This window comes from Hemicordylus capensis, chromosome 2 (genome assembly GCF_027244095.1).
Source record: "Hemicordylus capensis ecotype Gifberg chromosome 2, rHemCap1.1.pri, whole genome shotgun sequence".
NCBI classification, from domain to species: domain Eukaryota; kingdom Metazoa; phylum Chordata; class Lepidosauria; order Squamata; family Cordylidae; genus Hemicordylus; species Hemicordylus capensis.
Window position 1 is genome coordinate 338128207 of NC_069658.1, and position 144179 is coordinate 338272385.

The following is a 144179-nucleotide window of genomic DNA, read 5'->3' on the forward strand; positions in this document are numbered from 1 at the left end:
GTTCCTCCCCCTTTGTTTTTGTTATGTCTCTTCTTTTAGAATAGCCTTCAATTGCTGCATTCCAACCCCCGGAGTCCTCCCACTGAGTCTGTTATACGTTTCACATTATCTTTCGCTTCCTGCACTAGGAGTTCAAGCTCAACTTTTCCCCCCCCCCATTCTGTACGCATTAGTGTACAGACATCACAAGCCATGGATATTATGCTTCAGTCTTATTTTGGGGTTTGCTAGGCAATCCACAAATCCCCTCCCTCAGTTTCTCCTGTAGCACTGAAGTCTCTGAGGCTATTCACACGACTGTAGAAAATCAGGCTAGCCTCCGCTAGCCTGATTTTCTACAATCGTGAGAACCTCTGGGCTCGGCTGCGAGCCCAGTGGTTCTTGAGCAGGTAACCCGCTCAAGTAGCCCACCCCTAAAACTGGGTTTGCGGAGCGAGTGCTCTGCAAACCTGTGTTTGTTTGTTTTTATCGTGAGTAGCCATGGCACAGCTCTGTGCCGTGGTTACTTATGAGTAGACCCCTGGCAGGAGGCTGAAAAACAGCCTCCCAGCTCGGGGGTCTCCCCAGTATGCCCTGCGTGCTCGCACAAGGCATACTGGAGCTGCCGGGGGCCATGCGGTCCCTGAACTCCCCAGCCCCTGCCGGCTCCGTCATGGAGCCAGCAATCATGTGGGCGGCCAATCCGGCTGCCCAGGGCTCCCGCCCTGATCGTCTCCCTGCAAACCCAGACAATTGTTCAAATCTAGGACTAATGTGGGCTACTGACAGTGTGATTGTGTGAACCCACATCAAGGCAGGAATCTCAGATTCATCTTGGGCCATAAACTACCTTGGCATGCGTTCACACAATCACACTAATGTTGGTAATGCACATTAAACCCAGATTCAAGCTATTGTTGCACTAGGTCTATGTGATGATCAAATAATGCTTGACGTAAGTTTTGGGCGGTATAAAAATATGTTAAATAAATAAATAAACAATGTTTACTATCTTGTATACACTTAGCAAGGAGTTGTGGCTCTCTGGTACTTCTTTTTGTACTATAGCCATAGTGATCCATGAGCATTTTGTTGTGTACATATTCACCTTTTAAGTGTACATGTTATACAAACAATGTGAGAAGCTGCTCTGAGAATATCTATCTATCTATCTATCTACACACAGACACTGGGATCTGGGGCTGGCTAGTAACATATGACCTCAACAGATGATGTAGTTTGGTGAAATTAAAAGTGAGAAATGGATTTGCAGTTCCAACTTAGTGATTAGGCAACTTATTTCAGCCTCACAATAATGACTTCCCTAAAAATGGGCATTACAAAGACTTATGAGGCAGCAACTGTGAAATGGTAAAGTAAATGCTGCCTGTTTCAGCTGAGGATTGTTATTGGCCATCACATGGTCATTGATATGTGGCTATAGATCCATGGCTCATTGTCCCTTTCCCCAGGCTCCAAGTAATTGCTTATATGATGTTGCCAACTGTGAAAGAAACAATAAGGTTGTTCCCATGACCTCAGCTGCTAGGGCTGGAGAGGGCTGGGGGGAAGGCAGGAGCTTACTTGCTTTCCCCCTTCATGGTCTTTGCCATGCTGCACGACCTCACAACCTGCACATGAGCACTCCCAGAGCAGCGACGGGGATGGGAGAAACTTGACTGCATCCTCCAGGATCCCACAATGCACCATCTGAGGAGCACAGTGCATTGGGGGATTCCCACTGCTGGGCCACATCTTCCATTTGGCTCTAGGGAAGCTCAGGCTGCCGGTAGGTTGCAGCCCAAGCTTTCACATGACCAGGCAATGAAGTAGGAGGGTGCATGCATTCCCTTCTACCTCACTGTTAGTTCCCTGGAACAAAACCCAGGCTGATCTCAGCGTTTCTCTTGACCAGCCCTCCCTAGGTTAGTGTTGCCCTACCTGGGTAGGGCTGACCATGAGAACGACCTCAAAATATGTTTAACATGATGTGAGGGCAGACTTAAAAGAAGCTGTCCGAGATAGGATGGCATGGAGTGCAGTGATCCATAGAGTGACCGAGAGTCGGACACGACTGAACGGATAGAGAAAGAGATGTGAGGGTTGGCAGCAGCTCCCATCCCGTCAATCATCTTTTAAAGCCCAAGGAATCTCCCTCCAGATGAGATTCCTAAGGCTTTAGAATGGAGCAGAGAGTGGCAGTTATGTTAGATAGGGACAGACAGGGCAAGAGAGAGGATCTCTAGAGACAGAGTCTGTTCTGGGACTGGTGTGGTTCCAGGGAGGGACTGGGTAGGACAGGATCTGTGACTATAGGCAGTCCAACTGTGGCTACCTCAGTCATATTGTTTATCCATCTGTCCATATACACTGTGTAGATCATCTGCCCATGGGTGAAATCTGTGTATCACAAATCTTACATCATAAAATACGAGTGTGGAGCCCTGCCTTACACTGCTTGTACATGAACTTGTTTTTGTTTTATTTAAAAGCTATCCTGTGTCTGGTGAGTTATACTTTCACTTCATGCAGCCCTCAGCTACACTACTAGGGGTTGTCAGGATAAAGAGCCAAGCAGAAAGAGCTTGACGGTGGCAGCAAAGACTAGATAAAAAGAAGCTGAAATAAATATATATATATATCTATAACCGTATAAGGTTGTTAACCTCTGTAGTTTTTGGTCCCCCCCCCCACTGCTCACTAGCAGTGTCCCAGGCTGAGTAGGGCATCACTCGTCACACATGGTCATCCTACTTTTCAGGGGAGTGGAAAAATAATGGATAGAAGAGAAGATCCAAAGGCAAATGATACAGCAAGCAGAGGCATGAGTCCCAAGGGACCAAGAGAGGGAAGAAACACAACCTGGATGGCAACTAATAATAAGGGTTATATGTTTATGCCATATATCTTGGTAAAATTGACAATGAAGGAGCACATAAGCCGTTGTTTCAATATCTCCCAATTTGCAGAGACAAGTATGTTCTTTGTAGGGGATTTTCTGATATCTCCTTTCCAGGACTGCTGATTGCAAGGCATTGCATTGTGCCTGTGTCAGAGCTCTGTGGTATTTTGGCATGATTATCTGGTTTAGGTATCTGGCAGGGTTGAAACTCAGAACTTGGTTGCCCAAATGGACACCAACAGGAATTGAGCCCTGATCAGTTTGATGCTCCATATCGTATATTCTTTGTCTGAGTTTGACCTTGGCATTCTCTCATGGCTCAGACTTCTGACTCAGAAGAGTCAGAGCAGGAGGATTTGCCTGCTAGTGAGGGTTCAGAAGCACAGCAACAGGATTTGGCAGGGAGACCAGACTCTGGAGCTGAGGATTCGCAACAGCTGCCGGACATGATTTCTGATGGGGAGGAGCCTGGGATTTCACCTGTCTTGAGAAGGCATCTCAAGAGGCAAGCTCAGTGGCAATCATGCAGGTGTAGGAGATCACAAGAGAGGAAGCCAAAGTGCTGACTCAGGGAAGCCTGATTGGCTGCTGGTTCTCTTGAGCCATATATTTTTAGCAGTCTCCTCTTACTCAGATGCTGTTTGCAACTTCTGCTGGCCTGCAGACAGTGTGCTATTGAATTCCAAAACTTTGTCCGAGTTCCAGTTTGCCTTGTTTATGTTTTCCTGCTTTGTTCTGTTAATTCCTTGCTTCTGTTGTCCTTCGCTATTTTCATTCCTTGCTCTGTGTTTTCCTTTCACTTATTACTCAGTTATTGTTAGAGTGGGGTACCTAGTTCAGTTTGGGGGACTTAATTCATTTACTGTTTTTCTTTGTGAGCCTTTTATTTTTCACTTGTGCAGTTCCGCGGCTGCTTTCTGTTAACTCACTGGGAAGTGCTGAAGGGGATTGTAAATCCTGTTGGGTTAGCTGAGCTAACAGATTTACGACACATTCTCATACCTCAGAGTTATTAATGCAAAAGTGGAGCTGACCTGCAGGGTGGAAAACCAGCTTCAGCCAGAATTCGAAGATATTAATCCATGCTCTGGCCTCTACTTTAAGCAGTCCTGTTTCCAGAGACAAAAGGACAGCACTGGGCACACACTGAGTTACCTGAAAAATGGTCCTCAGGAACTTAGATTGAACAGCTTCTACCTTAGAGAACTTAGAGTACATGCCAAGTTGAGCTCCATATAGGAGCTGTGTTCGTATTTTGGCCAAAAAGAGCTTTATTGAGGAGGGGCACCCCTGGAGTGATGGGAAGATTGAATTGCTTGTGTACTCTTGTGTGCATTATGCCTTACATATTTTCTGTGTGCACCCCTTCTGCCTGAGGACTGGAATATTATACCAAGGTATTTGAAATACTTAACTTGTTCTAACCTGTGCCCATTTAGTGACCTGTTCTTAATCTTTGGTCTCTTTGCAAACACCAGAATCTTAGTTTTCTTATAATTATTTTCTAAAAGTTGTTCTTTGCAATAGGTAGCAAGAGAGCGCAAAGCCCTTCTTAGACCTACAGGAGTTTGCGAGAGAATGACAGCATCATCTGCATATAGAAGTATAGCAAGATGTCTGTCTGCTAATTTTGATGGATGATGGTCTAGATTATCTAAATGGAGCGCAATTGGAGGAAGACTCGACTTGAATCCGACAGATTAGAACACAGAGCACATTTGAAGATCTATGCTCTGGCAATACGGACAACAAAGTGATTCTTTTCAGCCCGTATTGTGTCCACAAGTTCACATCCAGCTGAGTTGTTCAGGGTTGTGAGAGGGCTAGTAAGTGCCCCTCCTCCCTTGAATCAGAATTTGAAACTATCTATTACCCTCTGTGATGTATTTAAAGTTTTTTGGTGGATAAAATCTCTTGTATTTGGGCTGACTTGGATTTAGACCCCACAATTACTACAGTGTCTGGACCAGAGGTGTCCAGTGACGACTCTTATGTGGTCAGGCTGGATCAGTTTAGGTTTGTGACTTGTGAGGATGTGGACAAGCCGCTTGGAGTGATGCGGCCTACCACCTGTTCTCTTGACTCTTGCCTGACATGGCTAATATTATCTTGCAGTGAGGTTGTTGTAGAAGGCCTAGTTGAGATCATAAATGCTTCTTGGAGAGAGGGCAGGATGCCCCCTTGCCTTAAGGAGGCAATTATTAGACCACTTCTAAAGAAGTCTGTCTTGGATTCCTCAGAGTTGAGCAGCTATAGGCCTGTCTCCAACCTTCCGTGGTTGGGCAAGGTAATTGAGAGGGTGGTGGCCTCCCAACTCCAGGCAATCTTGGATTAAATTGATTATCTAGACCAGAGATTCTCAAACTTGGGTCCTCAGGTGTTATTGGACTTCAACTCCCATAATCCCCAGCCTCAGTGGCCTTTGGTTGGGGATTATGGGAGTTGAAGTCCAAAAACATCTGGGGACCCAACTTTGAGAATCACTGATCTAGACCCATTTCAGACTGGCTTTCGGGTGGGCTATGGGTGGAGACTGTCTTGGTTGGCCTGATGGATGATCTCCAATCGGGAATTGACAGAGGAAGTGTGACTCTGGTGGTCCTTTTGGCCCTTTTGGTGGCTTTTGATACTATTGACCATAGTATCCTTCTGGAGTGTCTTATGGGATTGGGGGTGGGAGGCACTGCTTTGCAGTGGTTCCACTCTTACCTCTCAGGCAGATTCCATATGGTGTCCCTTGGAGACGGTTGTTCTTCAAAATCTGAACTTTTGTATAGTGTCCCTCATGGCTCCATATTGTCTCTGATGTTGTTTAACATCTACATGAAACCACTGGGAGAGATCATGAGAAGATTTGGTGCGGGGTGTTATCAGTATGCTAATGACACCCAAATGTTTTTCTCCATGTCAACATCATCAGGAGAAAGCATAGTCTCCCTAAATGCCTGCCTGGAGGCAGTGATGGGCTGGATGAGGGATAATGTAAACTGCCCTGAGCCTTTTGGAAGGGCGGTATAAAAGTTTCAAAAATAAATAAATAAATAAATAAATAACTGAATCTCCTGATTTCCCCCCTCAGCTTTCTTTTCACCATACTCCTCATTTTGGAGAAGTTTCCTCTTCTGAAATTCAAAATGTCTGTGTTAGACATCCTTGGTGATTCTCTCCCCGCATGTATGCTGAATTGGATGGCACTGTGGTCACTGTTCCCTAAAGGGTCGATGACATTGACGTCACGCACCAGGTGGTACTTATTCTGTGGGGTCGGAATTTGGGAGATCATTTTGATCTGCCAGTTCTGGATGATGTCACACTTTCCCAGAAGGAACAGATATGCAGTCTGGGGGTGCTTCTGGACACAAACCTCTCCCTGGTGTCTCAGGTTGAGGCAGTGGCCAGAGGTGCCTTTTATCAGCTTTGGCTGATACGCCAGCTGTGGCCATTTCTTGAGATAAACGACCTCAGAACAGTAGTACATTTGCTGGTCACCTCCAGACTTGATTACTGTAATGTGCTCTATATGGGGCTGCCTTTGTACATAGTCCGGAAACTGCAGTTGGTCCAGAATGTGGCAGCCAGGTTGGTCTCTGGGTCATCTCGGAGAGACCGTTTCACTCCTATCTTAAAAGATCTACAATGGTTGCTGATAAGTTTCCAGGCAAAATACAAGGTTTTGGTTATAACCTATAAAGCCCTAAACAGCTTGGGACCTGGGTATTTAAGAGAACACCTTCTCTATGAACGCCTTCTTCTCTATGGTTTAGATTTGTTAGGCACTGGGACACATTTTGGGGCAAGCAAGGCCTGTACAAAAGGGACGGGCTGCACTTGAACCAAGATGGAACCAGATTGCTGGCGCTTAAAATAAAAAAGGTTGCAGAGCAGCTTTTAAAATGACACCTGGGGAACAGCCTATGGGAGTTGGGCAGCATCCCGTTTGGCAAAAGCCATGCTTTAAAGTGTGAGGCTGCAAAGAATTCAGATAAAACAGAAGGGGACAGAGCAGAACCACATAAGAGCAGACGGGAGCCTGTGCCAGCAGGTCAAAGAGTCAAAAGAATAGCATACATCAGGGGAGAGATTCAGCGTATAGGTGCTTATATGCCAATGCCAGAAGCCTCCGAGTCAAGATGGGTGAGCTGGAGTGCTTGGTTGCTAATGCAGAAATAGATATAGTGGGCATAACAGAAACATGGTGGAACAGTGAGAACCAGTGGGACACTGTTATCCCTGGGTATAAACTCTATAGAAAGGACAGAGAGGGGCGCCTTGGAGGAGGGGTAGCACTGTATGTTAAAGAAGGGATAGAATCTAAAAAGCTAGAAAACCTAGGTGGACTGGAGTCCTCCAAAGAAATCCTGTGGGTGACTATACAAGGCCTGAAAGGGAACGTGCTACTGGGGACGTGCTATCGCCCTCTGGATCATAATGCCGACAGTGACTGGGAGTTGCAGGAGGAAATCAGGGAGGCATCAAGGAGAGGCAGGGCTGTAATTATGGGTGATTTCAACTACCCACACATAGACTGGGCAAATTCACATTCAAGTCAGGACAAAGAGGTCAAATTTCTAGATATGCTAAATGACTGTGTCCTAGAACAGTTGGTCATGGAATCAACCAGAGAGATGGCGACCTTGGATCTAATTCTGAGTGACACCCAGGACCTGGTGCGTGACGTCAATGTCATCGACCCTTTAGGGAACAGTGACCACAGTGCCATCCAATTCAGCATACATGCGGGGAGAGAATCACCAAGGATGTCTAACACAGACATTTTGAATTTCAGAAGAGGAAACTTCTCCAAAATGAGGAGTATGGTGAAAAGAAAGCTGAGGGGGGAAATCAGGAGAGTCACTTTGCTCCAGAGGGCATGGAGTTTACTCAAAACCACAATACTAGAAGCCCAGTTAGACTGTATACCTAAAAGGAGGAAAGGTGCTACTAAGTCCAGGAGGATGCCAGCATGGCTAACAGGTACCATCAAGGAAGCCATAAAAGGGAAGAAGACTTCCTGCCAAAATTGGAAGGCCTGTCCAAATGAAGAGAACAGAAAGGAACACAAACTCTGGCAAAAGAAATGCAAGGTGACAATAAGGGAGGCAAAAGAGAGTTTGAGGAACATTTAGCCAAAAGTATCAAGGGGAATAACAAAAACTTCTTTAAGTACATCAGAAGCAGGAAACCTGCCAGGGAGGCAGTTGGACCATTAGACAATGAGGGAGTGAAAGGGCTTATTAAGGAGGATATGGAGGTTGCAGAGAATCTGAATGAGTTCTTTGCATCTGTCTTCACGGCAGAGGATACTGAGAACATACCTGTTCCTGAACCAGGCTTTTTAGGGATGGAGGCTAGAGAGCTGAGTCAGATAGAAGTGACAAGGGATGATGTACTAAACTGTCTGGAAAAACTGAAAGCTAACAAATCACCAGGGCCGGATGGCATCCATCCAAGAGTCCTCAAAGAAATCAAATGTAAAATTGCCGACCTCCTTGCTAAAATATTTAACTTATCCCTGAAATTGGGCTCTGTACCAGACGACTGGAGAGTAGCAAATGTAACACCGATTTTCAAGAAGGGATCCGGGGCGATCCGGGAAATTACAGGCTGGTTAGCTTAACGTCCATTCCAGGCAAATTGATGGAAAGCATCCTCAAGGATAAAATTGTAAAGCACCTAGAAGAACCGGCCCTGCTGGGAGTGAGCCAGCATGGCTTCCGCAAAGGTAAATCTTGCCTCACCAACCTTTTGTACTTCTTTGAGAGTGTCAACGAGTGTGTGGATCAAGGTGATCCAGTTGACATAGTCTACCTGGACTTCCAAAAAGCTTTTGACAAAGTTCCTCACTAAAGACTCCTAAGAAACTTAGCAGTCATGGGATAAGGGGACAAGTACATGTGTGGATTGCTAACTGGTTGAAGGACAGGAACCAGAGGGTAGGTATAAATGGAGAGTTTCACAATGGAGGGAAGTAAGAAGTGGGGTCCCCCAGGAATCTGTACAGGGACCGGTGCTTTTTAATTTATTCATAAATGATCTAGAAGCAGGGGTAAGCAGCAATGTGGCCAAATTTGCAGATGATACCAAACTCTTCTGGGTAGTGAAATCCAAAACGGATTGTGAGCAGCTTCAAAAGGATCTCTCCAAACTGGGGGAGTGGGCGACAAAATGGCAAATGCGGTTCAATGTTAGCAAGTGTAAAGTGATGCACATTGGGATGAAAAACCCCAACTTCAAGTATATGCTGATGGGATCCGAGCTGTCGGTGACTGAGAGGGATCTTGGGGTTGTGGTGGACAGCTCGTTGAAAGTGTTGACTCAATGTGTGGCAGCTCCGAAAAAGGCCAATTCCATGCTAGGGATCATTAGAAAAGGGATTGAAAATAAAATGGCTAATATTATAATGCCCTTATACAAAACTATGGTGCGACCACACTTGTAGTACTGCGTACAATTCTGGTCACCAAATCTTAAAAAGGACATTGTTGAACTGGAGAAGGTACAGAAGAGGGCAACCAAGATGATCAGGGGCCTAGTTCACCTTTCTTATGAGGCAAGACTACAACACCTGGGGCTTTTTAGTTTAGAAAAAAGACGACTGCGGGGAGACATGATGGAGGTCTATAAAATCACGCATGGTGTGGAGAAAGTGGAGAGAGAGAAATTCTTTTCCCTTTCACACAACACTAGAACCAGGGGTCACTCCATGAAATTGATTGCCAGGAGGTCTAGGACCAACAAACGGAAGTACTTTTTCACACAACGTGTGATCCACTTGTGGAACTCTCTGCCACATGACGTGGTGACAGCCAACAACCTGGATGGCTTTAAGAGGGGTTTGGATGACTTCATGGAAGAAAGGTCTATCAATGGCTCCTAGTCGGAGGGCTGTGGTCCACCTCCAGCCTCAAAGGCAGGATGCCTCTGAGTACCAGTTGCAGGGGAGTAATGGCAGGTGAGAGGGCACGCCCTCAACTCCTGTCTGTGGCTTCCAGCAGCATCTGGTGGGCCACTGTGCAAAACAGGATGCTGGACTAGATGGGCCTTGGGCCTGATCCAGCAGGGCTGTTCTTATGTTTCTTATGTAACCATACCACCCACTGAGATCATTTGGAGAGGTTTGTCTGCAGTTGTCACCGGCTTGTCTGGTGGCTACTCAGGGACGGGCCTTCTCCATTGCTGGCCTGAGGCTTTGGAACACACTTCCTGCTTCCCCATCTCTTACAACTTTTAAATAGGCAATCAAGATGCATTTGTTCACCCAAGCTGTTATTTAGATATTGTTTTAATTGTGTTTTTAATAGTTTTAACATTTTAAATTTTAATTGTTGTGATATTTTAATCTTTTTATCTGTTTTTGTTGTTTTGTTGTGAACAGCCCGGAGACTTGCATTTCAGGCAATATATAAATGTGTTAAACAAACAAACAAATAAATAAATGGGAGACAAGAGAGTTAATATAAAAGTTAAATAGCAGCTGAGCCAAAATACATCCCTTTCTGACTCCCTTGAATGTTGGTATTTCCTTGGTGACGTGTCCCTGAGTGATTCAATGCATCCTTACATGAGAGTTTTTGTATAATTTGAAAATCAAAAGAAGTAAACGGTGGTCTATTGATTATCTCAATAGCTTACACCAAAGTTTCTCTCTGGGGATCAGGTCAAAAGCAGATCTAAAGTTAACAAATCCTGCATATAGGGCAGAGTTGGATTTGGAAGTATTTGTTTCTACTAGGTGTTGTGGTATTAAAGCAGGGTCCATAACAGAGGGGCCTGCGCGGAAGCCAGTTTGCTCCTCAGCCGGAATATTTTCAGAATCCATCCAGTCCAGTAAATGCCTTGCTCACTACACTAAGAAGACTAATTGGTTGGTAATTTTCAGGTAGCTTTCTTCTACCCTTTTAATAGATTGGAATTATTATTGCCACTCCCCAGTCCTTGGGTCACGTTCAGTCCTACTGTATCTATAAAAGAAAAGAGAGAGGCCAGGACCAGGGCCCACCATGCCAGATTTTTTCTGATTATGTCCGCAGATATGTAATCATTGCCAGGGGCTTTGCCAGGTTTAAGCTGCCTCTCCAAGGATTCTATTTCAGTACAAGACACTGGTGGCCACTCTGGCAACTGACCTGCATCCATCCAGATCTAGGCTTGTGGCAGCTACTTCATCTCTCTTGTACAGCATTTGGTAATAATACTCCTCTCATACAGGTGCAGGTATTGGGCAATTGAGGTGGGATAACCCACGTGACAGATGGGAGGCAACCATATGCCAAAACAGGGATGGACTTTTGGATCTCGATGCTGCTATGAATTGTTTCCATCACTCATGGTGTCTCTCTTTTTAATTTTCAGCAGCTGTTTGTATCACTTTTTCCATTTTATAATGCTCTGGGAGGGAAATTTGGCTCAGTTATTGAAGTCTTGCATGGGTAATTATTTTCCTCATTTTAGTTATTTTGCAAGAGTCTGTTGGATACATATAGTTTACTCCACAAAGTGTGGCTCGGTCCATAACTGACTCAAAGCATAACTCCATGGGCATTAGTTGCTCCAGCCTCACAAATGCATCTTACCTTTTACAGGCTTTATCCAAGTGATTTATGTGCTCACCTAGGCGGGGAAACATTACAACAGGGCTTGTGCTTTTCTTTGTAGGCTGCTAACTTATGTGGATTTCTGTTTTGATCTCATCAAATATGTGTTGAATGTAAAAACCTGATGCTTTCTTTTTCTGCTAAATGCAACTGGAAACTGGTTGGACCTGGGTAATAAGCACAGCTCAGCCTTGAAGGTCATTTTTTGATAATAATAGATTTCTGGTTTGAGTTGGTTTGTCAGGCATGTAAGACATAACAGAGAGAATTCATTCTAGACAGAATTGCCATCTGTTCAGCTCTCCAGTTACAAACGAACCCCATCCAATCATCATTTAAAATTTCTTTTGACACAAATGCAAAGGTAAGTGGGTTAAGCGAAGCATTGATACTCTGCTTACATGTGTCCTGTTGGACAAACCATGCTTTCATTGAGTAAACAGGCTGACAGAATGAAAGCATGGAGATGAAACCTGATAACTCTGCCTCCGGTGGTGAAAGGGAACAGAGAGAAAGAGGTGACTCATGGAGCACAAACAATGCATCCTGTTCTTTTCTCTCTCTCTTTAATGTAGTAACTGCACCACTGGATCATAAATGTTTAACACTGTTGGGAAAGTAGGGATACATATTCCCCTGCTAAATGAGCAAAGAGGCACCTTTTTAAAGTGGCAATTATTTTCATTTAGTATGGGGAGAGCAACTGGCCTATCCACTCCCAGAACAGCACCCTTATGTTACCTTTTTAGATTGTGAACCCTTTGGGGTAAAAGGTAAAATGTGTTGTCAAGTCAATTTCAACTCCTGGCACCCACACTGGGAGCCATTTTATTTACTATATAATTATTCGCTGTATTCATACATTTCAGCTTGCATTTTTGAACTCCAAGTAGAGTATTTGTATAACTCACATTGCCTTTCTGAACAAGGACACTCAAGGCAATTTAGAGCAAATTAATATATACAATAAATGTAATTGCAATGTAGATGACACTGTAATGACATCCCTACTTGATTAAATGGAAAAGAATGTAAGGCTTCACTTTAGAGGAGAAATTAATAATGTGGTCTCTGAAAATGATTCAAAATTTCTCAAGTGTTTCTCATCCTTTTTATCTACATTTATTTTCATACATGTGAAAATAAATTCCCTTACTACCCAACAATTTCATTTGAAAAGAAACTGTCCCTTGGATAGACAGTTTAACATTAACAAATGTCTCCATTCAGCCACGATACTAGCTGGGTGACTCTGAGCCAGTCACTTATCTCTCAGCCTAACCTACTTCACAGGGTTGTTGTGAGGAGAAACTCAAGTACACTGCTCTGGGCTTCTTGGAGGAAGAGCGGGATATAAATGTAAAAATAAATAAATAATTTTTAGGGAGAAGAGCTGGTCTTGTGGTAGCAAGCATGACTTGTCCCCAGAGCTAAGCAGGGTCTGCCCTGGTTGCATATGAATGGGAGATTTGATGTGTGAGCACTGCAAGATCTTCCCCTCAGGGGATGAAGCCGCTCTGGGAAGGTTTCAAGTTCCCTCCCTGGCTTCTCCAAGATAGGGCTGAGAGAGATTCCTGCCTGCAACCTTGGAGAAGCCGCTGCCAGTCTGTGAAGACAATACTGAGCTAGATAGACCAATGGTCTGACTCAGTATATGGCAGTTTCCTACGTTCCTATGTTCTTCATACCTTATGCCTTAATTGATATCCTGACTTTGTTTTAACTAGGGATGTGTCGAAATGCACTTTGGAAGCTGAAGAGCGGCACAATCCCTATAAAACTGAGGGCTCACTCAGCCCCTTTAATGGGTGCAACCCTGTTCCTCCTCTCCTTGCTGCCATTGCTGTATTGGTGGCACTCCCCTCAGCTATCTGCCCACGCCAGCGGCATTCTCCCCAGCTGCCCCCACGCAGCACCGATACACACGTACCAGCTACCAGCTGCATGTGTGGTGGCCATTTACATGGTCAGCATGGTTGCTGCCATGCAAATGGCCGCCATGCATATGCAATGGCAGTGGCAGCAAGCGGATGAGGAGCAGGGATGTACCTCTTCTCCACCGCATTAAAGGGGCTTGCTAAGCCCTCGATTTTAAAGGGACCGTGCTGCAATTTGGCTTCCGGATTGCGTTTTGGCACATCCCTAGTTTTAACCCTAACCTTACAGAGGTAAGTCAACAGGCAGACATTATTTATTGAGGGATTGTAGCAGGGCAGCATCAGTTAATATTGCTTATGGTTTGAAGTTTATTTATTTCTCAAGGATCTTTAGGAAAATCATTCTCACATACTGACATATCATGTAGCTTCAGCCAGGATGCTGCATCTTGTGAATTTGGTTACAGTGGTACAAGGAATATTGTTGATCTCCCAGTGTATTCTGACATGTTAAAACTAGGAATTAAGGAAATTGCTGTAAATTCTGGGCATTCCGATCAATAGTTTGTTTTTAATCAAGGAGATAACTTTTAAAAATCAGTTTAGAAATATGCAATGGTGATTATGTGATCTGTGCCAATGTCGTCTATTGTATGTGGGTAAAAAACACACACTATAGTATTAAGATATAGGATCTCTAAGCTGTTACAACATGTAGGGAAGACACATGTATGCTGCAGGAACTTTACGGTGAGGACTAACCGAGCCACTGATGTGGGAACAATACAAAGGGGAGACCAAAAGCTTTGGATGCAAAATACAAAACATTTATTGAATGCCACTTAAAATATACATTCTCATTTGGGAACTCAATAGAACAGGTATCTAATTGCAGTGTTAGCAAACCAAATCCCCCAGGGATTGATAAAAATATTAAATTAAGCTGTTTTCTTTGACTCATATCAAAGTTTTAGTAGAATTAATTGCTTTCGGAATTGGGAACTATGCCATAGATAGCTGATGGATCAACTTACAGCTATTCTAATTTTTTAAAAATATAATTTCCTACTGTATTTCATTTATTTGCATGTGTTGTCCTAATAATTTATGTAATTGTAAGAATGGACCCACATTCTTATATCCCTAGTGCACAAATGTTACCTGAGCCTGGGGCTGAGCATGGTGAAAAAACAAAAGCTAGCAACAAAGACGGGAGTGCCTGCTCTAACTTAGGTCTTATCTCATAATGCAACTTCTGTGTTGTTGTTTTTTTAAAAAATTTCTGGGTGTTTTGGGGTGTGGTGATAGTGGGACTGGTGCAGAATCTTGGCTCTTTTTCAAAGCCCTTCCCCTTCAGAAATACAAAGCTATGAAATAACTGGTGAGAAAAGAAAACAGTGTCACTTGTTGTCAGCCATTCCCTTCTTTGCGTACTGTATGTTTAGTGTCAAACTTGGGTTTGCTTCTGTGTAATGTGTGAAATGGCCCTTGAAGCCATGGGCTACATTCCTGTGTGTCATATGCACATAACTATAGCCTTAGTTATATTAATAGACAACTGCATGCCCTGTAAAAAATGTATATCTACTCACAAAATAATAGTACCCTAGGTATCCCCTATACCTACCTACAGTACCCTATCTATGATGCCCTAGGTAGCCAAATTGGCTCATATACCATTTAGGTAGCCACATTGGCTCATATACCATAGGAAGCCATTTTGCTCATTAGACAAAAATCCAACAGCCAAATCTGAATAATACTTTTCTTAGATACTAAATACTTGTGGTATTCTAAAATACCACTTGTAGTCAGCAAACTTTAAAGTTCTCTAGAACTCTTCTTCAGGGGGTTCATGAACTATCTATCTATCTATCTATCTATCTATCTATCTATCTAAATATATAAAATTTATATATAAATTGTACCTTTACTCCCTTCGGGGGAGTTAATTGAGGTGTGTGTGGGTCCATGAAGGTGCCCCCTCCCCCCGCTGGCCTCAATGCAGCCCAAACTGGCCTGTTTGGCCTGCTCTTTGGCCCATTTGGGCCTTCCCCCTCAGCGCGGTGGCCATTTTGGAGGGAGCTACACCTGCGCAATTGGCCTCTGAGAGGCCTGGCATGGCCTAGGCCTCTCAGAGGCCAATTGCACACTCACAGCGGCATCCAAAATGGCCACCGTGCCAAGGGAGATGGCCCGAACTGGCCAAATAGCCGGCCAAATGGGCTGAGTCAGGCTGTATTGATGCTGGCGGGCGGAGGGGGAACCTCCACAGACTCCCCCCCCACCTCAAGGAACTCCTCCGAAAGGAGTAAAGGTACAATTTTTTAAAAAATATATAAAATTTTTTTTTTTTTTTAAAAATGTTCGCAAATCCCCGAACAGTGGGGGCGTGTTCAGTCTGGGGTCAGACCGAACAGGGAGTGGTTCGGTTCGACTTCGGACCATTGAACCAAACCCGCCCAACATCGAACCTGCTCGACATTGAGCCGGTTTGCACATCCCTAAGAGTAACATCTATTATGAAGAAGAGTTCTGAAGTATAGTAGAAATGCCTAAGGTGCCTGAAATAGAGTAGAATAAACTTAAGTAGGGTAAATGACCACAAACCTGTTTTGTAACAATATTTTTGTAACTATTATTCATGACTCAGCTTTGCCTTTTGCTCACAGCCCTGTTGTTTGCTTTCTGAAAAGTCTCAAAGAAGTAACCTAGAGGAAAGGTTTGTTTTCTTTGGATCTAGCTTTACTTAAGCCATTCTATCCATAGCTGTATGTATGTATATATATTCAGTGTGAGGCTGGGAAAAATCCATATGTAAGAAACAGAGCCTAAGTGATTTAACAGCAGAGCTCAGGACAGATGAAGCTGACAGAGCAAAAGGTCAAACATCTCACCAGCATGCTGCCTGTGATGAATATGAACTTCTGTATATTTACTATTTGTAACTGGGATGGCTTGCTGCCATTTGCTTGCTTGCTTGCTGGCAGGGCTCTTGTGCTTTTCACAGTTGCATAACAGGCTGACATTCACTTTTTCCAATATAGAAATGGAGTGATGGAAATGCCCCTTGAATTTTTGCAGCTATTAAAGGTCTAGGAGCTCTGTCAGGGGGGGAAAGTAGCATCTATACAGTAGGACGATACATTTAAACCAGGCCGGCACAACTTAAGGCCCGGGGGCCAAATCCAGCTGCAGGGACTTTTTCACTACCTATATTTTAGGTAGGATTATCTTGCAGCATCATAGGAACTGGAAACTGCATTACAGTGCCATCCTGTGCATGATTACTCAGAAATACCATATACCTTGGCGAGACCACATTACTCCTGTATTGAAAGAACTACACTGGCTTCCAATAAGTTTCTGGGCAAAATATAAGGCGCTGGTTATAACCTATAAAGCCCTAAACGGCCTAGACCCAGGGTATTTAAGAGAATGTCTTCTTCCCCATTGCCTATTAAGTGCGAGATGTTTATCTACAGTTGCCACCGGAGATTTGGTGGATACTCAGGGTCAGACCTTCTCCTTTGCTGTCCTGAGGCTTTGGAATGCACTCCCTGTTGAAATAAGAGCCTCCCCGTCTCTGACAACTTTTAAAAGGTTAGTCAAGACACATCGGTTCACCCAGGCTTCTAATCAGATTTACAATTTTAATAATTGTAACACTTGAAATAAATTAAACACTTTTTAACTGTTTAACAAATTTTTAACATTTAACAGTTTTAGCATGTTTTAAATTTTATATTGTTTTAATGTTTTAATTTTTGTTTTAATGTTATTTTTATTATAATCCCCCCCAGAGACATGAGTTTGAGCATTATAGAAATTTGTTAAATTACATACATACATACATACATGTATGTGAAGTCTAACATAGGAAGTCTAACACATACACTTTGAATTTCAGAAGAGGAAACTTCTCCAAAATGAGGAGTATGGTGAAAAGGAAGCTGAAAGGGAAAATCAGGCAAGTCACTTCGCTCCAGAATACTCAAAACCACAATACTAGAAACCCAGTTAGATTGTATACCCAAAAGGAGGAAAGGTACCACTAAGTGCATGAGGATGCCAGCATGGCTCTTATTTATTTATTTATTTATTTATTTACATTTATATCCTGCTCTTCCTCCAAAGAGCCCAGAGCAGTGTACTACATACTTAAGTTTCTCCTCACAACAACCCTGTGAAGTAGGTTAGGCTGAGAGAGAAGTGACTGGCCAGAGTCACCCAGCAAGTATCATGGCTGAATGGGGATTTGAACTTGGGTCTCCCTGATGCTAGTCCAGCACTCGAACCACTACACTATGCTGGCTAACAGGTAAAGTCAAGGAAGCCATAAAAGGGAAGAAGACTCTCTTCTGAAATTGGAAGGCCTTGTCCAAATGAAGAGAACAGAAAGGAACACAAACTCTAGCAAAAGAAATGCAAGGTGACAATAAGGGAGGCAAAAAGAGAGTTTGAGGAACATTTAGCTAAAAGTATCAAGGAGAATAACAAAATAATCAGATGCAGGAAACCTGCCAGGGAGGCAGTTGGACCATTAGACAATGAGGGAGTGAAAGGGATTATTAAGGAGGATATGGAGATTGCAGAGAAGCAAAATGAGTTCTTTGTGTCCATCTTCACGGCAGAGGATACTGAGCATATACCTGTTCCTGAACCAGATATTATGGGGATAGAGGCTAAAGAACTGAGTCAGATAGAAGTGACAATAGATGATGTTCTAAACTGCCTGGAAAAACTGAAAACTAACAAATCACCAGGGCCGGATGGCATCCATCCAAGAGTCCTCAAAGAAATCAAATGTAAAATTGCTGACCTCCTTGCTAAAATATATAACTTATCCCTGCAATCGAGCTCTGTACCAGAGGATTGGAAAGTAGCAAATGTAACACCGAATTTAAAAAAGGGATTCAAGGGTGATCTGGGAAATTACAGGCTGGTTAACTTAATGTCCATTCCAGGCAAATTGATGGAAAGCATCCTCAAGGATAAAATTGTAAAGAACGTAGAAGAATAGGCCCTGCTGGAAGAGAACCAGCATGACATCTGCAAAGATAAATCTTGCCTCACGAACCTTTTGGAGTTCTTTGAGAGTGTCAACAAGTGTGTGGATCAAGGTGATCCAGTTGACATAGTTTACCTGGACTTCCAAAAAGCTTTTGACAAAGTTCCTCATTAAAGACTCTTGAGGAAACTAGTCATGGGATAAGGGGACAAGTACATGTGTGGATTGCTAACTGGTTGAAGGACAGGAACCAGAGGGTAGGTATAAATGGAGAGTTTCACAATGGAGGGAAGTAAGAAGTGGGGTCCCCCAGGAATCTGTACAGGGACCGGTGCTTTTTAATTTATTCATAAATGATCTAGAAGCAGGGGTAAGCAGTGAAGTGGCCAAATTTGCAGATGATACCAAACTCTTGGGTAGTGAAATCTAAAAGCTTGTGAGGAGCTCCAAAAGGGTCTCTCCAAACTGGGGGAGTGGGCAACAAAGTGGCAAATGTTCAATGTTGGCAAGTATAAAGTGATGCACAATGGGACAAAAAATCCCAACTTCAAGTTTACGTTGATGGGATCCAAGCTGTCGGTGACTGACCAGGAGAGGGATCTTGAAGTCGTGGTGGACAGCTTGTTGAAAGTGTCAGCTCAATGTGTGGCAGCTGTGAAAAAGGCCAATTCCATGCTAGGGATCATTAGGAAAGGGATTGAAAATAAAACTGCTAATATTATAATGCCCTTATAAAACAAATGATGGTACAGCCACACCCGGAGTACTGCGTACAATACTGGTCACCAAATCTAAAAAAGGACATTGTAGAACTGGAAAAGGTGCAGAAGAGGGCAACCAAGGTGATCAGGGGCCTAGAGCACCTTCCTGATGAGGCAAGGCTACAACACCTGGGGCTTTTTAGTTTAGAAAAAAGACAACTGCAGGGAGACATGATAGAGGTCTATAAAATCATGCATATTATGGAGAAAATGGCTAGAGAGAAATTCTTTTCCCTCTCCCATAACACTAATACCAGGGGTTACCCCATGAAATTGATTGGCTGGAAATTTAGGACCAACAAACAGAGGAACTTTTTCACACAATGCATAATCAACTTGTGGAATTCTCTGCCACAAGATGTGATGACAGCTAACAACCTGAATGGCGTAGATAACTTCATGGAGGAGAGGTCTATCAATGGCTACTAGCCCAAGGGCTATAGGCCACCTCCAGCCTCAAAGGCAGGATGCCCTTGAATAGCAGTTGCAGGAGAGTAACAGCAGGAGAGAGGGCATGCCCTCAACTCCTGTCTGTGGCTTCCAGTGGCATCTGGTGGGCCACTGTGTGAAACATAATGCTAGACCAGATGAGCCTTGGGCCTGATCCAGCAGGGCTGTACTTATGTTCTTATACATACATAAATGAGACAGTATGCTCAGTGAGGCTTATTTCCCAGTAGGCATGCCTAGGATTAAAGCTTGAAAGCGACAGTGATTTAGGGAGAGGAGAGGTGAGAGCATGGGCAGGCATGCACCCCAAGTTCTCTGTTGACTTGGCAGGGACAAAGCCTATTAATGGCCAACATCCTTGGTTAAAAATTGTGGGTCCCTTAAAGGGGGGGATCCACAAATCACAAAAATGATTTCCTTTAATATTTTAAATAATAATTTTAATGTAATAATTAATGTGCTGAAAATTTAGCTCAGCCCCACACACCAAGTCATGGCTGGTTCTGGCCCATCAGGGCATTTGAGTTGTGCATCCCTGATCCCTCCCCCCAAGTCCTGCTATGCTGTCTCATTGTGGCAGGAGAGGGGTGTTCCTGGGAGGGATGAGCAAAGTACACCGGGAGGTATACTCCCAGTAGGGTCACCCAAAGTGCGAAGGTCATCCCAGCTGCCCAGCTAAAGCAAGCAGGCACCTATATTGGGCAGCAGCGATATAGGAAGGTGCTGAAGGCAGGTGATCACTTCAGTGACAACAGCAAAGGCATCACTTCATACTGCTCAAGAGAAGGCAATGGTAAACCACTCCTGTATTTTACCAAGAAAACCACATGGATAGACAAAATGGAATGATTGTAGGTGTAGTGCCAGGTGATGGACCCCTCAGGTCGGATGGTACTCAACATGCTAATGAGGAAGAGCTGAGGATCTCCCAGAGTACTGATGGCATTTATGACACAGTTAGGACAACTAGCAGCTGATTTTGCCATGTGGGAAAAGAAAATCTGAAGCTGCAAAGATAGAATTACAATGGCAATGTGGAACATAAGAAACACGAATATGGGAAAGCACAACACAGTGAAAGATGAAATGAATCAACTACAGATTGACATCTTGGGCATCAGTGAATTAAAAAGGACTGGAATTGGACACTTTCAGTCAGAAAATCATACCATTTACTACTCAGGACATGAAAACCAAAGAAGGAGCAGTAGTGTTGCTTTCATGGTCAGGAAGGATATAGCAATGACAGTACTTGGGTACAATCCGGTCAGTGACTATTAGTCGGTCAGTGACCGACTAATATCAATTAGATTTCGAGGACAACCTTTTAACATGACAGTTCTTCAAGTCTATGCCCCAACAACTGATGTAGTAGAAGAGGAAGTTGATGAGTTTTTTTATGCTCAATTCCATTCTGAAATTGACAGAACATGCAAGCAAGATGTGATGCTGGTGGTTGGAGACTGGAATGCCAAAGTTGGAAAAGGTAAGTAGGAAAACACAGTCAGACTGTATGGCCCAGGAAACAGAAATGAAGCAGAACAACAACTTATTAGTTTCTGCCAAGCCAATGATCTCTTCACTGCTAACACATTCTTCAAACACCAAAGCGGTGCCTATACGCATGGACATCACCAGATGGAGTACACAGAAATCAAATTGATTACATTATTGGTGCAATGAGGTGGAAGAGCTCAGTTATAACAGCAAAGACATGGCTGGGGGCTGAATGTGGAACAGATCACCAACTGCTCATGTGCAAGTTCCAAGTCAAGCTAAAGAGGAAAAACAAAGCTATCCAGCTTCCATGATATGATTTTGAGAATGTACCCACCATTTTCAAGGAGAACATCAGGAACTGCTTTGAGGTTCTGAACCTCATTGATAGGGAACCAGACGAACTGTATATCAAAGAATTTGTTCAGGACGTATGTGAAAAGAGACTGCCAAAGACCAAGAAACAGAAGAAAGCAAAATGGATATCAGAACCAACGGTGGAAATTGCCAAGAGGAGGAGAGAAGCCAAAGTCAAGAAAGATAAAGACCTCAGGAAAGAACTTAACAGGGAATTTCAGAAAGCTGTTAGATGAAACAGGGAACAGTACTACAATGACGTCTGTAAAGACCTTGAGGATGGAAACAGACACAGAAAAACAAGGCAAGTTTTCCAAAAGATCTCTGAACTCAGAGGGAGGTTCCAACCTCGAATTGGTATGTTAAGGGATGCCAAAGGATAGCTAGTAACTGATTCAGAGAAGATCAAACAGAGATGGAAGGAGTATACTGAAAATCTCTACAGCAGGGATGGCAGCATCCAAGATACTCTAGAAGATATTCCCTAATGCAAGAACCTCTAGTACAGGAAGATGAAGTTAGATCAGCACCCTGGTCATTACCAAGTTGGAAGCCTACATGAATTGATGGAATAGCTACAGAAATATGGCAGGCAACAGAAGAAGAATCAGTCAAGGCTCTAACCAAACTATGCCAGCAAATTTGGAGAATGACACAGTGGCCAACAGATTGAAAGAGGTCAGTCTACATACTCCTATCAAAGAAAGGAGACTTAACAGACTGCACAAACCATCGCACAATATCCTTAATTTCAGATGCTAGCAAAATAATGCTCAGGATCATCCAACGCAGATTAGAGCCCTATGTGGAAATGGAAATGCTGGATGTTCAAGCTGGTTTCAGAAAAGGCCGAGGAACAAGAGACAGACACATTATGCAAAGACCCAGCTCCCTTGAGAAATCCATAATGCTGGGAAAAGTTGAAGGAAAGAGAAGAGGATGACCAGCAGCAAGGTGGATGGACTCGATTACAACAGCAATGAATGCACCACTGAGAGACCTTAAAGGTCCAGTTGAAGACAGATAATCCTAGAGAGAATTTATCTATGTGGTCACTAGGAGTTGACACTGACTTAATGGCACTTAATCAATCAATCAATCAATCAAATCCCTGATTTAAACCCACTGCTCAGCTACCAAAGCTAATTTTCCTCAGAATGTTAATGCCACAGACAAAACATAAAATGTGAAGCAAAACATTTAAAGTTTGCTGAGGTTTCCTGATGCAAAGTATGTGCTCATTCTTAAGAAATTATTCACAGCGCTCTTCAGATAGACCTATTTGTGGGGTTGAAAAGTCACTAAAAGACTTCAGTTGGATAATAAAACAGTCTTTTTGAATGCACTCTGTTCACGTTAAATTGTGGTGACATCTCCGCTCCACCGGAAACAATTTTTTTGTGAATCATGCCTGGGATCATATCAGATTTTCTAAAAGGCTTTCCTATTCAAATACTGAATCAAGGGATTAGACTTTTGTTACTGGGCACTAAGTGACAGAATGGTGTTACTGTAGTCCATATGGATGAATGAAATTCTGAAGTGCTTTGAAGAAATTGTTATGCTCTGTGAATTCCAGATGACATCCCAGCCAGTCGCACATGCTGAATAATGTGCTACACATGCAATGGAGGAGGGGCAATTTTGCTACCCCCTTCCCCTGCAGCCCACTGTGCCTACTGAAAATATGTCCCTGAGGGTCCCACAACTTTCAGGGACATGTTTTCAGGAAGCACAGTGGGTTTTAGAGGGAAAGGGAGATTGGCAAAAATTGGATGTATGGATGCATGTATGGATGTTGGATGTATGACATTTTTCAGCAAGCAAATGTTATTCTGGATGTCATTCACCATTTACAAAGCTGTTCAAGTAATTTCAAATTAGTGCACTGGATGTGATAGCTCTTAAGGCAGGCTACTATAGATAGAAACACACAGCTCAAGAATGTAGCCTTGCTTAGTTTGGATCGGTTGCAGGAGACTGCTTTTAGATTCTGAGCCTTTTGGGAACAGGGAACCATCTTATTTATTTAATCTTTATTTTTTCTATGTAAACCACTTTGGAAACTTTGTTGAAAAGCAGAATATAAATAGTAATAGTAGTACTACAGTCATGTGTATGTAGTTAAACTTATTTTTAAAATCCCATTGAACAAAAAGGCTGTTCTAGCATGTGTAGAAAGGCCATGCTGATGAATAGTACTACCATCCCACACGATAAAGGGACATGCTTGGAGGGTGTTAAGGGATCTGTGGAGGACATCATGGTGAGTGTGCTCTTGCCATATCCTCTTCCAAACTGTGTGAGCTGGTAAAGCATTGTTCAGAAAAGGCCATGAGTGTGGAAGGGTGGGGGAAATGTAATTACAAAGTGAAGCCAAGAGGCCTAGGAATGCAAGAGATAAGTGTGCCCTACTGTGCAGTCTCAAATGTACGTGTAATGTACATTTATGGTAAAAGAGTAAAAGATACATTCTGACATACTGCACAATGTTATGTGCATAGTTGTGCAGGAGTGCAGTTGCGCTAAATGTAAGAATTGCACAACTATATTTGCTCATCTCTTATGTTTAGTGCAACAGTGCTCTTGCATAACTGCATGAATATTACTTTGCAAGGGACATGTAACTTTGCACATTACATCAGTCACAGTCAGAGTGGAGGTAATGGGTAATGAACTGGCAAAGCAAGATGAATAATATACAAGAAGACCTAATGAGGGACAATTATTTTCTGTGGATCTAGCCACTCTCTGTTCATCTCAAGTGTCAAATCCCCATAAAAATGCTAGCTCTTGTTGGAGACTCATTCTGGGTTTCTTTTTGCTCTCTTCAAATCTGAATGCTGGATGTAACTTATTTTTGTTAAGCTGGTGGCTTGCTACAGTCATGGATGTCTAATTGATACTTCCAGAACAGAACCTTCCCGAATAGCTTCCTGAATAGAAGCTTCCTTAACTGGCAGTCAACCTACAGGGTGGGATATATGGCAGTCTTTGTATATGGCAGAAAAACAGAGCAACTGCAGTTTGAATTTGGAGAGAGGCAGTGATACAGAGAGGTGATGACTCAGCTGGAGTTGACTAACTGGTTGGATGCATGCAACTCTTGCGCTGCGGGAATTCAGTGCAGGATTAGCAGGAGAGCTGCCTGTGGAAGGAGTCTGATTGCTCTGATTGCTCAAGGAGTCTGATATGCTCTGCATACTTAGCCATCATCTCATGTCAGCCATTGAATCCTAGGAAGACAGTGAGGGTATTCCCACAATCACTGGAAAGCGGGCTCCTTCCAGGGACTGTGGGAACCACTGGGCTCGCAGGTGAGCCCGGTGCCCCGAAGGCGGCTAGCCTGCCTAATCCCCCCTCCCCTTAAATGAGGTTAACGGAGTGAGTGCTCCATTAACCTCATTGGGTTGCTTGTGTGTCGCCGTGGCATGTGGCAACACACGAGTAGATGCTCAACCAGGAGGCTGCAAGCAGCCTCCCGGGCTCGGGGGTCTCTCCAGGATGTCCCTTGCACTTGCGCGGGGCATCCTGGAACTTCCTGCTGCCCCTGCCGGCTCCGTGACGGAGCCAGCAGTCATGTATGCAGCTGATCCGGCCACCCAGGGCTGCCTTTTGATCGTCTGCAGGGAAAGTGGGCTAAGCCTGCTCTCCCGCCAGACCCAGAAGAAGTTCTTCTCACCATTTGTGAGAAGATCTTCAGTGGAAACCCTGAAGCACTTGGTGGCAATGTTGGTGTGGATGAAGGGAAACAAGCTGAAGCTAAACCCAGACAAGGCAAAGGTGCTGTGGGCAGAAAGGACCCAGGTGTGGCCCAAAGTATTTTCACTCTTGAAGCAGGTGTCAAATGCCACCCTACCCCACCCCTCAGGCTTGCCCTGCAGGATATAAAGTGGGTGCTGGTCAAGGAGAGGAGGTTGCTTGTTGGCAGTCTTCCTATCACCCTACCCCCACAGACTCTCCCCGCAGAGCCTGCTGCAGGGATTCTCAATCCAGTTGATGCAGCAGGCTTCCCAAAGAGGTGTGCAGTGACCAGAGAAGCAAGTCGCTTCCTCTGCTCATTGTGTCTGTTTCTCCTTCTCTCCCCTCAACTTTTTATTATAGGCTGCATTTTATCTGGTTTTTATGCAAATTGTTGTATTGTAAATTTTACGTTTATGGTTTATTTGTATTGCCATTTCTAGTTTTAATGAAGTGAGCGTTATCAATCCAACAAACAAATTTCTAAATACACAGATAAATAAACACCATTAGTTGTCAGTGCTTTCTTGTCATAAGAAAAGAAACTGATATAATACACATCCCTGTATGTTCCTACAGCTCAGGGAAGTGACATAAGCCACCCTCCTTTTGTAACACTGGCTGACATCCAAACTAAGTTACCCAGTAGTACTACTCAGGAGTTACTAGGGTTGCCAACATTCCACTGCCCAAATAAGGGACATGAGGCAGGGAGAATAATGCAGGAGTAATTGGGAAATGGAGTGCTGTATGTGTTTCTACCACTTTCAACTTGAACTATGGTATAAGTCACAACTGAGATTGCTTCTCCTCTGCTTATTGATATAACCATGGTTAGCCAAACTGGGCATGATGTAATTTTGTTTCCTAGAAAGTGAAGCATTGAAGCTATTCCCACGACCAGCCAAAACCGGGCCAAGGGAGCCCAGCTCTGTTTCGGCTGGTCATGTGCTGCCACAGGAGCCATGTGGCTCCCACAACCAGCTCTTTAAAATGCGCCCTCAATGAGGTTAGCACAGCGAATGCTCCGCTAACCCTGTTTTTGTGATCGTGAGTCGCTACTGTGCGGCTTCACGTTGCAGCAACTTACAAGGAGACCCCCGACTGGGAGGCTACAACAAGCCTCCCGGCATCAGGGGGCTCCCCAGAATGCCCCACACACTCATGTGGGACATTCTGGAACTTCCGGGGGCCAGGCAGCCCCCAATCCTGGCTGCCCCAACCAGCTCCATGATGGAGCTGGTAATTGTGTGGGCAGCCAATCTGGTTTGATCTGAGCCATAGGTTCTTCCCATTGGCTGAAAAAAGGGACAAATGGCATAAGAGCCGGTGTGATGTAGTGGTTAGAGCAGGCCTGCTCAACTTAGCCCCCCAGTTGTTTTGGGACTACAATTCCCATAATCCCCATCTACAGTGGCCAACAGCCAGGGATTATGGGAGTTGTAGGCCAACATCCTCAGGAGGGCTGAAGTTGGGCAGCCCTGAGTTAGAGTGTTGGACTAGGACTAGGGAGACCGGAGTTCAAATCTGCATTCAGCCATGAAACTCACTGGGCGACTCTGGGCCAGTCATGTTTCTCTCACCTAACCTAGGTTGCAGGATTATTGAGATGATAAACATAGCCATGTACACCACTCTGGGCTCCTTTCAGGAAGAGCAGGATATAAATGTAATAAATTTAAAAAAAAATCCCACAAGGTACAGGCAATTTTGGGCTGAAATAAGGGACGTCCATGCTAATAAGGGACTGTTGGTAACATTAGGAGTTACCTTAAATGATTATGTAATTCAGTCAGAATGTCAACCATTGTATTTTAGGATTGTTGAATATCGTTTAAAATACTTAAGAGAAGTTAAGATTGCTCCTGTATTCTTTCTGGGCACCCATGTTATTAGGAAACACATGATGCAAACAAAATTATTTATTTATGCTGCACCATTAATATATATGGCATTTACAGGATGATGAAGAACAGTAAACGGACAAAACAATAGGACCCCTCCAAGTTGAATTTTGCAGTCTATGGGATGATCTACCTATCCTTGTTTTGTATCTGACCACTGGATAAGTGCTTCACATTACTGGCCCCCATTGTGGTATTTCACGTTTTTAAATGGCTTTATTCCATAAAGATATAATGTGTGTGTTGTCATGGCAACTGGCTTTTCTCATTTTATTATTTGAAATTACATCTGATAACAACTCTGTGCTTGAAAAAACTGATGTGTACCTTTAAATGCCAAAGGAGAAGATCTACTGTGTTATAATAAACATTTGCATGAAAATTCATTGTTGAGCTGTGGGAAGGAAATTTCATGTTCCATAAAGATGGTACTTGATGTATAAATGGAAAACGATTGTTTTTAAAGCCTTGCTTTGGAATACCCTCATAATCTGAGAAAGTATTTCCTGTGGTGTCTGCCATATGGCTGTACTAACATGTAAACCAGCCCTAAGAGATGGATGTCTGTGATTTCTCCCCCGCTCCACGAGAGTCCCTGATGTCAGTGCCAGTACTCCCCATACCAATCTGTCCCTTCTCTCTTTCATCACGGACTATAATATATGGAAAAGTCAACGTGAACTGGGTTTGAACAAAGATTATTATGAGTGTCTCCATGACACAAAGTTGTCTCCCCTATCTGGTATGTATTGTATCCATGAAACCTTTAGTGCTTCAGCAACCCGGGTGTATTGTACATTTTTGCTAACTGTGTTGATGGAATTTCTCAACACATTAATTTCTTTGTGCCTCTTTCCTGTCCTATTTCTGAGTAAAAGTAGGATCACGCTCCACAGCTGCAATTCTAAACACACTTTAGTCCCAGTGAGATAGGTGTAATTTATTTTGGGGATAAGTGTGTGGGATCTGTATGTACCCACATCCAGCTTGGTTTACACCCCTGCAGGAGCGTTTGGCATGGCTGGTGTGTCTGTGAGGAAAAAGTCCAGGAATAAGCAGAGTTTTAGCTGCTTGAGTTTGGAATAAACTAGAAAGCCCTGAAGAGGGGGAAGCAGGGCAAATGTGTTTTACTCCCATGAGAGTCCAATACAGACTCTCTGATCCAGACTGACCGCAGGGTTCATTCCCAACAGCCTGAAACCTCCCTCAGATGTAGTCTCCATTGCTCATATCCTTCCAAAGCAAGTCTGCAACATTTCTGACATTCCTGCATTCAAGTATCTAAATGGCCCAGTTTCCTCTTGGATCCATTCTATTGCCCCAGGGAGTCTATCAATCTCTACCTCTTGTATGGGTTTTCTAGCATCTTCTGGAAGTTCTTTTTGTCCATACCTGGCCCCCATTGTTTCCCTACTGGATCTCCCATTAACAGGAATGGCTTAGCCCATCACCTCTTTTGTCTTCCCCAAGACTTGTGTTTTGGGCAGTATACCAATGTGTTAAATAAAAATAAAATAAATAAAAAATAAATCACTCACATTTGGTCATTTTTGTCATCAGGACAAGCTTATCCTTTGGTTTGGCTTTTGTCAGACACAAGGTATACATTGAGCTGTTCAGTAACTCCCATGAGCACTGAGCAGAGGCGTATCTAGGGAAAATAGCACCTAGGGCAAGCACAGAAATTGCGCCTCCTGTCCAAACATCTGACACCTATCTTTCAGATAACTTTACCATAATATCAGCTCAAAAATACAAGTCAAGCTCGTTAATCTTTTAATATTCCAAAAACTATTTAGCAGTGGATGTAGCCAGACCAAAAAATGCTGGGAAACGACAAATTTCAGTATGCTGGGGCTCATGAGATACCCAAATACTATGTGGAGGTGTACTTGGAAAACTAAACAGAAGTCCCTGTCTAATTCTCTACTATGCATTCTTGCATCACTATTACATAAGTCTTAAAAATAAACGGAGAATTTGACTTTTCCCAGATACTCTGAAAATAATTAAAGGATATACAGAGTAAACTGTGTCACTGCTTGGAATATATTCTAGTCTTTCAGAAAGACAGTTAAAATGAGAGAAAGAGAGCAAGAAACTCCCAGTGGGGCTTAATACTAAGGATTTCACACTGATTCAAAGACAAATTCACCATTAATAGCCATATTATTAAGACATCACATTTAACTCACTTATCACAAGAAGCAAAGAGCAAATGAATACAATCCTAGCTCATAAACTTCAACTCAGTATTCACAAGCCCTGATTCTATGTACATAGTGCCAATCTGAATATGTGTACAGTGACTTATATTATTATTATTAATTTATTAATATTATTTTTAATTATTATTAAACAATTAATTTTTTTACCTGTAGCCCCTTTGGGGGGCTTCCTAAAGGCCGTGGGGGGTCTGCAAAGGTTCCCCCTCCTCCGCTGGCCTCTAGGGCCTCACAGGGACCATTTGAGCATGTGCAGTGGCCATTGTTTTAAATAATTTTTTTTTAATGGCTGCTGAAAACAAAATGGCCACCGTGCATGCTCAAATGGCCTCTGCGAGACCTGGCATGGCCTAGGGCATCACAGAGGCCATTTAAGCATGCATGGTGGCCATTTTGTTTTCAGCAGCCATTTTTTAAAAAAATTAATTTTAAATAATGCCGCCCCCTTCAAGTGGCGCCCAGGGCACGTGCCCTGCCCTAGATATGCCCTTGGCACTGAGCGCATGTCTTTGACCCTGTAAAAAAGAGGGGACTCCCAAGCCCCACCTCCACTCTCTGATCCTGGCAGCGTACCCCATTTTTCGCTCCACTGAACACCTTGCTTCAGTACATTTCACCTGGATAGGTAACTATGACTTTCCTTAATTCTCCTTCCCATCCCAAGCATGCTTGAAGATGTATGAATGCATGCATGCGTGAGTGAGAGCATATAAGCACTAGCCAGCCTAGCAGCTTTTAGATTTATGTTTTACTAGAATAATGGAAAGGGCCCTTGTCCCCTGGAGAAGACAGCCAACTCTTCCCCAGGTTGAGAAAAGAGTCTCCATAGGAACTCTCAGTTCAAAGGGCTGCCTGAGGAGGCAGTGTAGAGGCTTTTGGGCTTTCACTGCCCAGCCATAGGTAGACTCCAGCCAGATCTCCCTGGGGAGGATCCTGATCCTACATCTTTCCCAGTTTTAAGCAACTCCAGTCATCAGAACCCCTCCAAAATTAACCTCAGTCAGGGGCATAGGAAGACACCCGGCAGCCCAGGAACAAAGTAGAGCATGGGCTTCCCCACTGAGTAGAAAGAGTGGCACATGCCATGATGTCATGCATGAGAGAAACCCGTGCACCGGCCAGGGAATGGGGAGGCCCGCGTGCTGGCTAGGGAGGCAAGAGAAGCCCCCCCGCCAGCCCGCCCACCCCCACAAAACAACAATGGGGAAATGGTGGCAAGTGGGTGCATGGGGGTGGGATGGTGGGGCCCTTGTGGGCCCCTTGATCTTCCAGGCCCAGGGACATTTGCACCCCCTCATCCAATAGACACTATGCCCCTGATCCCAGTAGTTTAAAGCCTCATAACTTTGCTCCATCATTCCATTCCTTGCTGATGATCCCTTGGTATCCCAGGGACAGCCACCTCAGCTGATTTCCTAGAATGCAATGCTTCCCCTTAACACACTGCTTTCCCTTGGTCCTTGGTCACTTTCTTTCTCTATCTATCTATCTATTTAAAATATTTATACCCCCGCCCCTCCAATGCACTACTGCTCGGAGTGGCTCACAACAATAAAATAGGTACAAGACACAATAAAAGTAATAAAATTAACCAAATTGAACAAACAAATTAAAAGTCAGCTTAAAACCACACTCATTATTAGGTTCAAATTAAAAGTTATTTTTAAAGCTAAAAACTAAAAATTATAAAAAGCTAAAGAACCTACCAGATATAACCAAAAATGGAGCATTAAAAAGCCTCCTTAAAAAGTTGTGTTTTAAAAACACTGAGGTTGTTTTTAACTTTGTCTCTGATTGCTTCTTTCCCCCTTATCTCTTCTCTGACACAAATTGCTCTTCAGCCTTGATTGCTTCTCCCAACTTTCCCCCTTTTTGCTTTCTTCCTCCATCTCTAATAGGAATTAACCTTGATTATGAATTAGCTTTGATTAGTAGTACTCTAACTCTGCTTCCTCAAGTGTCCCTCTACCTGCCCCTTAGCTAACTAGAGATTCTCCCCACCCCCATTAAAGCCTTTTCCTCCCTGTCCCTTTTTCACCTGCTAGATTTCCTTCGCCTCGGACACTGCTTTTCACTTAATCCTTGTTCATTTTTCTCTGACAGTTTTGCACTGAGTCCTTGTCAATGTTTCTTTGCTTCAACCATTAATAATCATTCAAGCGTTTAGTTAAATTCATTTATAGTTATGATGGTCACTTGTTTTCTATGTTGGAGTGTTGGCTCACCTCACCACTTCTTCCCTGATTCTTTCTTTGACACTGATTATTCTTGTGCCTTGCTGCTGCTCTTAATTTCATTCCTTTGCTTCTTTCTTCCTCTATTCTCACCACGACTTAGTCTTGGTTAGTCATTTAGCTACATTTACCTAGTGTGTTAGCTGATTGCTTAGGTAACTGTTTAGTTATTCATTACCTAGCCAATTACATGCATAGTAGAGAAGACACTATAGTTACAGCATATTCAAGAACTCACCCTAGCTACAATATTACAACATAGTCAAGAATCTACTCTAGTTATATAGTAAAGGTTAGGTTTTAGTGCCTAGACACCATTACTATCCAGCGTGTTCTATGTAATATGTGAGAATACTCATGTGTATTCTTAAATGCCTTGCCTCTTCATTGTAATCAATAACATACACCTTTATTTGGACCATTAAATCTGTGGCTGTCTTTTCTCCTGGGGACTGCTTAACCAAGCTTTGTGATCCAAATTTAGGGGTGCCAGAGCACCCTGCGTTGACTTCCATGTCTTCTTATGGCAAAGGGCATCCACCCAGATTTTCGCTTTGTAAACCTCAACTACCTATTGAAGAAGGCACATTTAATTTTCCAAATGTTCAGGCTTATCATTGGGCATTTATTCTATATTCAGTCTCAGTTTTTGGTTACGCTTTCAGCACAGCTTGAAAGTTATTGCTTGACCCCTCTGAAATCTTGGCAGGTGCTCAGTTCATTATTTGTTCATGGATTTGGGTCATAAGAATGTAAGAACATAAGAAGAGCCCTGCTGGATCAGGCCCAAGGCCCATCTAGTCCAGCATCCTGTTTCGCACAGTGGCCCACCAGATGCCGCTGGAAGCCACAGGCAGGAGTTGAGGGCATGCCCTCTCTCCTACTCCCCTGCAACTGGTACTCAGAGGCATCCTGCCTTTGAGGCTGGAGGTGGCCCACAGCCCTCTGACTAGTACGTAGATGTTGATAGATCTCTCCTCCATGAAGTTATCCAAACCCCTCTTAAAGCCATCCAGGTTGTTGGCTGTCACCACATCTTGTGGCAGAGAATTCCACAAGTGGATTATGTGTTGTGTGAAAAAGTACTTCCATTTGTTGGTTCTAGATTTCCTGGCAATCAATTTCATGGGACGACCCCCAGTTCTAGTGTTATGTGAGAGGGAGAAGAATTTCTCTCTATCCACTTTCTCCACACCATGAATGATTTTATAGACTTCTATCATGTCTCCCCGCAGTCATCTTTTTTCTAAACTAAATAGCCCCAGGTATTGTAGTCTTGCCTCATAAGAAAGCTGCTTTAGGCCCCTGATCATCTTGGTTGCCTTCTTCTGCACCTTTTCCAGTTCTACAATGTCCTTTTTTAGATTTGGTGACCAGAATTGTACGCTGTACTCCAAGTGTGGTCGCACCATAGTTTTGTATAAGGGCATTCTAATATTAGCCGTTTTATTTTCATTACCAGTATTTAAAGCTGCAAAGCATATAGAGAGAGCTTTGGATTCTATATATGGTCTTGATCCTTTCCAACATAAAAAGCATACATTGTTGTAAGCTTTTATATGGTATGATACTGCTCCTGAGAGAACTGACAAACACCCCCTTACTACTTTTGAGCTTGTGTGGAGAATTAACAAGTTTAGAGGAAGCAGCTCATTTTCAGAATAAATTTGTGCAAAGCTTTGGTCACAGAAATGATTGACAGAGTTTGAAGTTCAAAGATAGAATCAAGTTTATTCAAGGGTTTGGGGGTACATGAAAGAATTAGCAAGCAACACAATATCAACTAACAAGACTAACAAGGCTAATAAATCAATAGTACTAAATTGAAGCTTACAAAGAGGAATTTTGGCTTGAGATCTGAATTAAATCCACTCAAGGTTAACCAGAGAAATGGTCTTGGAGAACAGCTTTGAGCAGAAGAAGAGAGGAGCCAGAGGCTTTAGAGCAGAGATTAGTATACCTAAGTCCGTCTGGTGGGGTGTGTGGACCCTTGTAGCTCAACCTATGTTGAGGGACCTCTTTTCTCCGGGACAGGCAGGAAGGGAGGAGTGGGGACCCAAGTGCCACACGAGGGTCCAAGAATCAGGGAAAATCAAAACAAGGTCTGATCTCAGGAGACCAGTATCTGGAGGCAGCCAAACATGCAGCACAGATCGGGCTTGGAAACAGGGCCAGTCTGGAGGCAACCAGTGGAATGGGCATGAGAGCTAAGCCCACTTTTCCCGCAAACCCTTTTAAGGCGGGTCTCACTGATCGTGAGACTTGCCTCTGTGTCTTATTCAAACTTTGCTGGGTGTGCTTCTACCAGCACAATGAGTTGAACAGGCTAAGAAACCTGTGTAGGGTGGAATGAAATGGGCATATCAGAGCTTATCTTGTAGTCAGGAAGGACCTTGGGAGCATCTAGGAATGTTTTAACAAGCTTGCTTCCCACACTTCGAGCCAGCCATTTACACTTGTGTTATAGGAGATCTGCTTGTTACCTCTTATCGTATTCCTTCCTGCGAAGGTGATAAGTTTGAACCGATCTGATGTGCCAACATAGGGGGGAAGTATTTGGCTAGTTCTTTAGAAGAATAGTGCTTAATTAATTTGTGTCTACTCTGGCTTCCTCACCTCGATTGGAATCAGGGAGGCAAGCAGAGGGATAGTCCTCCTGCAGTCGTGGGTCAAACTTGAACTAGAGCCACCTTTCCCAAGCTATGTGCCAAGTGACATAGCCCATGAGTTAGCTCTTGTGAACTGAATGGTGAACTTACAATCCCATGGGTTCAGAGAAGCAAAATAGAAATTACAAGCCTGTACCTCCAAATCAGGTGTATGGGTGCTCCTGGGAGCCCCTAAACAGGCTATCTGGGTAATATGGGAGAATGATTGAAGATTGCTCATAAATCTTTTTATTGGGCTAATGGGCCTCCCACAATGTCATTACAATAGATAATCGTTCTCTTCTGAAATGGTTTTTAAATCTTTTGACACTTTGAGAGCCAAGTTTGATATACCTTTAAATGCTAGCTGGTAGTTTATTCAGCTAAAGCATTTATTATCATGGCTCTTTGGTCCTGATGCAATGGCAGTTTCTGAAACTCAATTTCTATTATTAGACCTGGTTCTGGAACACCTATTGGATATGCACCTAAACCTGTATCCATGCTCTCTCAGAAGCTTAAAGATATTGATTATATCCATGATCTTTGAAACAATTATCTTGAATACCCCATCTTATTAAATCAATGGCGGGTTGCTTTGAAGACAGTGAAACATGCCTCTTGAGATCTCAAAATGTGGCTAATACAGAAGAAACTTTTATTCCACATTTATTGGACACCTCAGAGAACACTGAACAAGGGATGGCTGCAGACATCAAGATGTTGGAGGTGTAATCTGTATAAAGGTACATTTAAGCACATGGTTTGGTCCTGTCTGGTTATTGCACCATTTTGATTTGAAATTCATAAGGTCATTAACATGACATTGCAGCTATCATTGCCTGCCAAGGATGTTCATGTTTTGTTGGGGTACATCCCCAGCATATGGAATCTAGCATTACATCCAGAATTGTGGATTCCTTGCATTGTTGCAGGTGTGTGTGTGTTGCCAAAAGGAAGGACTACTTTACTCTGGAAGAATTAATTTACTAAACAATGGAAGGACTAATATACTCCTGAACTGCAAGTTTGGATAACTGGCATGTGTTCTCTGTCAGCATTAGAACGGGTTCCCCCCACCCCCTGAGAGCAAGGTAAAGAAGAGGAATTTTCAACTATTTGGTTGAATTTTAACAAACTGTTTATGCTATGAAACATATCCTTAGAAGAAGCCCCCCCCCCCGGCTGCTTTTTCTCCTGTGTTGGTTGAATCTTATTATGTTAAGTTATGTTTAAGGGATTCTTCTTTTTCAGTTATACCCACATATATTATTACTATCCTTGATCATGCTTATACACTGTTGTAATTTCATTTCAATAGAGAAAGTGGGGGGGAACAAAACAAAAGTAGCTGACAGTAGGAATGTGCAAAAAATTTGACTAAATTCTTTTGAATTCAAATTGAATTTGAATTTATTCAACTCAAAACTGCTTGCACAGAATGGGATTCTTTTGAATAGATTCAAATTCATCTTCCAACTCAAATCAAATTTGCTCAAATTTGATGTGAATTCGATTTGAACTCTCCCAAATTTGAATCAATTCAAACAAATCCCATTCTGTGCAAGCAGTTTTGAATTGATTCAAATTCAATTTGAATTTGAAATGATTCGGTCGAATTTTTTGCACATCCCTAGCTGACAGCCAGAACAGTCTAACCAGCAGCACTAGTCCCAGTGGTGCTCCATGTTCTCCCTGAAACATGGGCAGTTACTCATGAACACAAATACTTTTCAGAGCCTGCCCAGAAGTGCTCTGTTAGAGCAGAAACATGTCACTGGTCACGGGCGAGCGCCAGAGTCTGGGTGTTCTGCCCGCCCTTCATTGAGATCATGGAGCACGACTGGGACCAATGCTGTGTGGGTGTTCCTGTTAGGCGTACCCATATTAGACTGTTTTGGATACCAGCTATATCCCTAAAATAAGTCCCACAGAATTCATTGGGACTTAGCTGGTGTGTTTAGGATTGCAGCTGTACAGCCTGGTCCTATTCACATTTACTTAGAAAAAGAACGAGAAAGAGGCACGCGCACACACACACACACACACACACACACACACACACCAATGTGCTGAGAATTCCCTATTCAGCACAGAGTCATCCCGCATCAGGTTTGCTAATGCAACTCTTGCATTATTCTACTTTACTTAACAGATGTGTGCATACAGGATTTTTTTTGGTAGTCTAATAAAAATACTAGTCTTACAACATAATCTTATGCATGCTTACTCAGAAGTAAGTTCCCTCATGTTCATCAAGGCATACTTTCAGATGACTGTGTAGTTTTGTAGCCTTAATTGCTGCACAACATATTTCCAGGCCGATCCTGTGCATGTTTGCTTGGCAGCAAGCCTCGGAGGATGAATACAACTGAAGGAAGCCTGGGTGGGTGCGTGGCTGGGGGAGTCAGTCATGTGACTTGCCTCTGAGGGCCCCCCAAAGCAGTGGGCCCCCAGACAACTGTCTCCCTTTGCCCTATTATAGTTATGCCCCTGCCTCACTGGCTTGGATCCAAATAGTGTCTTAGGCTCCTGCAAAGGACTTCTGCTAGCCCAGTGGAATTTTGGACTTTCTTTCCTTCCGACACCATGTGTGACTTGCATGACTGCAAACTGCATCTGAAACACCCTCTTTCAAAACTAATTTGCCTAGCATAGTGGGCTACTGGACAAGGAAGTACGAAGTCCTCTTGGGCTTATGAAACAATGTTGCAGTCCTTTGTCCATTACATTCGATGGGATTTGTTTCCGTGTAAGTGTGCACAAAATTACAGCTATATACCACATGCATGTTTAAGCAATCCTTCCTCAAAAGTAAGTTCCACTGAATCCAAATGGAGTTTGCTCCTTGACACCAAGCATTAAGAGCCCTTAGGCCTCAATGATATCACCATTTACTTGGGAGCAGCAATCATACTTAAGATCGTGCTGTTAGTCTGTGCGCGCGTTTATTTAACGCTTGGTACAGCCTGTACTCGGCATATCAATAAAAGTGTGTTTCAGAACTCGTCATTTCACCATTTATCTTATGCAATAAAGCATAAGAAAGTGACGCCAGGCAGAGGGCCATGTGTTGAGTAAGGGCTGCCTCTGAGAAACAGAGATGCAATACATTACAAAACCGACACAGCGGAACGCTTGCAAAACTACATGCCCGAAGAGCAGCAGCAGCAGCCACCATTTCGCTCTGCTTGGCAACCGAGCCTCCAGCGCTCTGAACCGAGAGAGGGCTGCTCGTGAAAAAGTCCCAACACTGCGTGGGATCGCTTTCTTCTCTCCCCTGCGCACTTCTCCCGATCTCCTCACTCACCCCCTAAACAAACTCCAGCTCCTCATCTCAAAGGTTATGAAACGCAGCCCGCAACGTCTGTTTCACAACAGAGGCGGGCCTTAGCCGGCAGCCAATGGGGCAGCTCTCCGTCCCCATCACATGGGGTTGCTCCAGATTTTTATGTAATATACGGGCTTTTTGTTTTGAAATTATGTGTGTACGGAAGGTAAAAAAATGCTCTCCGCGAGCTGACGAGGGAGGGGGCAAAAGTGTGAGTGAGTGGGGCTGAACGCCAACAAGAATGGGCACGATGCTGCGCCTCCCTTAAACAGTGACCATCTTTTACCTACCCTTCCCACGCCGCTAGACTTCTCCCTTATTACCCCAGCGCTTCGGCTAACCAAGAAAAGGGCCCAGCCCTCTTCCACGCCCCCCGCCCCCCCCCCGCCCCAGTGCAAAGTGTTAGCGAGGAGAGGAAAGGGCAACCGGTGGATGACCCTAGGGGCGCGGGAAGGAAACCTGCTGATCTGTTCTGTTCGTTGCGTCTTCCCAGCGTCTGGAACGAACCGATCAGCTGATGTTCACCGTGAGTTTGTCACAGGGATAAACGCTCAAGAGTTGAAAGGGAGTGAAAAGGACTTGAACAAATCAAGCAGCAACCCAGTCAAGTCCCGGATTGGCATCTTCAAAAGGAACCTGTTAGCTTTGTGTCCACGCCGACTCCAGCAGTAGGAGGAAAGGAGAAGCAAGCAAGGGAGGTCCCAAAGAGCTGCTGGCTGGGCTAAAGGGCGATTTCTCCCTTCCTGCTTTGGTTTCTGTCGGGATGGATTTTTGCAGCAGGATAGTTGTGTCGTCGTGGGCGAGGGGTTGAGCAGGTGGCTTTCCTGAATGGCGCGGGGGCGGGGCGGGCGGGGAAGAAGGTGAAACAAAATAGTGGCATAGCTAGCCAAAGGCATAAAGAAAGTGAAACCAGAAGCTACTTTCATTGATCCAGCTTCTCGATGCCCTTGAAAAAACGAAAAGTTCTTCCCGTCTGTATCGGAAACTGCGAGGGAAGAGCCTGCGCCTTTAAGAGCTTGCTCCTGTTCATGCCGAAGGGACAAAAAGAAGGAAGGTTAACCTCACCCGGTCTCTCCCCGCTCCCGCCCCCGTGAATATCCCCCCACTACCACCACTGCCCCACAGGAGATAACATCAGGCAACACGAAAATAATAAGAGTCGCTGTTTCCGCGCCGAGTTGCTCGCAGGACTTCTGGTTTTAAAGGGATCTCCCCCGCCTTCCTCATTTCCTCCTCCTCCTGCCGGTATTTGTACCTCTTCGATGTCGCTCCTTTTTGGAGGCGATTGTTCTTTGCAGGTTGCTCTGGGAGGATCTCTTTAGCTCCCTCCTGCTTACTCTTGCCGGAGTAAGAGCTATGGAGGTTTTTCTCTGTCCTTCTTGCCACTTGGTTCTGTGGGACCCGGTGACCGTTTCGTGCGGGCACTCCTTCTGCAGAAGGTGCTTGGGCGAGGATCTGCCCTCCAAGTGCCAGCTCTGTGGGGCAAAACTCACCCTCTTGGGCTTGCGGACAGTGACCTGCAACGTCCTGCTCTGTAGCTTGCTGGAGAAATGCTTGGATAAAGACACCAAAGTGGCCAGGTTGAAAACCGACTTGCAGGAGCTGCTGGAGAACAGAGACTACAGGGGAGCACTGAGGACCGTTCAGAAAGGAATCGGGCTGGGTAAGTATTGTGTGCTGCTTCTTTACGGATGCTCACTGAGTAGTGTGGGGCACTGAAAGATCCCTGCGACTCAAGGGTTTTCTCGGCGCCTACATTTTAAGAAACACACCCAACAGTTGCTGGTTATGCAACTTGTCACCATATCGCTGGCTGCATTGTATAAGCAGCAAGGGACAATGCTTGAGAGCAGTGTATAGCCGAGTTACTTGCTTTCTGGGAGACTTGACAGCAGTGGGATGGAATTTGGCATATCCAAATTCCATGGAATTTTATCCACTTACTGGCAAAAGGGCTATCTTGTTTTCCTCCCTGACACCACCAATCAACTTCTGACAGTCTTGCTTTTTATAACTTATGCCACAGAGATGGCAGCAGAAAACTGCTTATACAACTAGATTTTTTAAAAAAGTATCTGCCTATAGGGCAGTCACTTTCCTTTTGAGGTAGTACTTCATTGGGACCTTCTAAATGTTGGATTGTGCTCAGTAGAGCAGGATCTGCTGTCAAACTTGCTGATCAGTATATAAGTTATGGAGCATGTGGTTACCTTTGCTTCTTACCAATGACAAAAATGAACCAGGGCAGATTTTCATAGTAGTCCAGGACTACCATTTATCATGGCTGTAGTTTAGCTCTCTAAACAAATCTGTTAGACGAGTTAGCCTGATTCAGAGTGGCTTGTCCAAGTCTATTGAGTGGGAATCTGAAGAACCCCATTTTTTTTTGTTCTGCACAGAAAGAGGAACACAAAGTGCTGAATCTCAATGCTATTTTCTTCCTTGAGGAAGCTTTCTTTTGCCTCTTAACCCAAGGAATTCTGTGATTGTTGAGGCATAATTTTATCTTGATAGAGGATTTGTGCCTTTAACAACTGTGGCAGACATCAGCTTTCCCAAACATTGGTAAACAGTGAAGGGGAAAGTGTCACCTATGCTGCTCTTGAAGGCAAAGTGTCTTTATAAATGGGGAAAAATTTGGTAATCCTAAATAACTGTTGATCTTCAGCATGTTTAAAAGGTAAGAAATGAAGCTGGAAAGAGTTTTCCAGTATATTAGTGTCACCTGTCTGAAACACCTGTACCCTTTCCTCAAGTCATTACAAAGTGACAGGCTGTGTTTTATAAGGAGGCTCTTAACAAATGAAGAATAATGCAAGAGCATCCATATTTCTGCAATGGGAGGAATCTGAATCAGTGAGGTATGTATGCGGAGGTCACCCTTAAATACTACATGGTCTAGACCAGGGGTTCCCAATCAGTGATGCTTCAGATGTTGCTGAATTACAACACCCATCATCCCGAGCCACAGTAAATTGTAGCTGGGTTGATGGGAGTTGTAGTTCAGCCACATCTAGAGTACAGGTTGGGAACCCCTGGTCTAGATGAGTAGATTATTCACATCCAGACTAAATTACTCATGAATAGGCACACTGAAATTAGTGGGACAAATGAGTCATTACTAACCTGTTCCAATAAATTTCAGGGGAACTACTGATTCATTTCCTAGAGAGCAGGATGCTGTTGGTTCAAATCCCCACTGGTGTGTTTCCCAGAATATGGGAAACACCTATATCGGGCAGCAGTGATATAGGAAGGTGCTGAAAGGCATCATCTCATGGGAGAAGTCAATGGCAAACTACTCCTGTATTCTACCAAGAAAAGCACATGGCTCTGTGGTTGCCAGGAGTCAACACTGACTCAATGGCACAATCTTTCCTTTCTTTACTGATTAGTTACTTAATTTGGCTTACAGCCACTGACTTTATCTACCTGCAAAGTCAGACCTAGATTATGACTTTAGGTATATTAAAGAGAAGAGCAGGTTGGGGAGTTCAGATTATTGCCTAAATGTATGAAGATGAACTCCTTTAATTTACCACTTTAAGTTCAACTGTGGTTTCAAAAAGCATGGCATGAAGATTTTGATCACTATAATGATAATTGGTGGGCAGCATAAAAAACATTGCTATAACTCACTTATTTTGGGTCATGAATTTCTTGTCAATACTTCTCTGTAGATAGTGTATTCTGTTCAACATATCAATGCAAGATGTGAATAACTAACAGTTGTTAGGATTTCTCGAGGAATTGAACATCTTTTAAAAGTTTCATTAAGGGGAAGTATTGTTTTTGCTGCACTTGTGCAACTGTATTCTTATTTTCCAAGTAGAAAAGGCTCTGCAGTTCAAAATCTTTAACTGTGTCATGAGCCATTGCACAGAGAATCCTCTTCCTGTTTCTGTTGTGGACTAAACTGGCTCTCAAAACCACTAGATAAATACATTCAATCATGGTAAAAGATCTTAGCAGCCCACAACTGATTATTATTGTTGTTGTTATTGTCATACATTGCCAATAAATACTATATTGACAATTTATGTGTGCAGACAGACAGTTTGTGAGAGCGTTCTTCTCATATGCTGGCAATCTAGACCAGGTGATATTTCTCCATGGTGAGAATCCTCGCTCTGTCTTCCTTAGTATTGTATAGTTTGCTGAAATCTTGTCAGTTTGGGTTGTATGCTTTTTCTGACACAGGCTCTGTGCCTTTTTGCAGCCGTATGACAGGTAGATATTCAACAGGGGCAGAGTTCCCACTTGCTGCATGAGGAGTTGCTCCATCCTATGAGGAATTCCACATTCTGCATTTTTGCCTGTCCCACTGCTGCTAAAGGCACATAAGCTTTGTTAAGAAAAAGGAGGCAACCCCGTGTCCAGTTCAGTGCAGCCTGCTTGAAAAAGAGTGGTCTTATACACTTAAATCTTTAAGCAATGACATAACATAAAGGGCAGTATATACAGTGAGTGAGTGAGTAAGTAAGTAAGTGTTACACAAAATACATTAGCATGCTTATGAAAATTCCCCAGGCTAGTCATCAGTGATTTCATCACCTCATTGAAAGAGACTTGGTTCTATTCTTCTTCGCTTCATAATTTGCATTTATTATTGTTTCAGTCTCATGTAGCATCTGGGGACTCTTGCCGTTCCAGAGCTAAGCATCATTTATAAAGATAGTAAGACATTCAACTCACTTCTGTAAAATTGCACTTGCTTTTTTCAACGTTTCCTCAAATTTCTTATTATTGGGGTGGGGGGAATATCCCAGAACTTTCCCTGAAGGTTCAACAACAACAAAACTGTTTGGGTCATTTTAAAATGTTGCTGATTTTAGGTAAAATGAACCTTTCCTATCTTTTTTTGCTTTAATTATTTTTTGAAGGATTTTTCAGGGTCGGTGGGGTGAAAATGAAAACCTACAGCTCTCACGGCTGTTTACATAAGTATTACACACACACCTTGCAGCCTTGTTTCCAAAGTCTGAAATCAGTTGCTCTTCAGGAACTGTGAACAATTTTGCAGACAAAAGAGGCAATATGTCCTTTCTGCCCTGTTGCAATCCAATTGATTTTGGGCAGGTTAGACTGCATTTCTAATACTCTCTCCCCCCGCCCCTGATTGCTTGTAATGGCTTATAATGACAGTGCAGGTTATCTTTTTTGCTACATTTTACAACAAAGTAAAAATGACTTGGAGCAGCTAAGCTGTCAAGGTTGTATTTGTATAAGAGTTTCAACCAGCATCTGGTTTATTTTTGTTAAATTGTTTTAAGTTTTTGTATATGTTTTTAACTTGTTTTATGCTATTGTTAACCGCCCAGAGATGAAAGTTTGGAGTGGTGTACAAATTTGATAAATAAATAAAATAAAATAAATATTTCTTTTTTAAAAAACCACACACATTGTAATCCATTTAGGTCATACATAAGTATATTTGCTAACTGAAAATTGTGTGCTAATGGACAACAATGTATGGCCTCCTTTTAAATCTCTGGCCAAGAGATTCCATCTACTGCTTCCATCAAGCTAATTATTCCATAGTTGCAAACTCCTTGGGCTGTGTTGTGTAAGTCTTTGATAATGGTTTGATGGATTATTTAGAGGAAGTACAGACACAAGTGTGTATTACATGAAAAGTATGTATGTAAAAGGTATTTTAGAAGAATCTATGGTTAGATGCATTTTTTAATAGTCCAATTAATGGACTATTTTAGCAAAAGGCTATTATTCCTAGAATTGTGAGACTTCAGACACCACAATAAATGCAAAAATGTTGTTTGGTCTCCAAAATACTCTCTATTCCTCCTAATGCAAAAGAAAAAAAGGAAGTCTTTTGGTCCCCCAAATAGTTGCATGCCCTCTATAAAAGTCCCTAGTTGGCAACCCTAAGCCAGGGAGTAAATCCTCAACCCCTGTTCACACACAGGTCCTAGATACAAAATGTTTGCATCTTGACAGCAGGCATTACAGGCACAGAAAGAAATTTTGTTGGTGGTGACATGTGGCAAGATCTGCAGCTTCGGTTCTCTCTCCTTTATTCCCCCCAACAAGCTGAAGTTTGTGATGTAGAGCAGGGTTTCTTAACCTTGGGCCCCCAGCCCAGAAGTTGTTGGACTACAATGCCCAGAATCCTCAGCTGCAATGGCTTTTGCTTGGGGGTTATGGAAGTGGTAGTCCAACAACATCTGGGGCACCAAGGTTAAGAAACCCTGATGTAGGGTTTTGCAAGACACAACAGGTGAGCAAGCAAACAAAAGGGTGAAGGTCTGTCTCCTTATAACTACTGGAGGGTTTGTTGCTTGTAGTAGTTTTAGGAGACTGTTAACCCCTAGGAACATAGGAAGCTGCCATATACTGAGGCGCTTCACACAATTGATGTGAAGCGCCATTCGGGGTAGTGCAGGGAAAGTGGGCTTAGCACGCTCACCCCGGACACGGGCAGGAAGCCATTTCAGAGCCAGCAGGGGTGATGGGGATCGGGGGCCAGTTGTTCCGAGACCCCCAGGGCCAGGAGGCTTGTTTCAGCTTCCTGGTGGGGGTCTCCTTGTATGTTGCCATGGCGCGGAGCTGTGGCGCGGCAGCACACGATCAACAAAATGGGGTTAGTGAGCACTCGCTCTGCTAACCTCGTTTAAGGGGAGGGGTACTTTTTGAGGTTTGCTGCTGGGAGCCACGCGGCTCCTGTGGCAGCAGACGACCAGGGGAAATTGGGCCTTAGCCTTAGGGCCTTAGCCCGATTTCCCCTGGTTGTGAGAACAGCTTCACTGAGTATATGGACCATTGGTCCATCTAGCTCAGTATTGTCTACACAGACTGGCAATGACTTCTCCAAGGTTGCAGGCAGGAATCTCTCTCAGCCCTATCTTGGAGATACCAGGGAGGGAACTTGAAACCTTTCTGCTCTTCCCAGAGCAGCTTCATCCCCTGAGGGGAAGATCTCATAGTGCTCACACATCAAATCATATGCAACCTCACACATCAACAAGGTTGCAGGCAGGAATCTCTCTCTTTCATCTTGGAGAAGCCAGGGAGGGAACATGGAACCTTCTGCTCTTCCCAGAGCGGCTCCATCCCCTGAGGGGAATATTTTGCAGTGCTCACACATCAAGTCTCCCATTCATATGCAACCAGGGTGGACCCTGCTTAGCTAAGGGGACAAGTCATTCTTGCTACCACAAGACCAGCTCTCCTCCCACTAGACTCAGGTTCCTTGATATTCTGCCTTTGTGTCAAGGCCTTAGTTTGAAGGAGGAGAAAAAGCTGTCAGTTAGGTGCATGATGCTCTAGCAAAGCAATGTGTGGGGAATCACAGAGCATAGCCAATGAAAATACACTGTGCTTCCCAGACTACTTTAGGCTTCCACCACACAGCTAATCAGAGTATACATTGACAGCATTTAGTGTAGTTGAAGACATGAGACTGTAGTTGAAGACATGAGACTGTGAGCCTGTTCTCACAACCACAGATTCCTGGATGGGACAGAGTCAACCTAGGAATCTGTGGTCTTTTAGGGAGCCGAGCTGGGCTGGGAGGCCTCCTGACCCAGCAGCTCCAAACCTGGGTAACCCAGATCCACTACTCAGGTTAAAAGTTAGGTAGGAGGAAAATGGAGTTCCTTCTTCATTTGTCTGTGTTGGTGCATGTCTTTAATTTGCTCCCGGGCAGCAGTTGGCTGTCAACCATAGAATCCTGTGGCTTGCAGGGCCAGGTTGAATAGAGCTGCTGCAGAACTGAGGGCTGCCTCTCTACTGCATTGTAGTATATGTGGAGGCCCCAGCTCTTGATTTCAGCAGTGGAGAACACTGCTGCAGATTTGTGTGGGCACGCGAGTTGCAGAGCCCAAGGAGGCTCTGGTCGTCTGGGAGGCATGAGGTAGAAGTGTACTTTCCCTCCAGCCCACCTCCATATGGTTGTGAGAATGAGCACAATTGCTAGGCTGCTACTGCATCTTCCCTCACACAGATTTGCTAGACTCATTTGAAAAGCACATACTAACCATTGTGATATATGCTGTTAACTTGAAGGGACTTTGTTCTTGGGTTATGCAAGATTCTTTGTATTTTGTCACTGGCCTGTAGCATCCCCTGTGTATCTCAGACACCCCAAAGTTGGCCAGCTGGCAGCCCTCAGTCTTTACAAGTCTTGCTTCATGCATCTTTTTGATGAGGCATGTTGTGGATTGAACTGTGGGGTAATGTGTCTGATGTCAACTACATATGCATAGCCTTCATAGACTTCGCCACACATTAATTTTGCTAGTAACCATTTTGAAAAGTGGCACAAGGTCATATTGTGTGGGTAACTTCCAGACGTGCATGTCAACACAGGATCCTCATCCAAGAGAGCACCTTTCAAGATTAGTTTGCATAAGCAAGAGAGTTGGCCTCTGCAGAGCAAAGGACTTCTTGCAGAAGTATGGTTTGGAGTTTGAGAAGCAATCTTCTGATCAGGTCTACAAAACAAGAATGATGCTCAAGGCACTTTACATTTCCTCAAGTTACCAACAGGCTGGTGAGAGTTGGTCAAATATGGAGGGGAAGCCATGTTCACTGCTACTTTCTTTCCTCCTTTGGTTCATGTAGCCAACTGAGAGAGTAAACCTAGATCTACCACTGATGGGGAGAGCAGCCACATTTTTATAGATGCATATGGGCAGCTACTGGGAGAAACTTCCACCAGCTAAGTACAGCCAATCTGACACTGTACTGGAGTGGAGCCTGGAATGACTGAGAAGCTTGAACTTCTTATGTAAGTTTGGCAAGGGCATGTGCTCAGTGCCTTAAAGATGTTCCTTGCCCTCAGCCCAAATCTCTTTGCCCTAGCCCATCTTGGCCTTTGAGTCCTCATGGAGTTTTTCACACAGGGCTTTTAAAGCCCTTTAGCTTGCATCTCCTCTGGAATGGAGGCTGTGCATTCACATATTGGGCAGATTTACCCCAAAGTCCCTGAGAGCTATCGGGAAGCACTTCACACACAATTTGGGTTGGAGTGCAGCCCAATTTATATCTGGAGTAAAAAAAATCCACTTTTTGCAACAGCTTTTTGGGACAACTTCGAGTACACAGTAATGCCTTGCAGAAAACTCATGGTAAAGCTTGCTGTGTGAAGAACTCCCATGAGGCTTACTGCCCAAAGACCCCAGGGTCAACTTAGTCATAGTGGCCTATCTTGCATTAACATACTCCACACAAAACCTGGATTTGGCATCTCAAGAGGGACATTTCCAACCATAAACTGCTTTGAGAACTTTTTTGTCGATAAGTGGTATATAATAATAATAATTAGTAGTAGAAGTTGTGAAAGTAAAACATGTCTTGCTTGTTACGTATGCTTAGCTTTCATTTTAGTCATTCTTTATAAAGACTAAATAAATAGTTAATGGGTAATGCAGACATAAGTGGTATGCATTTAGAGATTAAGGAATCTCTAAAGCAGTACCATTAAAAGACTTTTTGTGATCATCTTGGCTTTCAATGTATGAATGATTAAATGCTGGTGCTGAGAGATGTTTGGCACACTAATAAAATAGTGTTGAGACAGCTTATTACAGTCCTTTTAATAGTCTCCTCCATCCCTCACCTGTTCACTTTCTTCTGTTTTGAAGGCTTCCCAGCCCCCCACTGTCACAGTATTTGTTGTCATATGTTCAGTTAATGTGTGAGGGCGGGGGAGATCAGGATTGTGCCCACTGTCCCTGCTCTTATTCTCCATGCATGCACATCAAGGTTTGAATAGATCCTATGTACATATAGCTGTATGCATGGGTTCCGTCAGTGACCTTACCTGTTGCAGAGTTCTCAACTACATAGTAGGAGCCTACATGAATACAACGTATACATGTGTGTAGGGTCTATTCAGTCTTCCAGATGAAGGAGGCTTGGGATCAGGGACAGTGGCTGACATCCAGATGAAGTTACTCAATAGTACCACTCAAGAATAGCTCTAAAGGACTGCTTAAGTTTAATAGAGTAAGTCTGGATGTCAGTCAGTGGATATGATCCTGATTTCCACTTCCTCCATAACATTCAACATTGTGTTCAATGTGCATGTAATTGGTGTACAGTTCACACATGATTGTTGATCTGTAACATGTGTGTATTCATTTATCCATATTTTACATTCAGTGCATATACAGCAGTTGTGCTTTATATAAGTAATCCATTTGCAGTTGGACTAGAAGACCAAAGGTCTTTTCCTGCTCTCTAAAATTCTGTGATTCTTTCCATGCTATCCATCCAACCCATTTTTGTGACGAAGTGGGGTTGTTTGTATGTATCAAGGTCTAAGTCTATACACAAACATTCTACATGCTGTGCGGAACTCAAGACACACTCCTGTGTTCCACCTTGCATAAAGTCCGCATTCAAGAGAGTTGATGAGTCTGTGGAGACTCTGTGTGTGTGTGTGTGTGTGTGTGTGCGCGCGTTGCTATAAGTTCTCAGTAGGGAGAGCTGATTACTTATTTATTATCTCTGTCATTTTGGAATCAGTGGTGGATTTTGCCAGAGAGGTTTGATCACAAAGGGGATTCTAAATGTCCATGTCTAAGAGCATTTCAGAGAACTTCCTGGCAACAGATTAGATGGTTTAGTTCAGAGTTTCCAAATTTAAAGTTAGAAGCAAGGGTCAGATTTTTAGCTGATTGATGCTAGCGGAGAATGTGACCCATGCCATGCTAAATATGGATTCTCTGTGCTCAGTGTTCCTCATTCTTTCAACATCTCTGCAATGGAAACTGTTGTTGTATAACCACTTTCTGCAGTACTGATAGGTGAATCACTGCTGCAGTACTGATAGGTGAATCACTACAGCAAATGCAGCTGTGAGCATTTTTTATTGCGGACATTTACAGGATAGGGCTGAGGGGCTCCATTTACAGCCCAAGCGCCACACAGACTAGCAGGTCCCGTCCCACCCCTCACCCCCACCCCATGGTAAAATGCTTCAGCTGTATCTCTTTAACTCAAAAACCGATAGGTCTTGTCCTTAAAAGCACAGAGCTGATAGGCAGTGTCAGATTCTGCTGAACTGTATAACTGCATGCTTGCATAAGACACTGGGTTTAGAAAAAGGAATGTGATGAATCTGAACAAAGAGGAAATTAGCTGAGAGATGGTTACTGTATTTTATTCTAAATAACAGTAAACAAGAGGGCCAAATAAGATCCAGAGTGACATGGGCTTTCCACAAGTTACTTGGAATAATGTGTTCAATCCCTAGTTATATTTAACGACAACACTTAAATGTCTCTGTACGTTGTGCCATCACAATGTCTTTCAAAACCTCTTGAAACTCCGTTAATGTACATGTCTTCTATAGCAGAAGTTCCCAACTTTGGTTCCCCAAATGTTATTGGACTACAACTCCCATCATCTCCAGCCACAGTGGTGTTTGGCCATTCTGGCAGGGGATGATGGGAGTTTAGCAACATCTGGGAATGGAAGTCTGGGAATCCTTGCTCTGTAGTAATCCTGAGTTATTATATTCCCACCTGCTCAAGTGAATGCCATGACATGGCACTTACCTGACTCTGGAGCACTGTTGAAAAGTTCATAGATGATCAGAAAAATAAGACTAGGGTCTGAACGGGTACCCACATTCAATAAATAGTCCTCAGCCCACAGTGTGCAGCATCCGTGATTCTTAACTGCAAAAAGAAAGGTATGTTTTTCATGCTCTTGATGATGCTTTATGGAATGAGGTGGGCTGTATAGTATTGTTGCCTTTGGGAATGAAATACATGTTGGCAATGGTAGTGGAGGAAGCACAAGTGGACCAGAAAAGATGCACAAGTCCCATGAAGACCACTGTGAGAAAATGGTACTTCTTCCCTTCAAGCCTATAGCACAAACTGTCATCTGTGTGCACATACTGAATGTCTTGCTCTGTTCCAGATATGTTTCTAGGTGGCCATTTCTTGAAACAAGCCCTGTAACACACAGCAAGGAATTTGGAAAGTTTCTTGAAAAGAGACAGAAAGCCATACAAATTGTGACTCCCTTTTACAGGTCCCTGTTAGCTGTATTGACTGGCAGACCATCATAGGTTGCAGGACCCATCTCATATGTACTATGGGAGCAGTGCTTCTGATCTCTCAAGCTGTCTGGATGAACCATAATTCACTTGGTGCTACACAGTTTTGTCACTTACACCGATTCCTTTATGTGTAGCACATTGCCCGGGTGATTTTGGTCAATGGCAGCATCCAGACTAATGCTAATTTTACATTCAATGTTTCATGCATACAATGACTTTTACCAAGCCTCCCTTTCTTCTGCTGCCCCCAGTGCCTCTGAAAATATTCCCCTGAGGAATATTCCCCTGAGGAATACCTGGGGAACCTCAGGTATATTGAGGGCAGCAGAGGAAAAGGGGTGCTCAGCAAAAACCATTGTGTGCATGAAGCATTCTTATTCAGGACCAGTGTTAGTCTGGATGCTGTTCTAGACTAAAGCTGATTCTGTCTTAGAGGTTTCCACCATCTTACGCTAATCTGCGAGTGTTACTTCACTACTGCCATTCTGCTTCTGCCTGTAGCTCCAGATGATCTTGTGCTGAGGCTGTACCGATCAGAGGCATATATGGCTTTGCAGCGATACCCAGAGGCTCTGGAAGATCTGGAGATGCTGTGTACCCAAGAACCAGAGGATTGTGAGGTGAGTTGTTTGGGCAGCTCTGTGTTGTAGACCACAGCGAATATGTATACCTTGGATGTAGACAAGCAGTGATGCAGAACAGGTAAGTATCTCAGCTTGAGATGAGATACTGTACTGCAGTCTTGTTATCAAGTGGAAGAGGCCATTTCCTTCATGGAAATTTGTTTATTCCTTTATTTACTGTGGTGGTGTTGGTTTTTTTGAGTAATTGATTGCTCATCTCTGAACAGGTAACTTTGAAACCATAAATTCAATTTGAATGATTAAAATTGCCCTTTCATTCCCTGGCCCATAAGCCAAGAGAAGAAAAAGGTTTTACACTACTTCTGTAAGATTCTCTGGCTTTGAGAAGGCTCCAGAGGAAAAGTATTCCACAGTTTGTTTATTTTTATTTATTTAACACAATTTTATACCACCCTATATGCAAATCTCTGGGTGGTTCACAATGTAAAAACACAACAACAGTTAAAAAATTAACACAATAAAGCCACTAAAAATATAGATCACAATATACAAGCACAACAACAATTAAAACATTAATACAATAAAACCGCTAAAAATACAGATAAAACTCTAAAACTTAAATGTTAAAACTATAAACTAAAAGCCTGGCTAAACAGGGCCTTTCCCAGACAGCAGGCTTTACCATAGGATTAAGAGGGGTGAAATACTGAGAGTTATGGGGCATATAAGATATTTCAAATTTGACCCAAAACCCAATGCAAACAGTGGAATTTTTTACCCCAGACAAATCAGGCTACACTCCAATGTGCAATGAAAACCCTGAATGTTATACAGAGTGTTCCCCAATAGCTCGTAGGGAGTTCAACATAAATCTGGATGATATGCGAACACACACCTGCCCTTCCAAAGTAAAATCACCATCTGGCAGGGTTCGAGGTATGTTTTCAGGTCCTTCTTTTAAAAATCCAGAGAAGGGGAGGCTCTAATTTCATTAGGAAGTGCTGTCAAAAGTTCCAGAGCAGCCCAGAAAAGGCTCAGGTTCAAGTTTCCACCAACTGAGCTGGTAGCAGCCACAAACCAGACCACACCAGATGATCTGAATAGGCAGCAGGGTTCATGAAGAAGAAGGCTTTCTCTTAAATACCTTAGACCCAAGCTGTTCAGGCTTTATAGGTAATAACTAGCACTTTGTATTCCGCCCAGAAACCTATTGGCAGCCAGTATAGTTATTTTAAAATGGCTGTAATATGACCTCTTTGGGTAACACCAGAGACCAGCTGTACCAGCTGCAGTTGCTGGACTATGTACATAGGCAGCCCAACATAGAACACATTGCAGTAGTCAGGTCTGGATGTTACCAGCATATGTATCACCGTTTTAAGTTTGTTTATCTCCATAAATGGATGTAGCTGGCCAAAGATGATAGAAAGCCCTCCTGGCCACTGCCTCAATCTGAGAAACCAGGGAGAGGTTTGGGTCCAGAAGTACTCCCAGACTGCATGCCTGCTCTTTCCAGAGGAGTGTAACCGCATCCAGAACAGGCAGATCTAAGCCACTTCCTAAGTTGCGACCTTCCACGATTAGTACCTTTGTCTTGCTTGGATACAATCTCAGTTTGTTCTCCCTCATCCATCGCAATACTGCCTCCAGGCAAGTATTTAGGAAGTTAGGCCATTTCCTGATGAAGTTGACATGGAGAAATAGATTTGGGTGTCATCAGTATATTAATAACACCCTGCACAAATTCCCTGATGATCTCTCACAGCGGTTTCATGTAGATGAAGCACTGGAGATAAAATGAAGCCCTATACAATAGCTTTCATTTTGAAGAGCAACAATCTCTAAGTGACACCATCTGGAACCTTCCTGAGAAGTAGGTGTGGAACCACTGCAAAGCAGTGCCTCCCACTCCCAACCCCTCCAGATGCTCCAGAAGGATACCATGGTCGATGGTATCGAAAACTGCCAAGAGATCCAAAGGGATCAACAGAATCACACTCCCCCTGTCAATTCCTAATTAGAGATCATCTCAACCCCATAGCCTACTCAAAAGCTAGTTTGAAATGGGTCCAGATAATCTGCTTCTTCCAAGACTGTCTGGAGCTGAGATGCCACCACCCTCTCAGTCACCTTGCCCAACCATGGGAGGTTGGAGACAGGCCTATAATTGCACAATTCTGAGGGATCCAATGCAGGTCTCTTCAACAGTGGTCTAATAATTGTTTCCTTGAGACAATTGAGGCATCCTTCCCTCCCTTAGAGAAGCATTAATGATTTTAACAAGACCCTCTCCAATAACCTCCCTGCTAAATTGTATAAGCTATGCTAAGCTCCCTAACCCTAAACCGTATAAGCCATGTTGGGCAAGGATCAAGAGGACAGGTAGTAAGGCAAAGTGTCCCAAGCAGCTTGTCCACATCATCGGGAGTCAGAGGTGCATCTAGGTAATTTTGGAGCCTGGACCTAAAGGCCTTTGGAGGCCCCCCCCCACTACAAGTTAAGTATCATTTTTTAACATGTAGGTTCTTGAGGGCATAAACCACACCACTCATGACAGACTAAAGAGTATTTAGGGGCCATCAGGGGATGTGGAGGCCCTTGACTTTGGCCCTGAAGTCCAGGGGTAAGAGCGCCTCTGTCGGGAGACACAAACTGAAATTGATCCAATTTAACCATACAAGGGGAGCTGCTGGACAGCTCCACAGTAGATTCTGCAGAAACTGTAGAGTCTAGTTCAGCTCATATATGAGAGATTTTATATGCAAAAAAACTCACTTAAAATATCACAACAGGTAACTGGTAGATCCAAATTCTCATTCAAGGGAGGAGGGCATGTCCTAGCCCTCTAACAACCCTTGACAATTCCGCTGGACATGAGCTTATAGTCTTCCATATAAAGGAAAGGAAAAGTTGTGCCATCGAGTCAGTTGATTCCTGGTGACCACAGAGTCATGTGGTTTTCTTGGTAGAATACAGGAGGGGTTTAACACGGCCATCTCCCATGCAGTATGAGATGATGCCTTTCAGCACCTTCCTATATCGCTGCTGCCCGATATAGGAATTACCCATATTCTGGGAAACACACCAGCGGGGATTCGAACCAACAGCTTCCTGCTCTCTAGGCAGGTTACTTTCCCCACTGCACCATTAAGTGGCAGTTCTTCCATATACCAAGCGTCTAATTTAGAAGTGGAGAGAGCACTTGAGAGCAATCATGTCCATTATTCCAAGTCTGAACCAGGGCATCAACAGCATTATTGGCAGAGCCAATCTTAAAGCCTTCCAAGGCTTCTTGGAATCCTCTTGGTTCCAATAGCCTTTTGGGGTAGACCATCCTAATAGGTCCTTCACTCCTGTGGAGGAGGATTGTGGCTGTGAGACTAACCTTAACCAGTTGGTGGTCCATACATGACAATGGGGAAATCACAGGAGTCCCCACCCACAGAACACTATCCTGGTCAGAGCAAAAAACCAAGTACAAGTACAGTGTGCTTCTGCAGTCCAAATTTGGTAGTGCTATGGTAAACGTAAGTGAATGTTTGTGAAATATCTTGGAGATCATGATAGATCATTATGTGGAGATATTTCAGTAGGCCTATTGTCCTTTTGTATGAAAGAAGTCCCAATGGATAGCAAGTTTCCTATACCAAAAGCACTTCTTGAGCGTATGAGCTTTTTGAAATAGTTTCTTAAAAACATCCTTTGCACCTTTGTTTTTTTGAACATAAGAATTTGTGGTGATGATTTCTCTCAATTTCTGTCAGTCATACGGCACTGATTTTTAAAAGAATGAGGTCAAGGTAATGATGTATTCAAATTTTATGAAGAAGGCTTATGACAAAACAGGTTCTAGACCCAAAGATGTAGACTTTCCAGAAAATGGTGAACTGGAAAACTCCCTATGCATTTCCTCAGAATGTGCATATTATTTCTCTCTTTCTCAACCCCCCCCCCCAAAAAAACCACGTTCATTTCCTGGTGTCCTAAATAGATTGTGATCTGATTTGGCATGCTATTTAAACTATGTATTTAGGCTGCTTTAAAAAACAAAAACCCACCACTATATTAATTTCCCATGCTATATCTTAAAGTTTTCTAGGTAACCAAGTAGTTAAACTGAAAGATTTGATTGTGGGGGGACCAATAAAGATATTTACTGTGGTTTAAATATTGAATGGAAACAAAACTTTATGTGGAAAGACATTATTGTTATTGAAATACTCAAATCAATAAAACACACATGTACTCTCTCACATACTTCCTAGGAATAAACACCTGAAAAACATTAATTGCAACTCTGACCTTGCCAAACTCGCCTCATATGGTATTGTATTGACATCCATTCATTGTTACTACAGGTAATACATTTTAAGAAACAATGAATTTGTAGGAATCAAATTTTTTCTACAGAAAAATTTCAGCTCCACATTTCTATCTAGACCTGCATCCCCATGATAGCCTCTTCTGTGCCTCTTCTTATGAATACAGATTTGAATTTGTGATTGTAATAGAGCAAGAACTGAATCTATGTGATTGTATTTGATTGTCATAAGAAACTGCTTCATTATTTTTTCTAAGTACATGTTTTTACAACAGATGCTTCATTATTATAAAGCTGTGTTCCAAAAGCTTTCTTTACTTTGACCGAGGATAATTCCCTTGATGTTTTCGTGTCGCCCCTTTTCTTCCCCACTTCCTGATTTATTTATTTTTTAATGTTAAAGAATTTGGTCTTATGTCCTTGCCAAACTCCAGCTTTTTTATGATGCCACAGGAATGTCTTGAACTCCCCTGTGTTCAGAGCCCACAGTTGTACAGCTACAGTGTGGCATAATTAAAAAACAACAACAAGATGTTCTAGTAAGACAATGAGGCTGTTCTCATGATTGGGGGAAACTAGACTATAAGGAGCCTGGTTTCCCCCCATTGTGAGAAGCACCGGGCAAACCCAGTGGTTCTCTGGAGGCTAGCCCACCAAAGAAGCCCTCCCCTTAAACAGGGTTAGCAGAGCGAGTGTTCCACTAACCCCGTTTTCCCAATTGTGAGTCGTGGCAACTCGTGAGGAGACCCCCAAGCCCCCTGGTCTCGGGGCACTCCTCAGAATGTCCCATGTACTTGTGCGGGGCATCCTGGTACTTCAAGGGCCGGGCAGCCCCCAATCCATGCAGCCCATACGGGCTCCATGATGGAGCCAGTAGTGTGGGTGGCCAATCTGGCTGCCCAGCAACGAGAAACTGCTCATCTGTGGGGAGAGTGGGCTAAGCCCGCTCTCCTCACAGAGCTCAGTACTGCTCATGTGGAGAGCCTCCTAATCTTCCTACTTTCCTTTCACTGTCCCTACAACTGGACTGAATTTGGTCCAAAGTGCTTAAGCAGTCCACAAGTTAGCCCACTTGCACCTCAAATGTTCATGCATCTACCATCTTGAATTAGGGTGAATGACATCACCACAAACCATGCATTGGGGGTGTCCCTATGTGCCTACAACTGTACCAAATTTGGTCCAAATCAGTTCCCACTTGCACCTCAAATGTTCATGTGTCCACCATCAGGGTAGATAACATCATTACAAACTACGCCCTTGAGCTGTCCCTATATGTCCCTACATCAGTAGCAAATTTGGTTCAAATCGGTTAGGCAGTTCACATATTAGCCCACTTGTGCCTCAGATGTTTACGTGCCCACCATCTTGAAATGGGGTGGATGACATCATAATGAACTATGCTGTTGAGGTGTCCCTATGTGTCCCTACAACTCTACTCAATTTGGTTCATATTGGTTCAGTCATTGCAAAGTTGTTGGGGTGGGAGCACACACAGACAGGCACATACACAGAATTCCGGATGATCTCATAAGTCTACTGGAAAGTAGGTTAAAAAACAACAACAACCTAAACCCACAATACCAAGAAGTAGTAAACAGATGGTCAAGAGATTTCTGTTGTCTTGCGAATTGCACTGAGAGAACAGAGGGCACAATTCTGGCACTGATGCATAGGAATGAATGTGAAACTTCTGAATGTCAGCACCTTGCCTGTAGCCCTTGTACAGCTGTTCACTGATAATCATGAACTTGGAAATTCTCCTGACAGTCTCACTGGGTGGATCTTGTTCAGAAACACACTAACCAAATCTGTCAATGAAGCGTTAAGTTTCAAATATAGAATGTAAACACTCCATTATGCTAATTGGTTCATTTGTCAATGCTCGTTAAGCTCAGTGTGCCTAGACATCTTTATTGGGTTAAAAAAATATATCCCCACCCTGAAAGCTGTCTGGCTTCTTGTCATACATAATCTTTGTTCAGCCAAGCTTATTGCTTGCATGTCAGCAAGCTAATAAGGCAGAAGTGGCTGGAAAGAGAGCCCCGGTTTCTACTATAGTGAACACAGTGGAGGTGGTCTAGATCAATGGTATCAGATCAGGTGAAGGTCTTTTTGGTTTCTGTAATTATTAATCAATCAATTAATTATTGATTAATTAAATATAATGATTATTATATTAATTAGTTAATTAAAATTATATAAAACTGAGAAGCTGAGGGACAGCATTCAAATGCTAGTAATCAAAGCACTGATCACCCCATGGAATTAGAATAATATTCAGTAGTCCAAAAACTTTTGGTTTAAGATGGGAGTTAAGGTGCTTTACATTTTCACTCGTGCTCGATAAAGAATGGAGATGGCAAGTTAAGGTGCCCATCTTAACTTCCACACCATATAAGCTGTAAAGACTTTGTACAGTCTGGTATAGGATGATGGCTTTAGAAGTGAGGCTCCATGCACCCAGGCTTCTCCTTGATCAGAGATGCATCAGGCAGAAATTCATCAGGGGAACCTCTAGAAAGTAATTAGGGGAACTGCACCTGTTAAATGTCTGCCTGGATACATAAATTCCCAGTCCCTTGTCCAACTGAAAGGCCAAGGCAAAATGTGGTACCAGTGGGTTAGTACTTGGTGACTGGGACCCCTGCTTTTCAGCATATCTTTTACTCCAAAGGGCCAGTAGGGGTTCCAATTACTAATCTTCCTTTTCAGTTCTCAATGGCCTTAGACAGCTCCATCACAGTTAACTGAGCCTGTGACCTAGAACACACTCTGGAATCCTCTGCAGCAGATTGTGATTGTGCAGGGAGCTCAATCTTAGATGCACACTCATTTTGCATGTAAGGTCATCTAAATCTGAGATAGGACAGAGAGCTTGGCATGGTGCTGCCAAAGCTTTGTGTCTGAATTCAAAAGCCCCTCATGGTTTCATTCCACCACTGTCTCTACATTTAAGTGTGTTTCTGTATCATATTTTGGTTAGAAGTAACTGGTGAGCACAGCAGGCAATCATTTCCATGTGCAGGCTTCTGCAGTAGCAGAAGTAATCTGAAGGTTTAGCAAGCTTGGGAACTGCTGTTCAGAGCAATGTGGTGTTCATTCCTCTGCAGGGCTTTTTTAGAAAGGGAAAGGTACTCCTGGAGATGGGACAGAAATCTGAGGCCCTGCTGCAGTTTCAACATTGCCTCATGCTGGATTCCAATTTCCATGCTGCTTGGTATGAGACAGAAAAGGTAAATGCACAGTAGCCATTTAGTTCCAGATTAAGAGAATTAACATACAAATATTACTTTGGCATTGGCAAATTCTGGTACTGAGCTTTCTATGATTTTTGCAAAATAGCATGAGGTCCTTCCGCTGTCACCACATTGATCGTGCCTCCCTGGATTACTTAAAAGCAAGGGAACAGTTCAGACGTTATATCCAGGCTGGCCGTGCCCACATGCAGCTGGGGAGCTGAATGAGCCCTTCTCTCTTCCCCTCCTAGTATTCCATTCTCCTAATCATATGGGCTGGGATGGAGTTCATTTTATCTCAGTTTTTAAGTAAATGAGTGTTTTAATTTATACACTCCAAATTTTCCTCCTTGGAGGAACTAAGCATGAGATGGTGCTAACAGAGACTGCCCTGAAACAAAATGAAAGTCCAGGTGAGGTAGGCACTAGTGCTGTTCAATATTTGATCATATAGCTTAGACCAGTAGTTGTCAACCACGGGTACATGAATTCCTGGAGGTACTTTTAAGACTTGTCAGGGATACCAGGAGCCCTCCTACCTGCCCAACTCACTGACTGGTGATTAGGATGCAGCTCTGTTGCCTCCAGAGGACTTACATCCAGATTGAGTTACTTATGAGTGGTACTACTGAAATTAGTGGGGCAAGTTTACTTGTTCTGTTAATTTCAGTTGGAGTAGTCACAGGTAACTTAGTTTGGATGTAAGCCACTGACTATAATTGTCTGTCTCATAACTGTATTATTTAAATTTATGCCTGTGTGCGTGCATGCGCGCGCGCGTGCGTGCACACACACACACACACACACAATGTCTATGAGCTGAAAGTTTCAGACAGAAGGGCTACACTTGTTACAAAAGGCTAAAAACCCCTGACTGAGAAAACTGGAGCAATGTGTGTGTGTTGAAGGTGGTGCGGGAGAGAGCTTCTTCTTTATATACAAAGCCAGGTAGTTAAGGAGTTTTTAAGTTAAAGAGTGGAAAAAACATAGGTGAAGTAGAGTGATCTTGTAGTGCTCCAAAACATGTAGCAGCTAGGTTCCTATGGGGACTGGAGTCCCAAGGCTTGGAAACCTTACCCATAAAAACAGCCCTACTGGATTAGGTCCAAGGCCTATCTAGTCCAGCATCTTGTTTCACACAGTGACCCTCCAGATGCCTCTGGGAAGTCCACAGGCAAGAGGTGTGGGCACGCCCTCTCTCCTGCTCTTTCTTCCCTGCAACTGGTATTTAGAGACCTGGACTCTCACTTGGGTGGCCTCTTAAATATATTCTACTTCACTGAAGTAACACCATATATGATAGTTAGCTGCTAATGAGTTCTACTCTTAACATTTGGTCTCTCTGACATGTATTTTAATCAGGCATATTGTTAGTGAACTGTTAGAGTTCCAGTTTCCCTTTCCCTTTCATTCTGCTCAGTGAAAGGGAAATACTTTTAAAAAGGAAGGTTGACTTTAAGACCTTTTGTTAAATGTGTTTTGGTGCCATCAGACATAACTGGAATCTGCATTCTAGTTTGTATGGGAGGGAGGGAGGGAGGGAAGTGTGGTGAATTCTATAGCAGCCACTTTCCTGTAGTGTCACTTAAAAGCTGATGTCTACTTAGTAGTTACTCTCTTTTCGAAAATAAAGTAATGTATTTTCTTGTTACCAGATTCTTATGAACGATGGCTCCCCTCTTACAGGCACTGTTGTGGAGGTAAAGAGTGATGCCAGTCATAACCTGAAAGGGTCTAATTCAGGGAAAGAGCTAACTTTACTTGTGCCTTTGGAAGGAGAACCTCTACAGGTAAGTACAGGAAGCCTTCGTTATCCACGGACTCACAGATCGTGGTTTCGCATATCCGCAGTTGGGTCTTAGAGACCCAGTTTCATTATCTGCAGGTAGAAAACTAGGCAGAATTCGCCTATCCGTGGTTTTGAGTGGCTGGAAATGATTTCTGATGTTATTTCTGGCTGCCATTTTACAGCAGAGAGCCATTTTGTGGCATTTTAATTTGGCAAATGTTCGCCCAAAATTTGCAAACTGGTGAGAATTCGAACCCAACTCAAACTGGTTCTAAGAGGTTCTACATAGGGTATAATGGGGACACGAACCGGCCCAATTATTTCCTATGCAGAGCACCTAGTGGCACAAAAGCAGGGTGGGTGGTAGGCACCCTCGGGTTGCCTACTGAGGGTTGCCTACCACCCACCAAACCCCAAAGCAATCGGACACGATTTTTAATTATTTGCGATTTTTAATTATTTGAGGGGAAGATTTTCCAATCTTTTGTGTTTTCCCCATAGGGAATAATTGGGACTCAAACCAGCCCATTATTCCCTATGCAGAGCACCTAGGGGCACAAAACTGGGGTGGGTGGTAGGGCTAGAGTTAGTGTGGAGAGCCATTTTGTGGCTTTTTAATTTGGCGAATGTTCCCATAGAGGATAATGGGGAAATGAACTGGCCTATTATTCCCTACGCAGAGCACCTATGGGCACAAAACTGGAGTGGGTAGTAGGCACTGAACTGCAAAACAATTTCCCCCATAGGGAATAATGGGGATTTGAGGATGCCCCAACTGCCCCCCTGGGAGGTTCCTGGGCACCAAAGTGGGTTTAGAGGCAAGGCACCTTCTGCTACAACTCCCCCCAGCAGCCCCAAGCCAGTGGGGCTCATGGTTTTTCTTTTATAAATTTTTAAAGATTTTAGCCTGTCTCAATGCAATGAATAGGAATTTCTCCCCCGTTCAAAAATATAGAACAATGTGTGACTTAATGAACTCTGTGTGACCTCAGAGTTTGAGGGGGGAAAGAAAAAAGAAATTCCTATTGCATTGCGACAGGCTAAAAATTCAGGAACCCCCGGGGGGGCAGTTGGGGGGCAGTTGGGGCATCCTCAAATCCCCATAATTCCCTTTGGGAAAAACACAAAAATTTGAAAAATCTTCAGAAAATCATTAAAAATCTCAGGAGTGTCCAATTGTTTTGCAGTTTGGTGGGTGGTAGGCACTCCCATGTGCCTACCACCCACCCCAGGTTTGTGCCCCTAGGTGCTCTGCATAGGGAATAATGGGTCAGTTTGAGTCCCCATTATACACTAAGGGAAAACGCAAAAAAAATTAAAAAAATTTCCAAAAATTTAAAAATCACAGGAGTGTCCTATTGCTTTGGGTTTGGGTGGTAGTTGGTACCCATGGGTGCCTACCACCCCAACCCAGTTTTGGAGGCTCAAACCAGTTCAAATAGAACCAGGCTCTCTTTGGTTCAAACTTGGACCAGCATTACCAATTCAGTGTCCTGTTTGCTTCAAGTTCGAACCTTCAAACTGAACCAGTTCAAATTCAAACCTGTTTGCACAGCTCTAGTGCCTATAGGTGAGAATGGATGCCCTGCAAATAATGAGGGCCACCTGTATCATGAAGTGTCTGCAGGAATTGTAATTTTAGACATGATGTAAAGGGGAGGTATGTATTGGAATAGGGGTGTGTGTGTGTGTGTGTGTGTGTGTGTGTGTGTGTGTATGCGCACGTGTGTATATGTGCATGCTCATACACACATCATATGCACCAGCTATCTAGCATACAGTGGTGTTTGACAATTAATCATGGATATTTCTAGGGGATCCAGGCTTTGTACATCCCTCTACTGAGTGGGATTTGACCTTACTGAAGAATCTAAACTCTCTTAATAGGAGTGGGGAAATTGCAGTTTCTGGCAAAAGTTCTAATTGTAATAAAACAGACATGCAGTCAGTAAGTTAAAATTTTTGCAAGATGTAGTGGAGTAGGAACATTTTAATATTTCTCAACTCTAATAATCTCTTTCATGTCTTTCTTTTAAATGTTGTGTTTTATAGCTGCTTCCCTGATACACAAAAGGAAATCTTATGTAGATTTAACTAAAGGTTTATTCAGCAACAACTCCATTTTCTCCTTCTCCTTCTCCTCCCTTTTCCTAACTGAGTCCCCCCACACTAGCTACAGGATCCCCCCTGGGGCAAATGTCAAAACAAACTGTAAAGGATTACTAGATAGGATACAACATATTCTGTCTCTCTCCATACATTAACGTCATCTGTAGTCTTGACCACTGTTGAGTTCATTGGTCTGATCTCACATTTCTTGAATTAACAATTTAAAAATCATTTAATAGGATTTGAAGGGAAAACAGGAGGCTGGCTGTGCTCAAAAGCAGGCAGAACTTTCTGTGCCAGGGTGGTTGAGGAAGAAGTCAAATTCAAATGCCTCTACAAAGAAGGAAATGGGTGAGAATATTAAAAAAATGTCTGTATAATTGACAAATACACTTTGGGGGTCTCTGGAGAGAAAAAAATAGAACGTTATTTATTGCTTGGGGTTACTTTCACTGGACTGAATTTCTCTTTACATAACGTCTTAAGTGCCTTTGTCTGAATTATTCAAATAGTCTATATTGGGTGCAATATGAGCCCTCTTCACCTTATGATATGGCCCCTTTGGTAATGGATATTGATAGAAAATAAGGAAATACTTATAACAAGGGAGTGGTAACTTCTTCGCTCAGCCATGTTAATATTCATCCAGTTGTTTCCAAGAAGCAAAAATAAATAAATAAGTAGTCTTAATATTCCCAGTTTGTTTTTGATACAAAAAGTCAATTGCTCATTGGTTGCAGTCTTTATGGTGCCAGACTTCAATATTTATGGAACTATCTGAATGGTTTCAATACAGACCTGTCTAAAAAGATAGGAGAAGGGAGAACAAATCTTCCTTTTTTTAAAGTGCCAGATAGCTAAGTCTGATTACACAGTGCCATGGTTAGTGCTGGCAAAGTAATGTAGTGGGAAAGTGTTCTTGAGCTAAATGCTGTTTATTTAAAAAAATTTATATCCTGGATGTCCCATCCGGCAGGGATAAGACACTTTGCCTTTTATCTGGCATGCTTACAATGAGTTATCCGTGGCAAGTAGCCTGCTCCTCTGCAAACCTCATAGGGCTGTTTCATACATTATGCCACAGCAAATCTGGTTTTACCTGTTGGAGATCCAGCTCCAGATGGCATCAACCTTTTGTACCAATAACCCTAATGACCACTAGGGGCATTGGGGAGTAGAGATAGTCAGTTAGGGTCAACCTTTCTTTCCTGTTTATCTCTGCCTATATGGCCCCTCAAGTGATAGAGTGACTTGCCCCGGGGCCCACACCCCACCAGGGCTCTCTAAGGACAGCCCTGCTGAGCACCATGCTTCTATAGGTCTCTCTCTGATCGTGTAGCCAGCAGTTAGATATAGGACTTTTCTATCATCATATACTTCTTAATAAGGTAGAATAGTTTAATCTCCAATCAAATGGTTTTAACCTTTTATATTTGTTTTAATTGTTTTTATGTTATTGTTAACCACCCAGAGACGAAAGTTTGGGTGGTATACAAATCAAATCAATCAATCAATCAATAAATCTCCATACTTATCATTTACAAGCTATTGCCCCTGAGATCTTGTTCACTTCTGCTGTAATGGGAGTGAATTAGTGAAATACTCTGCTATATGATTAATTACCTCCACATTACCATCAAGCTTCCACTCCACAGGAAGCTGAAGTGAGTGCAAGCACATACTTGTCACAGTTCCACTTTGAGTGTACACCTAAAAATGTAATGTGTGAAGTGGCCCTTATGGGTGGAATTTCACTTGCCATTCAAATGTAACATGAGACAAAAGTAGCCCTTTGGTTGGCCTTAAGGCCACTAGGCTCCATTGACACAAAACACCTGAGTTCTGTCCCTTTTTCTGCTGTGACTTTGTTGACTGTATCCATTTGTGCATCAGATCGTCATGTAGAATGATGAGAGAGCAAAGTTGATAGGGTAAGAGACTTAAGGATGAGGGCAGTGTGTGATGTTCAAGGTCTTTCTTTTACTCGTTCCTTTTATAATCCTAGATATGAGAGAGGAAGCATCAGCGGAAACCAGAGGAATCAAGTCTACCCAGGGCTACCAACCTGACTTTGGAGCCCTCCTGAGTCCATCTGACCTGGAATGCTCTCTTTGCATACGGTCAGTTTCTAGCAGCACTGAGACAATGGCTGCTTGATAAAGACTGCTTAGCTTGGTGTAAAAGTGTGTATTATGTCATCTGCATAAGTTTCTAGCTAGCATACAATTTGTGGGTGGGCAGTGGTGGTGGAATGCCAATAGCGCAAGTAGAAATGTAAAAGGTGTGTGTCTTCCCACTCTTTAAAATAGTCCCCCCCCGGGGGGGCGGAATTAAATGTATGTAATGCTTACTTATCAAAACTTAGCTTATCTTGCTGCTTTCTACTTTAAGATCATTGGCTGAAATGCTATGTACGTTTATGGAGGCGGGGCAAGCGTGCCATCATCATGGCACCTCATGGTAACTGTAGATCAGGGGTCTCAGATTCACGGCCGTGTGCCATCTACAGCCTGCACAGTTCTACAATCTAGTCCGCAAAATAATTTTGCAAAAAGTTATTTAATCAGGCCGATGCTTGACTGGTCAGTTGTATTGTTGAAATTTAATTTGCTCCTGTCACTTTAAATAACCCTCTAACAATGCCAGGCAACCCACTTGGATTGGCCACTTGAAGTGAGATGCAGTGTGCTGCCCTCGTGGTGCTGGAGTGATAGTGAAGCAAGGGACAGGCCAGTGAGTGATGCTGGAGGCTGAGCAGCAATGACGGAAATGGATTCCGAGCTGGGAAAGCTCACCGCACTTATCCAGCTTAGTTGGCTGCGTTCAAGCAAACCACATGGAACTGATGAAGCTGTACCAGTGCTGGGGAGACAGTGGAACTTCACCAGCTCAGGGTCCATCTTGTCTCCACGGCTCGGCCTCCAGCAGCATCCACTTGCCTGTCGCCCACTCTGCTGTTGTCCTAGCAAGCACTGGTCTTGCCTGACTTTCTCATTTGCCTTCTTCATCTCCGGGGGAGACAGTGGAACAATGGGGATAAGTAGGCAAAGCAGCCAGACGTGCAACACTGCTACAGGAAGGGCAGCACCAGTAGGCAGAGCACACCCCAAGGAGGGGCATTGGGGGCAAGTGAGGGGGAAGAGGGGTGGTGTTAGGGAGCTGCAGCAGGGGCCTTCCTCAGAGCAGCATTTGCGCCTGTACAGTGCGACCCCACAAGCATCACAAGTGCGTGTTGACATGTATTTGTGATGCTCGCACCTGTACAGTGCGACTGGTGAGTGTCGCAAATCCGTGATGTCACGCACTTTGCAATGCTCACAAGTTTCACTGTGCCGGCACAAGTGTCGCGAGCGCCTGGCCAGGCCCAGCCCAGGACCTGTGGCTTTGCCATCACAGCACAGTGCATGTTAGTGTGGGGGAGGCTTCGCCTGCGGGGGACCCCCCCTCCAAAGCCCTGCATGTTCGGGCTACAAAAATGCCTAGGTGCGCCCCTGGGGTCCAGACCAGGGACCGGGATGGGGTGGGGCTGACAAGGCAAAAGAGCCAGGATAAGGAGGAGAGGTAGCTCTTGCTCACTACCCTTTTGTGCTACATATATTCTCTGATTGTGCATACCGCCCACAGTTTGAGCTGACTGAGGAGCACTAAGGGGAATTGTTTTGACCCCACCCCCCACATTACCTCAAAGAAAGGGTTTTTGTCAAATTTTTATTTATTTATTTTATTTAACATATTTATATACCACCCACTACCAAAGTCTCTGTCCACCTTCAGTGGCGCAGGGGGAAATGCTTGACTAACAAGCAGAAGGTTGCCAGTTCGAATCCCCGCTGGTACTATATCAGGCAGCAGCAATATAGGAAGATGTGGAAAGGCATCATCTCGTACTGTGCGGGAGATGGCAATGGTAAACCCCTCCTGTATTCTACCAAAGAAAACCACAGGGCTCTGTGGACGCCAGGAGTCGAAATCGACTTGACGGCACACTTTACCTTTACCTTACCAAAGGTGGCTTAGAACAACAAAACAGACAAATTTTTAAACACATTTAAAACATGTTTGAATCAGCTTGGCTTCCCAAAAGGGAGTGCAAGTCTAAGTTTGAACCGGTCCGGCCCTGGTTCAAGCTGGACCAGTTCAAACCAGTTCAGTGTTCTGCTTGTAAGGGGGATTCTGGTAAAGATTGAGCTTGAACTGGGCTGCAGCCAGCCTGGGGGCTGGCAGGGGTTGAGGGGAGCTGCTGTCCCCGCTGCCACTTGCTAGGGGTAAGGTCCCCTGACTCCCCTTTCTTTTAACCTTAGGTAAGCCCCCTGCCCCTTTGTTCATAAAGGGAAATCTTTACCTGATTTCCCTTTATGAGCAGAACCCGGCATGTGTTTCGACCAGTCCAGCAATCGAACTGGCTTGTCCTGGTTTGGAACTGGAATTGGACTGGGCCAGGTTGGTTGTAATTTGGTTCAAATGTAAATCAAACCGACCTGACTGGTTCTGTGCATATCCCTACTTACAGCTGTGTAGCAATATTATTTTAAAACACTGCTTTAAAGTATATGTTACTCTTCATTCTGAAAGAAAATATTTCAAGATTTTTTTTCCCAGTTCCCCCCCCCTCCCAGAAAATTTCCTCATTACAGGCCTCAAGGATAGGGGCATTTTGCCCCCATTTTATTTGCCTGGGCCTTAAATCTCTAGATATGATCGAGGCATAAAATGGTGTACAATTAAGCCAGTTTAGTGCTGGCTACACCCTCTCATGATAAAGCATTTCTAGTCTGTGCACAGTTAAGAGAAACTAGGTGATAACTAGAAATACATGAGGCATGTATTTCTTGGGTTAGGCCCACCCCTGTCAGAAGGGGTTGCATAGAAGTAATAAGGAGCACTGCTTCCATGGAGAACCTACTGGAAAATACAGTCGCCTAGGGATGTAGGGCTAAAATAGTCTGAGGTAGCCAAATTACAGTTGGCATACATATAGTACTTGGTGTCAAAGAGGTTACAGATGGAAGGTAGGCAGATAGGCCTTCAAGACTGGGCTGGCTTTGCAATATAGCGTACAGTGATGGGATTTGTGATTGAGACAACTGATGCTCAAACTAGAACTCGCCAGAGGGCATGTTTCACAATTAAGATCATTATTGAGCTCAGTATGCCAGTACAGTTATACAACTGTTCCAGTCTCTCTGATGACTGTGTAATGATTTGGTTTTGATTTCATATGGAGGCTTGTATTTTGTAGAAAGAAAATGGAGGTCTTCTGAGATTTAAAAGACCTCCACTTAAAGAGACTTTAAAAATTCCACTTGAGAATTAAAAGACATATAGGGCCGCTCCCTTTTCTCTTCTAAGCAAAGTTGCAGGTTTGTAACTCTGAAATATTGTCATATTTCAAAATTTGACAATTTTGAAAAATCTTCATGCTACATTATAGTAGTGGTTCATGTATGATAAAGTTGGTAGTGATTGCTTTTTTATGCTGTATTTATTTATTTCTGACATTGGGCTATTATTTATTTTTATGATTTCATTTAGAAAATGATAAAATTTCTAGGCATTTTACAAACTAATTAAAAAACCCCAGTTAAAATACAGAAATTAAAACAGAACCAATTAAAACCAGTTTAAAATAACCATCAAAACATTTAAAAATAATCATAAAAATGATTATAGATATTTTAATAGATAAATTAAAATACATGTGGTTTTTAGGCAGTTATCCGCCTTGGCACTGGGTCATAGCTCAATGACAGAGTCCATGCTGTGCATGCAAGTTCATTCCCTGGCAATTCCAGGTAGGGCTGGGAAAAACCCTTCTCTGTCTGGAGAGTCAGTGCCAGTCAATGGAAAGAATACTGACCCAGATGGGCCAGTGGTCTGACTTGGTGGAAGGCAACTTCTTATTAGGGATATGCATGGAACCAGTTCAGTGCTCCCTTCCTGGAGCACTGAACCGGTTCCATCCACTGGCGTTTGAACCAGTTAGGAGGGTGGGAGGGTTACTTTTAATGACTGCCTACCCATCAGCCCCCACTCCGCCATTTTTCCCCTGCTGGTGCTCTCCCCCAAAGCAGATGCGCTGGGCTGCAGCATTCCTGCTTGCAGCCCTGATAAGTGTTGCCACTCTCATGGCCTGTGTGAGCGTTGCCATACTGATCGGGGCTGCAAGCAGGAACGCTGCAGCCTAGCACCCCTGCTGTTTTGGAGAACACCAGTGGGGGGAAAGTGGCAGGGTGGGGGCTGACAGGTAGGCAGAGCCTTCCCTGTCATTTAAAGCAAACCCCACCCTCCTGGGAGTGCTACGGACCGATTCCATGCACATCCCTACTTCTGTTCAGGCACTGACCAGATCTAAGCCTGCTTAGCTTCATCAAGGTGACTATCTCGTGTTATCAAACCATGCCCTGGGAATAGTCATGAATGTGGTTCTTTCTTCCATGGCCCAATTAAATAGATCCCTTGTCTGTTTTTAGAGAAGCCTTATCCAGACTTCCTTTCACCATCAATCAAGGGAATGATGGAGAGAAGTGCAAGTGAAGGATGTCTAGCTCCTGTGGGGATGATCTCTCAAGATTTGAAAGCTTAATTCCCTCAAGTCCAGCCAAATGGCTGATGGTCAGCAAGGATTTGTACCTGTAATTAAGTAATGTCTTTATTTCATTATTGTCACTAATGCTCATCTACCTCAACTTAGTTAAGGCATGTTATGTGACTGTGTGCCATTAAAGTCACTGTAAGGCTTTAGCAGTATGGAGGAGAGACAAATGAAAGAAATGTTGTATACCACAAATGAGCAAGCAATGTTTATTTGGGCTAGTATTCTGCCAAAAACAAAATAAATATTTTTTTTTTTAAAGAAAAAAAGAGTTGCCAGAAAAAAATCTCTGGCAAATCTGGAAGCTGCAGCAATGAGGAGGGGGTGGGGGGAAGTGGCTTCCTCTCATGGAACCGCATGAGCACTGTATTATGACAGCGATAGCAGCTGGTGGGGTTTTGTGTGTGTGCTTGTAGAGTCTTTGTTCTTAATCACAAAGTTGTTTCTAGTCATGAGGTCAGAACTTGAAAACATTGCCTGTGAAAACATAGGTGTACCCATTTGGAGTCTCAAGCAGATAGGCAGCAAGCTTTTCCCAGTTAACTTTACCGGCTCCTGAAATGGTTGGAAGGCATTCTTAACTGTGTTGGAGTGATGAGGAGATGGATGACCCATTCGATGCACAGCTGACTGGAGTAAACCTCTGGGATATGCAGACACTTAAGACCTCTGATGTGAGCTTAATGTAAGCATCTGTGCTGTATCGGGAGCAATGGCTGGGGTTGTTGTGTACATTCTTCTTTAACTTGAGTGCATATGAGCACTTTCCCCACATAACTTCTACATGCAGATCAGATGTGGGAGAGGGAATAGGATTGCACCTCCTTCCACTCCAATCTCCATGCATTGGATCAAAGGTGAGAACAGGCTTTCCATGCCTAGGGTCTGAGCAATTAGAGTTCCCAGCTGGAAGCATCCATGTGCAGTTCTATGTATCCCTGTGCACAGAGCCTGCTGTTCTCCCTTTTGACCCAATGTATGGAGCTTGCGGGGGGATTGGGGTCAGGGAGCACAACCCCACCCCCACACATTTACTCTGCACACAGTGATTATGTAAGAAGAGTGTTGCTTTCATGGGATAATTCATGCTATGTTGGTGCTGATGCAAATGAAGATTGCACATACAGCTTTGCAACCTCAGTCCAGTCCAGTCCAGGCTAGAGCTCCCTTTTCCATTTCCTAATCTTCCTCAGTCCTGACTTTCTGAGAAGCCTCCCAGGCATATCCATTCTAACCTCTCTCCTTTCAGGGACAAGGAAGGGATAGAATCTAACAAGCTAGAAAACCTAGGAAGACCAGAAGACACAGAAACCCTGTGGGTGACAGTACAAGGCCTGAAAGGAAACGTGCTACTGCGGATGTGCTGTTGCCCTCCGGATCAAAATGCTGACAGTGACTAGGAGTTGCAGCAGAAAATTAGAGAGGCATCAAGGAGAGGCAGGGCTGTAATAATGGGTGACGTCAATTACCCACACATAGACTGAGTCAATTCACAGTTCAGGTAATAATAAAGATGTCAAATTTCTAGATACGCTCAATGGCTGTGCCCTAGAACAGTTGGTCTTGAAACCAACCAGAGAAGGTGACCTTGAACTTAATCCTGAGTGGCACCCAGGACCTGGAGCATGATGTCAGTGTCATAGACCCTTTAGGGAACAGTGACCATAGTGCCATCAAATTCAGCATACCTGAGGGGAGAGAATCACCAAGGAAGTCTAACACAGACACTTTGCATTTCAGAAGAGGAAACTTTTCCAAAATGAGGAGTAAAGTGAAAAGAAAGCTGAAAGGGAAAATCAGGAGAGTCACTTCTCTCCAGAATGCATGGAGTTTACACAAAACCACAATACTAGAAGCCCAGTTAGAATATATACCAAAAGGGTGGGAAGGTATCACTAAGTCCAGGAGGATGCCAGCATGGATAACAGGTAAAGTCAAGGAAACCATAAAGGAGAAGAAGACTTTCTTCCAAAATTGGAAGGCCTGGCCAGATGAGGAGAACAGAAAGGAACACAAACTCTGGCAAAAGAAATGCAAGGTGACAATAAGGGAGGAGAAAAAAGAGTTTGAGGAACATTTCGCTAAAAGCATCAAGGGGAATAACAAAAACTTATTTAAATACATCAGATGCAGGAAACCTGCCAGGGAGGCAGTTGGACCATTAGACAATGAGGGAGTGAAAGAGATTATTAAGGAGGATATGGAGGTTTCAGAGAAGCTAAATGAGTTCTTTGCGTCTGTCTTCAAGGCAGAGGATACTGAGAACATACCTGTTCTTGAAACAGGCTTTTCAGGGATGGAGGCTAAAGAACGGAGTCAGATAGAAGTGACAAGAGTTGATGTTCTAAACTGTCTGGAAAAAATGAAAACTAGCAAATCTCCAGGGCCGGATGACATCCATCCAAGAGTCCTCAAAGAACTCAAATGCAAAATTGCCAACCTCCTTGCTAAAATATATAACTTATCTCTGCAATCGGGTAAGCAGTGAGGTGGCCAAATTTGCAGATGATACCAAACTCTTTCAGGTAGTGAAATCCAAAACAGATTGTGGGGGGCTCCAAAAGGATGTCTCCAAACTGGGTGAGTGGGCGACAAAATGGCAAATGCAGTTCAGTGTTGGCAAGTGTAAAGTGATGCACATTGGGACAAAAAACCCCAACTTCAAGTATATGCTGATGGATCTGAGCTGTCAGAGACTGACCAGGAGAGGTATCTTGGGGTTGTGGTGGACAGCTCGTTGAAAATGTTGACTCAATGTGCGGCAGCTGTGAAAAAGGCCAATTCCATGCTAGGGATCATTAGGATTGAAAATAAAACTGCTAATATTATAATGACCTTATACAAATATAAGTATGGTGCGGCCACACTTGGAGTACTGCGTACAATTCTGGTCACCACATCCAAAGAAGGACATGGTAGAACTGGAAAAGGTGCAGAAGAGGGCAACCAAGATGATCATGGGCCTAGAGCACCTTCCTTATGAGGCAAGACTACAACACCTGGGGCTATTTAGTTTCAAAAAAAGATGACTGCAGAGAGACATGATAGAGTTCTATAAAATCATACATGGTATGGAGAAAGTGGATAGAAAGAAAAATTTCTTCCTCTCACATAACACTAGAACCAAGTGTCATCCCATGAAATTGATTGCCAGGAAATTTAGGACCAACAGACAAAAGTACTTTTTCACACAACACATTATCAACTTGTGGAATTCTCTGCCACAAGATTTGGTGACAGCCAGCAACCTGGATGGCTTTAAGAGGGGTTTGGATAACTTCTTGGAGGAGAAGTCTATCAACGGCCACTAGTCTGAGGGCTACAGGCGTCCTCCAGCCTCAGAGGCAGGGTGCCTCTGAAGACTAGTTGCAAGGGAGTAACAGCAGGAGAGAGGGCATGCCTTCACCTCCTGCCTTTAGGCTTCCAGCAGCATCTGATGGGCCACTGTGTGAAACAGGATGCTGGACTAGATGGGCCTTGGGTTTGATCCAGCAGGGCTGTTTCTATGTTCTTATATTTCTTTTCTTGGCTCAAGTTATCCAAGTCTGGTTGTATTTATGCAGAGTGGGCATTAGATATAAGCTATTAAGTTGCAAGATTCAAAGTAATTTTGATGTTCTGTTCAAATACATAGGAGATCCATAGTTCATCGGCACAGAGTCCTCACTTGGAAATCTAAGCCTCAGGGATGGTTTTAGAATTATCATGGGCTGTTCAGCTTGTTGTAACTGGTGGCTTCGATTCATCATGTTGGCCTGGAAGAAAAGGTGCACAGTGCATTGTGGGGATCCCCCAGCGATGGCTGGGAGCCTACTCCTGTGGGAATAGCTGGCGGCGACATCGGAGCAGTTATCCCAAGTTAAAGACGTGCTTGCGCCTTTGACCTTGGCTAACCGCCTTGGCGGCAGACCCACCTCCAAGTTCTTATAGGCCGCCAAGCCCTTGCTTAGCTGCCTTAGCCTGGTTTTGGCTGCTCGTGAGAACAGCCTCACTGTCTGTTTCAGGGACATTTCCTACACTTCCTGTGATATTCTATAGTATCTGTCCAACAGCACATGAAACTGCTTTGTAAGCTTATTCTTACATGGCACTGCCAATAGTTTGCCTGCCCTGGTACTTTGAGGCCGAGATAGCGGTGCCATCTAACATCTTTAAACCTGCATTGTGGGTGATCCAATTTGGAGCCTTGTTCACGCAAAGCTAACACTAGTTTGTGTGCAGTATGTATTGTGTAGTGTGTGCCTGTATATACACTAGGCCTCTCTCTGATACATTAGGTGGCCAACATGATGTAGAAGAGTTTTGGTCAATTTGGATCTGAGCAGCCTAGGCAGCTTCAGACATTATATAAATGCCTGGCTAACCGTGTAAAAGGAAGTCCCACCCCTGCACTATAACACTCACCCACGTGCCCTGCCAATCACACTTACAACTGGGCTTGTCTTAAGAGGAAAAAGCCACTCTCCCCATGATGGTGGGCACATCTGTGATTGCGAGGGTGTATCAATCCTCTCCTCCCTCTCTTTTTCCTGTGCTGTGCATGGCTACAGCAGGGCATTTTTTAAAACATCTGAATCAGGCATCTGTTGGTTCATACTGAAGCAATCCAGACTGATCAGCTTCCAAATTGATTCTGCCTCTTCAGCTACTTCTTCATTTCCCCTCATCCCTTTTGCTACAAACATGTATAGGAGACAGGCTGCTTCCACTTTTATTTTTCTCTGAACATGGTGAGGGAGCAGCATTTCCATGGCTTCACTTTTAAAATTGAACCTGAAAATTTTTTTCCCTGGCTGCCACCCCCCAGAAAAAGACTACAATTCCCAAGAAACCCTGCATCTTGATTAGGACTCCAGGAAAGAAGAAAAAAAAGCTCTTTTGGGACTGCTTCCAATTAGGCTGAAGTGAAGCAAGAACACCACTCCTGAAGTCCCAGATTGAATTGGGGGACCACTCTGACTCACTGAGGTGATCCCCAAATCTAGTCAGGGCAGCTTTGCACAGCTGTGTGTGTGTGTGTGCATGCTTATATACACAATAAAGTCAAGATAAACGTTGATTGATTGATTAAGTGCTATCAAGTCGGTGTCAACTCTTAGCGATCACATAGACAGATCTCTCCAGGATGATCTGTCTTCAACTTGGCCTTTAAGGTCTCTCAGAGGTGCATTCATTGCTGTCGTAATTGAGTCTATCCACCTTGATCCTGGTCGTCATCATCTTCTCTTTCCTTCAAATTTTCCCAGCATTATGGATTTCTCAAGGGAGGTGGTTCTTTGCATAATGTGTCCGAAGTATGATAATTTGAGTCTGGTCATTTGTGCCTCGAGTAAAAATTCTGGATTGATTTGTTCTGTGATCTATTTGTTTGTTTTCCTGGCTGTCCATGATATCCTCAATAATCTTCTCTGGCACCAAAGTTCAAAAGCATCAATATTTTTCTGTCTTGCTTCTTCCAAGTCCAGCTTTCACATCCATAGAGTGTCATGGGGAAAACCATTGTCCGAACAATTCTAATCTTTGTAGGTATAACACATCATGGCATCTAAATATCCTTTCCAAGGCCTTCATTGCAACCCTACCAAGTGCTAGTCTGTGGCATATTTCTTGACTGCTGGATCCTTTACTGTTGATGGTTGATCCTAAAAGGCAGAAGCTATCCACCACTTCAGTATCTTCATTAACAATTCTGAGGCTGGTTGCTGTGCCCATTGTCATTAGTTTCGTCTTTTTGACATTTATTCATAGTCCCATTTTTTCACAGTGCTCCTTGACTTTCATTACTAGAGCTTGCAGATCATCCGCATTCTCAGCTATCACAGTGGTGTTATCAGCATAGCACAGGTTATTGATGTTTCTTCCTCCAACTTTAAAACCACGCTCATCTTCTTCCAATCTAGCTTCTCTCAGTATATGTTCAGCATATAAGTTGAATAAGTATATAGCCTTGTCTTATTCTTTTGCCGATTTGGAACCAGTCTGTTTCACCATGTTTGGTCTGGACTGTGACAATGAAATGTTCTGGGATGCCAATTTCCCTGTGGATATTCCACAACCCGACATGGTCGACACAATAGAAAGCTTTTCTGTAATCAATAAAGCACATATTGACTTATTTCTGTTATGATTTAGCTTTCTTGATCCGGCGTGCATCAGCAATAATGTTTCTTGTTCCTCAGCCTTTTCTGAAACCAGCTTGAACATCCGGCATTTCTCTTTCCACATAGGACTCTAATCTGCGTTAGATGATCCTGAGCATTATTTTGCTAGCATGTGAAATTAAAGATATTGTGCAATGGTTTGCACAATCTGTTAAGTCTCCCTTCTTTGGTATGGGTATGTAGACTGACTTCTTCCAGTCTGTTGGCCATTGTGTCATTCTCCAAATTTGCTGGCATATTTTGGTTAGAGCCTTGACCCATTCTTCTTTTGTTGCCTGCCTTATTTCTGTAGCCATCAATTCCTGTAGCCCTCTGACTTGGTAAAGACCAGAGTGCTGATCTAACTTCATCTTCCCATACTAGAGGTTCTTGCAAGTAGGGAATATCTTCTAGAGTATCTTGGATGTTGACGTCCCTGCTGTACAGATTTTCAGGTTTATCTTCTCTGAATTAGTTACTAGCTGTCCTTTGGCATCCCTTAAAACACCATTTCGTGGTTGGAACCTCCTTCTGAGTTCAGAGATCTTTTGGAAAACTCTTTGTTTTTCTGTGTCTATTTTGATCCTCAAGGTCTTTACAGATGGCATTGTAGTACTGTTCCTTGTCTCTTCTAACAGCTTTCTGAAATTCCCTGTTAAATTCCTTCCTGAGGTCTTGTATCTTTCTTGACTTTGGCTTCTCTCCTCTTCTTGGCAATTTCCACCGTTGGTTCTGACATCCATTTTGCTTTCTTCTGTTTCTTGGTCTTTGGCAGTCTCTTTTCACATTCATCCTTAACAACTTCTTTGATTTCATCCTACAGTTCCTCTGTTTCCCTATCAATGAGGTTCAGAACTTCAAAGTGGTTCCTGATGTTCTCCTTGAAAATGGTGGGTACATTCTCAAGATCATATTGTGGAAACTGGATAGCTTTGTTTTTCCGCTTTAGCTTGACTTGGAACTTGCACATGAGCAGTTCGTGATCTGTTAACATTTGGCTCCCGACCATGTGTTTGCTGTTATAACTGACCTCTTCCACCTCCTTGCACATTTACCTTGCAAATGTAATCATTTCTGTGTACTGCTTAGTGATGTCCATGTGTATAGGCGCTGCTTTGGTTGTTTGAAGAATGTATTGGCAATGAAAAGATCATTGGCTTGGCAGATACTAACAAGTCGTTCTCCTGCTTCGTTTCTGTTTCCTGGGCCATACAGTCTGACTCTGTTTTCCTCCTTACCTTTTTCAACTTTGGCATTCCAGTCTCCAACCAGCACCAGCACATCTTGCTTGCATGTTCTGTCAATTTCAGACTGGACTTGAGCATAAAACTCATCAACTTCCTCTTAATCTTCATCAATCGTTGGGGATTAGACTTGAAAAACTCTCATGTTAAAGGGTTGTCCATGAAATCAAATTGATATTAGTTGGTCACTGACCAACTCATTGATCATTGTACCCAAGTACTGTCATTGCTATGTCCTTCCTGACTATGAAAGTAACACAATTCCTTTTTTGTTTTTCGTGTTCTGAGTAGTAAATGGTATGATTTTCTGACTGATCAAGTGTCCCATTCCAGCCCATTTTAATTCACTGATGCCCAAGATATCAATCTGTAGTTGATTCATTTCCTCTTTCACTGTGTCGAGCTTTCCTATATTCATGCTTCTTACGTTCTACGTTCCCATTGTAATTCTGTCTTTGCAGCTTCGGATTTTCTTTTCCCGCATGGCAACATCAGCTGCTAGACATCCAAAAGGCTTTTGTCTAACTGCATCATAAACGCCATCAGTACTCAGCTTTTTTCAGTAGCATGTTGAGTACCATCCAACCTGAGGGGTCCATCATCTGGGACTATATCGACAATCATTCCATTTTGTCTATCCATGTGGTTTTCTTGATAAAATACAGGAGTGGTTTACCATTGCCTTCTCCATTAAGAAAAAAAAAGCAAAGCAGGAGAAAGAAAGATACACAATCATTTGTAGAATTAAATCAAGGAAGATAATGCATATAGAATTTTATTGTTGAAAGGGACCTTGGAGGTCTTCTGTTCCAAGGGTGGGCATTAGGAAGCTTGGGAGTTCCTAGGCTCATTAGAAGTAGTTCTCTATGCTTTGGGGCTTGCTTCTGCCTGCCGGTTTGCTTCTGCAACCGAAACAGCAGATCTGATTGGCTGACTGGGAGTATGGCTGCACCATTTTTATTTTGCCTCTCGTAGAATGCAAAGAGTTTTTTGTACTTTCTCTCTCAATTATTTCTCTCCAGTTTCTTCCACCACAAAGTTTGTCTTGTTCTGCTCCTGCCCTTCAGTAAATTCTTCTGAAATCCAGGGGGTTTGATGTTAAATCCTTCATACTGTCAATGTACATTTTTGTAAAAGCTGACATTTTGCAACTGGCTCCGCCTCTCCAAGCCACTGTTTTGTGCTGTAGCTTCCAAAGCACTAGCAAAGACAAGTAGCTCCAGGAAGCCTTGAGTCTGCCCACCCCTCAGTGCTGGAATGGATGGATATTGTCCTGAAACTCATTGTTCCAAAAGGTTATAGACAGTTTCTGTATGAACTGATTGTCAGACTCACTTATATCCAAGCTTGAAATAATTATATGTCTGAGTCAGACATATAATTATCTCAAGCTCAGATAAAAGTGAATTTAGACATTACAGCCATGTCCCAGACTATATGAAACCAACCAGTAAACAGCAGTGGTGGAGAAATTCTTCTTCCAATAAGAGGCTATCTATAATTGTATGATTATTAATAGAGGAATCAACAAATCTAAATCCAGTGGATTTTCTTTGGATTCCACCAGAGGGATTAGCCCGCAAAGTTTCTGTTCCTATAGTACACCTCTATATCTTGTATCAAGTCCAGGGTTTATCTAGCTCTGTGTCATCCAAATTGTAGGAATTCATTCTAGCTTTGGTAGTGCAAAACAGCTTGCCTTATCCTGTGCAAGTAGAGCCCAGGTTACAAGGTAGGTCTCTTGCATTCTTCTTATGCTAGATGTGGCACAGGATTGTACTGAACTGCTGTGCTCTGGGACTGAAAAGGCCCTCAAGTTGGAGAACAGTGGAGAGTTGTGCGACTCTATCCATGGGCCTCTTCTTGCCATCAAGCTCTTACCAAACGTGTACAATAGGCCATGGTGTACAATATGGAGCAAAGAAAAGATTCAGCAGTTCAGGTGATGCAGGGATAAGCTCCTTGTATGTTGGGAGTAAGTATGGAGTTAGGCTGCCTCAGTATTCAGAAACGGTGACCAAGAACTCATAACTGCCTACAGTGTGGAGTCATTGGGTGAGATTGAATGCCCTTGTCCTTCATGTAAGCCGCTGGATTCTGGGGCAAGTGCACATTATTGCTCTAAGCTAGAGAAACTGCATGTATTTGGTTTTCTGCAATGCAAAAACCAAATACCGTTGCAGATATCTTGAAGAAGTAATAGCTTTGAGAATGTAATTTTCTGTGCAGTGGAGAGGAGAAGCAGCTGGGTGTCCAAGCTGATGTCCAGTTAGGTCAATTGAGGGCAATAATACAAATCTGATGCACAGCTACATTGTGGACATGCCTTGCATAACACACCTGTTTTCCTGTGTGACAAGAGCAGAGCTAACTGCCTGCCTGACCCAAACATTCTCTTCTGATCTGCAGAGTGGGTGCTTGTGGGGAAAGGTTGCACTTTGCCCCACCACCAAAGCTAAGACAGCCTGAGCTGCCATTCACATCAGTGAGAGAGGAGGGCAACTCCATCAAGTTCCCTTTTGTTCTCTAACTGCTGCCAAGTCAGCAATTTCTTGGAAGATCTGTGTGACAGGAAGAGCACCTGCTTCCTAACTCAGAAATTGGCTGACATCTTGTTTAATGAAAGACCTTTGCTACAGGAGAAGCGCTGGTGCTTCTGATAAGGCCAGCTGAAGCAGCTCCAATGCTGACTCCGTGGTGGGGCCAAATTTCAATGACTTCCCCTTCCCTAGGAAGTTCTCTGTGCCTCCCGGATAGATGTCCCTGAGAGTTGCACAGGTGACACAGAGGGCTTATGTGGGGAGGGTAGATCAATGAAATTGCTACTCTTTCTCTCTAGCACTGGAGCAATTTTAGTCTGGAACTTCAGAAGCTCTGGTGTTACACTGATGCTTATCCTGTTGCACTGGTGCTTCATTAGGATGTACGCCAATGTCATTGGTTCTGCCTCTGAATCTGGTCTGGAGATGGGTTGCTCTTTACCATACTGCTGAGACCAAGACAGCCATAATCTTAACTCTTCCCCCCTCCCCACTTTCTAATGTGGTTGTAAGCCTTTTGTTGCATAAGCTGCTTTAAGAACTTTTTGTTGAAAACTGGTGTAAAATATTCTAAATAAATAAATAAATAGGTATTTCACAATGTGTTCATGAGAAGATATATATATCCTTAAAAGGGGTGTGTGTGTGTGTGTGTGTGTGTGTGTGTTGGTTTAATTTACTCTGAGCCCAGCAATTAGTGGAGAGGGGGAGAAGATGCCACAGTCCAGTGCCTCATGGGCAGGGCTCAAGTTTCCTTGGAGGCTACTTTAATGCTCCTTTTGGGGGACTTGCATGCCCTTTTGGGCAGATTTGTGGGGCTTGTTGGCATGGCAATGACCTTCCCATGTCTGGGGCATCTCCTTGTAAAGTATGTTCAAGTTGGACTCCATTACTGTGGCTGGGGACCAGTATTCCATGCAGCAGGACAGTGGTGTTAGGCCCCACTGGAGCTGCTTTGCAACATGAAAGGCAGTCCTGACCGTGTTGTGCAACAAGGCATTTGTGCAACCACTTAAAACAGTGTCTGAGCAGTTGTGCACTGCTATTTCCATGGTTTCCAGAAACAGGTCTGCTTCTTACAGTGGCTGTATTTGCATGTAACACAGAACTGGAGTTGAAGGTGCCAGAGGTTATGTCTGAATGCAGTCTTGGGCCCCAGAACTCTGGTTCTGTTCGGAGAGCAACCCAAGGCTCCACTCTCCAAACTGCAGTTTGTACCCTCGGATTGCCAGTGACACTGCTCCTCCCTCTACCCAGCTGTGATTGGCTGCGCAGCCCACACAACCAGTTACTCCTCCTCTCTGCGTCCTCGCTGACTTAAGAGAGAGGGAGCTCTCCATCACTTCTGAATGCAGACAGCAAAGCGGGGGCAGGTAGCAAGCGGAACAGCGGGTCCAGTGGCTCCACATTACGTGCAAATGTGGCCAGTCACTGTGGCAGTCCTTTAGATGTTGGGTCAGGAGCTTATTCTCGTGAGATTCCTTCCCCACCCACACAATTTTGTGTTTACCTTCCAGCCCTTCCAGCGGCATATCAAAATGCCTTCCAGGGCATATCAAAATGCAAACAATTCCAAGGCCTCAAATCAATAGGATATATGTATATATTACTTGTGCTCCTAAATTTTTCTTTCTGGGTCAATATGTGTCTATTCTCCAATCCTACCTTTCCTTCTGATAAGGCCCTTTTCTCTCTTCTCTGGTTCTGCAGTATGTTCTTTGAGCCAGTGACTACGCCTTGTGGCCATACGTTCTGCAAAGAGTGTGTGGAACGCTGCCTGGACCACAGGCCCAACTGCCCACTTTGCAAGCAGAGCCTGAGAGAGGTAAGGAGGAATCCAACAGGATCTTTACTTGCCGGAGAAGAAGGAAGGTCCAAATTTACATTTAAATCCTAAGCAATTGGAGACAGTTTGTTTGTTTTTGAGGGAAAGGGCATTGTAGATTTCTGTTTTTGCAAGCTGGTGGTGGTATTATTCAGTTTGAAATGTCCTTTACTCCATCCAACATCTGGGGCCAATTATTAGCAGTACCATGGAAGTGTTCTTTGTTAGGACAGGGCACCTATGCCTCTAAAATCTGTGTAAAAATGATATGACTGGCAAGTGCAGCACTTTGGCAGGAAAAAGTGCACCCTCCAAAATGTCTATTACTTCTGGCAACCCTAATTAGTTAAGGCTATACTGTTTATCTGACAAAGTCCTTGGCTTCTTTTCAAGTGCTAAGACTGAATGGATTTGGTAAGTATTCTGAGGTAAGATGTTGCACAGATAACAAGGCAGAAAACCACATTTCAAAGATGTTAAATGGAAACATTAAATTTCCATTAAACAGGAAAACATTAAATAATGCTTAGAGCCTTTGATTAAGTGGGTCCTTGGAGCCACACAAAAGAGAACATTATTAAAATGGGAAAGCAAATGTTCATACATCCTACATGGAGGTGAAGAGTAAGCACGAGCAAACTGGCATCCATTGGACAGGTTGCATTTCTTCTCTGAAACAAATGAATGGGGAATGAGGATTTTGAGGACTGATTCATATATGCAAGCCAACTGCTTAGGTTCCCACACGATTCTTCACTTGCATGGGATTATGGGGAGAAAGGTCACTGTGAACTAAACAATATTTGCAGACAGCATCTAGAGGCCAGTAGCCATCAAGTGTTGCTGTGACTATGGAAATGGGTTCTGTGCGCTATATTCTGTTCATACAGAATTTCCCTCTGTGCTCATGTATGCACGAAGAAAATAAATAGTGTGATTGTGCTCTGTGGGACAATTACTGGTTGGCTGTGCCTCTAGGTACCAAGTAAGACAGGCTTTATGATATCCGGTCTGAAGTCCTCTTCCATCCATGAAGTATAAATGCTTCTGCCTCTTGGTCTGAGTAACTTGCCCTCATTTCAGGTCCTGTTCTTTCTAGAGCTGCTAAATAAATAGTATTTGTGCTTTCTAGAGCTGCAGCTAAATATTATTGATTTAAATTTTGTGCTTTCTAGAGCTACAATTAAATAGTATTTGTAAAGAAATAGGTAGTGCTTGGAGACTAACTATAAGGATTATAAGATGGTTTAATACTGTGTAAGATTTTTTGGGTGACAACCCACTTCATCAGATGATGAGTTGTAACTGAAGAAACACAGGGAAACTAAAAAGTAGATATCATTTCATCTGCATTGGCTTACACACCCCACAGCATAAAAAGGGTGGTGCCAGACTTACTTGGGCCACTACAGGGCTCTAACATATGTTGTGACTGTTGCGCAAGAGGGCAGTAGTGTTACTGCAGACTCTTGTGCAATTGCACAGGATGCTGTACTTCCTTATTCCCAGTTCTTGTGCAATCACACAAGAGTCAGCAGTAGAGGTACTGCCCTCTTGTACAGCAGTGCTGTGTGTGTTAGAGCCCCGTAGCAGCATGGACGGGCCTGGCATTGCCCACGTTACTCTGCAGGTCATGTAAGCTGCCATGTTAATAGGAAGGAAGGAAGGTGTGATGTGAGTGGGCTCTCTACCCTTCACCAGTTTCTTGGAATTTATAGAAAGCACAACATAACGGTCAAATGAGGAGAGTGACTATAACTAATGACGGACAGTATAGAGCATAAAAAGGCAAACCCTTTTCTCCTCCAAATTGTCTTTTGGAAACATGGATGATCAGAGGCGTATCTAGGGAAAATAGCGCCTAGGGCAAGCACTGAAATTGCGCCCCCGTCCAAACATCTGACACCCATCTTTCAGATAACTTTACCATAATATCAGCTCAAAAACACAAGTCAAGCTCGTTCATCTTTTAATATTTCAAAAACTATTTAACAGTGGACGTTGCCAGACAAAAACATGCTGGAAAACTACACATTTCAGTATGCTGGGGCTCATGAAATACCCAAATACTATGTGGAGGTGTACTTGGAAAACTAAACAGAAGTGCCTCTCTGATTCTCTATTATGCATTGTAGCATCACTATTACATAAGTTTTAAAAATAAATGGAGAATTGGTCTTTTCCCAGATACTCTGAAAATAATTAAAGGATATGCAAAGTAAACTGTGTCACTGCTTGGAATATATTCTAATATTTCCGAAAGACAGTTAAAATGAGAGAAAGAAAGCAAGAAACTCCCAGTCAGAGGCATAACTAGGGAGAATAGCGCCTAGGGCAAGCACTGAAATTGCACCCCTGTCCAAACAGGAATGATGGGACTTGTAGTCAACAATATCTGGAAATCCCTGTTAAAAGGAACACTGTACCATCTAGAAATGGTTGTTGATCAAAACCTGAAAACATGAGCCATCTCTGTAAAAGACTTAGAACAAGAGTCAGGAGTTATGTGAGGATTCCAAGTGTCATTTTCTGTTTCATCTCATTCTTTTTAAAAAACATGACTTTGTCCTAGAGGATCACCTGCCCAAATAGCCACTAGCAAAATAGGGGAAGAAGGAGGTGGTGGTGGGGTCTATAAACCTGTGAATGATTCCTGCCAGCTTTTGTCTTATGATGACTGTTGGCTCATGATGGGGTATATGTGCATTCACCACACCAGTGCTTACTTTGACACCAAGAGGGAGGAGGATACATTAGTTTGCCACACTAGACAGAGGCATTTGCAACAGAAGCAGACAGCCATGATCTGCCAGGGCCAAAACCAGCCCCTGCCAGACTAAGAAATAATTGTAATTTGCCCCCTTCCTGTCACAAGCAATGTGCTGTTCTTTTATGATTGACTCTAACTCTCAAATATCCCAGTCATGGATGGAAAATTCAGGGTCAATTTACAAGAGACACATTTTCTACATGGAAGTTTCTTCTGTGCAGGTGTTGTGCAGAAACCCATGTGTAGTGACCACCAGGGGCATAGCAAGGTTGGAATGGGCCAAGATGAGATTTTAAAATGGGCCCCCAGCCCCTCAAAGTCCAGGACCTCCACACACCCCAGGCCCCCAAGGATTTAAGTCTGATATTTCAAAATAAGTATGCTGCCTGGAAATACATTTCACTGAATACACACATGCACACTTCACAGTACATAGTGATATACATTGAGTACTATATATTTGTGCTACTTTTAATGCCTAGAACACACTAGCAACGCTAATTATTAAAATGGCCCCCTCACTGCAGATTAGCAAAGGAGACTTTCAACCATGCAGGGTGAACCTATGTTTGTTTTCTCAGAATTCTGAACAAATTCAGTAAACTTTGATTCCAGGAGATTTTTCACACGAGGCTTTTAAAGCCCCTTAACACACATCTCCTCTGGAATGGAGGTGCTGCATTCACATGTTGGCCAGATTTACCCTGAAGTCCCTGCAAGTTATTTGAGAGCAGTTCACACACAAGAAAAATAAAATAAAATAAAAGCCCAGCACATGCTTCACAGTTCTCACTCAGACCTTCTGGGTTGCAAAACAACTTGAACATAAGTGCATTCATGAATGAATGAATGAATGAATGAATAAATAAATAAATAAATATTTGTTCCAGAAGTGTTTGTAATTTCCTGACATGAAACAAGCCACTTATAGGCCTTTTTAGATAGTTTTTGTTTTTAAAGCCAGCGCATTTTTCAGTCTGTTTTAAATTAAATATTCAGAGACTTCTCAGTCTCGCCCCATCCCCCCCATATCAAAGCCCTATGGCAAGCAGATCCCTATATTGGGGCGGGGGGTAACCACAAAAAGGCATTCACAGCCTACCTGGCAAAGGCTGTACTGGATGGTCTGGGCAGAGGGTCTGCTCCAGGGAACTCTGCCAGCCTCCTTCCTGGCTTCCTACCTCCCTTGGGGCCTGCCAAGTTCAGGCTTCAGGGAGGCCTACTTGGAGGCCTCTCTGGAAGCCCCGCCCACCCGCCGATCAGCTGAGAGGTGGGGAGAGAAGAGCTCTGCAGTTTGCAGGCTGCTCCGATCCTAGGCTTCGCCGATCCTCGGCCGGAGCTGGAGGCAAGTGGCTGAGGGGCCCTGGGCCTGGGCAGGTGGGCAATGGGGTGGGGGTGGCAGGAACTGGCATGGCACCCCCACCTCAGTGGCGCCTAGGGCACATGCCCTGCCTGCCCCCCCAAGTTCTGCCTATGCTCCCAGTGGCCCTTAATACTAAGGATTTCACACTGATTCAAAGACAAATTCACCATGAACAGCCATTTTATTAAGACGTCACATTTAACTCACTTATCACAGGAAGCAAAGTAAGAGCAAATGAATACAGTCCTAGCTCATAAGCTTCAGCTCAGTATTCACAAGCCCTGATTCTTTGTACATAGTTCCAAACTAAATATGTATACAGTGATTATATTATATATATATATATTTTTTAAAAAAATTACCTGTAGCCCCTTCGGGGGCTTCTTAAAGGCTGTGGGGATGGTGTCTGCAAAGGTTCCCCCTCCCCCCGCTGGCCTCTAGGGCCTTGCAGGGACCATTTGAGCATATGCGGTGGCCATTTTAAAAAATACATTTTGTTTTTAAAAAATGGCCGCTGAAAACAAAATGGCCACCGTGCATGCTCAAATGGCCTCTGCAAGGCCTGGCATGGCCTAGGGCCTCACAGAGGCCATTTGAGCATGCGTGGTGGCCATTTTGTTTTCAGCGGCCATTTTTAAAATTTTTAAATTTAAAAAAATGGCGCCCCCCTTCAAGTGGTGCCCGGGGCATGTGCCCTGCCTGCCGTACCATAGATACGCCCCTGTGGGTGATTAACCGGAAGCCTGTCTGAAAACATGATAGCCTGGAATTGGGTCTCTGGGAGCGAGGGCATTCTGACGTGTGCTGTTTGTGGTACAGTCCGTAAAACTAATACAAACTAGCTTTACCCACGCAGAGCATCTGCACACTAGTACTGAGGCGGTGGGGAGAGTTCCTTCTTCAGGCCCCCATTCCCCCCAAATGCCAGGTTGGGCCATTTTCGGGGCATTTGGGAGGCAGGCGGCCCTTGCCACCATCTCTGCCACCATCCCCGCTGCACTGCCACGTCTCTAAAAGGCCACTCCAATACACTCCAGCATATGCAGAGCATCTGTGCACTAGTACTGTATTGCTCTCCTCACCCCCCCCACAACAGCCCCCTCACCCCAGAGACCTCCCAATCCTCACCTGAGCCCCAGATTCCTCTGCTCCTGCTGCTGCTGCTCCTCCTTCTCACAGGTCCAGAGTGGATCCCAACTGGAGCTTCAGCGCTGCCCCTGCCACCACCGCCCCTGGCTGCGCTTGACACCTGTGTGGCTCTGCATTCCAGGCACCTCCAGTGTGCCACTCATGCACATGCCATACATCTCCTTAGCGATATATATACACACACACACATACACTAGCCGACCTGGCACAGAGCATCTGCACTTCTACTTCTCTCTGGCTCTCCCCCCTTCCTTCAGCCCCAGTTCGTTCTCCTCCCTTCAGCCCCAGTTCATTCTCGCCCACGACCAGGCTGGCTGGTGCTTCCTCTTCCCGCCCAGCAGCCAGGCAAGCCACAGTTTCCGCTCGCCTGGTGGCCAGGCTGGCCGCTGCTTCCTCTCACTGCCAAGCAGCCAGGCTTCTTCTTCTCACCGCTTCTTCTTCTCATCCTGCCGCCAGGCCGGCCGCCGCTTCCTCTTGCTACCGGGTGGCAAAGAAAGCCACCACTTCCTCTCGCTGGCTGCTCACCTTCCTCTCCCCCTCCTCTCGCTTGTGAACTGTCATGAGAGCTTCCACACATGGGATTAGCTATGGGTACATCTTAGCGAATTATTTATATATTAGTGGGCCCAGGCACAGAGCATCTGTGCCTCTAGTTGGGCCCATTCATCCCCCCCCACACCGGTATGCCTGGCTTTCTGGCTGGCCAGCCAGCCAACTGGCCACACACACCCCACCATCCCCCCCCGGGCCAGGCTATTGCGCTGCCACCTCCTGCTGGCCAGGCTAGGCTGGACTGCTGCCGCTTCCTCTGTGTGACCAGGCCAGGGCCCACCACCGCCACTGCCATCTCACCTCAGTGGGCAGGCCAGGGCCAGGCCGTCCTGCTGCTGCTGCCTCCCGCCTCCTCCTCCTCCTGGCCAGCGGGACATCGCCCACTGGCCACCTGCCCACCTGCTTGCTGCCATGCCATTATTTCTCCCTGCCACCATCTCCCGCCTCCTCCTGGCTGGTGGGGCTTTGCTCGCTGGCTGCCCACCTCAGGCCAGTGGGGCTTTGCCTGCCATCCAACCACCTCTTCAGGCTGGTGAGGCTTCACCCGCCCACCTCCACCTCCTCACCACCATCATTATTTCTCTCCGCTTCAATGCTGGAACTCTCACGCGCTCTCTGTTGGCCAATCGCCTCCTCCCCCTCTGTCGGCCAATCACCTCCTTTCTGCCACGTCCCTTCTCATCTCGTCTTGGAGAATGAATTATTTAGATAGATAGATGTTTAAAAGACAAAAAAAGCTGTCCCTGTAAAAAAGGAATACTTAAGAGAGCAATGTATAATAATTACATTTCTTTCCTATAAAATATATATATTATGTCTTTGTCTTCTTCCAGTACCTGAAGGCTCGAAAATACACTACCACAGTCCTGTTGGAGGATCTCATGTTGGCCGTCTTCCCCTCACAACTGGCAGATAGGAAACGGGTCCATCAGGCTGAGATGGCAGAACTTTCAAAGTAAACATAATCTTTTTTGGCACTGTATTTGTGTGCGATATGGGAAGGGAGGATTCCATCTTGCTATATTTTAGTAAGTTATTTTTAAGTCTAAGAGGCTATTCTCACGACCGGCAAAAATCAGGCTAGGAAAGCATAGCCCGATTTTTGCTGGTTGTGTAATCCACTGGGGTCGCAGGTGAGCCTGGTGGTTTGCAAGCGGGTAACCCACTTACAGAGCCCTCCCCCAGCTCAGGTTAGCGGATCAAGCGCTCTGCTAACCCGGGCTTTCAGATTGTGTGTTGCCGCAGGGCAGGTCCATGTTGCTGTAGTGCGCTCACGCAAGGCATGCTGGAACTTCCGGGGGCCATGTGGCCCCCGATCCCTGCAGCCCCTGCCAGCTCTGTGACGGAGCCAGCAATCGTGTGGGTGGCCAATCCAGCTGCCCAAGGCTCTGCGGGCACTCGTCTGTGGGGAGAGCAGGCTAAGCCCACTCTCCCTGCTTAACCCCATCTGGCGGTTCCCACTGATTGTGGGAACCACCGCTATATCTTCAAGAGATACCTTCTCTTAATAGTGGACTACATCCTGCAAAGAAAAGTGTATTGCCAAAAGTAGCATCTTGATTATTTGAAGAAATAGTTCAGAGCGTTGCTTTTTATATGTTTCTTGGCTGTTGGGAGAAAAGCAGATTTAAATTGCGAAAAGAAAAAATGTGTTCCATTCTTCAGATGTGATGATGCACTTAATTGATATTTCTTAGTTAGGGCAGTGCTAGACAGCCACTACTGCCAATATGATTTGTTTTATCCACACTGAAAACATGTGATCACACCTCTTCCTTCTTTCTTTGGCAGCCTAACCAAGACTATCCCCATCTTTGTGTGCACAATGTCATTTCCAGGCATTCTGTGTCCCCTTCATGTGTTTGAGCCTCGCTATCGCCTAATGATGCGAAGGTGTCAGGAGACTGGCACAAAGATGTTCGGCATGTGTATGTATGAAAATGGGAAGAGGTAAGTGGCGAGGCCTGTGCTGTGATCCCCCTAATCCTCTGCTTTCTACTTCTGATATATTTAAAGAAGTTTTTGTTATTCCACTTGACACTTCTAGCTATGTGCTCCTCAAACTCTTCACCCATTCACCCTGTCTCTCTTTGATGCCTCTTTTATTTGCTTCTCCAACTCCAGGTCACTCTCAGCGAGGCTATTCCCACGATCAGGCGAAATCGGGCAAGGTTGCCTAGCCTGATTTTGCCAGACCATGAGAACAACCAGGCTCTCAGGTGAGCCTGGTGGCCTCCAGGCGGTTAACCTGCCAAACTACCCCTCCCCTTCAACTGGGTTTGCAGAGCGCTCGCTCCGCAAACCCATTTTTTAAAATTGTGAGTTGCTGCAGCGTGTCTCCGCACTGTGGCTACTCATGAGGAAACCCCTGACCAGGAGGCTGAAAAACAGCCTCCCGGCTCGGGGGTCTCTCCACGTGGCCCCTGAACTCCCCAGCCCCCTACAGCTCTGTGACGGAGCCAGCAATTGTGTGGGCGGCTGCTGCGGCCACCCAGAACAGACTGCTGCTTGTCTGCGGGGAGAGCGGGCTTAACTCATGGATCATGAGAAGAGCCTCAGCATTTTGATCTGGAGGGTGATAGCATGTCCCGAGTAACACATTTCCTTTCAGTCATTGTATTGTCACCTCTAATGATTCTGTGGAGGACTCTGGTCCACCTAGGTTTTCTAGTTTTTTGGAATCTATCCTTTCTTTAACATACAGTGCTACTCCTCCCCGAATCCTCCCCTCCCTGTCCTTTCTGTAGAGTTTATATCCAGGAATAACAGTGTCTCACTGGTTCTCACTCACCAGGTTTCCGTTCCACCCACTATATCAATGTTTTCATTAGTAACCAAGCACTCCAGCTCACTCATTTTTGCTCGCAGGTACTGGCATTGGTATAAAGACACCTATATGCTGAGTCCCTCACCTGGTTTTGATATGCGCTATCTCACTTACCATTATTTGACCTTTTTGTCCAGCTGACAGGTGTTTAATTCTGCTCAACTCCTGGCTCTACTCTGTCCCCTTCTGTTTTATCTGAGATGTGTTCACCCTCACACCTTAGGGGATTTTGCTGGCTGAACCAGATACCATCCAGTTCCTGTTGGCAATCCCCCAGGCATCATTTTAGAAGCTGCTCTGCAACCTTTTCAATTTTAAGCACCAGAAGTCTGGTTCCATCTTGGTTCAAGTGGAGCCCATCTCTTCTAAACCCCTCCTCCAGGCACCACTATCTCATCCATGCACTGAGACCCCTCAGCTCCTCCTGTCTCACTGTCCCTGCACGTGGATCAGGTAGCACTTCAGAAAACGTTACCCTAGGGGTCCTGCACTTCTATATGCTACCTTCTAGGACCTCCCAACTGCATTTACCAACATCGTTGGTACCAATGTGTACCACAACAGCTGACTCCTCCCCAGCACTGATGTCTGCAACCTTCGCACCAGGTAGGCAAGTCACCATGCGATCTACGCGCAGGTCATAGACCCATCTTTCTATGCCTCTAATGATCAAATCACCCACTACTAGGAGGGCCCCCCACTATCTGGAGGAGTATACTCTGTGTGATAGGATATGAACACATCACCTAAGGAAGGGGTCCCTGCTAAGGGAGTGTTGCCCTCTTCCTCAGATTGATGTCCTCCTTCCCTGAGACCCTCATTCTCCTTGACAGCAGAAGTGCTGTTAGCCAGGGAACAGGAAGCCTCTATCACATCCCCAAGGGTCTCATCCACACTCCTCTCTGAACTCTGAACCGTATCCTTGTTCTGCATTTCTCCTCTGTGATGAAGGGGACTGTTTGTGTACCGCCTCACAGAGTTCCCACCAATCTCCTGCAAAACTCCTTTGATATCTGTTTGCAAACTCCTGTTCACAAAGTTCCTGGGGAGCAAAGCTCCTCTGATCTAAGCCTTTTCTTCAAGATCTGCCTGCAATCTGACTCTCCTCAGGAATGTGGTCCCTCCCACAAGCTGAGTCACTCACCTGGAATTTATTCCTCACTCAGACTTACTGGTCTTGCTCTTTCAAAAACACACACTGCCAGCCAGCCAGAAATCAAACTGTATAAAATTACTAGCCCTAGCAAACTTAGCTTCTCCTTTTCCCTTGATTTCCTTGTTGATTAATTGATTGATTTATTCATTTCCTTGCTGTGTTCCCCTGCTTGATATCTTCTTTAGGAGAGAAATACAAGCTGGTAGCCTCCTGTCCTCAAGATCTGCTGGCAATCTGACTCTCCTCAGGAATGTGATCCTTCCCACAAGCTGAGTCATTAGTTTAGATTGGATGTGTTACTCCTTTTGAATGACGTTGGCAGTCTTGCTTCTTCAAGGCAAGCCACAAAACCATCATTTCTGTCTGCCATTGCTTTTCAGCCCCACAAAGAGGAACAGAAGTTATATGCTCTACAGGAGGGTTGCACAACTTTAGCCCTCCAGCTGTTGCTGGACTACAACGCCCATCATCCCTGACTATAGGCTACTGTGGCTAAGGATGATGGAAATTGTAGTCCCAACAACAGCTGAAGGACTGAAATTGTGTATATCTGCTCTACAGAGTAGTGGACAACCCAGTTTTTGAGTAATCAACACAGAAAACCATGACTTTCATTCTCCCTCAATATTGTTTTCTTCCTCCCTAGTTTTGCTGACTATGGTTGCATGCTCGAGATTCAAAAAATAGAGTTTCTGCCTGATGGGCGATCTTTAGTGGACACTATAGGCAAGAGAAGGTTCCGGGTTTTGAGACGGGGGCACAGAGATGGTTACAATACTGCTGATATTGAGTACTTGGAAGATGAAAAGGTGAGTGATGCCTTGTTTGCTGTACAATAGACGTTATGGCTATAGCAACTTTAACATGGAACAGTGCACCAGAGGCAACACAACATTCCCAGACAGAAAAGTGTATATTCCATTGGGCAAAAGACTTATGGCAATTATATTCACTGCTCTTTCAAGTGGGGGCCAGCAAAAACGGTCAGTATAAGAGCCATGCTCCATCGTGCTGGTGACCTCCATTCCCAGCACTTTCCCCAGTGTTGGTGTGGAGCAGTTTAAGAAAAACAGAGCTTTCTCAAGCCCTGCAGCCACCTTAGAAGATGTGCCTGGATTGCTGGAAATGTAGCCCTACCCAGAGCTTTCCCTATAGAGTTCTATGGGGAAAGTGCTGGGAAGGACTACACTAGGGATGTAGGAGAGCAACACCTTTAAAAGAGAGTACAGCAGATCCTTACCTGCGTGACTGCCATTCCATGCAGCTTCCTGCTGCGGTGCTGGTCCCCCAACAGTCCACACGTGATGCCGGCATGCACATGTGTGTGTCGCTGCCACATGTGGGCTGTTGTGGGGAGCACTGCCACAGCAGGAAGCCACAGGTAAGGAGCTGCTGTACTCTCTTTTAAGGGTATCACTTGCCTCCCCCTCCCCCAGTGTCACATTTGAACTGCTGAACTGGTTCATGGTTGGGCCAAACCACCACGAATCGATTCATTTACCTTGGTTTGTGCACATCTGTAGATTACATTTCCCATTGTCCTATGTACCTTCCAAGATGGTGCCAGGACCCGAGAGGCCTTTGTTTTCCTTAAAGGAGCCCTATCACTGCTGGAGGAAGTGCAGCATTGTGCAGTGGGTACGGTCACCTCTGCATGGTTCTAGGGAAGTGCAGAATATTTAGCTCTAATAAACAATTGGTCAGGGAGCCACAAGTAGGGTCACTGGAAGTTGCCACTGGCTCCCAGGAATTCCAGTCAAGAAAATTTAAGTGGGGTGCAGATGGCGGGCATACATGTTAATGAGTCACAAAGTGGTTTAATGATAGCATGCATTTTGTTTGTGCAAAGTTCTGTGTAGGAGAGATGCAAACTACATTGGGATGTCAACCAGTTAAGGAGTTAACTGAGAACTTGCCTTTCAACTGATTTAATCAAATTTAAAGGAATGTGTTGATTAGCACATACACCAAAAAGGTGTCTTTTTGAGCTATTGGAGGAGGCGAGAGGATTGCAATTTATTCCACAAAGGCTGCCACTAATAGTTAGAAGGAAGGATCATCTTTAATATTTCTTCTTTCATTACCTCTTAAAGTAATGAGGCAGAACCAAAAGAACCTTACAAAAATCATTCATTCTCAGCCTTCTTGTTAAAATTAGCCCCTGCAATTAATTTGCTAAATTATTAGTTGACTGAGCTACAAATGTATGCTTGTAGTCCTAAAAATAAGTAATATGGTAGATAAAATATGTCTTGCTTCTCTTAGTGAACGAGCAACATCTTTTCACTGGACAGCTTATAAATTATTATATAACCTGCTTAAAGATGAGTCTCAAGATAGTACAGATTTGCTCATGCAAATTAGCTGTTGCCCTGGCCATCTTGATTGAGAGTAGCAATGGATACTTGAAAGTCATCAAAGAAAAGTTTGGTTCAATAAAAGGCATAGCACTTTACCTATGTTGTGTGCCTTGTTTCCTGGTACCCATGTGACAACATTGCTTTTCATTAAGTCATTTTGCGTTCACAGTTGGTAACTTGTTTAACTCCTGTAGGTCATACTTTACTTTGATCTCTCTTCCTCTCCTTCACTCTGCTCTAATCTCCTGAATAAACTCTTACTTTTTCCTTGTTCTCCCAACTTCTTCCTCCTACTGTGATCTCATGGTGTAGGTGGAAGGAGAAGAACTTGCTGAGCTTCAGAATTTGCATGACTGCACATACGAGCTAACACAGAGGTTTTATGAACATGGTGACACCACCTTCAGACAAATCTTGATGCACCATGGACCTCTTCCTGAGAAAGAGGAGGACATACAGGTATTAAGGCTTGCTCTTTCCAGGCATCTACTATATACTTGGAAGCTGCCCTGTTCTAAGGTAGTGTATAGGGATGGATAGAGTTTAAAGCCAACAGGTAAGATTTTGAAAAAATACTTAATGACAGAGACTCAGATGTCTCATTCTCACTGTTCTAAATCCCAGTCCTATAGATATGGATTGTGCAGAGTGGATTGCACTGGTACTACTTGGGTAGCATCCTAGTGCCTGCAGTCTCATCCTAAAAGCCTATTACAGTATGTAGGCCTGCACTGCTTCCTAATCTGCCTTCCTAATGGACAAAATGCTCTTAGGACTACATATGTGAGTCACTCTGACCATCTCTCAGATGCATAAGTGACTGGGTGAGGCACCAATATGCCCCTCACTTGGTCACACCGATAGATGCTGGTGCAGTAGCATTGACCTATGTTGCTACCTTAGTGCAATATTTTGGGCTGGTTTTCAAAGCAGTGGAAGCCACAGATCATAACAGTACAGTGGTTATTGCTTTGCTGGTGTGATGGCTTGAAATTCCAAGCTCATAGGCTCATAGCTGAACCAAATGCCCCATCCCTATGTTAGTTATGCGTGTCATGCTGTTGAACCCAGCCATTTATGTACTGGTTTAAAATGTCCTGAAGTAAACTAATCCCATAATTGTTTAGAAATAGTATTCATTTAATGATTCCAAGTACAGTTTTCTACATCCCATGATTACTTTGTAGCACCTTATTGCTAGAGCAGTGAGGCACATAAAGTTAAAAACAGCCTTACTAAGTGAAATCAGTGGCCTTTCTAATCCAATATCCTGTTGCCAACGATGTCTTGTGCTTCAGAGGAAGATCCAGAAGGAAGTGTAGGCAACCAGGTTTTCCTCAGAAACTCTTGAGTATTGGTCTGGTGGGGGCAAGGCATGAATCAGCATCTTCTGTTTTTCCTCTTCCTTCTACTTGTACTTCTTTAGAGTTATCTTGCCCAAGTCTATGTTTGAGCTTGTTTAAAATATGTGTGTACTGTTAAGCTGTATGAACTGATATATTCAAAATCTCTTTTCTAGAAATGAAACATAGCATTTCTTAAGACTCTCAAGAGACAGTTTCAGAATTATTGCCTGGCAACTAAACTGCTTGGGTTTTTAAGCCACTAAAAAGAATAATTTTTCTTTTGCCTTGCTGTGTACATATTTTACTGTTTTCCTGCTTCACTTAAACAAGGGAAAAGGGGTTCTTTTGCCTTGTATAAATCAAGTAAACTGGGTGTGTCCTAAACAACTTAAGATTCTTCAGTGAAAATTTTATATTAAATTTTTTAAAAAGAAAACATGTAATTCATTTTTTTAAAATGGGATCTATGCTGTAAAAGCAAGTTGCATAACATAAGAACAGCCCTGCTGGATCAGACCCCTGGTTCTAGTGTTATGCGAGAGGGAGAATAATTCTTTCTATCCACTTACTCCACACCATGCATGATTTTATAGACCTCTATCATGTCTCGCCGCAGTCATCTTTTTTCTAACCTAAAAAGCCCCAGGTGTTGTAGCCTTGCCTCATAACAAAGGTGCTCTAGGTGTAACCATTATCAGGTTACTGTCTAGATCAGAAGTATATTTATTATGCAGCCCGTGTTGGCCTGCATAACTCCGTTCCACTCCCAGCTGTTCTTGGGCTACAACTCCCATCTTTCTCAGCCACACTAGGCCAATAGTCAGGTATGATGTGAGTTGTAGTCCAACATCTGCATGAGGGCTGAAGTTTTGCAGCCCTGGACTACAGTTATAGGGTTGCTGTAAAGCCAATGCATCTTGTGTACTCCATTCCAAAGCAGAAAATCATGCATATTGGAACCATTGTATTAGCATATTTAACCCTGTATTTTCCAGAAGGTGCTCTGTCTTCTGTTTTTGCTATGCAACAATGGCAACAAGAGAGAAGGACCAATAAAGTGATGTTCTGCTTGGCCATGTTCACTTCTGGAGGAGAGGGACTTATCAAATCAGTCCTACTGTTCTCCAGGCAAACAGAAATATATATGGAGTCATGGGCACACAGTGCCCCTGTTATCAGGTTCAAGATTGATCAGTAGAGTTTAGCATTGGTTAGAAGGTTAATCTGCCCCATATCTGACAGAAATTAAACATAACTACCTGCAGCCCAGGTTCTTAAAGCAAGTACAAATGGAATGCACCACCACAGTGCAGATGCAGAACCCAATTTTGGGTTGTGTTGTGTTGCAAGCTATGCTGCTTCTTACAGAAAACTACTTAACTTTTGGGGCACTCTTCTGTTTCCATAAGTTAGCAATTCATTTTACTTGTTATTGGAGACTCGGGGGCTATTCTCACGACCAACAAAAATTGGGCTAGCAGAGGCTAGCCCGATTTTTGTTGGTCGTCAGAACCACCGGGCTTGCAGCCGGGCCCGGTGGTTCTGGAGCGGCTAACCTGCTTGAGAACCCCTGGCAAAAAGCAGGTTTGCGGAGCGAGTGCTCCTGCAAACCTGCTTTTTGCGATCGTGAGTATCCGCGGCATGCCTTCGCGCCGCGCCTACTCATGAGTAGACCCCTGGCCGGGAGGTTTAAAAGCAGCCTCCCAGCTTGGGGGTCTCCCCAGTGTGCCCTGCATGCTCACTCAGGGCATACTGGGGCTTGCGGGGGCCGTGCAGCCCCCACTCCCCCCGTCGGCTCCATCTCGGAGCCAGCCACCATGTGGGCGGCCGATCCGGCCGCCCAGGGCTCCCTGCCCGCTCGTGAGTGGGGAGAGCGGGCTTAGCCCGCTCTTCCCGCTCAGCACCCTAAACCGGGTCTTACTGATCATGAAACCTGGTCCTCTGTCTACTCAGTATAAAGAGCTCATTAATGTCATTGTTGATGGAGGTATTCAATCACATGTTTTGTTTTAAAGAATCTGCACAAACAATGACAGGTTATTAGGTAAACTGAAGTATTTCATATTACTGATCCAGTAATATCTGCAGAGTTACTTCACACAATTGCTATTGACTCCGTTGATACACACCCCATGAATTTGGGAAGTAATAGATCTCTCCCATCATTCCCAACCATGGAGACAGAAGTGGGTCCATCCCTAACTTTGATAACCAGTAGATATGCAGCCTACTCAGATAATGAAGGAATTCTCTCTTCACCCAAGTTGGTATTCAAGGAATCCATTCTTGGTGGGCTCAAGTCTGTCTTCCTCCCTTGTCTGTCTGGACAAGTCTATTGTCCAAACAGAGCTGACCTTATTCTCTGTCCTGTACTAAAACCTAGAATTCCTGGAACAATGAGCTAATAAATTGTTATCCCCTTCCCACTAGGCATCTCCAGATGGACCAGTTTGGTGTTGGTGGCTAACATCACTCTTGCCCCTTGACTTGACCCGCAAGCTGACGATCTTTTCGGACATCTCCCTGAAGTCCCGTCTCTCCCAACTGAAGCATATTCTGAATGTCATTCTGGAAAGTCGTGACTACAGTAGCTAAATCTCAGGCCTCATCCCATGAAGAAGCGTATAGTACAGAAGGAACAAACAAGCTAGGTCTGTGTAGGATTGCCCACCATTTTTCTTGATGGGGGTGGGATAAAGCCTTAACCTGCTTTTGTTTTTAATGTGTATGTTCTGTGTGTTTGGTTATTTGTTTGACCATAGAACTGACTTCAGCAATAGGCCATGAACCAGTAAACTGAAACTGGTGTGCAATATAGTAGCAAGATTCACTAGCAATGGTACACCGTCCACAGGAAAGTCTAATTGGCCTTATTAGTCTGAAGAAGGCAGTGAGTCTAGATGTGAAATCTATCCAAGAAACCTGACTGTCATACCTGTTTTGTGCCAAGTGAAGAAATTTCTGAGTGAATAACTCCACCACCACATGCTAAGATTTATTAGATTTTTATCTTCGTTTCTTACTTAATTATGCTTGTCTGGGATAATTCAGGGCTCTGCACAATGTGTAGTGTGCTGTTTCCCTAACTTAAATTGGCTCTCTTAAAAGTGGTGGTTAGCCATGGAGTGCGGGTGGGGGGGAAGACAGGTACAAATTCAAGTAGCTGTCTTTGCCTTGCTCCACAGCTAACAACAAGTTCAGGTGGGAGGAAATGATTTTTGATCAGGGAAAGGGTTAATTCCACCAGTGTCATGACTCTCACCCAGAAAGTCTCCCATGATTGTTTTCTAATGGGCAAAAAAGGATGTTTGGAGATGTGACCATGCATGTCCGGCCTCACATGTAGTTTCTCTCTTAGACATGATAAAGAGAAGGAAAAGACTGGTAAACAGGGGTCTTAGAACTACTTCTGCATGTTGAAAGGCTAGCAAAGATATAGGCACATTACTTAGCAGCACCTCACACTCCCAAGCAATATATTTAGGGCCAGGCAATCAAGGATTAAAATGTTTAGCCTCCAAATGAGATGACTGAAAGGAAAAAAAATAGAAAATAAAATTGTGCTATTCATTGCCATGCGATAGAGTGAAGGGCTAAAGCAGGGTTTCTTAACCTTGGGCCCCCAGATATTGTTGGACTACCACTCCCATCATCCCCAGACATGGCCTTTGTGGCTGAGGATGATGGGAGTTGTAGTCCAACAACATCTGGAGGCCCAAGGTTAAGAAACCCTGGCCTAAAGTATTAACTGTGACCTAAAAAGTGTAAGTCGTAAGAATTATCTTAGATCTCAGAACATCAGCCAATGTGACTTACTACTCAGCTTCATCAGTCTGCCCAGTTATTGTGTCCTGCTAGACAATTAAGTGGAATATAAAAACACTTTTAAAGACTGACACATTTTCTTGTTGAATTTTGTAAACAAGACTCTAGTGCACTGTAGTAAATTTACTCCCACCTCTACCTCTGAATTAAACTGCTATAGGACACTCTTTTTGCTACAGGAGCCCAACACAGCTAATGTTCTTGTATTTGCCCACATGGCAGATTGCAAGCATCTGGGCTTCCTTAATTCTTTGTGTTGCCTCCCCTGCTCCCCCCACACCCTAAAAACAGAGAGTCTGGGCATGAACAACAGACTATAATGTATTTTGTTAGGACTTAGGCTCTGTTAGAAGTTTCTTCAGGTGTCTAGCTCTGTTCACTTTTGGTTGTCCTCAGATGTACACAGTGATGATAAGCAGAATTTAAAACTTTGTGGTAGACAGATGAATATTCTACTTCTTGAAAACTGGGTTGTATCCCCAAAGTTGGTCATAACTAAGCACCATTAGTATTAATCAGAAAAACTAGTTATGACTGAACCCCGCTGAAATCAAAGCAACAAGTCGGTTACGACTAAAGTCTAATTCATTTCAATGATCTTCATCAAGACTAACTTAAGATGCAACCTGTTGAGTTTTCAAACATTAATGAACTACCACATTACAGTTAGTAAAACACATGTTCAGCATATCTTGAACAAATAAAATCACCTTCTATATTCCCTTGTCCAACCCCTCAAATGAATATAAATTTGAAGATAAGAAAAAGGTAGGGAAGCCCTTGCAAGTGCCTGAAAACTTGGAGAATGTATAGAAATGCTTGGAAAGTGCTTGGAGAATGTATAGAAATGCTTGCCATATCTGCCCTTTTCAGAAGTGCCTCCACATGATTATGGAACATATGAACATATGACCTGTGTCTGCTGACCTTGTCCCAAGCATCACTGTGTTCTCCAGGCCCCAGTATCAATGCATTCCGTGTAGTTTCTGTCTAGTATCATACAACTGTGCACTTAGACACTCCATACAATCGGGGTCCCTGTTCAGCGTTCCCTCTAAGGCATGCGCGTGTGTGCTCACTCACACATTTTGTTGATGTCTGCTCAGTTAATTTTAGATCCTGCTCAGGTTTAATCAGGAAGGTCCCACTCTGAATGCATGCACACTCACACTGTCTTGATACTGCCAGAACAAAACTCATTCTGCACACAGACACAAAAAAAAGAGAGAGAACAATGCCTCTGTTCCCAGTTGCACGGAGCACCTATGCATGTACAGCATGCACATAAATGCTTCTCAAATGTAGTGCCTAATGTCCAGACATGGGGGGCCTGCAGAGTACAGCCACACCGAGGACAAGACCAGCAGACATGGGCCTGTTCCATACATCTAGTAAGTGGATGGAAGCACTTCTGAAACGTGCTACTGCATGACATTGTGTACTGTTTTTTTGGGTTATTCAGATCTGCTTCTTTTTAATGTATTAAAAAGCTCTGCTTCTAGTTGGAATCAGATACATCCAAGCAGTTGCATGGTTGGTACTTTCAATACAAACTGCCCGGTAACAGCTGCACATGAGGAGCTGCTGGTGTATAACAGCTCAGGGGTTACAACTTCCATTCTTTATCACTGGATTGTAAACTGCCCTGAGATTTTATATAGGACAGTATATAAATGTGACTAAATAAATAATCATGCCAGGGCAAGCCATTTCTGCAGAGTGATCTGCCACATGTGTTCTGCCCTATGAGAGTCCAACGGTGTCTCTGAGTGGAGGGAAACAAGGGACAGGGCAATTCGCACTGAAATCTTATGAGTGCCTGGCTCATCTGCATGGCCTTGGAATTACAGATAAGGTGAAGTCAAGTGACCCCGGCCTCTGGAAATGTGTCTTTAAATATATACCTGTTATAGAAGGGATTTGCTGCTCCTTGCTTCAGGTGTTGTAAGGAATGGAAATATGAAGGGAGTGTTTAAAGCCACTGATATACGCACAGTTTTAACTGGAAAGTGCCTTTTTAAGGGTGAATTTTGAGCTATTCCAGAGCCAGGCCAAATTCAGGAACAGAGTAGATTTTTATTTGCTTCTTAACTTTTAATGACTTCCTGACAATACTTGGCAATACTTGGCTATGTATTCAACAAGAAAGAAACTCTTCCACCTTCCTTTTTAACCCCTTTCCTGTCACCATTTCAAAGGTTAGGAATGCAGGAGGATGTGAATAGTCTCTGAAAGGAGTTTGCACACACTCAACTGCATTGTGTTGCTCATTATTCAGTGACACTAAATAGTGGGCTATTGTTCTTTCTTGGATAAAAACAAAAAAGATGTTGGAAATGCTCTGCTCTGCTTGAAATTCATTTGAATTTATACCTTTTTATTCCCACATGGTTTAATTATTCTTGTCAAAGTAATAAACTTCATTTTTAAAAAACACAGCATGTATGTGTTTTTGGATCTCAGAGAGTATATACAGTATATTCTATATGAATTGTCTCACAGTATGCTAGCTTTCAGTTGTAAAAAGCTACAATGCTCATAGTATCCCTTTGTCATGGTACACAGAAAGTGGACAAAATGTAAGGATATTCCCTTTCCTCAAACTGACAGTTCCTTGCAAGCCATGACTGCTAGACATGCATGCTGTAAGGTGGCATAATGGGGAGAGAGTCTACAGATATATGAAATGGAAGAAAAAGTGGTCATGAACCTAAGGTGTCTTCACACTGCATGCTGCAAGACAATATAATTATGCTAGATATGTTGGATGTCATCTCTGTTAGGTTAAACATGAATGCTCAAATGTACCATATGTTGACGTGAGTGGAATTTACTTCTGTAGTTCTGGTTTTGCAATGAAGTTTCTTTCCACTAGGTGTCATTACAAAACAAAACACTTCACAAAGGAGTAAGAAAACAAAAATTAAGCACACTGCTGATTATCAGTAAAGATACTATTTTATTTTTGCAGCCCCTGTTCTAAGACATCCAAGGTTTTGAGCTTCCTTTCTTTGGGCTGTTATCTTAGCATGTACCAAACACTTTGTTTCTTACAGAAGTATCAGTGTGGATTCATAATCGTATATGCTGCAGCCTGCAGAGAATCCACACATTGGCTGGACCATGCTTTTGATCTGAGCATTTCTGTAATGGAACATACATTATCCATGGAAATGCCTTTTTGAGACATCAGAGGAAAGAGGATAGCACCTTTCTGAGCAGCTTTAGCAATACGAGGCAATTCCATGTAGTTAATGTGGAGTTACTAACACATGTATATTCATCACTTGATAACTGCAGCCTTGTATAACAAATATAAAACAAAGCTATCTATTTATTATAAGTACAGCCATAAAGATCCTATTCCTAGCTGGGGACCAGTGGTCCCTCTAATTTTTTTCATCTCTGTGCGGAATGAGTTCTGTTCTGAGCAGCAGTATCAAGGCACTGTGTGCGCACCTGCATTCAGAGTGGGGCCTTCCAGAGCGGTATCTAAAATTAACTGAGCAGACATCAGAAAACTTGTGAGCGTGCACATGTGTGCACACCTTAGAGGGAACAGTGCTGGGGACCCAAACGTTGTAGAGCTTTAGAGATTAAAAACAGCATCTTGAATTTGCTCTAGCAGCATACGGTAGGGAAGCTGGCTTGCTTTGGGTGGTATCTGGCAAGTATTTACTGGCATTCCCTCTAAATGTGGGGTGGGGTGGGTGTGTGGATGAGAGAAAGGCCTCCCTTTACCTTTAAAATGAAGGCGCCGGAAGCAGCGGAGACAGCCGCAGTGGTGCCCGTGATTGAGACATTGGAGGTGGCACCGGGGGCTCCTCCAACCACCCCACCGGCCTCCCAAATTACAGCCTGGCCTGGCAGTGGCCCATTTCAGGCCTCTGTGCAAACACAGAGGCCATTTTTGATACCTCTGTGTGCACATGCACACAGGCCATTTGCATCACCATGCAGTTCGATTTGCAGCTGGCCCAGGCTGTTTGCAGCTGCCTCCAATGTCTCTGCCATCCCTGCCACCTCCACTGTCCCCACCACCTTCATTTTAAAGGTAAAATGAAGCCTTTCTCCTACCCCACATTTACTAGGAATGCTCTTTACTTGTAATAGGGAATCCTTGCAGGATTTCCCTTTACAGGTATGCCCCCCAAGCTGGTCCACGAGCTAGTTCAGCCTGGCTCAATGACTGGACCTGGTTCACTCGAGCCCGAGTCCAGACTGGGCCAGGTTGGTTCGAATCTAGTCCAGATTTGAACTGAGCTGGCAGAACAGCCAGCTTGCACACCCCTAGCATATAGGTAGCCAATGTAATCTACACATTTTAGGTAGTATAAGAGTGCACCTGCCAAAATGCGAACAGCTGCATTTTGCACCGTGAAGCTTCTAAATCCTCTTCAAAAGCAGACCCACCTAAAATGCATTACAGTATCTGAGCCTGGGAGTTTCAAAAGAATGGATCAGCATGGCAAAGTTGACTCTGCCCTAGAAGGAAGAGAGCCTCCACCCCAAGTGCATCTGGTAAAAGGTATCTCTAACAATAGCTGCAATCTGAGTTCAAGACTGGGTCTAGAAGCACCTCTAGGCTCTTCTCCTGATCAGATAGGGAAACAGGTACCCCATCTATCACAGGTATATCTATCCCCTTCAGACCCCGTGTTCTTTACCAGCATCACTCCTCTCATATCTGAATTTAATTTTCATCTGTTCAACCACAGTTTCTAGGCATCCATTCAAAATTGAGACAGCAGCTCCTGAACGCTCTGTTCATGAAATACAGGACTGAGTGATAATAGCATATTTATGATACCCAACTCCAAAGCTTTGAATAATCTCATACAGTTTTTTAAATTGTACCACAGATAACACTAAACTCTCTAGTTGCCTGCTAATTCCAATGGAGCTGAAGTAGGATCCCCGACCCCACTACAAACCTTGCATTAAATCAGATTAAAAAGAATAGAAGCATCATCCTTACCTGATGTTCTGAATGGTAAAGGAGTGGACAGCTGTTCCCAACCTTTCTGCTTATGCAGACCACTCCATCATCATTGAAAGCTTTTGCAGATCACCATGTAAGCAAACCATTTTACACATTAGCATAGCATATAGCTGATGGAAGTCAAACAAATATAGACAGAGGTATTAAAATGCAGCTATTCCTAATAATTTGTTATGCTCACTCTCAAATATTGCACTCATCACAGTACATTTACCTGCAGTAGGCTCTACCGGTGGGAAAAATATAAGACATAATAATTGTATTATTATGTATTACATTATCTCCACCCTCCCCACCACTCCCAAAGATTACCTGCAGTACCCTTGTGGACCACAGGCTGGGAACCACTGGTGTAGGATAATGGTGTGGTTCAATGTCATCCAGGTGTATGTGTCCATTGTTCACACAGAAGGCTGCTCACACAATATGGCTATCTGGATGGATTTAGTGTGGCAGCATAGATAGAGCTATAATGGACAGAATATAGCCCTTGTTACTGGCTGTCCCCACCCCCCCCACCCAACACTTCTCAGAAATGTTTGAATGAGCAACGTATTGGATTCTCACTCCCACCCCCACACACCTTTTGTGTTGACTGTAGCACATGTTCTCTTATAAGTGCATTCCAGTGTCGATATTCACTTCTTTCAGGTGAGTAGCATCACTGCTTTAGGTTGCCGAAGCCCTGCCTTTAGGTTTTGGGTGGCTCTGTCTCTCCAAAGACTCTCCTTTCATATATAAAAGGTCCAATAACCACTGCTTCAAAGCCATGGGCAAAGGGAACATTAAAGGCAGAATTCACAGGCTGCCAAAGGCCGTCACTTTGTTCTTCCATTTTAACTTTTACTCTCAGCTCCATTCTACTGATGTCAACACAAAATAGAGATTTTTTTTTCCTTTTTAAAAAAGAATCCACAAGCTTGAAAAGTGCCTGTTAAAAGAATTAAAGTTTAAAAAAAAAATACAGGTTCCCATTCTTTCTCTATATTAGAATCAGGCAGACATTAATAGTATGGAATGCTTGGTTGCTTATCTATAATTACAGTGAGGCCTCTTTTCCTTCTCTGTTCTCATACTCCAAATAAATTACTTAAGGGCCCCCCAGCCCTGCCCTCTTTTAGGTAGGGATGAAACAACCAGGTTATGTTGTGGGTTAAACAGACCTGAGCTGAGAAGAAGACATTTTTCTTACCATCTTCTCCTAGGTAAGCTTAGGAGAAGTTAATTCTGGGCCTTAAGTTGCATGGCAGGCAAGTTGCATCCAGCCAAGAACACCCATTTCCTAATAGCAAGTGGTGAGGCCATGCTGTAGTTGTACAGTGGTGAGGGGTGTTTGTTACAAATCCTAACTCTCACACAATGAGTTATAAGCAATACACATGAAGTTCCCAAGAGATTTCTGCTGCATGCGGTGGCTTTGTAGGGATGTACACGAACCAAGGTTTGTGTACTGGTTCAGCACCGAACCAGTTTGGTGCTGTGGGGAAAGGAGTGGTGAGCAGGAGCTCCTCTTTTTTAAAGACCACACTCGCCGCTTCCCTTCCTACAGTGCTGAACCAGTGCATGAACCTCGGTTCTTGCACATCCCTACAAAGTGCTTACAAGGCTAAGAAAATCTTTCTCTGTGTGTGTGTTTTAAGAGAGAGTAGAATTCATATAAATACCACACTATTAACATATTAAAAATGGGATTTTCAACAGGGACAGTTTCCCTAGTGCTGCTCGGTTTACCTTAAATTGTTTTACTCCTTTAAGTATAATTTGAGAAGAAACCTTGTATAAACAGAAATAAATTAATCAAAGTTGTTTAAGCTTTTTTTGTTACTGTCTTATGAAGATCTCAATTAACCAAGTATACTGGGTGATTGGGTGATGAGATTGTGTTTCCTAGATTGTCTTTCTCTCTTTCAAAGAGTGAGAGTTGGGGGCAAAGTGCTCCAGGAATGAATAAGTATCAGCTGTCAGGAGAACATTTTGATCAATGATGTCTTTGTTCTTTTGTCACCATAAATCACCATTACAGCATACAAGGAATCTTTTCTATTCACTGTGAAACTCAGCTGAAGGATGCATGCTAAAGGCACTTAGAGAGTCAGCCAGTATGGTCCAGTGGCTGGTATGCTGTGTGGAGAACTTGTTTTAGTTAAGGTTATGGGTTTATTCTTGATTTGTCTGCTATATTGTTATCTGCTGCTGCTAAGTAACTGTTGCTAAGGGAGTTGCTAGCGGGTGTGGCTTTAACTGGGCAGTTGAAGTTACTGCAAGGAGGAGAGAGAGAGAGAGAAAGTGATAGGTGGGAGAAGAAGAGTTGTGTTAGAAGTTTTTTGTTTTATGTTTTACAGTTCCCTGAGAATGGATATGGTGAACTAAAAAGAGAAATTTAATCTGTGGGGGGTGGGGAGGCTGTTAAAGTCAGGAGGCTTTACACCCGGGGCTTCTGACCCGAATCTCCTTAGCGAGAGAGTATGTGCATTCACACACCAGCCAGACATACCCTGAACTCCCATCGAGACCCGACCATACAAGTCGGGCTTTGTGATGCAAATTCTAGCTTATCTAGATGTATTTCTGGATTTTTAAAATGCTTGTTTTAAGCTACTTTTTCTGAAAACGACGGAGCAAACAGGGAGAGGCACTGATGTAGAATCATTAGCATGATAAGAGGCATGGTCTCTTCAGAAATGCAGATCTTTCTCTGCAGGGAACTTTCCTTCCCCCACCCCCCTCCATTGGCTAGGAAGGAAAACACTGATACCTGCCATGTGTACTTGCAAAAACGAAACCTGGGAGCAGAGGGGAGGGGTTGCTTCCCTCAGTGCAGCGAGTGTACTTTGAAGTGGCTTCGCTCAACATTTACCCCTGAAGCCAAGTGTGAATAACCTCCAGGAGAAAAACTCAGAAAAGTGCTGAAGTGGGAGAAATAACTCTCAGGGCAACGTTAGTAGGGGCCTTTTTGAGGTAAGAGTTTGATAGCCTGCTGATACAGTGTAGATATAAAGAGTTACAGTCCAGCTTCTTGCTGTCAAGAAAAAGGAACACAAACTAAGTTTTCAATTAATAACAGAAAATTGTGAGGAATCAATTCTGAATAAACTGGGGGGAGGGATTCTAACACGGGAATAAACAGTGCAGTATAACAAGGCAAGTAACTGGCTCCTCTTAGTTGAGGCCAAAGCCTTAACAACACACCAGCAACTAAGGTGAAAGAAAAAGAAACTTATACCATATTTTACGGACTATAAGACGCTACAGACTATAAGACACACCTTAATTTTAATCCAGTTTTTCAGAGTTTTAACATATTAAACTGTTATCAATAGTTTACAAAGCCAAACTAAAAAAATAACATTTGCCATTATTTATAAAACCAAACAGACCTTTAAAATCCCAGAAAACTTTCATCTGAACTTTCCTTCTCCTCCTCCCCTCCCACTTCTTCTTCTTCGTCGCCATCGTCGTCGTCCTCCTCTTCATATAGAAAATGATCTTCACTGCCATCGAGACTATTACTTATACCGCACTTCTTGAAAGATTTAATAATAATGGCATCACTCACTCTTGACCACGACTGTTTAACCCACTCACATACTTGTTTGATTGAAGGTCGTTTTAAAGTGCCCTTTGGAGTAAATTGATGTTGATTTTCATCCATCATCCATTTATTCCATTCTTCTCTCATATACACTTTAAAGGGTTTATTTATTGAGACATCAAGAGGTTGCAGTTGTGATGTAAGTCCTCCAGGAATAACAGCCAGCTCTGTATTTCCTTCCCTTAATTTCTCTTTCACGGAATCTTTCAAATGGCTACTAAACTGATCTAGTACAAGCAGCGAACTCTTCTTCAATAAAGCACCTTTTCTTCTTTCCCACACTTTGGTAATCCATAATTTCATACCAGTCTCATCCATCCAACCCTTTTGATGTACGTGAACAACTGCGCCCAGCGGTATCTCAGATGGTTTCGGCATTGTTTTGCGCTTGAAAATTGTCATTGGAATAAGTTTAGTGCCATCTGTACAACATGAAAGGACAACAGTGTAGTGCATTTTTTCATGCCCACTCGTTTTAATCGTTACAGTTTTATCACTTTTCGTAGCAATAGTTCTGTTACTCGGTACAGCAAATGTCAAAGGAGTTTCATCCATATTTGCGATTTGTCCTAGTTCCACACTGGTTTTCTTTCGATGAAGAATGATAAAGCGATGGAAAGACAACATTTTCTCTTCATACTCTTGTGGCATTTTCTGCGATATTTTGGTTTTGCTTCGCATGCGAAGCCCATAGCGCTTCATAAACCTATAACACCAACCTACTCCACCTTGAAAATCTGTTAGGTTACACTTTTGCGCAAGCTTACGTGCGTGTATTTGAATCATCTTCGTTGTAATTGCAATGCCATTTTCACAGTGTCCTTGAATCCATTTCAGAACGTCATCTTCTAGTTTAGGCCATTTTGCAGTTTGTCCTCTATTTGCACATTTTGTCTTCTTCATTTTTTCTCGTTCATCCTTAGCAGCCCGCCAATCGCGAATGGTTTTTTCTGTCGGTGGAGGGCCGAAGTGTCGCTCTGCTGCCCCATTCCCATGTTCTTCAGCGTATTTAATCACATTGAGTTTAAATCCTGCATTGTATGAATGCCTTTTCGTTTTCTCCATGATCGGTAACACGAGGGTGTGTACCGAAAAGTCCTGCTAGCTCCAGGAAAGGACTCTCAGCCTTGCTTCAGTGGGCGCCTTGAAGAAGGGCTGCTGCGGCACGTGCGGGCGCGCACAGTGACGGACGCTACTTTGAATTGGCCTTTGGGCGCCTTGAAGAAGGGCTGCTGCAGCGCTTGCGGGCGCGCACAGCGATGGCTGACACTTTGAATTGGCCTCTGGGCACCTCAAAGAAGGGCTTTTGTGGCAGCACGCTCCTCGATCCTCGGAGGCCACCGGCTCATCGGGGGAGGAGGAGGAGTCCACGGCCCAAGCGGCGGCGGGTGAGCTGCAGCAGCACGGGGATAATAGGTGGCACGGGGCTAATAGAGGGGGTTAATAGAGGGTCGCCCCCTCCTTTAGCATCAGTACAGGCTTTGCCGCGGGATAGCCCTCCCCTCCTCGAACCTATTGGGCAGGCTTACGAGTTTAAGACGCAGTTACAAGTATAAGATGCACCTGAATTTGGGCGGATATTTTTCGAGGGGGAAAGTGCATCTTATACTCCGTAAAATACGGTATTTTGCTTTTCTGAAATAAGAGAAGATTAATATTTTGTAGGGATGTGCAAAAATTGATTTTTTCATTTTGATTTGTACCCAAATCAAAACACCCCTGATTTGTTTTGGGTCTGAATACGACCCCCCCCCCCCCGAATCACCCCAGATTCAATTTGTACCAGAATTTTCTGAATCCGAATTTGAATCGATTTGGATTCTAAAAAGGGTCCTGGAGCCAAAAAAGTGGTGGTGGTGGTGGTGGTGGTACCCAATGGTGGAAACTACCACCTAAATTTCAAAGAAATTGGGCAAAGGGGTGGTTTTTAATTTTTAAAGTTTATGCATCTTTAAGATTTTCCCCATAGGGAATAATGGGGATTCCTGCAACCTTATAGCTCCACATGGGGTGCAACAGGGAGTGAGGTGTGGTGGGTTGTATAGCCCAATGGGTCCGAGGAAGCTACCGCCCATATTTCAAAGGAATTGGGCAAAGGGTTGATTTTTAAATGATTTCTGAAGTTTACACGTCTTTAAGTCTTTCCCCATAGAGAATAATGGGGATTTCAGCAGCTTAGTTAGAACTCCTGGGGGGTGGCCCAGGGCATGTTAAGGTGGGTGGTAGTGTCCAATGGGTGCAAGGAAGCTACCACCCAGATTTCAGAGTGATTGGACTTAGGGCTGATTTTTAAATGATTTTTGAAGTTGGCATGACTTTGGGGCAGAAAAGAGGTTTCGGTGGCAGAAGAGTGAGTTGGGTGGTAGTGCCCCAATGGGTGCCTGCTACCATCCAGATTTCAAAAAAGAAAGAAAAAATCAGTAAAAAGGGTGATGTTTAAAGAATGTGTGAAGTTTGTGCATCATTGGATTCATTATTTGTCATTGAAAATGAATCCACTCTCATTTGCTACCAGAGAATCTACACTCAGAACATCTCAGAGACTACAAAACCCAGTACCCCATGGCTCTGTGGGTATGGGGGGTGGTTGACGCTGCTGAAATCCCCATTATTCCCTATGGGGGGAAAGCTTAAAGATGTGCAAACTTCACACATTCTTTTAAAATCACCCCTTTGCCCAATTCCTTTGAAATCTGGATGGTAGCAGGCACCCATTGGGGCACTACCACCCAACCCCACTCTTCTGCCCCCGAAGTCCCTTTTCTGCCCCAAATCTGCCCCAAAGATGCACAAACTTCAGAAATTCTTTAAAAATCAACTTGTTGCCCAATCACTATGAAACCTGGATGGTAGCAGGCACCCATTGGGGCACTACTACCTGATCCACTGTGGCACTCCTAGGAGGCACCCACAGGCAGAAATGGGCACTGTCTGTCCCCATTGTCCCATAGGTTGGATGCAGCACACATCAGCAACAACAGCAGAGCTTTGCACAGAATAAGTTTTCCAAAGGTCACACACATCCACTGTGTCACTCGCCACATCCATTGTGTCCCACCATCCCCCCAGAAATGCAATTGATCTACACACAACAGTGTGAAACAACAACAATGAAATGCACTGCCCCACATGCCCCTTCCCAATGCAGGGTAACAGCAGCAGCCAGCAACAAGCAAGCAAGCAAGCAAGTGTGATATCACAGATGCAGCAGACTAAGGCAGCAGACTTAGCCAACTCAGCCAACAACAGCATCAAATGTGCCCTGCCCTCCCACCCCCAAACATTTTTCATCCACAAGCAACAGACACAGCTACATCTGTAGCACCTGGCCATAAAAGTAGGTTAAGTAAGAAAGGATGCAAAACAACATTCTTCCAGTGGAACAGTGAGGTTTGGCCTCCCCTCCCACCTACACAAGTAAAACAGTGATGATGACAACAATGGCTCACAATTTTTTGGTGCACTTAAAAAAAATTTTTTTTTTGCAACAGATTGGAGCCTGTGGCACCAGCACAACCTATTGTAGATGCAAGCAATCTAGTCTGAATAAAAATGATGATGATGCGAGAAGTCACAATATGGCCCAATCTTCATTACAAAGCAGTCCACACATACACACAGAGAGAACTTGTCCTGTGCCCATCCATGAGGTCCCCAAAATACAAGCACAACAACAAACCATCCAAGGCATTTGAACTGAGATATAGATATAGATATAGATATACTGCTAGACTTGAGGTTATGTAGGGGGGAAAGCATAGTATACCTATGCATGTGTGCTCTGCGAAAGGGTTAGTGGGTTTAGGGTCAATTTTTGCCATGGCCTCAGAATGCTGCAATTGTGGTTGGAGGGTAAATGGGCACAGGGAGGAAGCTAGAGTTAGTGCCTTCCTGCTCACTCAGAGCCTGTAGGCTGCTGCGCAGAGAATATTAATACTGCTATATTATGGGCACAGAGGGCTAGAAGACAGGCTTCTGTTTTTTAAAAAAATGCCCCCCCCTCCTTTGGAATGGTGAAAAAGACAGAATTGTTGTTTTTTTAAACCAAAAGGCTATGCTACCCTTCTAACCACCTACTAGTACTAGCTAATGGGGATCCCGCCAACACAGAACCCCTGTTTAAACTTCTTCTAAATAGCACACAACTTTTTAAATTCAATTGCAACCCAAGACTTGCCTCCAAACAAAACAAAACAAAACACCCCAAGAATACACAATCCCAGAGATACGGGTGTGTGTTTGTGCAAAAATGGGGACTCACTCAGTCTAAGGCTTCACCCACATTGTGTGTCCAGTTGTCCACTTCTGTGGTCTGGTGGTCTCTGAATCTACTCTTACTTCTTCAATCTTCTTCTTGACTTCTTTTCATTCTTCAGTCTTCAGATTTGGGGGGGCTGGGGCAAACGCCTGGAAAATCTGGGGGGGAAGGGGGTGGTGGCTGGCCAGGTGGCCAGTGACCACAGGGGCTAGGGCTGGTGGCTGGCACAGACACAGCAGGCACAAGCAGGCAGGGATTGTCTCAGCATCAGGAAGGCGGTGAAAAAAGAATTCTCTTCTTCTCAGGAACAAAAAACAAGCAATGCAGCAGATATCCATTCCCAGGGGCAGGCAGCAGGGGCAGGCAGGCGGGGTTCAGGCTGGCAAGGCAGAAGGCAATAGGCATGGCATGGCAAGGCAAGGCAAGGCAAGGCAAGGCAAAGCAAAGCAAAGCTCGCTTTCTTCTCCCACAAGGCAAAAAGGCAGAATGGTGGCTGCTGCCTCTTTAAATCTAATTGAAGATCCCTCCTTGAACTCCCCCTACCCCTTGCCCCTTCATCGACCCTTCCCCTGGCCAATGTGGGGTCAGTCAGGAGTGGCAAGAGCCAAAAGAGCTAATCTGGAACCAGGAAGGGATCGTCAGCAGATCAGCCCATGCTTTCGTTCAATGATCTGAAGCGTGGAAGGGTGGGAAATTCAAATAGACATCAAACACAAAATGGAGACTACATGGAGATTGCCACAAAATGGAGGTCCGAAACAACAAAACCTTCAGCTCCGAAATTTGGGCAATTTATTTTGGAGCTGAATCTTTTGGGACTTGCAAATGGGCTATTTGTTTTGTGCACAAATCACCTGAAACAGGCAGATTTGGGTACAGATCATCGTGCACCTGAAACATTTTGTACATCCCTAATATTTTGTGGTTCTATACCATGCCCAAAGCCAAAACCAATTACCGAGGAAGAAAGTTCAGGCAAATTTGTCACACGTTGTAAGCTCTGGTGAATTCATCACCTGTTGTAATTGGACTAGAAAGGCCCAGTGTCTTCCGGAGCAAAGAATGCACTGGAGCAGCATGGACATCAAGCCACTCTTTCTCGTCTTCAGTTCTATATTGGGGGGAAATGGAGATTAACAGAGGCACACCTCCCAGGATTGTGCTGAGAATTTATGAGACAAAATATTGTAAAGTGCTTTGTACAAAATGTTCTGCAAAAACGATTAGCAGCAATTTGAAACAATGAACTCTAGCTGTCAATTTTAAAACAGACAAGACAAGTCAGTCAACAGCATTGCTAAAGAAGAGGGCGAAATCATGTGTCCTATTAGTTTCTTGGAAATACTAGCCCTAATCTAGTTAAAGTTTTAGTTGTGCCTAACTGCCACCTTAAGTGGCACAGCGGGGAAATGTTTGACTAACAAGCAGAAGGTTGCCGGTTTGAATCCCCAGTGGTATGTTTCCCAGACTATGGGAAACACCTATAGCGGGCAGCAGCAATACAGGAAAATGCTGAAAGGCATCATCTCATACTGCATGGGAAGAGGCAATGGTAAACCCCTCCTGTATTCTACAAAATACAGGTGCCCACAGGGCTCTGTGGGCACCAGGAGGTGAAATCGACTTGATGGCACACTTTACCATTAACTTATTTTATTGTTTTCAGTTGAAATTAGGGACACACTAGAGACACAGCACTTACATGTCTTATCTCCCCCACTAAATAGAAACCAGACTGAGGCTCTGGACAGGGGTGTAGCAAGGTTGGAGTGGGCCCAGAGACAAGATTTTAAAATGACCCCCTTCACTGAAGCTCAGTTCATGAAGCAAAGAAATCTTAAATGAGGCTGAATAGTGTCACGCCCTCGATCTCAGACATTGGGGAGGAAGGGGAAGCTGTCAACTTTCCAGCCGATGCAGGAGTGTCTGAGGGGCAGAGCCCGGCTGTCAGTGTTCATGAAACGGCTGTGGTCGATCCAGCTAATGATTCAGAGCAGGCACAACAACCTGAGACCTCAGAAATCGTGAAGGACCAATCCGAAGAGGAGCTATGCAACCAACCCCCACTGACTCCACAACAGCGGCGTCTTACAAGATGCAGGACTCAATTAGAGACTATTAGGAGGAGCAAACGCCTCTTGCAGAGGGCTGATAAGCCTTGAATTCCTGCCAGCTGGGAGCTCTCGGCTTGCACTATAAATTACGTCACCAGCCTTCTACTCACTGCTGAAAAGCAACATTTGTCAACCTTTGTGTCGACAGCGTGCAGCCAAATCTGGTCAAGACGAACTTTCTGAGCCGTGTCCTGTTGCAGCAGCTCCGTTTTGTCCCGTGATATTCCCTGGCAGTTGGCCAGACCCTGACAAAAAGTGGTAACAAAAAGCATAGTAAAATTATACACACACACACACACACACACACACACACACACACACAAACACAAAATAACCTATGTGCCACAATGAAACATCATCCTAAATTATTTTTAAAAAGACTGTAAATTGTGGACGATGCAAGTCATTTAATGGTACTAGAGAAAGACATGCTGTTCTGGTAGCTCCAGGTCTTAACACTCACATCAATTTTGGAGGATAAATACAACTGAAGGAAGCCTGGGTGGGTGTGTGGCTGGGGGAGTCCGTCATGTGACTTATGTCTGGGGGGGCAAGGCAGTGGGCCCCCAGACAATTGTCTCCCCTTGCCCTATCATAGTTACGCCCCTGACTCTGTATATCTAGACCAGGGCAGCTCAACTTTGGCCCTCCTGCAGATGTTGGCCTACAACTCCCATAATCTCTGGCTATTGGTCACTGTGGATGGGGATTATGGGATTTGTATTCCAAAAACAGCTGGGGGGCCTAAGTTGAGCAGGCCTGATCTAGACTGTGTTGGGGGGAGAGGGGGTGCTAACTCCTTGTACCCACCACAATCATGATCTGGATTGGCCCCCTTCAGCTGCTGTTTGGAGCTTTCCTTCTGAGGCAAACATCAGTGGTAGGATGCCCAGTCCAGACTGGGCCTATGATGGGGGCAAAGGTCAAAGTCCTCCCCCCATGCTGCACTCCTGATCTGTGGGAGATCCAATTAATCTGCTGTTTAGAAAGGGAAGATGAGACAAGCAAGTGCTAAGTATGCAGTGGAAATCTCATCCGGTTTGTCCCTTGGTCTCAACTAACTTTAGCTGAGTTGGGGCCACTGAGTTGAGTTTATCTGAAGAATACAGTAAAAAACCTCAAAGACCTTTTGCCTTGAGGCATCTTAAAGGCCAACACATTTGAGATGGCATATGCTTCTATTGGCCAGAGTGCATTTTGTCATATATGTGAAGTAGTTATCTAAATGAATAAATATAGAAACCCTGAGCAAAAATAGACAACAAATCCCCCCCCCCAAATGAGGTCAGTGCAAGAAATAGACGTAGGTGTGTCACAACACTATGTGAAGTACAAATGAATACAAAACCCAGTAAAATGAAAAAGCTCCAATCAGCAGGGTGCAATCTGTTCCCGACTAGCAGCCTCTGGTAATGAGCAGACATAAGAAGATCAATATTGTAAATAAACAGGGACAATTTCTTTATACAGTGAGCTAGAAATTCCCATCTTCGGCTTGCTGAAAGGCTGTTGCAAAGAAGATGGAGCAGACCAGAGGCGTATCTATGGAAAATACCGCCTATGGCAAGTTCTGAAATTGTGCCCCTGTCCGAGCACAAAAGCAACGTGCCTCAGAGTAATTTGGCTTTATTGGTGAGACAGGAGGGTTAAGTGCCTGTTTCCATAACTTGCAAATGGGTGGGGCATCTAATATAGAAGGGGAAAACATTAATTTCATCTTAGCATGAACTTGTACCCATTGCTCCCATTATGCTGGAAGGTTTCAGGAAGTCTTTAGAGAGATTTGTATTAGGAGCATTGTACCTCTCCATTTTTAAAAAGGTTTTCCAAAAAAGGCAGATCTATTCAAATGACTTAGTTGTCAGCTTAAACTTTAAGGGGGGGAAGGAGAACATGGTCCTCTAAGAGAAAATTATGCAGGGAGTCTAGAAGATGCAAGAAGAGAAATGAAGAAGAGATGCTTTCAGGCAGCAAGCCTGCCTGAAATGACTCCGAAGAGCTTGCTCAGGCTCTTCAGAGCTTGAGGCCACGCCCTCTTTGACCTCACATGCAAAGGGGGCATGGCTTCAAGATCTGAAGAGCCTGAGCAAGCTCTTTGATGTCATTTCAGGCAGGACTTCCTGCCTGAAAGCATCTATTCTTCCTTCCTTTCCCTCTCTGGAGGGAGAGAAAAGGGAATAGATGCTTTCAGGCAGAAAATGCTGCCTGAAATAAGCAGCAAGTGCTGCTGGGGGGGGCACCTCTTTGGACTGCAGATGGGGCAGGGGTGGGGCATGGCAGGCACTTTGTGCCCCCCTGCAATGGCACCCAGGGAACGTGCCCTGCCTGCCCTACCCTCATTATGCCCCTGGAGCAGACTTGTTTTCTGTTGCTCTTGAGAGCAGGACTAGAACCAATGGGTTGAAATTATGAAGAAGCAGATTCACACTTTATAATAGGAGCAATTTCCTGATTGTAAGACCTGTCTGATGGTGAAAAAGTCTGCATCGCACAATGGTGGGCTCTCTGGATGGTCATACTGTATTTTTTATTTTTATTTATTTAAAATAGTCCTATACTAACCAAAACTTGTATCTCTAGGCAGTTTACAATTAAAATCATTAAAAACCCAATATTAAAAATATACATCTAATTAAAAGCCTGGGTAAATAAATGTGTCTTCAGCACCTTTTAAAAAGCTGCCAGAGATGGAGAGGGTCGTATTTTAACAGGGAGCACATTCCAAAGTCCAGAGGCAGCAACAGAGAAGGCTCATCCCTGAGTAGCCACCAAATGAGTTGGCTGTGTTGGCGGCAACCGTAGACAAACCTGGTGGTCTCCTGCACTGAGTGGCAAGGCAGGACACCAGGTGCCACCCTCCTTGTGTGTGCCCTCATTCCCTTCTCTCCCCCACTTTTAAATGCAGAAGACAAAAGGGCATTTTGCCACCTCATTGGTGTTCCAACAATCTGTTGCCTGAGACAACCACCTTGCCTTACCTTGTCTCATGGAAGGTCTGCCCCTGGAGCAGAGGGTTGGACTAGAAAGACTTTCAAGCTCCCCTCCAACTCTAAAATTCTATGATTCTAAGATTTGCTGAGACCCACTTTCACAGTTTCAAATTTGTTAATGAACTCCAATTTGGCAGCTTCATTTTGTAGTTTCCCATTGAATTTTTTTGATAGAACACAAAAGTACCCAATTAAAATTCGTCATCAAAGGGGCAGTCCAACTGGAAGCTGCTAAACTGGAATTCTTTAGCAAATATGTAAACAAACTAGCTCACATTCTGTGCAGTGTTGTTGGTGAACAACAGAGCAGCATGCCTGCAGAAACATTGTCTTGGAGCTCTGCCAGTGTGTTGCTGAGCAGCCAAACACAGGCAAAAGGTGCGGGGGGGGGAAAGCAATTTTCGTTCCCCTCTTCTCTCAGGTCATGCAGTCCCCTCATGACAATATGGTGGCGTGGGGGTGGGGGTAGTTGTGCAGTGATCTTGAATAATGGGTGATAGTGTCATCTGAACTGGCCAACTGTCTATCCATGCAGCAGAATGAGGTGGTAGTGTGTACTGGACCACCTCAGACGAAGGATGGCAGCAGGAGGGTGCCATTTTCCAATGCTCCCTTACTTTACAAATTCCCAGCAAATAAATAAACAGCAGAACAAGCAAAGGGCTAAGCTTTAAATTTTCTTTGCAATATTCTAGTTTTCTGTTTGCAAGAAGTATTTTGAACAGAAGAGTTCACCATACAGCTCATTCTACCACTTCATTCCTACCTCATTTTGCTGCATGTGCAGACCTAGCCTGACTCTACCCTCAGCTACTGACACTTTTGATCAACATTTCAGAATCTATGGACACACATCCTGGAAATTGAAAAGGGAATTAATCTGAAAAGGGAGCACCAACTGATTTCAGTTAACAATTTTTCATCATTCAGCAGCAGAATTTTTTTTTTAAAAAAATTCCCAGTTGTAACAAGGACAAAAAAGGCTCAACATCATTTTCATCTAGGTCTGGAAGGAAGCAACAGTTTTTTAAAAAAGTAATGGTTCCCTTGAGATCCAAATCCCATTTTTCAAATCAAGAAAAGTATTGTTTATGGGACCATTTTCCTGAAATATCGATTCTCTCAATATCTTGTCAGATTGCCCACCATTGTCATTAAAAATCCTACTCACACTTTCATCTTTCAGTGGACCATAAATAAAATCCACCTCTCCAATAGTTCTGTACTTTGTATTTCTGTGTTTGAGAGTATTGACTATTCAAATGTAACAAACATGATGCCTGCAACAAGAACACAGCACTCATGGCACTTCCTAGAAACACTCTGGTTTTTGTCTTTTTCAAATAATGAAATTTTTTCCAGGAAAACAGTGAGCATTTCTTAAATGTATGCATGCACTGGACAAAAATTTTAATCCAGGAAAAAGAAACACTGTTCACCAGGTATAAATTTGGGCTTACTCAAGTGCACACATCATAATGTATCAATTCAGTTGCCACCATTTTCAGTGCTGAAAAAATATTGGTAAATTTGCCATCACGAGGATACCATGCAACAGATTATTTAGGGATGCACAGCACTGATGGATGGGATCTCTCTCTCTCTCTCTCTCTCTCTCTCTCTCTCTCTCTCTGTATGCTGTGCTACTCAATGACATTTTGCAGCCTGAAGAAGAGTACCCAATGGGAAGAACAACACTACTCCCTTCCCGCTCCTTTCTCCCCCTGCATTAAAATTACATCCACAGTTCTTTCCTTCTTTCAAATCTCTCCACCTTCCTAACAAAAAATGGAGGAAGGGGAAGAGGAAAAGCAGGATGATGCCACTTTGCCTTCCTTCCTCGACAAGTTTTCCATGGGGAGACAGTGCTAAGTAGCCTGCCAAGGTCCCCCTGAGAACTAGGCCAAAGTCCATGACCCATCCTGCAACATCATAGGGCTGACCTTGTGTTAAAATATCTGTATTTCATTCTGCTATCTCTGTTTGGGCAATGTATGGGTCAGATGAGAACAGAGGAACAGCCCTGCTGGATCAGGCCCAAGGCCCATCTAGTCCAGCATCCTGTTTCACACAGTGGCCCACCAGATGCCTCTGGAAAGCCCACAGGCAAGGGGACATGCCCTCTTTCCTGTTGTTACTCCCCTGCAACTGGTATTCAGAGGTATCTTACTTCTGAGGCTGGAGGTAGCCTATAGCCCTCAGACTAGTAGCCATTGATAGACTTCCATGAATTTATCTAAACTCTTCTTAAAGCTATCCAGGCTAGTGGCTGTCACCGCATCTCAGCTGTGAATTCCATAGGTTAATTATGTATTGTGTGGAAGTGCCTTAGACTGGAAGTGGGCTGGCCTACTGTTGAGACTAGAATCTGGAAGGCCATGTTCAGGTTTTGGCTCAAGTTGTTTTTCTGCCCTGATGGGCTTGCCCCGTTAGTCCTAGAAGATTCTTTTAAGATCCGATGGAAACGGGCCATTGACAACAGATTAAGTAAGTTGGGTTTTTCATTTTTGGTGATAAGACAGATGGGCCTCGAGAAGGCCTCAAACACCATAAACCAATGCATAATGGACATTGCCAGGCAGGAGGATGTTAGTAAAATAAGATCTGGGGTTTTTATGGGGGCCTAAATTGATAGTCGGCTCCCGGCTCAATACTTGACAAAGCTAGCCTTTGTTGAACACTGTAGAGCAATGACTGCGGCCAGGTTCAATGCCCTTCCTTCAGCCGTCCTGGAAGAGCAATTTCTGAAAATCCCTTATCTCCAGAGATTGTGCCCGTGTCATGTGGGAGAGGTTGAATCTACCGAACATGTGTTGTTGAATTGTTGTTTCTATAAGGAGCTAAGAACAGAATTAATTTTCCCCCTTTTAAGAGATCACAGATTGACCTCAGGCCAGGATAAAGTGGAATGTTTACTTGCAGATTTGGATGATTTCATCTCGACAAATTAGCCAAGTTTCTTTGTACTGCAAGTAAACTCTGCAGAAGACATGTTGAGAGGTTAGATGCGGGCATAGTATAGTAGGAGGGTGAACAGATTTTATCTAGACAAAATTCTTCATGTATGATACTCTTACTGTACTGTTTCTATTGCAGTTTCTTTTGATGTTTCTGAAATGACGTGTAGTTTTTTGTGTGGTTTTGTTGTATTGAGAGGCCGTTGGCTGCAATAAAGTACTACTACTACTACAGTGTGTGAAAAAAGTACTTATTTTTTCGGTCCTAAATTTCTTGGCAATCAGTTTCATGTAATTGATGTAATAATTTTCTTCACAGGGTCTGCTGAGAATTTCCCAGTGGGTGAGTTTGTTTCTTGATAGGTTTGCTGCAAACTCAGAATGCAGCAGAGTCTGGAAGAGTGAGGAAACGCACTTTAAATATCCCAGAAGAAGAAGGCATTGCACAGCTTATCCAAGAATATGGAACTGGTTCCAGCCAGACTGGGAATGAAACCACATCCACCTGCTAGGGGAGGAGAGAGGTGGAAACCACCTACACTTGGTCTTAAAGCAACACACACACACACACACACACACACCCCCCAGAGATACATGGGGACCTTGGTGTTCTTACATTCAGCACTACAAGAGGAACAAGAGCTGTGCCTTTTGGCACTTTTGCTTTATATGTTTACCTGGTGGTGTAATGTTAACAGTGTGATATTGGGGTCTGGGTGTACCTTAAGGGAAAATAGTTAGAGACATCACCCTCTGCACATGAAACCCGGTGAGACTTTTCTGGGCCCAGGAAGCTGTCTGCTTGGAGATAGAAAGTTAGGGCTGTCCTAACCACAGCGTTCAAGATCTGTGGTGAAGGTCAGATTATTCTGTATTGAATTCCTCTTTGAAAAGTAAAGAGGAAACTGGCAGTGCATTAAAAGCTTCCCTAAATTCTTTTGAAAAGGCTTGGCAGGCCAAAGCTATTCTTGAGGAACCCATTTTTCAAATTTCTAACACCTGCACCTTCTATATTAGAGGACACCATTATTGAACAGTTCTGACTTTCACTCTGACCACACTCAATACATCACAGGCTTGAAATGGAAAAAGCAATAAAAGTTTGCATATTGAAAGTGAGCAGAGCTCACATCTGTCAAAACAGGAGGTGATTAATTTAGCACTGAATAGCACAGGGACGTAGAAAGCCGCCTTATACCATCAGACCAGTGATCCATTTAGCTCAGTATTGTCTGCACAGATTGGCAGCAGCTTCTCCAAGGTTGCAGGCAGGTGCCTCTCTCAGTCCTATCTGGAAATGCCAGGGAGGGAACTTGGAACCTTCTGCATGCAAGCATGCAGATGATCTTCCCAGAGCGGCCTCAAAGGGAGTATCTTACAGTAATCACATGTAGTCTTTCATTCAAATGCAAACCAGGGCAGACCCCTGCTTTTTGTAAACCGCCCAGAGAACTTGCGTTTTGGGCTGGATAGAAATGTATTAAATAGATAGATAGATAGATAGATAGATAGATAGATAGATAGATTGAAAATGAGACAATTTTCCAATGTAGCTTCCACACCTCCTTCTCCCATAGAAACTGCCTAACGTTTTTGGTTTGTGAACAGAGGCTTGGGCACAAAGGATATTCTTCCAGAAGCACATTAGTAAAGGGGTGTGTATGTTAAGCCAGGGGAATACCAAAGAGTAGGCCACTAGAAAAATATTACAGTGGGTGGTGTATGTAGTAAGAGAAGAAAGAATGGATTTCCCAGCAGACATGTAGTTTTTCTATCTCTCACTGGCTCATATTCTGTGCAGCGAGCCGCAAATGTGAAGGGAGAGGTGTGCTTGCTGCTTCCAGTCCACTCTATAACCTGCCCTGGCTGATTCCAAAGGCAGGGAAGCTCCTACTAAGAAGTGTGATGATGCACTCGTGATGGTGCTTCCACAATGGAGTGGAACGGAAGCAGTGAGCATGCTTCTCTCTCGGATTGGTGGCTCCCTGTGCAGAATGTAAGCAACTGTTGATACAGTTCCGATTTCTAAGAGTGTCTCTGCACTAGCCAACATTCTTTCTGGAACAAGGAATCGCAGACTTTGAGGCAATGGGAGTCCATGGGAGAAAGCAAAAGAGCTGCAATTGGGGACTCAGGGTCAAACAAGAACAGACAAAACCAGTACATTGGCTCAGACACTGGCATCTCTAGTGTCTGGGGCAGAGAAAGGTTTTGCCTCTCATCCTCTGTGTCCTAGCAGATTTTACATATGCTTTTGAAGTTTTGAATTTTGATAGAGTTACTTCTTTTAGTGGATTGTGGGAATGCTATGGAGGTGATTTACCTTGTTTTCGGCAAAGTTCTCCATGATACTTTGGTTGGCAAACTGGCCAGATATGGGCTGGATTATAATGCTGTCATGTGGATTCACAGCTGGTAGAACACGCATACTTGAGTGCTCATTAATAGCTCCATGTCAGACAAGAAGGACAGGAAACCGAGACAACTTGAAAATGATAAAGGTAGCTATCATCTTGGAAGACAGAATCAAGATTCAAAACTATGTTGACAAGCTCAAACATTGAACCAAACCCAGTAAAATGAAGTTCAACAGAGATAAATGTATAGCCTTGCATTTAGATGTGCACAAGTATGGGATAGAGGAAACTGGATTGGCAGCAATGAGCGTGAAAAAGATTTAGATGTCTTAGTGGATCACAAGTTGAGTGTGTGAACCAGCAGTGTGATTTGAGCAACTAAAAAGCTAATGCAGCATTAGGCTGTGTTAACAGAGGCGTAGTAACCAGATCATGAGAAGTAATTGCTCCACTCTGTTCTGCAATCTGCACTGGTCACTGTGTCCAGTTTGCTATGTCCAGTTCTGAGGGTCACATTTTAAGATGGACATTAATAAATTGGAATCAGTTAGAGGAAGGCAGCAAAGTTGTTTTGGGGTCTGGAAACATGCAGAGTGGTTGAAGAGGCTGAGTATGTTTAGCCTGGAAAAGAGAAGAATATGGGAGGTATGACTGCAGATATCAAAAGGAACTGCAGATATCACATAGAAGAAGGAAAAGACTTGTTCTTTGTTGGCCCAGAGGGCAGGACAAGAACTAATAGGCTGAAATGCAAAGGAAACAGATTTAGGCTAGACACCAGGAGGAATTTCCTGACTAAGAGCTGTTTGACAGTATAACAGTCTGGCTCCTGCAGTGACAGGTTCTCCACCGGAGGTTTTTAAACAGAGACTGGATGCTCAGTAGCATTTTGCTGTTCTGAGTAGGGGGTTGGACACTAGAAGACCTGCAGGGTTCCTTTTAGCTCTAAAATTCTATGATAGTATGGGGTCAGAGTGTTTTGAATGGACATAAGAAGCAACCTGCTGGACCAGGCTAAGGCCTACAATATCCTGTCTCCCACAGTGGTCCACCAGATGCCTCTGGGACACCCACAAGCAGGAGATGTAGGCATTCCCCACTCCTGCAGCTACCCTGCATTGGTATGTACAGGCATAGTGCTTCTGACAGGTTTATATCACTTTAGAATGCAGGTGTGGCATCATGTCCCTATTAAAAGGAGCTCCCTTGCATAATGTAAACTATCAACGCAGGAGAAAATTTGAGACTGCTATGGTCATCATTGATGTCCTCCCTGCCACAGTCTCCTTATATCAGGAAGCATTCAAAAATGGTGTCCTCCACTTTGAGACTGAAGTGGTCCTATCCAGAATTCTATTACCCCATTTTGCTGCTTATGCAGAGCAGGACCTACTATCTACTTTGTCCTACTGAACTCAACATGAGCTATTGAGAGCCCAGCCAAACCTTCTCTGCATGTACCTGCTTCTTCAACTGCAGTCAACTTAGCTCTGTTCACACATCATATCTAACACACATCTGTGCAGATCTGCACATGCTCACACTGTGTACTGTGTATGCATATACAGATCTGTGTACATGTACAGTTAGTTATTCACATAATAAGCTTAGCAGACATACAGTGGTACATTTCCTAACTGTACCCTGCAAGGGGGCCTATACTCAGGTTCACTTTTTAAATGAATGCATGTACATTCATTCAGACAAAAACATGTACATGTGTACAGATGCCTCTGTGTACTTACATATGATGTCTGAATAGGGCTCTACTCTTTTTGGCAACGTGGCTGTCATTTCTACGGAGAGAGAATCTGAGCACCACCTACACTGGCAAACCTGTTATAACTGGGAAGATGTGGACAATTGATAAGCATTGTCTCTTGCAGCAATAGTATGTTTCCTTTGCACCTACTCTGCCTAACTAGGAAGATGCTGGACCTAAAATCTCAGTACGTCACCTTCAATGGAAGAAAAGAATTGGCAGCTGGCAGCACAAATGAGAAGAACTGAGAACAGAGAGAACGGGGGTGGCCATATCAAAGCCAAGAAAATGTTGCTCAAAGACCATTTTCACAGGCAATGAACATCTAGCTGACTTTTTATTCAATTCCAGCGCCAGCATCAGCCACCTTTAAAAACCAGTTTAGACTCCAAACCCTCACTATTGCCTCTGCTAAAAAAATAAAGAGGTATTTTAGGAACGCAGCAGTGAACTTAACTTCAAGCAGGAAAATAGCTTTTCCTTTTCTTAAAAGCATAGCTAGGAAGATTATTGGGCAATGTCTTGCTTTTCAATTTGCATACAAATTCTGTAGCCTCCTACCAGCCCTTCTCCTCCCATGAATGCAGGGGAGGGGGAATCCAAAAGCTAAACATTGAAGGGTTTCTTTTCCATATATATGTGTTTGATTTGAAATCTGAATATTTACCTAGTCTATCCTTTGGATTTGTAAATTTAAAGAGGACACAGTGCCAGGTGCTCCAGAAAAGATAAGGGAGTTAGGAGGTGTATTTCCATGTTAAAATACATTCAAATTAACTCGAAGCTATTCCTTAACTGTTCAATACACTACATAATCATATTGCTCCTCATTACTATCCTTGTCCATCACAAAAATATAGAACCATTTCATTTGAAACAAAAGGGAACAATATTTCTCAGTTTCTATTTCCTACTATTCCCCAATGTGCCATTATTTTTTAAAAAGTAGGGATATCATAATAATCTTGTAGTTGGTCAATTTTAATGAATACTGTATTAAAGGCTGTATGGAGGAAAATGTTGGAGGAAAGGACAGATGCAAGAAGTTTAGTTAAACATGAAATAGCATCTTGAGAAATCTAAGCTTTTCAGATCACATGAGGAACTGAGCATTAAAAATGCTAATTTAAAAAATGTTTTGCATAAGGTTTGTTTCTGAGATGAGGGAGGATGCCAGGAAACATGGGAATTGCTCACAGTTTCCCCCTACGGTTAAAAATGTCTATGCAGCTGGTTTAAAACTGATTTTCCATTACATTAAAATTTGCATTATATTACAATTTACATTCATTTAGATCAAGGGGTTGGAGCACTTCCCTTGCAAAGAAAGGCCAAAGTGTTTGAGAATTTTAAGGTTTGTTTGTTTTTTTAAGATGACTAACAAGATACATGATGGAGGTTTATAAAAATATGAATGATGTGAGAAAGGTGGATTGGGAGAAATGGTTGCCTTCTCTCAGAACACTAGAACTCGGGGATCATCCAGTGAAATCGATTGGCAGTCACTTCAGGAGAAAGTACATCTTCACAGCACACACAGAATCCACTGCTGCAAGATATAGTGATGGCCACTGGCTCAGATGGCTTTAAAAGAGGATGAGACAAATCTCTGGAGGACAGGTCTATCAACGGCTATTAGCTATGGTACTTTCATGTTCAGAGGCAGTATGACTCTGAATGGTAGATCCAGACAACAAACAGCAAGAGAAAGCTGTTGCCTCCAGGTGTGGCTTCTGGGCTTCTCTTGGAAGAAAATGGCTGGCTACAGCTGAAAATGGATTAGGTGGGCTCTTTTTCTGATCCTACAGAATTCATCTTATTTATAATATTATTTATGCAGAAATGCTGACATTATTTATGGCAGCTTAGATGTTCATCTGTTCCAGTTTTCCACCAGTAGGAATTTGACTATTCATATTCAAAAAATGACAAGATTTTGGTTCCTTTAAGAGTTCTGGAGTCAAGTAGCAATCAGCTAGCACAGATTTTCCCCACAACTACAGCATTGTTGAAGGAGAGTTTGCTGCTTAAGAACAGCCTTGCTGGAACAGAACTATAATCCATGTGCACACAGTGGCACACTAGATGCCCCTGAGAAGCCTCACAACCAGGAGATGAGGGCATGCTCCCTCTTCTGCTGCTGCTCCTCTGCAACTGGTTTTTGGAGGCATCCTGCCTCTGAATCGGTAGGTAGCCCATAGCCATCAGGATTAGTAGCCTGTTCTCCATGAATTGGTCTACATCCCACCTAAAGCCATCAAAAGTGGTGTCCATCCCATGGCAGAGAATGCCATAGATTAATTTAGCGCTGTGTGAAAAAGAAGTTTTGTCGGTCCTAAATTTCCATACAATCAGTTTCATGGGATGACCCCTAGTTCTAGGGTTGTAGGAGAGGAAGAAGAATTTCTCCCAATCCATATTCTTCAAACCATGCATACTTTAAAAAACCTCTATCATGCCTCCCCTTAGTCACTTTTTCTCTAAAGTAAACTAAAAAGTCCCAGTAGTTGTAGCCTTACCACATAAGGAAGGTGGTCTAGTTCCCTGATCCTCTTGGTTGCCATCTTCTGTACCGTTCCCAATTCTACAATATTGTCTTTGAGATATGGTGACAAGAACTATATCTATGTCTTTCCTGCTTGCACTAGGTATGTGCATGAACCAGTTATTCCAATTTGGTTCGAATCCAGACTGAATTTGAGTTGCCCCGGGCAGCTTGGGCTTGATCGAGCCTGGCTGATTCCAGCTCGTGGATCACCTCAGGGGATATTTTTGTAAAGGAGAATCCAGCTAGGAAAGTTGCATGTATAATCTATGTCTACTCCATGCGTAATTTTATACACCTCTATCATGTTTCCCCATAGTTGCATCTTTTCCAAACTAAAAAGCCCCAGATGCTGTAGCCTTGCCTCATAAGGAAAGTGTTCCAGATCCCTAATCATCTTGGTTGTCCTCTTCTGCACCTTGTCCAGTTCTACAATGTCCAAGGTAGCTCCACAGGCATTGGAGTTCTGCCCGTGGCATGGCCTATTGACATTTCTCTTTCTAGGCAGGATCTTATTCACTTTCAATGTGTGAAGCTATAGAAAATTACAATATGGCTGACCCCAGGCACTTTGGTGCCATAGGCAAAACATTAATAAGCTGGTCATTTAAATAAATAACATGCATATCTGAACAACGGTGTCTGCAACTTCTCTAGAAATAGTGGCTGACATACCACCCAAGGGTACATCAGACTATTAACACTGTGTGCATGCAAGTTGCACAAATGACATTGCACAAGAGCAAGCTCAGTTGAAAGAATAAATAAATACACAAATGTCATGTGTGCAGTTTTTCCATTTGCACAATTTACACAACTTATGCAACTTGTTCAACTTATGTAAATGCAATATTACTGGGCTGACATACCCTTGTGCAGTATATCAGTTACAAATTGATATTATTATTTATATTTGCTTTACCGGTGCAGAGCATCTGCACACTTGTACTCTGCTCTCCTCGCCCCCTGCTGCAGCCCACTCACCCCAGAGCCTCCTCACCTTCACCTGAGTTCCGACCCTCACCTTTGGTCTGCACACCCATCCTCACCTGAACCCCATTCCTGCTCCTCAGAGGGAGCCGCAGTGGTATTGGAGAGGCTGCTGCTGCCTCCTCCTCTGCTTCCTTCCCTGATGCTGCTGCCACCAAAGCCGCCCCCAAGGCCGGCAGCCCAGCCCACAGCACAACTCCAAGCTCTGATGCCCACACTATACCAAGCCCCAGCTTTGTGGCAAGCATACCTGTCACCTGGGCCACTCCAGGCACCACAAGCTGCTGCTGGCCTTGGTAGCCCCGCCCCCACACACCCCAATAGCATCTCTGATGTCACTCCCTGCTGGCTGCTGATTGGTTTAGCACTGTGAAAGTGGGGCTTGTCACATACCACCTAAGAATTTTATATAGAGAGATTATTAGATATTTTGGGTTTTGAGTTTTTTATTTTGTGTTGTTATAATATTAACTAGCTGACCCCACACAGAGCATCTGTGCACTCTTTGGGGCTGGCGGTTACCTCTTCCCCACCACCTTCTGCCCCAGTCTCTGCTTCCTGACCACAGCCAGCCCGTGCCGGGCCCAGATGCCTCTCCTCCCCACCGCCACTGATCCCCCCACCCCCACTTTCTTTCCCCCTTCCTGGGCCTTGCCTCCACAGCCGGGCTGGGCCTGCTGCTGCTGCCGGTCTCCGCGGTCGGGCTGGGCCCACCACCGCCGTGGCGACCAATCCTCCTGGGTGTGCCTCAGCCAATCAGGTGCCTCTGCCACCCAGCCAATCAGCTGGGCTCTGGGACGCACATTCCAAGGCGCACCCAGGAGAATTAAATATATAGATGACAGTGTTGATGCTGCATGTGTAAAGCAACAGAGACATTTTAAAATAAATATAATATTTAAAATTGTAAATAATAGGACTACAGCAGAGAGTATAGGACAAAGCAAGAACAGTATATAAGAGTATAGGACAAAGAGAGTATAGGACAATAGCAAAGGGATGGCAAAGTGAGAAAGTAGGTTTATTGGCAAAAAGAAGGAAGAATGAAACAGATATTCAGAGGAGGCTACAGAGAAGGAACATTTTCCTGTTGCCAGTCTTTATAATTGTCTGGTTCAACAGACCAAGGCAGAACCCTTGTGAAACAAACTCAAAGATATTGATAGGGCAAAATGTCATATGATAGGGCAAAAGGTCAAAGAGTTAGGCATTTTTTGTGGCAAACAAGGAATGATGATGATGATGATGATGATGATGATGATAGCAAAAGTAGAAAAATCAACAACAAACAGCAAGTGCCGCCTTTGTAAAGAAGCAGATGAAACAGTGGACCACCTAATCAGCTGTTGTAAAAAGATCACACAGACTGACTACAAACAAAGGCATGACAAGGCAGCAGGGATGATACACTGGAACATCTGCAAAAAAATATAAGCTACCTGTAGCCAAAAATTGGTGGGACCATAAAATTGAAAAAGTTGTAGAAAATGAAGATGTAAAAATATTATGGGACTTCTGACTACAAACAGACAAACATCTGCCACACAATCCATCAGATATAACTGTAGTTGAGAAGAAAGAAAAACAAGTCAAAATAATCGACATAGCATACCAGGGGATAGCAGAATAGAAGAAAAAGAAATAGAAAAAAATCACAAAATACCAAGATCTACAAATTGAAATTGAAAGGCTGTGGCAGAAAGAGACCCAAATAATCCCAGTGGTAATTGGTGCCCTGGGTGCAGTTCCAAAAGACCTTGAAGAGCACCTCAACACCATAGGGGCCACAGAAATCACCATCAGCCAATTACAAAAAGCAGCTTTACTGGGAACAGCCTATATTCTGCGACGATATCTATAACAACAGCAACAACATTGATGATAAAATTCAGCCATCCCAGGTCCTTGGGAAGGACTCAATGTCTGGATAAAACAAACCAGTTAATAACACCTGTCTGACTGTGTAAATAAATTAACAATAACAACAACAACAATAATAATACGATCCACCCCTTCCCCTTTCACTATCCATATGCTTTCAACAAGGTTGGTTAGCCTGGCTGGCAGAATGAAGACATCTGCTTGTCATGTCAAAGGCGCAATCAACAGGAACATATCAGGGACTGCAGCATGTCACAAGAGTATAAGCAGTCAAGCTGCTAAGCATAGGGCAGAATGACAAATTGGGGCGGTGTCAATTTTGAAAGGAAAGTACTGGTTGTGTAGCCTCTCAGTCTGTAACTAATCTGCTAACATCCCTTCCTTTCAGGCTAGTGGAAAGACTAGGTAGCAACTGGTAATTGGAATGGGGACCACACAGACATTCTTCTATTTTGTGGTGGTACCACTTTGTTTGCATCCTGTCTCCACCTCCAAAAGCATTTCAGATGCTTGTTGAAGCTTTCAACTTGTTCAGTGTTATAGTCTAGTACAAGGGCTATTTCTTGTAGCTGGGTTGATGGGAGCTGTAGTTCAACCACTGCTGGAGAGCCAAGAACCCTGGTCTAGTATAACAATTCAGAACAAGAGAAGTCTCCAGAAGAGCTGCTAGCGGTGGATAGGAAATGGAATTCATTAGTAATTACCAGTGTGTGACTGAACTAATGGTCCATTTCGCTGTTTCAGGGTTCAGCTCTGTCATTTAGTAATGTGCAGCCACAGGTGGGGTGTGGTTCCTTTAAAAAGCAGGACCTTACCTGCTGCTCTGCTGGCCCACCATTTTTCCAGGTGGAACACTCACTGTTCAAAAGGCTGTGTGCGGCTGCAGCACTACTCCCAGCAGCCTGCACATGGTGTTGGCACGCAAATGGCCACCAGGCATGCTGACCATGCAAATGGCTGCTGTGGCCATGTGCATGCTAAAGCCATGTGCAGGCTGTTGAGAGCAGCGCTGCAGTTGTGCACAGCCTTTTGTGGTTGTGGAGGAGCAATGGGGTGGTGTTTAAACCAGTTTGGTGAAGTGGCAGTTGGTTGTTGTTTTTTTAAGATTGTGTGTCTGCTGCAGCTGCTTGCAGCCACAGCGGGTACACTCTGGGTGTGCATTATTTGCACGATGCATTATTTGGGCTCCAGGGGATGGGGCACTGCACAGCGGCACTTTGCTGAGCCTGACCCCCGGAGTGGTCGGGCAAGGTGCAGCGAGGCGTGGTGCACCGCCTGTCCAGGGAACCGCTTCTGATCATCTGCAGGGAAGGCAAGTAAAACCCTCCTTCCCCTCAGATTGCTCACTAGCTCTTCACATTGATCATGTGAAGAGCTTCAATGAGGCTATTCCCATGATCAGGTGAAATCTGGCTAGGGGAACCTAGCCTGATTTCACCTGACCATGAGATCCACCAGGCTCGCAGGCGAGTCCGGTGGCCTTCAGGTGGTTAACCCTCCAAGCTACCCCTCCCCTTAAACTGGGTTTGCGGAGCGCTTGCTCTGCAAACCCATTTTTTAAAATCATGAGTTGCTGCAGCGCGGGTCCACGCCACAGCTACTCATGAGGAGACCCTCGACTGGGAGGCTGAAAAGCAGCCTCCCCACTCAGGGGTCTCTTCAGCATGCCCTGCGAGCTCAGGGCATGCTGGAGCTTCCGGGGGCCGCGTGGCCCCTGAACTCCCCAGCCCCCACCGGCTCCATGACAGAGCCGGCAGTCGTGTGGGTGGCCGCTGCAATCAGCCAAAGCAGACTGCTGCTCATCTGCGGGGGGAGCAGGCTTAGCCCGCTCTCCTCTCAAACCCTCCCCAAGCTCTTCTCACAGATCGTGAGAAGAGCCTCAAACTATATTTTTTTAATGTCTGATGTCTTTTTAGCATTCCCCAAGAATTCAGGTCCATAAGGGACTGGTGCCTTTTGCTGGTTTGAAAAACATCAGTCTAGTGATTTACAGCAGGGCTTTCCCCATTATGCTCTTAAAGAAGCTTCAGTAAACACAACTACACATGCTTCCAGTCCATTCCTTGTCAATGGGGCACTTCTCATGGTCAGCAAAAATCGGGCTAGCAGAGGCTAGCCCGATTTTTGGTGACCGTAAGAACCACCAGGCTTGCAGCAGAGCCCGGTGATTCTTGAGCGGCAAACCTGCTCGAGAACCCCTGGTAAAAAGCAGGTTTGCGGAGCGAGCGCTCCAGTAAACCTGCTTTTTACCATCGTGAGTAGCTGCGGTGCGGCTTCATGCCGTGCCTACTCATGAGTAGACCCCTGGCCGGGAGGCGAAAAGCTGCCTCCCGGCTCGGGGGTCTCCCCAGTATGCCCTGCACACTCGCGCAGGGCATACTGGGGCTTGTGGGGGCCACGCGGCCCCCCTCTCCCGCCCCCTGCTGGCTCCATCTCGGTGCCAGCCATCGTGTGGGCGGCTGATCTGGCCGCCCAGGGGTCCCTGCCCGCTCACAGATTAAAACCGGGTCTCACTGATCGTGAGACCCGGTCCTCTCTTTCTCCAGCCTCTGTACTGTTTCTACCTGCTGATCTTAAATAGCATGCTCATTGCAGGCAGGGACCTGCCTTTTGTTTTGTTTTCTTTGTGAAATTTACTGCAACTATAAGTGGCAAAGGCCACTAGAGGGGCAGAGCTACAATCAACCAGGATTGCTAAACCTCACAGAGCTGGTTGTGAGAATACAGATTTCCTGGGCAATCCTGGTCAAACCATGGTGATTAAACCACCTTTAAACAGATCCTGGTTATCTATCCTGATTAAATGTAGTTTAACCACAGGAGTTTGATCAGGATTGCCCAGGAAATCTGTGTTCTTACAACCTGCTCCACAGGGCTCAGCAATCATGGTTTACTCTTCAACCAGGAACACCATGATTTTGAGAAAGTAGCTAAAGTTCCACCTCCAGCCATATAGTATTTGCTAAGACGGCCTTATTTTCTTGTCTTGGAAGAAGTGATGTATCAAATAGTCAGGATGGATAGCTACATAATTCATAATGAAATAGCTCCTACAGTATTATGTCCCTTGTTGTGGCAATGTCAGCCAACCTCTGAAATAGCAGCTGTGGGTCTATCTGGACTCTTTCACGGTATAATGTAAATTTGTTCTTCATTCCCATGGTAACAACTTGCCTTTTCCTTTTAAACAAATAGTCTCAGTGTTCTGGAAAATGTTTTGTCCTAGCATAGAGTAAAATATCTGAACACCAACTTCTTCCGCATTGTTCACATTGACTGGCTCACAAGCACTACTCCGGATGTAATGCTGTGTAATGACATTGACAATTTGTAAAGAGGTTCATTTCAAGTAGGAGCTTCAGTTCTTTTTCAGTATTAAGGAAATTTCTCATTGATCTTGCCTGTGAAGCTCCTTTGTGTTGTTCACTTGTGTGATACGTGCTACCAGTGAATTCTTGCATAGAAATGTTCATTTCACTATGTGGTACCATTGACTGAACCCTGACATGTTGCTGTATATCTGTCATTCCTCTTCCTCTAGTCAGTTCTCCTATTGACTGGATGCTTCTTTTAAATGCCTCCTGTTTCAATTGAAGCTGATGCTATTAAATGCCAGATCTCAAGGTTACCAAGTCTACAATGAAACCCTTTATAAGTATAAGGAAACTATAAAATTCTATATGCAGAGAGGGGAAAAGTGGACCACACCACAAAGCCTCCTTGCCATAGCTTCCATGGTGCCACTACACCGGGAGATAGAGGAAGTGTGACTCTGTTGATTCTCCTGGACCTCTCAGCGGCTTTCAATACCATCGACCATGGTATCCTTCTGGGTCATCTCTCTGGGTTGGGATTTGAGGGCATGGTTATATGGTGGCTCCACTCCTACCTGGAGGGTCATATTCAGAAGGGGGTGCTGGGGAATTCATCCTGTGGCAGCTTCATTGGTAACTGGTCCACTTCCAGGCTAGATTCAAGGTGCTGGTCTTGACCTTTAAAGCTCTACATGGCTTGGGACCTGGGGACCTGTCAGATCACATTTGTCCATATGAACCTGCCAGTGCCTTCTGCTCGGATCTCATGCCTTACTCATGGCCCCACCATAACCGAGAACTGGTTGGTGGGGAATAGAGACAGGGCCTTTTTGGTGGTGGCCCCTTGTCTTTGGAACACCCTCCCTGAACAGAGCTTTGCCATGCTCCCTCCCTCAGTGTTTGTTTGCTTTTAAGATTAAAAAATCTTTTTAATAAGGCTTTTAAATGTTTTATATGCTGCTTATGTATTTTAGGTTTTTTAGTTTTTACTTGTCAGTTTTTACCTTTCTGTTAATGATTTTCAATTTGAAACATTTAAAATTTGTAATTTTAAATGTCATTTTAATCTGGTCTTTTAACTTCTTTGCTAACCCTATGCTAACTGAGAAAATCCTATGCTAACTTAGCAGAGAGGCACCTTTTAAAAGTGGTGATTCTCTTCATTTAGCAGTGGGGAGAGCAACTGGCCCTATCCAACCCCAGTGCAGCATCCCTCCAGTGGCTGTTGCTGGTATCTTTCTTATGTTTCTTTTTTAGATTGTGAGCCCTTTGGGGACAGGGAGCCATTCTATTTATTTCTGTATGTAAACTGCTTTGGGAACTTTAGCCAAAAAGCTGTATATAAATATTTGTCACATTTGTCGTTGTATTCTTTAACTTTATTAAAGTTTCATTTTACATCGTATGTGTTTTGTTGATGTTGTGAGCAATTGCTGAGCAGTAGTGTACTGGAAGGGTGGGGTATGGATATCTTAAATATAATAATAATAATAATAATAATAATAATAATAATTCATTGACAAGATCAAGTGAGAGACCCACCCATATATGGTTACTGTGACACACAACATCTACACCTTGTTTGAACATGCTGAGGACATGAAGGTGGCTGGTTTGTATAATCTTGTTGTACAGGTTATGACCAGTTGCTGCAAAGTATGGAAGCATTTCTCTTAGAAGGTCCCAGTCACCTGTTTCTCTGTGCTATGAGCTGCTTTTTCAATATGTCTACCATCTTCACGTACAGAAGCCAAAGAGAGGCAGTCCTACTGGCTTTCTTCATATCTTTTGCCTGTTTTATTTTGCTATTTAATTCCAAGAATGTGTTACACAATTTGTCATCCATTCCTGTGCCTGACATAACCTTGTTACATCCCTGCTTAGCACTTGTAATGAGGTCCTGCTCTCTTTCATGAACGGATTTGCATCGGCTAATGCTGCATTGGTTCCTTCACTTGGCTGGGCATTATTTTGTGGCTGGCTGTCTTTTCCACTAGACTGAAATGACAGAGGTAGTTTCAAAGCCTCAACAATTGGTAGAACGTTCAGGGCAGCATCAACAAGGAAGTGTTCTCCTCTTGTGCATACCAATGCCTTGGTATTAAGCTTTGAGCTAGAAAGCCCATCTCTGTGTGCAGACCCCAAGCATTAGAACCACCTGTTTTGGGATACTTTCTTCTGTTTCATTGGCTATAATGGTAAAAGCCTTCCATCACAATGGCTGAGCAAATTTGATAATTGGAGTGGTATTATTTTGCTTTGCTTAAGTAAGAAAAGTGAGAATTGAATATATGCACGTCATATTGATGGGATCCATGTCTACCATAGGCAAAAAGATGACTTGCCAGGGTGGTGACCTCTATGCATCATGTGCATGAATCCAGATTGCCCTGCCCTTCAACACTCTACAAATGGTAACAATTTCTATAGGACATCTTGGAATCTACAGCAGATTTCATCAAGTGCATCTCTTAAACATTCTTTAAATGTTTGGGGGGAGCATATCGGTGAATCTGAATTCTCTGATGTCTGAATGGATGATGTCTTGGGAGCTACTCTGGATCTGGCATCCTGAAGTTACAGTGGCAATCATGCCCATGCCATGGAAAGTAGCATTGTCGATTAAGTGTATTGATGGTAGGATCAACATTGTTAGTCACACATTGGACAAACTGATCTTAATCTGTCATCATATCAATAACAATAACATGTTATTGTTAACCGCCCAGAGACGAAAGTTTGGGGCAATGTGCAAATCTGATAGATAGGTAGATAGGTAGATAGATAGATATCCAAGGATACAGTGTTATATGCACTTCTCTAATGTTTCTGCACTTCACTGGAAGGAGAACAGCAGCCATGCTTGTGTTTTGAATCAATGAGAAACCTTGAGTTACAATGGTGGTTCATTTGCACTGCCAGACCTATTTAAAGAGGAGCTACAATAACACATAGTCCAGTTGCTTGCTTGTACAATAGCATGCTCTATTGAAGACACCTTCTTCTCTTTGTTTTTTTTCCTTGATGATGTGGAGGGGCTTACAAGCTTCAAGGATGCAGAGGGCTATGCTGGAGGGTCACCCAAACCAGACAGGCCTTTGCTGGGCAGCCAGACTAAATGTGCCGAATCCCATAACCATGGCAAGAACAAGAAAAACAAATTCTATACCAAATTGGTTGTCACCTGGGTCAACAAGGGCTGCGTTGAGTGCTAGAGTCCCTGGGCACTTGTCAAAAAATGGTTTATAGGACTCAGGATCTTCAGCCGAGCAACCAGAGCTGGAGACGGTAGAGCTACTGGAAGAACAAACTCAATATCAAAAATATACAGTCACAGAAAATTGAGAAATTACTACTACTACTACTACTACTACTAACATAAGAGTGGTTCAGGTGGAATCTGGTGAGTGTTCCTGAGCATGTATTCAGAAGTGACCAGAGTTCACCTTCAAGATGTTACTTGTGAGGGCAAAGAAAGGACAAGAGAATGGTCAAGGCGGAAGCTGGTGAGTGTGTTTGCATGCACATTCAAAAGCAGCTGGAGTTCACCTTCCAGATGTTTCCCAAGAAGAGGCTCAGTGGAGAATAAGAGATGGCCCAGGTGGAAGCTGGTGAGTATGCTTGCACATGCATTCGGGAGGAGTGGAACTCACCTTCCAGATGCTTCCCAAGAAGAGGCTCAGTGGAGAATGTGACAGGGTCCAGGTGGAAACTGGTTAGTATGCTTGTGCGTGCATTCGGTGGGAGCAGGACTCGCCTTCCAGATGCTTCCCAAGAGGCCCAGTGAGAATAATCCAGATGGAAGCTGGTGAGTATGCTTGCACGAGCTTTGAGAAGGGACTGCAGCTCACCTTCCAGATGGTGCTCAAGAGGCTCAGTGAAGAATATGAGTGGTCCAGGCGGAGGTTGGTGAGTATGCTTGCGTGCATGTTCAAAAGGGGCTGTGTTCACCTTCCTGGTGCTTCCTGAGAGGACTGCTGGTGACATTACTTGCAAAGGGGGCATGGCCATGTAAAAAGGGGGCACGGCCCAGGCTCCTTTCCAGCCAGCGTTTGCTGTCTGCCTGGCTGTGTTTATTTTCCTTTCTCTCCCTCCAGTGAGGGAGAGGAAGTGAAATAAACACAGCCAGGCAGACAGCAAACGCTGGCTGGAAATGCAATCAGGAGAGCTAGAGCAGGCCCTCTGGTGATCGGGCCATACCTCCTTTGCAAGTGATATCACATGCACGGATGTCATGCACAGGGCCCCAGTGGGTGGGACACGAGCCACCCTCCCACTGACTATGCCACTGATGTCCAGGATTGGTCCAGGATATTTGAGCATGTAGAATTTGAATTGGAAGATTGCTTTAATAATCTGGATGACACGTGTGTGGAGTATATGTATCCCACTGTAGATGAAATGGATGCAATCCAACTGGCAGAGGCCAAGAATATTCCAACCTGGGAGGAAAAACAAAGTAGTGTTCAATCTAGAAACACTAGGACAAGGAGAAAGCTCTGAACTTTAATTTGCAAGGAAAAAAACATTTTGTTGTCCTAGCAAACCAGATTTGCACAACAGAAAACATCCACAATTATAACACAAAATTTATTGAAGCAGCATATGATGCACTACACTCCTGCAACATATGGTGGATGAAACTCCACTGTAAAGCTAGGTCTTGTTGGGTAGGGATGTGCACGAAACAGATTTTGTGTTTTGCTTTGAGTTCAAAACAATATACAGATGGCCAAACCATTTTGTCGAAACAGTGGCTGAACCGGTTGTTTTGACAAGACAAAACTTGAAATGTTTTGAGTGTTTTGGCCATAGGGTACAATGGGAAACTCAAAACATCCCATTGTTCCCCATTGTGTAGCTCCTAGGGATTTTAATTTTTAAAAAACCTTTTCCCCAAACCCTCATAGGATCCTATGGGGGTTTAGTATTATTATAATTATTTCTTGTTTACACAGTCAGACAGGTGTTATTGACTGGTTTGTTTTATCCAGACATCGAGTCCTTCCCAAGGACCTGGGATGGCTGAATTTTATTTTCAACGTTGTTGTTATTGTTATAGATATCGTCGCAGAATATAGGCTGTTCCCAGTAAAGCTGCTTTTTGTAATTGGCTGATGGTGATTTCTGTGGCCCCTATGGTGTTGAGGTGCTCTTCAAGGTCTTTTGGAACTGCACCCAGGGCACCAATTACCACTGGGATTATTTGGGTCTTGTTCTACCACAGCCTTTCAATTCCAATTTGTAGATCTTGGTATTTTGTGATTTTTTCGATTTCTTTTTCTTCTATTCTGCTATCCCCTGGTATTGCTATGTCAATTATTTTGACTTGTTTTTCTTTCTTCTCGACTACAGTTATATCTGGTGTATCGTGTGGCAGATGTTTGTCTGTTTGTAGTCGGAAGTCCCATAATATTTTTGCATCTTCATTTTCTACCACTTTTTCAATTTTATGGTCCCACCAATTTTTGGCTACAGGTAGCTTGTATTTTTTGCAGATGTCCCAGTGTATCATCCCTGCTACCTTCTCATGCCTTTGTTTGTAGTCAGTCTGTGTGATCTTTTTACAACAGCTGATTAGGTGGTCCACTGTTTCATCTGCTTCTTTACAAAGGTGGCACTTGCTGTTTGTGGTGGATTTTTCGACTTTTGCTCTTATTGCATTTGTTCTTAGTGCTTGTTCTTATGCAGCCAGTATTAAACCCTCTGTTTCTTTCTTCAAGTTGCCATTCTTAAGCCATTGCCAGGTCTTGGTGATGTCTGATTTTCCACTTAAATTGTGCAAATATTGACCATGCAGGGGCTTATTTCTCCATTTTTCTGCTCAGTTCTTGACGTTCTTTCTTGTAGGCCTGCTTTGTTTCATTGGTGTTGAATAGTTTTGCGTTATTGACCATTTGAAGTGCATCTTCTTCACGGCCTCTTTTCTCCTCCTCTACTGTTTGATGGACTTGCAGCATTCCTCTTCCACCTGAGCTGCGAGGGAGGTATAGCCTATCTACATCACTGCAGGGGTGCAGAGCATGATTGATGGTCATTATTTTCCTGGTCTTATGATCCAGCGTCTCTAGCTCTGCCTGGGTCCAGTCTATTATTCCTGCAGTGTATCTGATAACAGGTATAGCCCAGGTGTTTATGGCTTGTATGGTGTTCCTGCCATTGAGTTTGGACTTGAGGATTTTTCTAACTCTCCTGATTATTCACTGCCAATTTTTCTTTTAACTTCAGTGTGTGCAATGTTATCAGCCTGGAGAATGCCCAAGTATTTGTAATGTTCTTTCTCTTCCAGGTTCTTGATCTTGCTTCCATTGGGCAGTTCTATTCCTTCTATTTTTCTTATTTTTCCTCTTTTCATTATTAATGCAGCACACTTGTCTAGTCCAAACTCCATTGCTATATCGCTACTGAATATATGGACAGTGTTTAGCAGTGATTCAATTTCTGACTGGGACTTTCCATACAACTTCAGATCGTCCATGTATAGCAGATGGTTGATTTTACTTGATGTTTTAGATGTTTGGTATCCGAGGCCTGTTTTTTATTATTATTTCTTGTTTACACAGTCAGACAGTTGTTATTGACTGGTTTGTTTTATCCAGACATCGAGTCCTTCCCAATTATTATTATTACATTCATATATTTATATTTATATTTATATGGAGAGCCAGCGTGATGTAGTGGTTAGAGTGCTGGACTAGGACTGGGGAGACCCGAGTTCAAATCCCCATTCAGCCATAAAACTAGCTGGGTGACTCTGGGCCAGTCACTTCTCTCTCAGCCTAACCTACTTCACAGGGTTGTTGTGAAAGAGAAACTAAGTATGTAGTACACCGCTCTGGGCTCCTTGGAGGAAGAGCGGGATATAAATGTAATAATAATAATAATTATAATAATCCCGCTCTTCCTCCAAGGAGCCCAGAGCGGTGTACTACATACTTGAGTTTCTCTTTTTAAAAAGTGTTTAAATTGCCTGCTTTAAATTACCCATTTCTCTTGTGGGTTGAGTGGTAGATCGTACCCATCATGCTATACCACCCAATCCACTTTGGTGTCCCTAGGAGCTACCCATGGGGAACAATGGGGTGTTTTGAGTTTCCCCATAGTTCCCTATGGCTGGAACAAACCACATTCACAGAGTGCGCACAAGTTTTGCATTGAAATTTGCAATGCATTTTGCAACCCTGCCTTGAAAAACACTGCAGAAGCACACAGTAAAAGGGAATCTGTTCCTCACAACACAGAACACACATTTTAAACACACTTCAAAAATGGCAAAAAAAAGAACCACTGACCCAGAATTCACTACCTGCCACAGTGCCTGTGCTGCAGTAACATCATTGGCATAAGTTGCCAATGTCTCTCACACACTTGCCACTGTATATTTCTTACCACAACACTATCTCACAAAAAAACCAAACCATAACTCAAGGGAGGCAGGAACCCAAGTTCTGCCTTTGTCAATCTGAGATCTAGCAAAACCAGATAGTAATAACAGCATTAGTTGAGAAAACCATAAAACCAAATCTTCCTTGATTCCTTCCTCCTCTCCTGATCTATCCTCTTCAAGAGGGGCACACTATAAGGGCTCTCTCTGCCTCACAGTCCCTTTGTATACATTTTGAAACTCTTTCCTTTTGTGTTTCCCCTCCCTCCACCCCAGTCAATGGGGGCATAGTTGCCCATGACAACACTTGATTTGTATGATAACAAGCCAACCAAGAAGCAAGGAGTTCACAAGCTTTCTGGAAACCAGTGCCAGAAAACCAATCAGCAAGGAAAAAACAGGCCTCCAAAATGGTGCTCGAAATGTCTCAATGTTTCAAATTGAAATGGAGTTGTTTTGTTCCAAGCTCAAAACAGGCCCTTTATTTAAAGCTGTGAAGTATATAGACAGAGAAAGCGTATCCAGAAAGGGTTTTCAACTACATGACTACTTGTGGTAGAAGGAAAGAAACAGAATGACTGCAGATTTGGTTAATGAAGAGCTACAAGTGAGGCTAACTCTGTTCATCATTTGTTGCCTTCCTTGGTGGCCAAAAATGGAAAGATGTATTGAAGGCAGCATGGGACACCAAGTATAGAAGAAGAAGAAAGTTCCAGGTCCAACTGTATTGCCACAGTCATTTTATAAACTTTTAAAAAAACAAAACAGAGTAAACACTTAATACAGGTTTCTTTCATTTCTCACCTGCATTTGTGTTACTGTCATATTTTACACATTTGATTGTGTTTATTGAGCTGAAAGACTCCTAACCACCTCCTGTGCAAATAATGCTATAGGGGGGAAATGCATGAAACAGTCATCAAGCTCCACTACTGAGTCCTCTTTCCAATTCCAGTGAAAACGCAGGGTGTTCAAAATTTGTGTCCTTCCTTTGATAGTTGTGTCCAGAAATTCTCTCTGACCATTGTGGCAACCCTACCAGAGACCCAATCCAAGCCCCAAAGCAAGCATGCAGATAGCCCTGTAAATACATACTCAGGCCTGAGTAAAAAGACTGATAGGAAATGTGTTAATTGTCAGTATATTGTACTGCCCAGCAAATAAAATAAAATAAAAATAGAGGAGGACAATATGAGACATGATGGATGTAGATATTTTAACTCACTGAAGTTGCATGCAAGACAGGAGACCCCACATAGCAAAGTCTTTTATAATCATTAGAGATTCTTTATTGATGATTGAAAGGCAGAAGTATAGTATCCAATAGGGGAAAAATACTATCTATATATGGGTGGTGTGTGTGTGTGTGTGTGTGTGTGTGTGTGTGTGTCTGTATGACTCACAGTGGAAGGGAGAGGGAAGGACAGAGGTAGAACAGTACACATGTGGAAGTGGATTTTAAGGAGGGATGCTAAAAGGTAAGGAGAGTGCAGATATGCATCACATAAGCCAGTGGTTCTTAATGTGATGTCCGCCAGATGTTGCTGAACTACAACAAACAAATTGTGTCTGGGGATGCTGGGAGTTGTAGTTCAGCAACATATGGTGGATACCACATTAAGAACCATTAACATAAGCCCTATTCAGATATTGTGTTGTACATGCCTTCATATGTCTGAACACACCTACATGTCTTTGTGTGGATGACTGTATCTGAATTCATTTTAAAAACAAACTTGGGTATAGGTCTCTCAAATGCATGGTACTGATAGGAAGTATCTGCTTTCCCTGTGTTCAACATAATGTGTAAATAACTGTACCTGTGTACATTATACAGTCCTTGTATGCTTGTTGAACTGAATGTCTGAATAGGGCTGCAAATATTCAAGGAAGAGTTTCCAGGCAGATAACAAAAGATGGGTCTAAGCACTATTTACTCACAACATGCATCATTCATTCTAACCATCTCTGGACTGGATTTTTAGAAAAACTCCCACCCACAGCACCTCTTGGAATTCCAATACGTCAATCTTCTGCCCATGCTCAAAGTATTCATTTTAGGAATAAGGGCTCCTTTGAGGGTTGATTCTTTTCAGTTAGGTGCAGAAAACCTATGTCTGGAGAAAGCATATTGCTGAAAGGACATGTGGGATGAAAAAAAGTAAAGAAGGAATTCTTTTCTAAAATATCTTGCAAAATGGAAAGAGTAACATACTGCTGTGGTACAGCACAACAAATCAAAATATCCCAGGACAGCAGAGGTCAGTTCCCCCACAAGAATTTGCTCAAAGTCACGTCCCAGTAAAGCTACACAGACTGCTTTTGTCCTATCCTCTACAATTTTTCAAGCAGGGGAAGTGGGGGTTACATCTGTTCCTATTCATCCTGGCATAGCATCCCTCTAGTTGTAGCAGTGATTCTCCCATCACTTCCAGTAGGCCAAGCATCACTATGGTGACAATGCAATCCTTAGTAGCCATGAGCCTCTACTCCTTCACTTGCAGCAAGGACAGGCGGTTGAGTTACAAGGAACCAGCACACATGCCCTGCTCTTGGATCAGTGGGCTGCATCATTATCATCATCATCATCATCATCATCATCATCATCATCATCATCATTATTATTATTATTATTATTATTATTATTATTATTATTATTTTACACAGACAGGTGTTATTGACTGGTTTGTTTTATCCAGACATTGGGGCTATTCTTATGATCACAAAAATCGGGCTAGGAAAATCCTAGCCCGATTTTTGTAATCGTTAGAACCACCGGGCTTGCAGCCGAGCCCAGTGGTTCTGGAGCGGCTAACCTGCTCCTGTAGCCCACCTCTTAGCCCAGGTTTGCGGAGCAAGTGCTCCGCAAACCTGGGCTAACTGCTTGTGAGTAGCCACGGCGTGGCTCCGTGCCACGGCTACTCGTGAGTAGACCCCCAGCCGGGAGGCTTAAAAGCAGCCTTCCAGCACGGGGGTCTCCCCAGTATGCCCTGCGCGCTCACGCAGGGCATACTGGGGCTTCCGGGGGCCGGGTGGCCCCCGAGCTCCCCAGCCCCCGCCGGCTCCGTCTCGGGGCCGGCCATCATGTGGGCAGCCGATCCGGACGCCCAGGGCTCCCTGCGTCCCAGGCTTAGCCCGCTCTCCCCGCAGTTTTGACAAAACCGGGTCTCACAGATCGTGAGATATGGCTCATTGAGTCCTTTCCAAGGACTGGGGATGGCTGAATTTTATTGTCAATGTTGTTGCTGTTGTTATAGATATCATCGCAGAATATAGGCTGTTCCCCGTAAAGCTGCTTTTTGTAATTGGCTGATGGTGATTTCTGTGGCCCCGATGGTGCTGAGGTGCTCTTCAAGGTCTTTTGGAACTGCACCCAGGGCGCCAATTACCACTGGGATTATTTGGGTCTTTTTCTGCCACAGCCTTTCAATTTCAATTTGTAGATCTTGGTATTTGGTGATTTTTTCTATTTCTTTTTCTTCTATTCTGCTATCCCCTGGTATTGCTATGTCGATTATTTTAACTTGTTTTTCTTTCTTCTCGACTACAGTTATATCTGGTGTATTGTGTGGCAGATGTTTGTCTGTTTGTAGTCAGAAGTCCCATAATATTTTTACTTCTTCATTTTCTTCAACTTTTTCAATTTGATGGTCCCACCAATTTTTGGCTACAGGTAGCTTGTATTTTTTGCAGATGTTCCAGTCTATCATCCCTGCTACCTTGTCATTATTTATTTATTTATTTATTTACACAGTCAGACAGGTGTTATTGACTGGTTTGTTTTATCCAGACATCGAGTCCTTCCCAAGGACCTGGGATGGCTGACTTTTATTGTCAGTGTTGTTGCGGTTATAGATATCGTCACAGAATATAGGCTGTTCCCAGTTGTTGTTGTTATGGTTGCTGTTATTATTATTATTACTACTAATTACATTTTATATCCTGCTCTTCCTCCAAGGAGCCCAGAGCGGCATACTGCACACTTAGGTTTCTCCTCACAACAACCCTGTGAAGTAGGTTAGGCTGAGAGTGGAGTGGCTGGCCCAGAGTCACCCAGCTAGTCTCATGGCTGAATGGGGATTTGAACTCGGTTCTCCCCAGTCCTAGTCCAGCACTCTAACCACTACACCCCTCAGTGCATAATATTTCTCATGTCAGCAATACAGAGAAACTTGTTGAAATGCCCAGACAGCTGGAAGCATCTTATAGCAGCCTTAACTCTTTGAAGAGCTGAAAGATGGGTGTTAATCCTTGGGAATGGCAGTTTCTTTAATTGCCATCAAATCACATTACACAGTTGCAAGTTTGAAAATGATTGATGAGTTTTGCTTTCACATGCCTTGCTGCCATCTCCACTGCAGTGTCAGTCTCGCAATTATTGATATGTGTTGGCCAGCCAAGCATGCAGAGACAATAAGATAGAAATTATTGTGAAGGAGAGTAGCCTTCTCATTAGCATTAGGACTCTGCACATGTATCTGTAGCTTTTAATAGGTAAACCCTGTAGGGGAAGAATGGCAGTTCAGTCCCCAAATAGCAAAGCAAAACCATTTTGGTGGGAAAGAATCAAAGCAAGAGATCTTGAGACAGTTCTTTAGTATTGAAGAACTACAAGGATTTATTTAAAGAAAAGGTTACAAACAAATGTGAAAAAGCCTGCAGCTTAATTTCAGCTGTAGCTCATGGCTGAAGAGAGAGACCAAAACAAACAGCCATCTCTGGAGAGATAAAATGGAGACTAACACTGAAAGAACAAAGAGGGGAGGAGTCCAGCACTTTTATCCATGACCCTAACCCACCCACCCCCGCAGTGGTCACTACGAGACATTGCAGCTGAGAGATGATGCTGCCGGGGTCCTAACTCCAACAAACCCAAGTGGTAGTAGGAGCATTGGTCTGTTAGTCTAGGGTAATAAAATTATGGATGCTTAAAAGGCAACCTACTTCTGATTCTGGTTCTGACTCTACTTTTGAGTCGTACTTGTTCCTTATTTGGTTGTTCCTTTCCTGGAGGATTTTGACCTCCTCTTAATGGAGGAGGCCTCCAATCCAAACATCACTTCCAGAAACTGACTTAAAGTGGTCTCAGTGGTCTGTGGCTGGGGTGGTTTGGGATATGGGTATTTGTGATATCCCAGTTGTAATACTGCATGCTGCTTGTAATGTTTTAATTAAATTTTTGTATATTGTATATTAATGTGTTTTGTTAGCTACCTTAGGATTTCATATGATAAGACAGGGTATAAATATCAATCAATCAATTTTATTACAGCCATAGGCCATACAGAGGGTATAAATATAAATAATGCATTGTTTGATTTGGGATGAGAAATTACTTAGGTGCTGTGTATGAGTATCACTACAATTTCAGCTATTTCAGCCATTAAACAGTCTTTCCTTTTGAGAGTAGCTTAGCCCACCTCTTATTTAAGATGTTTCAAGAATGACTGAGAATGTTTTTCAAAAGTCATAACTGCGATGCTGACTTCTGCCCACATCTGCAATTTCCCCCCTCAAACTTCAAGAAGAGACATATGAAAAGTTGTAGCAATTAGTATCTGGAAGAAAGAAGCAAAAGAAGCACACTCTTAACACTGCCAAGGCACCAAGAGGCAAAGGCTGTTGGCAAAGAACATGAAAAGTAAGGACCTTTTGGAAATGGTTGCGATGAATGATAGCCTTCTAATGTTATTCATGCTTAACTGGCAGTAGTTGTTCCCTGGTGAGTTGCTTGACAAGCAATTTGCTGTTGAC

At 43.8% G+C, this 144179-nt stretch overlaps 1 protein-coding gene across 3 annotated transcripts; it reads left to right on the forward strand.

Annotated features, from left to right (window-relative positions):
* Positions 1-37665: 37665 nt before the first annotated feature.
* LOC128342861 (LON peptidase N-terminal domain and RING finger protein 1-like) lies at positions 37666-99715 on the forward strand. Of its 3 annotated transcripts, XM_053290904.1 has the most exons (13): positions 37903-39174; positions 50050-50168; positions 57567-57689; positions 59348-59482; positions 61830-61941; positions 63596-63710; positions 79817-79931; positions 86599-86720; positions 87557-87715; positions 90395-90557; positions 92421-92567; positions 95885-97057; positions 97175-99715. In XM_053290904.1, the coding sequence occupies exons 1-12, from the start codon at positions 38868-38870 to the stop codon at positions 96047-96049; spliced, it is 1782 nt and encodes a 593-aa protein (XP_053146879.1). In that variant the 5' UTR covers positions 37903-38867; the 3' UTR covers positions 96050-97057; positions 97175-99715. The 3 variants fall into 3 exon arrangements, with proteins under 3 accessions (XP_053146880.1, XP_053146881.1, XP_053146879.1); XM_053290905.1 differs by lacking the exons at positions 92421-92567; positions 95885-97057; positions 97175-99715 and adding an exon at positions 88975-89198 and having other exon boundaries at positions 37666-39174; positions 89934-90537; XM_053290906.1 differs by lacking the exons at positions 92421-92567; positions 95885-97057; positions 97175-99715 and adding an exon at positions 89104-89198 and having other exon boundaries at positions 37882-39174; positions 89934-90537.
* The last annotated feature ends 44464 nt before the right edge of the window (positions 99716-144179 follow it).

Bases quoted from the DNA above. Each gene is read 5' to 3' on its own strand.
- LOC128342861 (XM_053290904.1), top strand. From the start codon at position 38,868: ATGGAGGTTTTTCTCTGTCCTTCTTGCCACTTGGTTCTGTGGGACCCG. The intron at 57,690-59,347 runs GTAAATGCACAG...TCTTGTTACCAG, and splicing joins CTTGGTATGAGACAGAAAAG to ATTCTTATGAACGATGGCTC. The intron at 87,716-90,394 runs GTAAGTGGCGAG...CTTCCTCCCTAG, and splicing joins ATGTATGAAAATGGGAAGAG to TTTTGCTGACTATGGTTGCA.